Source organism: Cinclus cinclus, chromosome 8, assembly GCF_963662255.1.
Source record: "Cinclus cinclus chromosome 8, bCinCin1.1, whole genome shotgun sequence".
Lineage (NCBI taxonomy): Eukaryota > Metazoa > Chordata > Aves > Passeriformes > Cinclidae > Cinclus > Cinclus cinclus.
Genome location: NC_085053.1, coordinates 18,725,212 through 18,862,408, shown reverse-complemented (window position 1 = coordinate 18,862,408; position 137,197 = coordinate 18,725,212). Strand labels below are relative to the sequence as shown.

General features: G+C 38.5%; 1 protein-coding gene across 1 annotated transcript; it reads right to left on the bottom strand.

The window, feature by feature from the left end:
* Positions 1-34,463: 34,463 nt before the first annotated feature.
* Positions 34,464-105,866, bottom strand: ADGRL4 (adhesion G protein-coupled receptor L4). Its single transcript, XM_062497343.1, is given in 17 exon segments — positions 34,464-34,526; positions 34,968-35,136; positions 36,700-36,791; positions 51,429-51,495; positions 51,590-51,810; positions 52,826-53,029; positions 54,546-54,713; positions 55,979-56,172; positions 57,280-57,396; positions 59,656-59,839; positions 59,918-60,091; positions 61,804-61,874; positions 62,394-62,549; positions 68,624-68,776; positions 104,102-104,251; positions 105,745-105,829; positions 105,831-105,866. Coding segments are annotated over 17 exon segments (2,304 nt in total).
* Positions 105,867-137,197: the final 31,331 nt, after the last annotated feature.

Genomic DNA, 137,197 nt, shown 5'->3' with positions numbered 1-137,197 from the left:
ACCTGGAAAGACAAAACTTGTCAGTATGACCATCACATTAGCCTGTGGCTAATAGTGAAAGTTTATACTATGAAAACAGGAGAGAAATTAATCTCTTTGTTTATAAGAAGAATCTAATAAGAAGTGAGTTACATTTCCAGCAGGACCTCAATGAGTTGGGAGCATTGGGAGCTTCTCAGCAGGTTCTCATGGGGCCTTCGCTGCTGCCACTCTTGGGGAAATATATAAAGAATTTCTCACTTGTAGCAATAACATTTAAATCAATCCTTAGCAAAATTATGTCAGGACAGGGTTTGCTCCCTAACTTCAGTTATATGTACATTTTTGCAAGTGTTTAACATTTACTTTGAATTTAAGCTCGTCTTTTGTTCAAATGATAAATTAAATATCATGTAAAAAACCACCTGCATACAAAGGTTACTGAGGGGCAGGAAGGAGAGGTCAGGAATGCATACCTGGTATTTCTGTGATGCTGTGGAAGGTGCAACACAGCAAATGCTGCACTAAGTCAGTCAGCCAGCCAGACCATATCCTTCAGGAGGGGAACAAGGATTTCTCTGCTGGTGCTGTCTACCAGGGAGGAGAAGGATGAAACCTAAACCCAGGTGCTGAGGTCTTCACCTTCAGGCCTGAAGGCAGGTTTGCTGCAGGCCCCCATCAAACAGTCCTTTACATTATTGCTTCATTTACTTGGGAGTGATGCCACCTGACTGAGGAATAATGAAGTTCATTATTGTGGTGCCAGGGCACCTGAGCTGGAGTAAGAGATGCAGTTGTATGGTCCCTCTACTCCACCCAGAGTCAAATGAGGGCTCCCTTGCTACCAAGACCTCCTGAAATCTCGAGGATTTTAATATCACAGCATTCCTTCATGAAGGGAGTGATACGGAATTTTATGGGTAGTCAGACCTTCCCTGAAATGGAATCTGTCTCATAAAATATCTAAATATACAGTAGACATATGAACCATTAAAAGAGATCAATAATTGTGTTTTTGGTTCAGTGTGAGCTCAGGTGGTGAAAAATTAAGTGCACACAGATTTTCCTTAATGTTTTCTTTTGGGTTGCTAAGTCATGTGAGCTATAACAAGATACACCATATTTGTGAGCCCCATGAAATTCAGCAGCACACCTTGGTGCTGTGAGATGTAGTCAGAAATTCCTTACAGTTACATTTTTGCAGCCAGAATGGAAGTAAATGCCCAGCAGCAAATTAATACTGTAAGTGATAACATGCAACACTCCTGCTTTGATTACCCTGCTGTTCTGACACATCTCATCAATGCCACAGCTTGACCTCTGCAGTAATACTGTGCTATCATACTGAGCTCAAATACCTCCATTCCATAGGGCAGAATGTATAAGATAAAGTTAGATATATACAGAGCTGTATGAGAAAGAATATTTATTTAAACATTTATTTATAGCTCACTGAAATACTGTGTGAGGGACACATACATATTAAAACAGAACCACAGCATTTTTTTCAAGTGTAATAAAAGGTTTTATAATTAAGGTGTAGCATGAATAAATCTGTTCTAAATGGGTAGTGAAAGTACTGCATTTCTTTTTTCTAATGAAGCACACTGAATCTAAGCTTACAATCAGCATGTGGATATCTGATTGCTAAAATAACAACTATAATAATTAAGATGGTGCAGGCTGCCATTTTCTCTTAATTTACAGCATGTACTCTCTCTCTTTTTAATAACACCTCTCTGCTCAGGCTTGTTTTCTTGGAGGAGAAAAGAAAGTTATCTCAGAATTGTTGTGCCCATTATTACTTTAAAGGAACTACTGAATAAATGCAGTAAGTAGAGAGGAGATACAGCTAGACTTTGAGGGTCACAGCACTGAGCTCTAAATCCTTTCTTCAAAGTAGACACATCATTCCAGCTAGTTCTGCGGGAATAAACAGATCTATCACTTTAAGGAAATGAATAAAAGGAGGAAAGGTAAGAGCCACATGTTTTAAAGGCAATATAATTTTTCTTAAACATTCAACAGGTCATGTTAGTGAGTGAGAAAACACATGAAAAATAAATAATCCACAATCAAACAGGCCCTCCACAAACAATTTCCAAGTGCCTAATTTGGCTGCAGAGGAACAAAATTTAATGTGGGCAGAGGCTTTATACAAAACCTTTATATTTTCCTTTTTTTCTTCTTTTAGACATAAACAATGAAGATAAGGAATTGCTAAAAGGCAATGGGAAATATCGTGGGATGTTCTTCTTTTAAAGAAGAAAATATATGGTGTTGAGTGTTACAGAGAATGTGATGGCTGTATAAGGAGTGCAGTAAGAGGAGGTAGACTGCTTTGATTTTACAGGGCACTTGCACCATAAATGAAACATGAATACAGACTAATTAACCTGATTAGAGCTATTGCTTCTACACAGCAATTGTCTTTACATAACACATTCTGCTTGAGTAACAGAGTCTTATTATCTGCTGTTGAACTGCCACCGATAGCTCTGCACTCTCCTTGTTCTGTATTCACATTGCTGAATTATGGTGTGGTGATGCCATTTCCATCCTGCTAATGTATAGCCTAATGACAAAGCACAGATTAGCCAAACAGCTCCCAGGAAACCATAGCAGGTTAAAATAGATATAATCAGTTGGTGAAGAGATTTTTAGCCTTCAGTTTTCCTCATTTCAAAAGATTTTTGAATGGAAGTTTCACACCTAATTCATATTTAACGTTCACTCCTTGAATTTTTTTGCTCAAAACATTCAGCATTTGTAAGTGTGGCATAACCTCCAAGATAAGGTTTGATATTATCTCCAGAGACATTGCCTGATGAATAAGAATGTGTTCTAGGTCGGGCTAAATTGTCATATGCTGATTCTAGTACATTCACAAAGGGATTTTTTTTCTCATTAGATTGCTTCAAAAGGGGTTTTTTAGTTTTCCAAGTGTTATCCCAGTTTGATGCTGGCACACCACCAATGGAGTGATAATTGTGAGAATTGAATACAAAGTATGAAAAGTAAAAAGAGTAAAAATACTATTTATGTATTGTCTAGCTTTTGATGTATGTATGGTTTGAAAGGTACTGTTGGCCTAGATTTATAGAATAGCTGTAGAATTTTATTTTGATAAATTTTCTTTTTGCTAATATAAGCTGCTAAAATAAAGCCACATTTTGGTGCATTTTGTGAACTAGCTGGTGGGACTGTTCCTAAGGCCAAGCATGCATTGCCTGTCATTTCCAGATAAAAAAATGAAATTAAAAAGAGGAATGTGGAATCTAACTCTGACATTCTCAATCTGAAAACAGATTGTTTTGATACAACTTAGTTTTACTAAGAAGCTCAAAGGTTTTTATTTGTATTCAAATATGGAAAACACATTCTGAAGCTTGACAGTCTACCTCTGTGGCTATCATCATTGACTCATCAGCCAGCATACTGATTCAGTGGCTTCAGCATTTCCCCTCCTGTCTCAGATTATATTATTTCCCAAGTCATTCAGTAGGGTTAAATGTTAGACAACTTGCATCTGAAGTTTGAGTCATGTCATATTTGAGGACTGGTGTTTGCTATGTAATTCCATTGCACTAGAAGATAACTAATAAGTTTATCTTAACCCTTAGACTTCACGGTCACAGAGTGATTAGCTCCTGTGGGATTGGTGCTGACAGGAATAGGGTAGCCCCAAAATCCAGCCGTGTCAGGAGTCTAGCTCAGTCACTTTGGGATGAAATGGTGATGCCACAGACAGGGCACAGAGAGCTCTGTGCCCTCAGGTGCTGCTTGTACCTGCATGCTTGGCTACCAGTGTCGAGGCTGGTAACTCACCTGAGGGAAGAATATTTGGGTAATGTTTATTGTGATGCACTATGACTGTATGAAGTGTGGGCACTGCTGCAGGGAGGTGAGGAGAACCCAGGCCACGCCGTGTGCCTCAGATGGAAAGCAGGAAGAGGGAGAGCACCTGGTTTAGCCTACTCAGCACTACAAGCCTTTTTTCAGGAGGCACTGTGAACACACAAAGCAGTTGCCACTTCAGAAAATGACCAGTGACCCTCTGCCATACTGCATGAGGATGCCTTTCTATCCCTGGTGAAACCATGCCCAAGGCAGTGGTGGAACAATTTTGAAAAGAAGAAAATTCTCAAGGCTTTCTTTTTTCTTTACAGCAGTCCAAAACTTCAGATTCACCTAAGAAGGGAATTTGGTCTATTGTTTTTTTTTATTTTCAAAATATGGAGTTGAAAAAATATATAATGATTTCTCAAAATTGTTACTTATATTGTAGTGCCACCAAAAATGTGCAAAAATTTTTAAGAAGGAAGGAGAAGGCAATGATTTTTTTCTTAAAAGTCAATATTCTTAGGTGTAATGATGAGTTTTTTTTTTTTTTTTGTTTCATGGATCTTCATCTTAGTAACATATTCCTTTATATCACAGAACCACTGCAAAACCAGGATGGGTCTGGATCATCCCCTTCTTGTTACAGAGTAACAGACAGGTTTATGGTGTCAGGAGGAAGCTCACTGTGAATTTACTCCCAGTATGGAATATATGAGGTGAATGATACCTTAGTTTCACAGCACTGGGTCACTGCGACATTAGGTCATGGGTCAGATAAGATAAGCTGTGTATGATTCCTAAGGAAGGAGCAGATAATACCCAGCCAGTTCAAACAACAGGCATTGACTTTACCCTCACAAAATAGGTAAAAAAAGCAAAATCACCTACCAGGATTTAATGAATGACTATGACTTCCAAAGTATAAAAGGCTTAATCATATACAAATAAGAACATATTTTAAGTTAGTGTGAAAGTTAGTTCACTAATAAATTGAGCACCGTGTTTTGTCAATTTAAAAGAAAGTTGCTAGATGGTTATCCGCACAACAATATGTATTAATCATGACAATATTTTCTGTATAAGACAGTTACAGATAAAATATTAAATGGAACACTGATATTCATACTTGCTTGTCAAGGAGTGCAGCATTATGGTTCAACATTGCCTATAAAAATCAGAGGGCAAACTAACTCTTGAACACACCTTTGGCTAAGACCATGGAGATTTAATTTAATCGCCCTAGTATAAAGAATTGAGTCTGAACAAATTTGTATATCCAGGAGAAGCTGGATCTGGATGCAGACCCACTGCAGTCCAGTGCACTGCCTTGCACACTTACACAACTGCATTTCCTCCCGTTTGCAGAAAATCTCTTAACCATTTGACTGGGAACAATTCTAACACTTATGATAAAGACTGTCTTTTCCTGCAAGAAGAACATATATATCACTAAAATTCTACTCTCCAGTGTGGTATGTGCAGCCTTGATGTCTAACTACTCAAATTCTGTTCTCAAGACTTTAAAATAGAAATATAGGAAAAAGTTAAAGGCAGGCCCATGCTCTCTACTCTCTGTACCCTGCACTGAAGTTAATGTTATCTGTTCATGAAGTTTAACTGGAGCTATATCTAGTGTATGCTGACACTAATTTGCTGTTTGAGAATTCACTGTAACTTCAGTGCAAACACTCAAGGAGTAAAACAGCCCTCAGTATGAACAGGATTTGAAATTCTGCTCTAGCATGGGTACCTCTCAGAACATTAAAAAACGTTATATGAGAACTTTATTTCAGAAACCATACAGTTTTTTAACTATTCAATTCATAAATTAATTTCCTTTTTTTCACCTTTGGAGTGAACACTAGGAAGATTGTTATTTTCTTGGTTTCCAAAGGCAAATAACTGGGAAAGAAACTTCTAAATTTAATTTTCAAGGAATGCTTACACTGATAACAAATATTGTCAATCTCAAAAACTAAATTGGACATAATTATAAATTTTTTAAATTCTTCAGAGAAGGCAATGGAATGAAGCCAGAGAGAGACCATGGATATTTTCTGCAGTTTTGTTTTCTTGGCTTTCCTTTCCCCCCTGAAAATTTATTTATAATTCATTCACTGGCTGAATTCTTTCAGGAATAAACTGATGTAGATCAAATTAAATAGAATTGGTTCAGTTTGTTCTGGCAGTATATTTAGTATTTTACAGTTTTTAACATAGGAAGACGTTATTTGACATTAACTTCTTGTTTTTCTGGAGATTTTCTAACAGGCTACTAAGTTCCCTTGAATTAATTATTAGTGCATAAACCCTCTAACTGAGGACTTATACTGCAAAACACAAAGAACCATAAGTACAATCTTGTAAATGATTCAAGCATTCCAATTCATCTTCCCAGAATTTCTGGGCACTGTGACACAAGTGAATGAAAATCTGTCTTCCTCTTGACTTAAAGATCAATTTAAGATCTTTCCTACAGCAAATAAAACATTTGGATTCATATATCTGTGAGTTTTCTGAAGTGAATGTTTACCACTCCGTTCTGTCCTTGTGCAATTCTAACAACATATACCAGAATCAGTTGTAATAAATATGTGCATTTAAGCATATGCATTTTAAAACTCCTAATTAATTATACAAATATTTTACATCACTTGTATTCTTGGTCCAGCTATCACGGGCAGGTGCCAGTGGCTGTCACCTCACACAGAGTCACAGCAGAAGAGTGTATTAACGCAGCCGAGACCCTAAACACAAGATTCTTGTGTCTGTAAAGCTCAGCTATCTTTCTTAGTGTAACTATTATTTATAAGCATTAAAGATTTTTTCAAATCTGCCCATGTTCAGCCTCTCCAGACAGCTTCTGGGTTTTCTGTAACAGCAGTGTGCTTGAGCAGATGATGGCAGTGCCACTGTTGAACCTGGAGTTAAATGATGCTATCATTTTAGGTAGAAATGGTGATACTAAATAATTCAGTGCTTTTCTTGATGGTAGCAGCCCTATAACCTTTCAACTCCCCTCACCAACCAATCTACAAAGAAATGTTGCTAGGAGAAACTATGGAGGAGTGTGGGAAAAGCTCATCTTCCAGACATAAAAGTAACTGCTGGTATCAGCAAAGGAAAATTAAAATATGAGACATACAGTTGTAGAAGAAAATATGCTCTACTTGAAAGCACATCAGCAGCTCCATCTGTAAATTTTTACTCACTCAACATGTTGGGAAATGTATAGAAAAAGATAAAAGTGCTTGTACAAAGACTTAGGCAATGTCTGAAGAGAGGGTAACAAATGTTCTGTCTTAATGAAGCATGGAAAAGAAACCAATCTCACAGTACAGTTTGAAAAGTCAGGCCAGTCACCTGGGAAACAAGAAAAAAGGGCAGAAAAAAAGGCAAACCAAGAAAATAGGCTATCAGCCTAAGCCTCACAAAGCATTCACGAAATAGAAGTGCCATAGACTTGTAAGTTTAGTGGTTAATAGGCTCTAAAATTATAAAACTGTCTATAGCACACATGGAACCAGAGGTATGTGAGCCAGCTTTATCACTGAAGATTACTGGAGCAGCAGGTTCAAAGCACATTGAAATGAAGACCATTATAGGAGTTCCTAGATACCTTTCTCTGACTCCAAGGAGCAATTTAGCAATGGGTTTGAAAGAGTCTGCATTTCCATCCTGAAGTTACAGCAAATAAGATTTCATTGCTATTTAATGGGTAAAATTCCTCATGTAGGAACAGTTAGTCTTGTGGACAGTTCTTTGAAATGGACCTGGACTGAGATGATGAACTTCCAGCTATAAGAAATCAGGTGCAAGGACCACAGCTGAAGGCAAAAGGAGGCAGTGTGATTCTTCAGAAACAGTGGGAAGAATATCCCTGAAACAGGCTTGAGCTGCCTGCCATGAAAGGTGGCACAAGGTGCCAGGAGATTTGTGACAACAGTATGGAGGTGCAGGTTCAGAAAAGCAGCCAGGTTTTTCATGAGGGTATACCCTGACCCCAAGAGATAAAGGTCAGGGATATTTTGCTAAAAGGCATGAGACACATAAGTTGCTGACAACAGCTTCAGATTGATCTGGAGAGCGGGAAGGGACGATGGACTTCTCAGGGAAGGAGTTGTTCGATTTCTCATCAGAGCACTTTGCCCTCACTGTCACTCATTTTGCTATAGAGCCTTATGAGATCTTTAACCCAAAACAGGTGGTTTTGTCCTACTAATGAGACTTAATTGGAAACTTATTGTTTTTACAGAGAGACTCTTAGGTCTCCTCAATAGGTAGATCGAAATAACATGAGGGAAAAAGGGATTTAAACTGAAAGACACGAGTGACATTTTGTCCATGTTATTACCTCAGTATTAAGTAGTTTATTTTTGTCTGTCTGTCTTGGGGAAAAGGGGTTTGGATTTGCCCTTGAATATGAAAGATGATAGAGACGTTTTAAAAAGTTTAGATAGATACATAGTAAAATTACTCTGGAAACAAATTAGATTAATTTTAAGCTACACAATAAAAAAGATAGAGATATATAGAAAATTGTGCTTTTTCATTTTGAAGTCTACTTAATATACTTCAGATTAGAAGGCTGGAAAAAGGTGTCTACTTCAGTTTCTTATCTGAAGCCAGGAGCAAGTGTACAATGCAGAAAAAAGGAACCAAGAAAAATTTTTTATTTTTCTCTTTGATGCTTTCACAGATCCTTCAGAACAATATAAGAGAGCTTCAGATATTTTCTTTTTCTTAGTCTTGCACTTCTGGAAGACCCCTGAATTTTATATATTCTGTCTTTTCCAGTTAGCTTTTCTTTTTTATCTAGAAAATTTATTTTAACATCTCCCACCATTTTTAGCTTGTCTCTTGCTTTGTCACATTATAGACACAGTGACTGTCTCAAAGTCAAACGAAGGCAACAATATTCCTCAGATGACTTTTTGCTCTCTGAAATAGCCCATCCTGCAGTTCTCTAAACCTCCCACTTATATATATTATTTCATGGGGGCTTCAGGAAAGACTGAGTAATACTAGAGAGGATGAGTACTCCTGTTAGATGTCCAGAGAATGGGAGCTCCATTTAAATCATCCTTTGGGTGCTGCTGCCTCCTCCTGTGCTGCTGTGACAGAGATTTGGACACTGACCTTGCTGCTTCCCCTCCCTCCTTTGGGAGCTCACACTCCCAATGGGATGTGGCTCTGTCTTCACAGACTGATCACAAAATAAATCTTGTGCTCATCACAGGAATTGCTAACAAATTAATAAAAAACACAAAACAAACAAACAAACAAAAAACCCCAAAAAACAAACAAACAAAAAAACCAAACAAAAAACCCCAAAACAAACAAAAACCAAACAACCCCCCCCAAAAAAAAACCCCAAAATGAAACCCCCAAAAAACCCCAAATGCAAAAACCCAACTGTAGAACCCCAGAAAGACCAAAGTGGAGTTGCCTTCCATGTGAGTGTGCTATGATGAATACCAGAGATGTTAATAGCTGCCACAGAGGTGCCAAAAGGCAAAAAAAACCCAACCTCACCTCAGCATTGTAGCACAAGGGATAAACGGAAAGTGATGAATAAAAAATACATAAGAAGAGAGCCCAAAGATTCACTTGCTGGTGGTAATTTGCTGTGGTGGGAAAGTGCTCTAAGTAGGGATGTAAGGACAGAGAGTAGAATGCTGACTTATGAGCTCCACTCCTACAAATACATTACTGTTTGCTTGTAAAGTACCAGAGACAACACTACTGGGCATATATCTGCTTGAAGGAGGTCAACAGGAATGCCATCACTCCCCACATTTCTGTTCCTCATTCTATTTCGTTATGTAAGGTCTCTAGCAACAATTTATCATAACCTCATTAGCAATCTCTGACAACTGCTTTCTCTCCAGTTTTGTTTTCTATCAATTCTTATGATCCAGAAAGACACAGTTCACCCTTTACTCTTCCCTGATTTTCTTCCATTTGTTTTGGTTTTTGTGTTTTTTGTTTTTTCTTTAATGAAAGCCTGCAGTATGTAATGAAGGATTGCTGCCAGGAGCACATTGCAAAGTGTCTATGTGATGACTATGTGAGTGGTTCACAGTCTTTCACGTTCCACAGTATAGAAGTGAGCCTTTGGGGCAACTCAAAAAGTTTTAAAACACTTGATTTCATTCAGGGAAGAATCAAAGAGTTTCACTAGAAGAAATTGTCTTTACACATATAAAAAATGAAGGTTTCTAAAGGGATCTTTTGGTTAGATGACAGAAAACCTGCATTTTGTAATACCGCAGGGGTTCTTTTAATAAGTCACTGAAAAGTTCCATTTGACAAGTCAAACCTTGAATTTTTTTTTCATACTTATTATAGCCAAGGAGGTGCTAACCTAATACAATGGGCAAAGGAGTGTCATCACAATACAATAGACCAGACAGAGTTAGTACAATACTGGGCAATAAGGGATCTCACTATAATGAGTGAGAGAAGCAGTGTCTGCAGCATAAGAAGCATGCTTCAGAAAAGAGAAAAGAAATGTGTTTGGTTTGTTACTGGTCATTTTATAGCTGCAATTGTAACCCAATGCAGTGACCTCTAGATGCTTAAGAGTCTTTAAAAAGCAGAATAATTTCAAAGGTTCACAGGCCAAAAGAAACCATTATGGTACCTAACTGGGGGCCTCAGTAACACAGGCTTAGAGGTTTCTGCACAATGTTGCCTCTATCTAACTTGGTAATTCAGAGTTACATCAGCGGTGTTAGGCTGAGGCTCAGTTTTACCCTCTATATTGTTCACATTGATGCACTGTGAGAGCGACAGGAGTATTAGAGGATGAGATGAGAGAGTTTTCTCTTGACTTCTGTTTAATTATATTTGACAAAAATTTGCATAAATTAAGCCAGAAACCTTTCCTTTTCCTGTACTTTTTTTGGTATCAGTTTCCAAAATCTTTATGAAATTTTTGGCCCTCAAATCACTTTATTCCCCTTAGAGTTGCATCCCAGCTCATGTTCAAATTTTAAGGTGCACTAGCTCTGGTATTAGGACAATCCTATAGAAAGTATGAAGGGTGTTTGGCTAGAAGAACATTCCCCCTCACCACATCATTCTAAAGCACAACACAGGTAAAGGATGCTCAGAATAAATCCATACAATATGCTACATGTAAATCTCCACATGTTTTCAGCAAACTACACTCTGCAAATTTATGTGACCTACTTTTTCAGATTGCTTAATGCATAATAGCATCCTCACCGTCAATCACATGGCAATTGCAAGTATAATGCATGCCCTTGATGTGGAAAGAAGAGAACAAAGCATAACTTGAATAAAACTTGGGCAAGATGTAGAAAAATATGACGTAGGTGTGAGTACAAATTTACAGCACAAAAATGCAAATGCTTGGTTGGGGAAAAAGTGCTGCTCATTTTCTGGAGACTAGAATGAAATATATGGGGTAGAATGGAATAATTGTAATATACAGAGATACAGTTTGGATGACTTAGATATGCATATGACAGGCATCTGAAAGTCCAACCAGCACCTTTCCTGATTACCCAGAAGATCTAATGCAAAGCTTCATACAAGAGTGACATTACAGAATCACAGAATAAGCTGAGTTGGAAGACATCCTCAAGGATCATTGAGTCCAGCTCCTGGCCCTGCACAGCACCGTCCCCAAGAGTAACTCCATGTGCCTGAGAGCAATGTCCCAAAGCTTCTTGAGTTCTGTCAGGCTGGTGCTGGGACCACTGGGGAGATTGTTCCAGTGCCCAACCACTCTCTGGGTGAAGAACCTTTTTCTTTATACCCAGCCTAAAGTTTTCTGATGCAGATTTGAAGAGGAAGGCAAACACAATATTTTGGAGTTGGTGCAGTACAGTTTAATGAGGAGTACATTTCTGGACCTAATTTTTGAAACGTTTTTAATAGTTCAGTACTAATGAGAAGTGGCATTCTTATTTAGCACAGAAAAACTGTAGTGGCATATACACTTTAATTCAAACATGGCAAAACACAGCCAAGCTACAAACATCAGTAGAATGAAACAACAATTTTGACTTTAGTAAGACCCAATTTACAGCTACTAAGAAAAAGAAACGATGAAATATTTTTGAGTTCCAATTGCTAAACGGCCTTCAGGAGACAGAAACTTGGTTTTGTGGTTCAGGCAGTGGAAAAAGCCTGAGAACGACTGGTTTCAATTTATGGATCTGTATTGGTCTTGGAGCAAATCACACTTAACACAAAATGTGGACAGTATATCATGCCTGTTGGACTATAAACGTTTTAAGTCAGGGAAAATCTCTCACGAGGTGAAGACTCGGTATCTACCTCAAAGAAATATCTATCTTGACTGAGAGGCTGGGGTATTCCTATATTAGAAATACTGATCAATAACTAAAACAAATATTGCTGCCTTATCCCAACCTCCCCTGGTTGCTGGAGCTTATCTCAGATGTGAGATTGGGTACACAAATTTTCTTCTGCACTTAGCTTTGCTGGGGACAAGCAGTTCCTGCTTGCTGATAAAGATCAAGAAGGCTGGCAAAGAAGAAAATGAACCAGGGTTGTGAGGGAAAACAGAAAGGAGGAGCTGATGGGGGAAAATATACTTGTGGAGATATTCTGGTCTGCAGGTGGTGAAAGGGCTTATCCCAAGTGATTCCACTTCACCATCTGGCACTAGCTAGAACAGAAAGTTCTCAGGGAATTAGAAAAAGATACTTTCACCTAAAAAATAACCCAAATATAGAGCTAATGATCAGGGGAAAAAAAGGTTTATGTAGCCAAGTATCCAGAGTTCACAAAGCAGGGAGAAAGCATAGACAAGTGAGGATGAGAGCTGTAAACTATTTTTTTTTTTGCCCTAGCCAACATTCAGGGTAAAAACTAACCCTTGCTCTGAATTCTCGTCACCTTGTTCCTGTGTTTGATGCCTCATGCAGTCCTCACCATCCTACTTCTCTCATCCTTTCCTTTTAAAAATCCCTGCATCTGCAGTATCACTGTGACTTGCTTCTAGGACATAAACTGGGACATGGGATGAGGGCTAATGGTTTCAGTATATTTATATGCTTTTTGTTCTCAAGGGAGATGGCATAGGTTAGAAAATGAACTGCCCCCTCTCTATCAGTGTTATATTCTTGCTTCTCTGAGGGATATTTGGGGTGTAATGTGGTGGGAAGATATGTTACAGATGGATAAAACATGGTGAGAAGTTGGTTTTATCTGCCTCAAATTAGACATGGAGACAGATAGGACAGCAGTTCCTGGACATTAGGAGGAAAGTTTGTTTGGCAGGGTTTTTGAAACTCAGTCACATATTTTTTGTTTAACAGCTTACAAGATAGTGTATTATAAGACTGAGTGAGTGTTTATGATCTGTGTTGGAAAAGGACTATGGGATGCAAGTTGCTGGTGAATGGTTTCAGCTTATGTCTGAAAGGCTGGCAAGGATGAAGGAGGCATGGTGTAGGGCCCTGAACCTTGGAGAAATGGATGCTGACCACCCTACATCTGCTCCATGGCTCCTCCTGGGCAGGAACAGTAGTTGCTACCATCCCATGGGGGGGATTTCAGGACACAGTAATTACTTCATTCTGGTGTTTTTCGAGGGGGACAGCAACTTCCTTCAGTTTATACCTGCACTTGTATTTATTGCTAAGAGAATCTAGTTTCTTATTAAGTGCCTCTGAACTAAAATAACTCCAATTGTTCTGCCTTCATTCTTGTGAAAGCATGTAAGGAAAGACCTATACTACCAAAGACAACTCTGCTTCTTATTCTTTAAAGGCATTGCAAAATATTCTTATTTAATAACAGTTATCTTTATGTAGTAGCTGCATCTTTTCATAAGCTAATAGTTGTAAGGCACTGTCTACTTTGCTTAATGATACTGCTCTACCAATATAAAACAGGTCTAATGGGTGCCAAATGTGAAAGCAATATTCCTGCAATTTATCACTTAAGACTTTCACTTTTTTGGGGTGAATTGTTGTATTTTTAAAAGGAAATTGATTGCCTTGAGTGAATTCTTTTGTTCTTCTATATTAACAATTCATGAATGAAGCCAATAGCTGCAGCACAATCTTCAGTTCCTTGTCCCACCAATAACCTCAGCTGTATCCTGGAGGGTAAACTCACACTGCATCAATCAGCTGTCTCCGTGGTCTGTAGCACAGCCATGTGAACTGTGGCTTACACTATGTTCTCGTTTGCTCCCTTGACTTTTGGCAGTAGGGAACTCCACAAAAATGAATTAGCTGCTACGAAGTTTTCTGGTGTGCTGTACTTTACATGATTGGAAAGTTACGTTACTAGAAAGAATATAGACATTTACTCTGAAGTTCAGAACCAAATGCCAATGGTCAAATGATCCTTTCTTCTCTGCCCTACTCTCTTCTCTAACTTTGTTAAGAATTGGGTGAGTCCAGTTAAAAAGATCCCAGGAGATTAAAGAGGTTTCTGTTAGTGAACATTTTGGACTATTTATTTTTTTTTAAATAACTCAATGGAAGAAAAATAACCTGAAACCAGCCCTATAAAATGAACTGGGAAAGGTGAAGAGGGTAGCAGTTTAAGAATATATTAAGAATGCACCTGCAGATGAGTTCATTCACTTCTTTCCATGAACAAACTCTGTGCATCTATTCCCAAATGAGAAATAAACACCCAGGGCTGGTCAGGCAGACATCCAAATGCCCAGACTCAGTATAGCTGTGTGCCCACAAAACTCATATGGAGAAACTGGAAGCTGTGAATGTGGCCTTCAGCCTAACTTGCAAAGCCAGAGCTGTTGTGCCGGAAAACTCATCAAAGTCTGCTGTCCCATCTGGCCCTCAGTCACTAATAAAACTTCTCTTGGGTGTGTCCTCCTCACTGCTACTGACTCCTCTCTTGAAAGCCACCTTTTCTTAAGCACATTTTCCTCCTTTACCAGCTTTTATTTTGGCTGCATGGGTATGCATGTACCTTTTGCTGTTTTAGCTCTTCTCCAGCCAAATTTGTTGTTTGCCTATGCAGCAGCCTGTACCCACACCCAGCTCTGCACACCCAGCAGTAACACCTTGGCCTCCCTGGGTACAATTATTTCCATCTCAGTTTCATCATGGTACTTGGTGTAGCTGATTATAACAATTTGTACAATAACAACAAAAAAAGAAGCCACCGCTGGTTTACAAAAAATCCAACCAACTAACCAAATTAAATACACTTCATTGAAAAAAAAAGCCTTTTTATTTGTAACCAAACCCCAGTAAAACTTATCAAACAGTTACTTTATTTCCTTGGGAAAACAATAAATTAAAATGCAAGTAAGTAGATCCCCCTTTGTCATTGAAACTATATTTAAGAGAGGCTCTTCTGGCCTAGTTGCTTTAGCATTTGGCTTCAGTGAGATAGAGGAGATACAAAAGATTATTTGTTTGCAGATTGCAAGATAACAAGCAGTGGGTCTGAAAACTCTGAAAATACAAACCTGAGATGACACTTCCTACAAAAGATTCTGGGAGAAGTTGAGCAAATGCAAGAAAGAAAAAAAAAATAAGAAAGGCAGAGAAATGAATGACAGACCAGTAGGCTGTATGAATAAAAATCTAAGGAAAAAACAGTGAAAATAATTCATTTTTTGATTTTGGTGTTATCTGAGAATCCAAAAAATAAAATAAGTACTTGAAAATAAAGGGATTGACTCATAGAGATCACTGCTAAAATTGAAGAAAGAGAAGAAAAAGTAATGATGGCACCTTTCACAAAATGGAGCGGAAACAAAATCTGGGTTGTGGAAAAACCAGGCTTAGATTTCACCTCTACCAAAGCTGCAGTGCAGACATGAATATGCCTTTCCTTTCCTATGCTCATGCCATTTATTCAGACAGACATTCAGTGAGAGTTTATTTATATGCTCATTATTCAATATGATATAAAATTATATCTATAGGCCCAAGCTGCAATCGAGAAGAGTTCCTGCACACCAAGAAGAGTTAATGAGATGACCTTACATGGTGGAGAGAGATCTGCATTCTGTTCTTAAGCTGTGGCAAGACACAGAAAGGCTAAAATTTTCTTGTTTGTCCAAAGCAATCCCTGGAAAATGGGATCAGAAATTCCAAGTTCTGGTACAGTGGCTTTTCTGAAAAATATTCTGCAAGACACACTACAAAGAGTCTCTCTAATGTCCCTCCACTCCTTGCTCCCTGAACTGGTTGTGCTGAGACTCCAGGAAAGCTCTGACCAGATAACCTTGATCGACAAAACATTTTACAAAGACAAGGGCAAGGTAAACTTCCCTGGACTAGTCTGCAGTGTCATAAATGTTTGCAGAATTGACTGTTTCCTCCAGAGGCAGCCCCATGCTTCACTGTCCCTGCTGCATACAAATGAAGTCACTGCACAGCAAAACCGAGTGCATATGCTGTGGTGTGACCTCCTGTTTGGTGACATCCATCAGCGAATTGCTCAGTGGTAGTGGCTGTCTGAAAATCACCTGGTACATGAATTTCTACTCTGATTTCACTAAAAACCAATCAATAAGGGCACACAGCTTTTGTGTTCTCATATACCTGCTCTGTGAATAAAGTAAATGAAATATTTGCACAGACTTTTGTGAATCTTTTTAAAGGGCCTGACAAGATATTAGAACATGTAAGGAGCTCTGAGGAGGGGACTACAGAAAAGCAGCATTGTATGCACAGGAGCTGCAAAGTCCTCTCTGCTAGGTAGAGGAAAAGGCAAATCAACCCAAATATCAATGAGCACCTATAAAAGATCATGAAAGATTAATTTAGCATAAGTTAGTATGTTAACTCTCTGATGCTGGACCCTTGGGCACAGGCAATTCTGATGCAACTAAAGAAACATTATAGACAACTGCTCAAATATTAGCACATATTCCAGCTATATCTATACTAGCATAGAAATTTGTGAAAAAAAGTTCTCTTGGCATGATAATTATAGGGATATTATGGGGGATTTTTTTCTGGTATAAAGTGAAACCATTAACGAATCCAATTATTTTCTAATTATGGAAAGATTAGGTGGGAAGTGAAAACAATGACTCACTTTGTATTCTAATAAAAAACTGGGGCAAACCAAACCAAAGTGCAAATAGCAGTTTCAGAACAAAAGGAGATTCCTATGTACTGAGTGTGTCACTAAGCACAACATGCCCCAGCTATTGAAAAACATCCATGACTAATTGGAAATCTTCTGAAACAAATTGCTACTAAAGCTCATACAGAGCTATCCCACTTGGACCAAAAAAGACCCAATGCCCGTGGTGGCAACACTGAGAAAATAGAAATACTTGCTATTTTCTGAAGTTCATTCTTAGGCATTGTCTTTTTGTTACAGACAGTACGTGTGGCTTTGTGAGTAAGATCAGCAGTGCCAGCATGAGACAGGGGGGTTATTATTCCTAATTGTTATATTATTGTTCTTAAAACATTATTCTGCTATGAAGCAGTGCAGCAAGATAAAAACAATGGTATTATACTCAGGAGAAAAAAACAATGGCTTAAAAAAAAAAACCAACCCTCTGGGAAATGGAGAGGAGGCTTTGCAAAAGAGCTCCTGTTTTGCTCTGCAAAGGTTTACATGGGACTGAACACACATAGTGGCTAAGAGCAGAGACCAGAGCGTTCAAATGAACTTTTAAGAAGTTTACTTAACAGATACAGATTTTACATCAGGGATAGATGATAGTAACTTTCCTTGCTCTGGGTTTTTGATACTGATAAAGGTGTGGGTAAAAGAGAAGGCGTATCTACTCTTGTTTATTACTATTCTAGTGAAAGATATTAGATTAAAACTGCCATTTACTTTTGAGCTACAGAAGTTATATGCTAGTCTTTGGTGTGCAACAAGAGTTTTGTTACATCATCTCAAGCATTGAAACTGTTGGTGCCCTGTCATAAGATACTTCACCTTCTTGCCCATTCCTCTTAATTTTTGTTCCTGTCTTATTCCCTAACTCCTTTTGCAGCTGTCCACAATTATAAAAGTAAATGATTTCAATATGATGCAAAAGAGTAAACAAACCCTTACCCTGCAATTGTTCTAGGCACTGTGAAAGAACAAATAATTATTTTGACAGGTAGACAGGACACAGGTCAAAGTGATCTGCTGAAAGTCTGCCTTCAAGAAAGGGTGGCAGTGCAAAGCTTCTTTCCCTTCTATCTTTGTTTTCTTCCCCTCAGTCTCCTAAATTTCAGGGTGACCCAACAGCATTCATATATACTGAGCTAAAATAGTGACTTTGTTCACAGCAAAACATTTCTAAGGCAGATACTGCATAAATATATGATCTTTTGTACATTTTAAAAGTATGAGATCCCTTTCCTTTTCCATTATGATATAGACCCATTACCATTTTCTCAATTTATTACAATATAATGCTCTCTGAACATTAACTAATAAGAGAGATGGTAATAAGGAACTTTCTTTCAAGAGGAAAAGTTTGGACATGGGAATGGGAAGGGTACAGCTCAACAACCTTTCCTTTGTTCTTGTCACACTGGAAAAAGAGATCCCATCCTGTTAAAACAAGGCAGGTTTGAAATAACAATTTGGAACCCTAAATAACGGACCTTAAAAAAAATGCAAATTTTGCAAAATATCTATAGAGACATTTATATATATTACACACATATATTTATACAAATAATACATTTTAAAATTCTTTTTCAGGACCTCCTGTGTTTTTTTCTAAAAATTAATTCACGTTCTCAGGCTTTGGCCATCCCCCAGGCTATGGAGATTAAATTTTTCTCCCCGTAATTACAGCTAGCCCCAATTATCACTCTACAGAAGCTGCTCTGGTAGTATGTGTATAGCCTTATCCTGCTCTGGGGACAAAGGGCAGCTGGGACAGCTGTTGTGGCACTTCTGGCCTTGCGTGATTCACAGGGAGCTGCAGTGGCAGCTGGGGCAGGCAGGAGGCAGGTCCTGGCCACAGTGTCCTGGAAGCAGGGTGGTGGCTGGAGGTCCTGCTGCCCCTGTGGCCACGGCTGCCACACGGGTATGGAGGTGTCAGGGTGCAGTGGTGGCCCAGTGCTGGTCACAGAGCTGGGCTGTGTCTGCCTGTGCAGGGAGATGGGCTCCAGGAGGCACCACCAACCCACATTAGATCCTTTGGATTCTGGTAGCTCTCAACTACACATTTGCTTGTATTATTACTTCTCGTGCTGGCAGGCTTAAACTACCAAGGGTAATCCTGGGACAAGCTACAATTACAACTTTTTTCTGTTGTGGAGACATGACCTTTGACTGTTTGATTGCAGCTGGCTTTGGATCAGGGCCTGTAGCCAAAGCTGTGTCGCTAGCATAACATGCAACACTCTGCAGAGCCTCTAAGTATAAGCCATCACTTCTCTGATTTAAAATACACATAATTGCAATGAGCTGTGAGATCCTCCAGCATTTCACAGCATATAGAAGAGATTTATTAACAAAGATTTTCTGTTTCCTGATAGAGAATTATACAGATATCCAAATTTTTAGCTTTTATTGAGAAATGAAGGCCATTGTGTGAAGAAGGGTGAATTCTGGGGGGTATGTGTGTGTTTGCACATGAAGACACACCTTTCCCATGTACCACTTGGTAGTTCTATGAGAACAGATCTTCAAAGGAGCCAGAAAAACCTGACAAAATTGTTGTAGATTTATAGTCCGGTTTAGGTTAAAACACAACTACTAGAAGGTGACATGGGCATTCCACATAATCTTGTTAGGTAAATTTGGGTCACGCATTTTACATATGGAGTGATGGTAAATATTTATTAGTAATCCATACACAGAACAGAATTATACTTCTGAGTTCATGAAAGAACTGTGGTTAAGACTAGTTTGGCAGTCAAACTGCTACAAAGGTTATGTTACCACCTCAGCTTTAGGCACAACACAGGGCAGATGGATCAGTGAGACTGCCTTCAGCTCTTCTATGCTGTGCAAGCTGGGACCAGCCTACTCTGACTCTGACAGCAAAGCAGGCCTGTGAGAGGAGCACTGCAGCTACCAGTGCATTGAGTATCACTGAAGCTTCCAGCATCAAAAAAAAAACCCACCCCAAAAAACTCTCTCAAAAGCAGTTGCCCTGTCAACCTCTACATAATCCAGTTTATCTGTCACACATGCTTTGTAAAAATATCATTGTTAAATTCAACAGAGTCAACTTCAAACTTGGTAAAAAGGGAACAGGACACAATGGATATATTTTAGTCAGGCACGGTACTCATTTCTCCCCCACTACAATTATGCTACAGATGCATTTTATGTGAGTAGATCTTGTTAGACAAGCAGGCGTTTTCAAAACATTACAAATGCAACAAAGTATAAATGAGTACACTTCCAGAGAGGAAATTCTGCTATGCTTCAGGCCTTGATTGGGCAGCTTGTTGAAACATCAGGTTAAATCCTTTTAAAGTGAAGTCCCTTACAGAGGTTTTGCAGCAGTGCTCTTAATGACTGAAAAAAATAAATTGTCAGGAAACAGAATAAGGTCAGCTCTCATTTTCTTTCAGCTAACTACTCCAACAAACCTATCCCCATTTTTTTCCACACACATGAATTCTGCGTGGAATTAGAGGGACTATGTGTTTTCTTCTTCCTCTCCAGCCAAACATCCTTCGGATGCTACCCCATCTCCTTTGCTCCGGCCCTAAATCTTATGCCCCTCGGTCTGGGGCTGTTTCTCGCCGATCCCCAGCAGTGCCAGCTGTTTCCAGCTGCGGCCGCCCCCGGCAGGTGGCACTCGGGATGCGCGCCTGGGGGCGCGGGGTCGGGGCTGGGGCTGCGGGAACGGGGCTGCGGGAACGGGGCTGCGGGGACGGGGATGGGACTGCTGGGACGGGACTGCTGGAACGGGACTGGGACTGCGGGGATGGGACTGGGACTGTGGGGATGGGACTGGGACTGCGGGGATGGGACTGGGACTGCGGGGATGGGACTGGGACTGCGGGGGAGGGGAGCTCTGCGGGCTCAGGTGGCAATAGCAGCATCTGCCCTGAGCGCCGCGGGTGAGCGCGGCCGGATCTCCCTTCCCGGAGCGAGTACGGGCTCAGGGCCGAGCTCTGCAAACCCTCATGCGAGGAGAATTTAAAGCAGTGTTATTATCCCCAGGGGGAAATGCCTGCACCGAGAGGGGAATATATGCATGCGTACTGTAACTCCTACTAGTGTTAATGGGAATTATGTGTGTAAATCCCCGAATTCCAGCTTACAGAGAGGAGAGTGTCCCTGTAAGGGTCTGAATTATGCATTTGAATTAAACCTGACTGTTGGAAAACTCATAATGTTGTGGCTCTTATTATAAATTTATACTTAGTGGGACTAAGTCTCACCTGAAACAACAGAGCCTGAAGTGTTATTTGTTCCAGCACATTATTTTGTTAGATGTGATAATCAGCTCGCAGCAGGACTGTGAGAGGCTACTCAGCTTGTTGACAATTCTGAGTCCCATCCAACTTCAAGCAGCTTCTGAAGCAGCTCCAAAGGCTGCAGAGGGGGATCCCAAACCTGGCTCTTCAGTAAGACAAGGCCTGGGCATTGCTGGCTGTTCACAGTCCCTGCCCAGGACATCCATTCCCTGGGCACAGAGTTACCTGTTTTGTTCCGTGTGCACTCCCACCCCAAAGCAAATACTACAGGCGAAACTCAGCACAGCTGCTGCTGTTCCCAGCCCCCTGTATTTTGCCAGGTGGATAAGATTTTTTTTCTTATGATCTAAGTGTCTAAAAAAGCAGATTAAGGTGCAGGAGGAGCTTCAAATCAGTTGTCCTTGACTTACTGGGCTACTTTGTAAATTATTTCAGGAATTATGTGACCTAAAGGTGTGACTTCCATTAGTGTTACCTTTGAATTAGGAAGGTGCCTTTCACAGGAGCTTTTGTCCTGCATTTATCATCTCAGCCTCAGATCTGTTTTAATCCAAAGGTAACCCTTCTCTCAAGGCTGCACGTTTTCTGTCTGGTCTGAAAGGAAGGAAATCCTGTCCTGACTCTCATGTCAGCAGCTGGATTTGGTGAGTAGCCATGGTGCTGCAGGAAGGATGTCATGGAGTTGGGGGAGTTCCTAATAATAGGGAAACACATCTAAAGTAGCCATGTCCATGGCTTCAGCCTGCCCTATATCTTACCTTCATCGCCTTATTATACAGCCCAGCACCTACAGAGAGGAAAATAGAGAAACACACAGGACGGCTGTGGAGGGCCTGAGGCAGCAGTGAACGTGTGTGCAGCTTATGTGCCTCAGGGGTGCAATGGTGCTGGGTGCCAGCATGAGCTCCGGGGCCACTGCCTACAGGGATAGCTACAGCCATGGTGCCAAATAGCTGCCAAATATCCCCTCATCCCTCCCTCAAGGTCACATTTTCCCCTCCTTCCTGTCTCTTTTTGTTCAGTGCTCAGACACTTCATTCCTCTCAGCTACCCCATGCGAGAGCAGCCATGCGTGCCCTCTAATCCTGTGCAGTCCCAAGGTTAGGCTGAAGCAGACCAGCACTTAATGCCACCCTAGATTTAAATACCAATCACAGAGGCAAGGAATTGCTTTACTGCAAATGAATCCTTAATCTATTGAGTTATTTGGAACAGCAGAGTTAATTATTTTTAAACCTCGCTCTCCTACCTTAAGCCTGGGTGTGTCTCCAACAAATTCACTTTCAAATCTTGGAACAGAATAGAAGTATTGCCAGTCCTCATTAAAACACACCACAGAAGCCACAGCAGCAGTGCTGTGTTCCTTGTAATGATTTGTTTTACTGATAGATCAAACGGCCTGTTGACAATGGTTGACTGCAACCGACAGACTCTTCTAAGGTAAAGAAGTTGTACATTTTATTGATTATAAAACAAATTAGGTTTTTGTCCCTTTAAATTTTTTACTAGCTAAAATTGGAGAACTTAGGCCTTTGAAAATGTGGCTTGCCATGACATTACGATGAATTATAATCCTAACCTATTCATGCTTCCTCAAAGGTCCGACCCATTTGCCTGCCTTGCAAGTATGTTGTAAAATGCCCTGCATTTACATACATATTTTCAGGAGCTTTTTATTCAAGAACTGCAGCAGACTGGAGAAAAAGAAAGGGGCTGAATGGGCAGGAGTTCTTAAGATCCTGGAATTTTAGGAGTCTTGCAATATTTTGTTGCAAGCTGAGAGCTTGAAGCAGACATTTTCTGATAAGGTTCTTAGTTTTTCATTACACAGAAGCTGAAATTTTTAATCCTTTCTGGCTCTGAGGATCTATGTTCCTGAACATCCTGGGGATGGAGCCCATATTGCTGAAATAAATCTAACACTTTTTAAATCAATTTTTAGTGTCAGATCTTACAGAAGCTTAAAGCAAATCAAGATTTTTAAAGACCAACTGCTGATATTGGGACCCCCAAATCTGCTCTCAGCATCTTTCTTGCAGTCCTAGATACCTCCCTGCCTGAATCCAAGCTGTGAAGGCATGTTCAGCTCTGCCTGTGCATTTGCACAGGATGGAGCAGGTAGGTGGGGGTGTGTGACTGAGTGACACTAAAAACCCCTGCCTGGCCAGTGAACACCTATGACCATCTGTGCAGAGTGCCTCAAAAACCTCATAGTATCAACTTCACTCTTCTAGCAGAGAGAGAAAGGGAAGGAGGAGAGTTGCTTATCCCTCCCCTGACACATCTTTGTGGGTAAGAAAACTGGAGCACCTGACTGTCAGTAAAGCTGCACAAGCAGCAAGAAAGAGCCTTGACTCCTGGTCTCCAGTCTCAGGGCTGTTTTTGTTCTGTCGCTCTTCCTGCTTTTATTCTGCTCACCGATAGCAGTGATAAATGAGGAGGTGGGGTGGTGGAAGTTTTGGAAGGAGCTGTCAGAGCAAAGGCTTCCACTTACTGTCTCAGGCACTTCCAAAGGGAGAGACATTCGGGCTCCTCTTGGGCCCATGATTTCTTGCTTCAGCAGCTGACATTTGTCAGGAATACATACCTCTACTGTGCTCAACAGCAGCTCATGGGCAGCTCATGTTTGTTCTAGCAAACACTCCCAAAAAGTCAGAGATTTAGATTTGACCCCTTACAGGAGCTGGAGCACATGCTACCTGGACCCACTGCTCCCAGTTATGAGGCACTTTGGGATTACTGGGTCAGTGTCACCATTGCTATGAATCAGAGTGTAAAAATTAACCCTTGCTCTGTTATTATGCAATGGGATGCAGGTTGCTTCTGCTAAAAATGCTGAATCTAGCCCACAGTGATATCAATTGCCTTCCTAATCACATCTCTGTTGTATGGACAGACTGTTCCTGTGTTCCTCTTTCTCTAAATTAGTTTATGTATATGAGAAAAAAAAATACAACATATTAGATACCACACCTCTTGAAAAACATCACTCTGGAATGAGCATTTTGTCCATATAACTCTTTCCATATTCTCAGCTCAGCCTCTTTCAGTAAGGAGGAAACACAGAGACACACAGAGTCCACAGCAAGCGACAAAGGAAAAGTGAAACTCAGTTTCCAGTTGCTTTAGGGTGGACAATTTGTGAGTTTCTGCCCACAAAGTGATGAGGCACCTCAAACCACTGCTACTGGTCTGCAACCACCGTGGTACTTTGCCCTCTGATGAAGCTCTGTCCCTGTGTAAGGAGCAGCTCCTAGATCTGCACATCTGGTCTGTCAGCCTGGAAAATGGATCTGAAACCCAGCTCTCCAAACTGGCAGTATTTCCACAAATGGTGACCTACTGATTACACCCACAGTTTGGTGCTTATGTATCTTATTTTGTAAAAAAATATTATTTGAAATGGTTTAGTAAATCTATCATATATTTCAGTGGGGTGCTTGAGCTCAGGAGACTGGTTTGAAAATTTTGATCCAAGTACATGGGTTATTACCAGGTAATGTCCATTCACTCACAAAGAGGATCAGTTGAAAGCAGCTTGTAGTGCAACAGTCCATGCTACCTCTCTCCTACACGGATGAAAAGTACTTGAGTTTCCTGTTTGTTGATTGGGTGTTTTCTCCAGTGCTCAAATCAGCCAAAGGAAGAAAAAAAAAATTAACAGAGCTTTATAGAAATATTACATTCTTTCTCAGAGTGGAGGCAAAACAAACAGAAGTTTAAAGTAAACAATCTCTACCAGCAGATCTTTTTCCCTTTTATTGCATGACTTACAATGCCCTTCAGCCAGCAGAAGGCAGAGAAAGTTCTGCCAGGAAAGAGTTATTTGAAAAAGTTTACTTTAAACTTTTGTTTGCTTTGCTGCACACACACACACACACACATAAAAAAAAACAAGATGGGAAAAAGAAGAGAGAGCCTTTCTTCTTCCACTCTAGTGCTAGGTAGAAAGAAAATGGATTTCTCTTTATTGACTGGTATGTGATTGGCAGAAGTAAAGGCAAGTTTCCTCATGGTCATGCCTCTGTGCTCAACCATGACCTGGAAGAACAATGTCAGAGATAAAGCAGGACTGTCTTGCTCACCAAGGACATGCAGAGCAGTGGAAAAAACAAAATATGACTGTCTCTGATCATTCCACTGATATAAACAAGCACAAAGCAACCAAAGCCAAACAACACAATTTTATTCTAATATAACTGCTCAATGAATCTTTTTCTTCTAAATCTCTGTCCCTTTTGTAATGAGGACAAAAATTGCAGTCTGTTTTCATTCTCACTCTTGTAAATCTGGAGTAACTGGGAAAGAGATAAAAAAGGTCTTTGTTGGCTAGGACAAAAATTCTGACTAAAAAGTAAAGTGTTCTCAAAACAAAACCCATCACCTTTTGTAAAAAATGTTCCCATTACTGATCGGTTCTAATGTTTTCATTTGAAACAGACTACTTGATCAGAAGTTAATAAAAGTGTGTTGTGAAATACTCAGAGCATTTTATAAAACGTATAACAAAAATAGGTGGTTTCGTGAAGACTTTATAATAGACAGAATAACAAAAAGAGACAAAGGAAGATAAAAGGAGAGTTCTAGCAATGTATAAGCAGAGGGGGATAAAGCTGAATAGCAGTTGGATTAGTGCAGCATGAGTTTGTTTTTAAAGCACATCCCTTTTCTGCACTTCCACCCTCTCCTGTTTGCCCCACAACCCTGACCTTGTTCCTCCCCATTTCAAAAGAGTCGTCCCTTCTTATTTCCCTTCTGACCTGCATTCCTCACTGCTGGCTGTAATGTGGCGATAAAGGCACCAGTAAACCCAGCCAGCTTGCCTAAGATCAGAAGATATGGAGGGTGATGTTAGCAAATTAACTGATTGGTATAAAACAAAGGGGAAAAAAGTTGTCAGGAAGCTGAGAACTTTTGAACCCATTTAAACAAATACGTGGCGGAGAAGCAGGCTTGTCTGTTTCAGGAATAGCGTCTGCAAGAGCCAAGCCAGAGCTTGGAAACCATGATCAGATGGAGCCCCAGAGAGCAGCCCCGGGTAGGGGAGCAGAGCTGTTTAAGAAAGGGGAGTTCCTGTCTTGCGAAAGGAGGGACACAATGGGATGCTCCTCGCTGCCGTTTCTGCCCTTACAGACCTGTGCTCCAGACCCTCCACCCTGCAGCACCTGCAATGAGACAGCAGAGCCTCTTTGTGCACTCCCCTTGTGACTGTGTTCAAGGGCCCTGGGCTGGTAAAGAAAGCACACTGTACTGAAAATAATTGCAGTTAAGGTTTTGAGACACACACAGTCTCGTTTGTTTAGTACTATTAACTGGCTTTCCTGCTTCTCCACCAGCACTAAGAGGGTTAACACCTTCCTCCTGGGCTGGCCTCCAGAGACACTGCTCTTTGTGGCTCCAGCAAGCTTTCAGAAATCTCCAAAGTTTTGCTGCCTTCATTAGGGACAGATGTGGGACTTACAGTTTGAAATGTGAGGTCCCTAAAGTAAAGAATAGTAAAATCCCAGGAACCAATGGAAGCACTCATGACTGTGCCAGTGGTACAGATCACAGAAAACATGCCCTCACATAATGCTGAACACGAGGCTTTATTACCAAGAACATCACTTTCCTTCTCCCCCCCCACTTGGTCAGAGAATTCCAGTGCAGCTTTCCCTGGGAGCCTCCCACTTGGCTTTCGCTGCTCCCCCAGAGCCCCACAGCACAGTGCCTTTGCTATGCTGGGCACGCTGGGAATGGGCCTGGCAGCACCGTGTGCTGAGCTGCATCCCACCTGCCTCCCTGTGTCCTGACAGCACAGGCACAGCTGCCTGCCCCAGCCAGAGATGGGTGCTGATTCTCTCCTGGAATCCACCCTGCTATTCTGGTACATTTATTAGGACCAGCACCTAAAATAACCGGAACGCATCTCGGCCACTGCTGTTGTCATGACAGTGGACAGAATTTTTCGTTGCCTCCAGCCAACATCCTAGAGAACCTCTGGAGCATGTCTTTGTTACAAATTCCCTTCTTCTCTTCCTGATATAGAAAGGGGAGACCTGAAACGTGGCTGTGTCCTGGAGAGGACGTTTGCTTTGTCAACCAGCCTGTGTCACTTACATGCAGAACCTGACAGGTAAAGCCTCTGAAGTCAGCCTGCACTGGCACTGGCCAGGCCTTGCAGAAGAGGTTATTGCTTCACTGTCACCACACACAGCTCTTCAGCAGCAGCTCTTGGGCAGAGAAGAGCCTTGGTACAACTGTTATTTGTACTGTCCTCCATTAGTATTGCTTTGATTTTGGTCTGGGGAGGAGGCCTAAAATAGCCACAAAACCTGGGATCATTTCTGAATGGGCTTGAAGCAGAGGGTACATAGTAAAGAGAATCTAACATTTTGGTCATTCAAGTAGTTAAGTTAATAACACTGAACACTTGAAAGGGCAGCTTACTTTAAAACATGGTTTTATATAACTATTGTACACTATGCATGACCAGAGAGTACATTTCTGCTCATCCTTCTTTGCACAGACATACATGTGTAGATAAAATATCTCTGAAATGGATGCAGCCTAAGGTTGCCAGATTCAGAAGGATGCTACTGATTTGTAACTCACAGCACATGTATTCCATGCACCCAGTGTCTTTCTGAAGAAAACAATAGTTTTAAAGGAGAAAAAATAACTGAACAATACCATTCAAGCCATGCAACTGTATAAGAAGGTCTCATAGGCTCATGGTTTCATGAAAGCTATGCAGAACCACAGGGTTTGTGGTTCTTTTTCTGCTCTCCTTTTTCTCTTTTACGGTAAACTTTTTCCTGATCTTCCTGCAAGATTATGCTGTCTGATTCACTAATGCATAATATTTTTAGTCTAGAAATTTTGCACACAAATATTTCTTTAAAAAGATAACATATAAGATGTAACTGGGAGTTGTTTCAAGGATCAGTTGATTTTTTTCACTTTTGTTTAGCTTCAGGGAAGACATCCTTACAAAATTAACATTTGATGCTACTCTCATTTTCCCAATAATCCATAATCTGTTTGTGTTGGCCCCAGACCCTGAGCCTCCTTTGAGTGCTACTCAGCTTCCTCAGCACTATTCCCTTTTTCTTTTAGCAAATACAGTTATTCAGGTAGGGAACCATGAGGTTCTCTAGATGATAGCTCTCAACTATTTATTTTGTACCAGATTTTATTCTTTTATCTTTTTCCCCACCCTTTGAAAACTTTACATATTAGGGCTAGGATGCATTCATGCCTTTAGTTTTGCTACTCACCAAATATCACTGTCTTTACCTTTGTTTCCCTATTGCAGCACTGGCATCCCTTACTCACTCCAAACCCAAATGTGGCACTCCATCCTTCTCAGCTCTGCTGGGGGCTGGAAGACAACTGCAGGTCATCTGTGGGAGCTGGGTGCACCACAGATCAGGGGGTCTCCGGGTAGGTGTGTCCTCATCAGTAGTTTCCAGTGAAGGGTGGACACCTGGTCCTGCCCTATCCACTTAGAGAGGGAGTAAATGCAGGACTGCTCCTGAGAACGAGGAATCAAACCCCAAAGTCTTTAGGAGTTGTATTATAGGTATTAAGTGTCAATCATAATGAAGAAAAAGCAGAGCTGAGCATCAGAAGGGAGATTATCCTTCAGTAGGACATGCACTGTAATTTCAGTGAGGATATACTTTACTTTTTTCTGCTTCAATGCGACCCACCTGCCAGAGAGGAGTACAAGCTGCCTCTCCCTTAGCTGGCATCAACACTAAATGGGTTGCAGCTGCTACTCACTTCATTTAGGACCTAACCCCTTGACGACAGAAGCCATGACTTGTGCACTGGCTTTTGATGAGTCCTAGCTGGGTATTTGCAATTGGCATTTCTGCAGCTCTCTTACACAGCAAGAAGCATACTTTCAGCTTAAGAAGTGTGGCCTGATGCTTCATGTTGAGCATAAACGAGCTCATACTAAGATGACTAAGATGGGCATTTGTAAGTGGAGGGAAAAGCCCCACATATGTTAAGTAATAGGGACAAAATAAAAAATGGTTAAGGAGTGCTAATCATAAGAACTTGAAGTTCACTAAAAACAAAAAAAAGAGAAAAGGCTCATAAACATCATGGAATGAAAAACCACTAAATTAATTCCACTGTTGATAATGAGCAGGAAGCCCAGTGCTTGGGATCATGAGTTTATGCAAATCTGTTATTACTGCAAATTGGCATCCTAAGACCCTGATCATACAACACTTGCACATATGCTTAACTTTATGCACATGAGCAGCCTCATTAACGCCAAAGACTTAGTCGTGCATAAAACTGAGCAAATACATGACTGTTTGTAAGATTGGGATTTAAACACAAGGGAGAGAAAACAAATTTACTGTATCATCAACAATTATTTCTGAAACCCAGCAGAAGCCAAGGTGATGCCAGAAGTCTGCACAGTGCAAAAACATTCAAAGAGAGAGAGAGGAATGGGATTTTGAAGATTGTTGCCTTTAACTCGATCAATTAGTCCAAATAATGGGGGGCCAGGCACAGAAGGAAAACATCCCTACCCAGATTAAAATAAAACTGATTTTAACAAAGTAAACTGGATTGTCTCTCAAAAACATAGTTTTTCAACTTAGTTATTGTAAAGAAGAACAGTTTATAGTCAACTAAATTATTCAGCAGTGTTTCACAAAAGTCTTACAAAATTAATTTAAATGGTGTTAGGTTTATGTGGATACAGAGCTGACTGCAGCATTTATATAAATAGTTACAATACCATTTGATATGCCATTAAATAACATTTAATACCTAAATACCAAGGCTTACATTGGAGGGAGGTGCCTATTGCACTTCAGTGAAGACTGATGGTCAGTCTTTGAGCTAGTTTTAATTAGAATATTCAGCAATGCTTTGGGAAACAGAGGAGCTTCCCCTGTGTTTGATGAAAGTACACTTTTTTCTTAGAAATCCAGAAGAGTAAATACAATAAAATTTGAGTACTTACCAGCAAGGCAAGAAAAAAATGAAGGAGCTGTAAAACAACATCTGTAGAAGTAAAGCTTCTGCCAAATTTAAAGAGACAGTTCTGGGAAAGGAATTCTGGGAAAAATGCAACCCTGCTTTGGGAAAATGTAAATTAAGGCCTCTACAAAACATAATTGTTATTATAAATAGAATCAGTAATAATTTAAGTTTCATGATAATTTCTGTATGCTTTTAAAGCATTTTTTGTTCCACTTGGAAAAAAAAAGATTATATTTTGAAATGTCAGTTCTACTGTTACTTTTTGGTGTGTATAGATTTTTTTTCATACCTTCTGTTCTTCTGACCCAGTAGGACTGCTGCTGTCAATATTGCTGTGTAGCAGCAAAGTTGATGGAATTATTGTGTTTCATATTAGTCACATCTTGCAGCTTATTTTGAAGCAGCAGTTCCAGGGCCTCCAGGTTCCATAACTGGCCACGGACCTGACTCCTGGCAAAGCCTGGATGTGTCAAGGGCTCCTGGTTCTCCATAAGGTTTGTTCAGCAGGGTTGTCATGGAGATGCAGAGTCTGAAAACAGCAGTCCTGTCCTTCTGTGACTGCATCTCCATGGACAGGCTGCCCCAGCGATGGCCGTGAGGGCTGAGCTGGCAGGGAGCCAGGCAACTTGTGAAAGTGCTTCAGCACATTTGCACTTGGCAATTTGGTTGTGTTTAAATGGACTACCAGTGCATTGATGATCAGCTGTTTTCAAGTCTGCATCCATCTTAAAAGTCTTAATTTTATATAAAAATTGCATGGGGGGGTGACTCTGGTGAGGCGGCTTCTGTAATCTCGCAGCACTGAATGTGTGAGAACCAAGGGAAAAGAGTAACACAGGCTGGAGGAAGCTGTTGGTCAGTGGCCCTCCTCCTTCCACCTCTTTTCCCAGAGGAAAGAAAGCTTTAACCTCCTTCATGGGTTTTGACTTTTTAATCTCCTCTATACAGATTTCGGGAGGTAGGGCTTCTCCTGGGATTAACCGGCACATGGCAAGAGTGTGATTATGGACTGGCCTTTAGGGAAACTATTATGATAAAGATATAAAAAGTGATATTATTGATGAGACAAGTGATGCTGGAGGTGTAGCAGCTGGAGAAATCAGCCCTGAAAATATTTGTTCTGCTTCATGCAGTCATGTGCAGCATTGTTTTATATGTGTGGTCAACAAGGGGCACAAGACTCCAAAGTCCTGGAGCTGGAGCATCACCATGTTCTGTCTGAACTGAAGGTCTGTGACAACTGGAGACTGGAGAAAAGTCTGAAATAAATTTTAACTGTATTTATCTTGTTTTAAATTACTACCTGCTTCGTTCCAATAGCTAAAGAGCACAGAAGATCTATTCATGAGCAGAGCTCCAGCAGACTGAACCTCCCAACGGCTATGGTGAGAATACTGCAGTTTCTTTGAAATACAATTCTAATTCTTTGAGGGAATATTAATTTCAGAATAGATGAGTCTTTACCTTATTTATTGTATTCTGAAACACACCTTGAAATGCAATACTGAGCACAAATTTCTATTTGGTTTAATGAAAAAAATTTCTTCACCAAGCATTTGTTTTCAGAATGAAACCATAATATTTTCGTTTTTGTCTCTCTGGTCAATCACTGAATTTTTTTACTTTTTTATTTTTCCTGTTGGCCTCGCTGGACATGTCACATGCCTCTAAAAAGTGTGTAATCTTAAAAAGTGTTGAACAAAATTCTTAGTTTTCAAACATGTCAGTTAGTTGATCTGATAAATAGCTTACATGAATTTACTTTTGGAAAAACAGTTTGCATAACAAAATTGTAACTAATGCCTGATTATTATTTTTTCTGATTTGATACCACAGACTAATACAGCAATCCAGGCTGGAAGGGGTCTCAGAGGGTCATCTCATCCACCTTCCTGCTCAGAGCAGGGCCAGGTTGAGCTCAGGTTGCTGCAAACTTTATGCAGTCTTAAAATCCTCCAAAGATTTTAACACAAGTACATAAACTCTCTGGTCAATCCTTTCCGACACTCGACTGTCCTCATGGTGAAAAGGTTTTTCCTCATGTCTTGTTGAAACCTCTCTTTTTTCAGTTGATGTCCAGTGTCAGTCCTTCTCTCTCGGCTGGGTTGGGGTTCATATAACTAAGGGCTGTGACAAATAAACCCTTTAATTACTTGTCAGTACATCTGCAAGCTCTAGGAAGGACAATTGCAATATCCTTCAGGGTCTGAGGCAGGGAATCTAAAAAATATTTCTGCTCTTTATGTGCTGTATTAAAAGATAAAAACTCATCCTTGTATGGAAGGAAAACAGAGTTTCAATGAAGATCTGAACCAGAGACAGGAGAGCAGTTTTCTTATAAAAGATGTTCTTTCATTACAAAGACTATTGTAAGCTAAACATTTATGATATATTTTCTTTCCAAGGAACTTTTTTCAATCTCCCTGAGCATGCTGAAGTCATTATATAGTTACTAGAGATGCTTTGTCCAGATCAGCTTACTGTAGGTTACAGTTCTGCAGGAGATTAAAAATGATGGGCTGGTAGATATCCTTCTAAAAATACTCTTTTAAGTAATATGTATCTGCATTTCCCAGGTTTAGAAGAACACATACAACAGCAAAGGAAATACAGCAAATAATTGGGGGCAAATGATATGTAACAATGAGAACTTTTACCACTGCATTTATTTAAATGAATGAAAATGTCAAAATGTGAAAGCAAAGCACTACAGTTCACATATTTTACATTCAATGGACCTGGAGATTTCTTTAGTACTTTTTTGAAAAGTAGACTACTCTTTTTTCAAAAAACTTGACTCAGGCATGGAACATACTTAATGAAGCCTACCTTTGCAGTGCATACAATGAAAACCTTGTGTATAAGGAAAAAAAAAGATAAAAACCAAAGCTGACCATTACTAAAAAAAAGATTTCCTTTAATATAAATAAAATTCCGACTAGTGCTTTATTTTAACAAACAACACAACAGTGGGATTTATTAACAACTACGTATTTACAGTGCCTTACTGGCAAAAAATACTGGGCCTCATCTGAGATCCTGGACACTTCCTGAGAAGGCAATGTGGACAGGAAATTGCTCAGCACTTCACATAATTTGGGCGCTAAAAGGGTGAAATTAAAGCATACTTTTCAAATAAGTCAGATGCCATAGGCGGAATGGTTAATACATTGTGTTTATGCTCTGATCTGCCAAACTTACACCTCAGTACTCCCTTTGATTTTAGGAGTTCTAGACATACTCCTAAGGTTAAGTGTAGAATTGTTTTAAACCCAGGATCCTCAGAGGAAGACAACTGCTTGACTCAAAGATGCTATGAGAAAACTGCTGTAATTGGAATTTTACATGGTACAGAGTCACATTACCTTGAATTTAAATCTGTGTTCTTCTGCATGGGTGATTTCTACCACTTTAATTTTATCCTACAAAGTCTGGATTCCAAGTATGTCTATGAAGTGAAAAACCTGTGAAAGCATCTTCCTCCCACAGCCTCCAAAATCATAGTGCCAGTTAAGCAGATCTCAGTCTTTTTGGCAATTAAATAAAACAAGAACCAGATATTTTTCAAAGTATTCACAAAATAATCTTTCAGTTATAAAATTACTGTCCCACCATTCTTGTATCAGATCTGACCTCAGCTCTTTAGATATAAACAGTTCTTTAGAAGTTATAAAAATAAAGGATTGATTAATATACAAATATATATTTCAGAGTGATAAGAGAATAATATTAAACAAATTCCTTTTTTAATCTACTTTAAATTAAAAGAAATGTTTTCAGAAGTCTAGGCTGAAGCAGATCTTTATCTATTGACTCTTTAATGGAACCCATTCCCTGCAGATGGTCACATACAACTTAATCTATGAAGTTCATTACTACAAAAGGATGGCGAACATGTTTTCACTAGCAAAATACTTCATAAAATCTGCTGTGCCAGTTGGTTTTGGTATCCTGCTTTCAAGAACTGCAGATATTTTTAATATTAGAAACAGAACCTCAGTCATGAAGTCTTGAGGATCTTTAGAAATTTGCTTCTTTATCTTATCTTTATTAATATGTGTTTTGCAATGATCCAGTTTGTTTTGTATACTGTTAGTATACAGAATAATAAAGACGTTCTGCACAAATGCACATGTATGAACAAAACCATTAATTCACTTAAGAGATATTGCCTGCTCACTGGGTCATTTCATACTTGCACAATACCATATTTTGCAGTAGGATCCATAACAACACCATGTAGGTTGCTTCTTTCTTCTGCTGAGATGCTTTTGGGTGTTTTCCTTCCCTTTATCTCAAGCAACCAAAACAGCAAGGAACATTTTTGAACAATCTATAGTACTCCTCCTGAATCTGAAATAAAAACATTGAATTCAATTATGAAATAGATTTATTAATAGGTCCATATATCTTTGAACTAATTTTGTACTGCTCCTGTCACTAGATATTTTAAGGTGGGGCTGACTTTTACTTTAGGACAGAACACTGATGAAACTATCCCTGGGTAGTGTGAGTGAATCTTCCTGCTAATTGAAAAGACTGGAAGGAAGTTTTATTGCACACATTGTATTATTTAATCAGGTTAATGGCACTATTACCAGTTGTACAGTTAAAAAGCCCCATTTTCTCATGTTTCATACTTCATTTTTAAAACTGGAGAAAATATGTGAGAATGTAAAAACTGGACAGAGGTTCTGCCTCCACTGAAAGAAGAAGCTCAACTTCAGGGCTGGGCACCTGGACAGTGTAGGGACATGAGACTGAGTCACTTCCCACAAGGAGTAGGGTACTTACCTTCCTAGACAATACACAAAGAAATATGAAGATGAACATCCCCTGGAATGCATTGAAGATTGTGAAAAGATAGGCAGTAACCACAGATCCCTGGACCACATGGAGGACCCCGAAAATCCAGGTAGCCCCAAGGAGGAACAGGAGAGCAAGGGCACCTCGAGCACAGGATCTAGACAGGAGGAAAACATTGTGAGCAACATGCAGGCACATGCTACTCTCTTTTTTCTCCGCTTTCGGTGGTGAATGCTGCCTTGGAAATTTTTTCACAGCTTCAAAGGCCTGCAAAGTGCAGGTACAAGGGTTGCTCTTCAGGGTGTGCTGTAGCACTGTAGCATGAACCAAGTCACATAATCACTTTGGAAGAGCAAGGGAGTAAAACTGGAGGGCCTTAAAACACTGGCTTCTTTAATCTTCAGATATGTTTTCTCTGGTGTACTGCAGCACCATATGATTTGATTTAAATCTACTGTTAGTGTAATTCCCCAAGGAAAAACATATGTCTGTTATGAAGCATTCCCCCACTTTTCCTCCTCCCCCTTATCTTTCTCAAAAAAAAATAACCCAGAAAAATGTTCAGTATGCTCTTAGGTCAGTGCATGTGCGTGACATCAAAGGATTCCCAGGCTGCCTCTCAGGTTCATTGCAAAGGACAGTGCCAGTTGTAAATCCAAACTCTTTTTAAAATTGTCTCTTAAAAAAAAAAATGGAAAAAAGAAAATATTGTTTTTAGAACACAAGTACTCTCAAATAGTTCCTGGGTCAGCATACTGATGCCTTAAAATTGTAGGAACTGATTGGCTACAATTTTTTTCCAAGATGCTGTAGAGCACTGTTCACAGACTTGAGTAAATTACAGCATGTAGCCTTGGAAATGAAGCCACTGATTACTTTCTTATTCATTCTCAGCTCAGTCATTGCAGGACTTCCTTAGAACAGCAGACATTTTTAGCACTGTTTCCCTGAAAATGAATAATTTTCGACTTCATTAGAAACAGGTCACCACATGAAGCTGTGAAAGGTGAGGAATAAGAGAAAGTAATCAATCAAACAATTGCTAAATCCTAACTATAAATCTAGTGCAATGCATTGAAACTGCAGGAGTGTTCCTAAGCAACACAAACAGTACGTTGTTTTCAATGTTCCCTGTAGAACACTTCAGCTTTTCCTGCACAAATGGTTTTCAAGGTCCCTATAAATCAGTTTTAAAGAGAGTGAGTTGATGGAAAAATCATAGCAGCATGCAAAGTAAAGAATCTGCCCCATCCCCCCAGTATCACAGAAGCACAGTGTCCTACTGAAGACTTTTCCCAAGTAACAGGAATGACTCTGATCTCTTATCACTTGTTAACTTCAAGGCAAATATTTTGGTCCCATTTCAGGCGAAGTTTTGAATTCTGTTTTGCCCTGCATAGAGGCTGTGGAAAATACTTAAGATAAAAGGACAATTACTTCTTTAACTTTGCCATCAGCCTTTACCCTCTGGTTGAGATAGGCCACTTGTTTTCTTTGTGCATCTTTCACACACACCCTGTCACACAAGGTATTGCTCAGTGGGAATAATGACTGCAAAATCTGCATCCAAATTTATATAAGAGTAATAACAGCAAAAAAATATTTTTTTTTATTCCTACAAATTTCAGGATATTAAACTGTTACCTTTGAATACTCATTATCATCTCTATCTGTATATAAACCTGCAGAAGGCAGAATTTGTACCTAATGGTAAACTTACCTTATATTTTCATAACAACTGACTTCTGGCTTTAACATTGCAGTGTGTCGAAATACTTTATAAATAATCACTCCAAAAGCCAACAAATTTACCTGGGGGGAATGAAGAAAAAAATTTTAGTTCAAACCCGGAAACTTCTGAATGTCAATAAGTGTTAAAAATTTAAATGGAACAAGTCAGATAAAATTTCTCTGTATCTGAAATCTGCGGAATCCCATACCAGGAAGAGAAAATACTCACCCTGTTCTGATTCACTTCTATTGAAAAAAATATGAGCCCTGAAATAAACATTGATCAAGCAGGGATGTAACCCTACCTTATCTCAACAGTATCACTACCAACAGTCTGCAAATGTTTATTGATTTTATTGGTAAATCTCTATGATTTCCTGCTGAGATTATTTTTCCTAAATCGAGGGAAAGGAAAAGAAAGGAAAGGAAAGGAAAGGAAAGGAAAGGAAAGGAAAGGAAAGGAAAGGAAAGGAAAGGAAAGGAAAGGAAAGGAAAGGAAAGGAAAGGAAAGGAAAGGAAAGGAAAGGAAAGGAAAGGAAAGGAAAGGAAAGGAAAGGAAAGGAAAGGAAAGGAAAGGAAAGGAAAGGAAAAGAAAGGAAAGGAATTTAAAAAAAGGAAAAAGGAATTGAGAAACTCCCAAAAACCCATCTGCCCTATGGGTTTTTTTTTTTAATATGTGCATTTGTTGGTGAATAACATTAATAGCATCATATGTCTTGAGGTCTTTGGGGTATGAAAACTTCTAAGTGACACAAAAATCTAAGAGGCTTACACAAATAATTAAAAAAATTTCTAGATTTTGTTGAAAGGCTTCTTGCTGCATATCTGTTATGGTTTTTTCATAGATTCATAGTTTTGTATTTTTTACTTGACTTTTGTTCAGTGGCATTGCTTAATTTGAGTTTGAAACAAAGAAAAACAACTAAAGTAAGCAATTTTCCAAATGATGCTCAGTTGTGGTTCTGATCCTCTCTTGGCTTGGCTAGGCTTCACTGGTCTTCAGTTAAATTTATATTGCATTCCTTTAAAAATGTGGATGGTTGCCTTCTTACTTTGCAACATTTAACATCAGAATGTATTAAAAATGTTAGTAAATGAACCAATTTTCGCTGTGTGTCATTCAGGTACTATTTGTAAATCCTTGGTTGCAATCCCTTGGTCAATTCCTGTGGGCTTCCAGCTGTAGAATGAATAGAATTAATGCCTTCCACAAGTTGTTTTTCCAGAAAGACTGTATGGTTTTGCCCCTGCTTCTTTTGCTTTAAAATAAACCCAACCAACCAAACAAACCAAACCCAAAACCCAACCCAACCCAAACAAATAAAAAAACCCCCTAGTTTCTGAAATAAAAACAAAAAGCTGTTGGAGCACAGCAGGACTTGATAAAGAATCACTGAATTTGTTAACACGTGTAAGGTATGTCCTTAGAAAATTTTTGTTGTGTCAAAGGGGGAGTATGTGATATTAAAGCAGGCTCTGCTTTAATTAGCTGTACGCTCATAGTTTAATGCAGCATGATATATTTACAATTTGATAAGACAGGAGATAGAGCTGATGAGCAGTTTAGGGAATGAATCCTTCACTGAATACCTGGTACTAGTGCTGATCATGAAAGCTATTCTGAAGCTCCTTATATTTAAAATTGTAATCTACGATATCTCCTAAACCAGCAATTTTTCAAAGTTAATTATGAGTCAGTCAGCAGTTGTGGATAATTATATTCAGACTTACTTTTTATCTTATATTTGTTGGTGAATAATATATCAAATAACTTCATGCATACACTATAATCTGCATAACCCCCTAATGTACTTACTAATTTGAGAAAGGTAGAGGGAAATGTGATCAAAATACCATAAGCATGGAGAACACACTGCTACTTCTTTAGAAACTGCCAGAAATAAGTTCTGTGAGAAGCTCTATGAGCCAACCCCCCTTCCCTCACAGAAACAGCTGCAGAACTGGCAAGGTTCTGCTGAGCAAGGCTGGGGCAGGCAGCAGGCTCCATTTCTCCTTGTCCCGGTGGGGCTCCTTTACACAAATACTATTTGCACTGTCCGTTTCACAGGATAATAGGATTTGGCCTTCTGCATTAAAGCAATATCCATTAGCTATGATCTTTTCATTCACCAACCCATTCTAATGGGAATAATCTGTATGTATCAGGGGAACGGGAGAGGTTAACACCAGCTTCTTGGAGTCAGCTGCCAGAACACAATTATTGTACAATATGTCTCAGGTAGCCTCACAGGAGGTAGTGTTACAGGGTAATGATGGTGAACTTAACTTCTGAAACACCCGGGCATTTCCAAGATTTATTAAAGTCTTAAGTCGGTCTTTGCCCCATTTTTAAGCACTCCATTAATAAAAAATTTCCATAGCAAAGTGAAAGCGCAGAGATTGGCTTTACACAATGCTTCAACCTAAGTTAGAAGCCTCTGAAACTGCATTTTGTCCTTTGAGGGGGGATGAAAGGAATAACAACAAAGTTGTAGTAACTATCCTGTGACACAGAAATAAAGCAAAACTTGAGGGAAAACAATAGCAGGAACTCATGGGTAAATCCAGGAGAAAAAAAAACCTAGCTAATGTAAACAATGTGTCAAGTGTGGCCTTTAGAGAAAACTGGTAATCCAAAAGATATCCCAAAAGGTATCCTGAACTTAATGCATCCTGCTTCAACCTGATACCCTGCATGTTCTTTGCTATGAACATTCCAATGGCCTCAACTATTTCTGGGAAATGTAAAGTAAAAAGTTCATATTGGATGGCAGGACTGAGTATGAACACTAATAAGTTTGACTTATTAGGACTAAAGGGGAAATAGAACTGATATCCCCAAAGAGCTGTATGTGCTCCAACAAATGGAATAAGAAGTCAAATCATTTAAAATGCCTAGCCAAAGATACAAGCACTTAAGATATTTGAATTTGTATCCAAAACTGAGTTTCAAACAAGCAGAAATTGAGGTAGTAGGCTGTAAAAGTAAGCTAATATATAGGACTACATAAGAAATCCTGGATCCCCAAATTTTCAGTCTGGGACAGAGTGGCTTCTGGATGAGAGACACCAAAACACCTAAAAAGTTTCAATTGCTCCTTACAGCCAAAAACGGTATTGTACTTATCTTGGTTGTAATCATGTGTTTTCATTTTTGTAATTAAACCACAGTCTTAAGATCTTGTTGAATAAACCTTCAATGATAATATAATTAAGACTGCCTAAAGGTGATAGGCAAGGTGAATGAGAATGACAAACATAAGGTGTGCTGTCAGCTGTGACACCGAGCTCAGGACAGGCTCTGCCCAGGGCTGGGAAGGGCCAGCCTGGGGACAACTTACCTGAATAATGGGCACAGTTAGTCTGCAGCTTGGGGCAAACCCAGAGCGTGAGATGTTGTGGCACGGACACAGTTTTATCAAGTGAATAATGATGTTACAGCGTGACACGGCAAGTTCTGGTGCCTTTGTTTTCAGGGCTATTACATGGCTGAGCAGTCAGAGAAACTGCTCTGTGTCCTGAGAGGGGCTTCTCAGCAAGGCTAATAGACTAGAGGGGAATTGCATTGATTCCAAGCCCTGAAATGATTATTTTTTTTGCATTTTATTTGTTTAACAAACCCCAGACTGCTATGGGCAAACAGTATACTCAGTCCCTATAATTTTACAAAGGAAATCTCTTTCTCCCCTAGCAGGGCAATTCTCTGAAGTGTTGAGCATCCTCAGCCCTGCCTCCTCTGCAATTCAGTGGGAATCATGTTTCACTCATCATTGCTCAGGTGCACTACAGGACTAATTTTAATAATTAATCTATTCCTTTTTTTTTTTTTTAAGTGGTTAATCAAAGTCAAGGACTGATACAGAAAAAGCCTCCATTCACAGCATCTTCAGGGAATCAAGTCTCCCTAAAGATATTTGTAAAAGTATTTTTAGCCTTCTTAAATTCTAGAAATGTTGTGGTATATTTATGAACAAATGAAAAACTTAAAATATATTTGTGTGAAATAGACATTGAACAAGAGTAACTATTAGGATGCCATGAAATCAGGATTCTGTAGATATGGGGAACTACATTTATGTGGCTGTATAACCCTGGATAATCTCTAAGGAGACACAAACCTGCATGAGCTGGGTTGTATTGTACACCCCAGATGGAGTTTAAAGGAAGGATGGCAAGTGTTTGATATATCTCTCTCTGGAACATCACATATGAAAAGAGTCAGAAGGATTTTGAGTTTTGGAGTGACTTCTGGCCCCATTAAGCCTATATGTAAAACCAGTTAAATAGGAACACTCCCATTGCCATTAGCATTATCAAGACTATATCACTACACACCACAGATAATGGCAGTCCCAAGAGGTTCACAGGCAACAGTGGACACTGCTGCAGGTTTTGATCTGCAGATTAGCACTTAGATTTGTCATGGTTGCATACTGTGGTAAAGAACAGGACCATGAAATTTTCCTGCAGCTGTTTTGGGGATCTCCATGATACAGTTCCCACATTCAGAACTGTGATGTTGGTGGCTTAGGTGCAGCAGGCACACAAGGAGGAGTTCAGAGCAATCTGGAGTGGTACAAGTCCTAGGATCAGATGTGACCCACAGCACAGATCTGGATAATCTCCTCTTGTAGGAGAGAAAAAGCAATTTAGAATTCAAAGAAATTTCTTCTAATCATCTTGTCAACAATAAGGAGGCTTTGCCAAAGGAATTAGCCCGGGGAGCTCTGTTCAATCATCATATGTATTTTAGAACAGGATGGGAAAAGCAGTGTGTGGAGTTAACCTACCTCCACCTACATCTAGGATAGCTTTGAAAATCTGCTTGCAGATTAGCATCCCTTCCTCTGTCTCCCTACTACCATAGCTACATGAGGTGCTGCTGCAAGGAAGGAAAGCTGGCCATGGACAGAGCAAGGTGCTGCTGCTCTGGCTGCTACTCCTATCAGGTGTGGGACTTCCCCAGCAGAGAACACTGAGGAACAATCTCATCTCTTGTCTAAGCAAATTACCAACTTCTCAGTTGATTGCTAGTATTTTGGAAACTAAGTAATAATATAAAAATGAGTATGTAGGTCGTAAAATCCTAAATGTTCCAGGCTGCCGGAGTTCTGCTAATGACACATTGCCTAGCAACAGCTATATTTAAAATAGGTCCTTAATTCCACTCTTAAATGCACGTATTTTACATACTGGAAGAGTAACATATTGTTCTGTCCTCAAGTAAATATGATGTTACTGCTTCACACTGCATTAAATGCTCTCTGTGTAGTTACAGAATGATGGTTATTGTTAGTTGAACACTGAATAGGATGAACTACGTAAAATTTAATAAAACTTGCAAATAAAAATATTTGCACTCACGTTGAAGAGCTGTAATTTCTTTCATAATTAATTACAATTAAATTGTAAGACACTGAGTGAAGTGATCTATCATCATTTTGCCCCATCAAGGTAGCTGAAAGCTGTCAAGTTTGACAACTAAGACATCTTTTTTCCTTCTTTCCTCCCCTCCCTTTTTTTAAAGCAACACAAAGAACACTTGAAAGCTCAGAAGGGAATGGTCTTTCTTTCATGGCAGTAGCTCAGTAAGCACCTGGACTTCTGGTCCAAAAAAAATTAAAAAAAATTTTGTCCAATACTTCTTTTCTTGAAAAATGTAATTTCATTAGCACTAAACGACATTTACTGTTTTAGACTGTGTTTTCACCAGGAAATGCTTCCTGACTAGGATAGCTTTTCTGAATAAAATCAGAAAGGACACTCCTAAACAATGAAAATCCCTGTGGACAGCACATTTATACAGGATGTTGGAGACATGGGGCACAATTTTCTGTCTTACTTAATATTCAGACGAGGCTATGACCCTTGGTTTCTCCAGGCTCTGTACAGTTATTCACTGCTACTGCTGGATCTATTCTGTGCCATATAAATAATTAAATATTCACAGGAGCAGAAAGACCTGGATTTCCCTCACCCCCCCAATTCCTCATCCAGGATTATTTAAAGAAAATTTTGTTTTTTAAACACTGCTGTAATTGTTTAATATGAGACTGAGTTTTTGAGACTATTTCCAATACACATTATTTATAGAATGAAAAAGGAATCCGCAATTTCATGTAGGATATCTTTGTGTAAAAGATACACCCCAGCCTTTCAAAAGTTATTAAAACATTTCAAATACCAGCCTTTAAAGGCTCTCTAGTGTTACAAAGAAGAGAAGGTATAAGAAAGAAGCAGCTAATTCTAAAGACTCAGACATACTAGTTCTGATTCAGTCTGAGCACTTTACATTCAAACTTCAAAAATGAAACCCCCAAATCATTCCCTTTCCCTTTCTTAGTCTCTGTCTCAATAATTGATGAAACCATCTATATGCTGATGTCAGATCTCACAAAAAAGAATGAGAAAATTTCTCCTGCTGCTCTCTTAGGCATATACTTGAATTTTTTACATATATCATATTGAATTTGGCTCTTTTAAAAAATGTCTGAAGTTCAGAGCAGCTGTATCTGTATCAGTTTGTACAATGACCCTCATTATGAGCTTTTGAATTAATGAGCTTGTGATGGTCTGAGTTCTGCCACAGAGAGCAGTACATTTCTGTCTTTCTGGCTGGATGGCTAATGGCTGGGTAAAATGACAACATTCAGTGGGTCACCGTTATTTCAGACAGGGGAGGATGGAATTAAGCTATTAACAATACAACAGTTTAAGCTTCAAAATGAAAAAGTATGCTATATTAATTGCATAAAATTGGACACAAGCTGGCAGTCAAACAGTCAGGGTTTGTCTCCTGACTGATTTATCTCATTACCATGTCCCCAGTGAATGTATCTTCTCGAATGCTTTAAGTATACAACAGCAGTCTTATCTGGGAGTAGGAAATGGAACAAAAACATTAATGAACCCCCTTCAGGCTGTATTTTTGGGAAATATTTTTAATTATTCAGGGGTAGAATTTTATGCTTCTGAGATTTTACTGATTTCACTTGTTTTAAAAGTTAAAACAAAGCCAAATGAGTTTATTACTAATCCTGACTCAGGAAAAAAAATGTTCACATAGAATTGCTTTTTATTTATGAATGCTTCAAAGTTTTCTTTTACATACTTCAAGCTATAGATATAGCCTCAATTAAGTGTTTCCTTTATATTTTTAAAGCACTTTAAAGAAGATGAAAATAAATAAATAAATAAATGGGGTTTCAATGCTTTTTATCAGGGTAAACAGCTTTACAGACTTGTGGATTCCATGTTATTTCTTACTGGACTGCAAAACTAAACACATTGTTTACCATCAGTTCTGAAGCCAAGGGCAGGAGGGATGAACCAACAGAGCTGTACCTGACCTCAGCCATAAATGTTACCCTAGTTAGATCCAGTCGTAGGATTGGCTTACAGTGTAAATAACTCCTAGGTCTACTCTTATTTTCCAAGAAACTTTTGAGAAGGTGTATTGTCTTGTGAGTTGGGACTGACATAAATCAGACTGTTTAATGAACTGATTCATCAAAAAGTTCAGACTACACATTGCTCCTATCCTATGGTTTCCTTGCATACATGGAAACCTTCTTTAGGCTGCATCTGGAGCCTTATGCAGGAGCCCTGCAGGAGGAGTTTTACATGGCAAAGAGGAGTGAAATAGTTGTATGTCATCTTTAAGTAGCATCTTTAAGAAGCTAGTTACAACTAGCTTCAGTGACTGGATGAGCTACCAGGAAGGAAAAAGCATCAGGAGCATGACTGAGATGTGGAGTCTGAGAACAAGCTGTATTTTCCATTTTGGAGGTGTGAATATTTGGCAGAAAACTATCCATACCATTAACAATTTGCCAAATCCTCTTTTGCTTTTTCAGAAATATCTATGATTCTGCTGTGGATATGGTTGCAAAATCCCATGGCATGATTATTTCTAAACCACAGAAATTTCTTTCAGTGTCCAAATGAGATTTCCAAGCTGAGTTTTCCTGTGCAATTGCTATAGGGAATTTAAATTTGCCTCTCTAAATGCTTGTCAGGGATGAATCAAAGGAGCAGTAGAATAGAGGAAGAAAATCTGATTCAAGTGAGAAACTGTGTCATGTGGATGAAGTCATTATGTAATTGCTAAGAAAGTCCAGAAGACATCATCAGTCTATGCTCACTATTTAAAGCAAACCTACAGTGTCCATTCAATGAACAATTTAAGGTAAACATATATGTTTATAGTAATTGTGCTTATAACAGAACCACCAAGAAGACACTAAACACTGAAAAACACCCTAAAAATAAAAAACAACAAAACCAACCTATTTCAGTCAGTTGTGTGGCTTTCTTGAAAAAAAAAAAAATATCCACAAAAGCCGATTCTAAATGGATCCATTAAAAGAGTGGGCACAGTATATCATTCTAGAACTAAAGGAGAAGGTGTGAGACATTAATCTGCACTGAACTGTGGAACATTTCAGGAAATCTGCAGCCAGCTGGCACATGCAGGTGCTCTTCTCCTTTCACTTGACGTCCACCTGTACTCTCCCCCTCCTGTGTATACTTGGTTCACTCTGGGTGACACAGGACATGCCTGAGTTTCAAGCCTAGTGTCCTTTCAGGGACTGCAAGGGAGAACTTAACATACTTTTTCTTACAGAACTATTAAGATGATTTTTTACAAAACAAAATCTTTTGTTTGGAACACCCTTCAAGGACCCTTTAGCCTTATGTGATGAATTTGTTACTATGCAATAACATAGAATCAAGTAATTATTCTAATTAAATTACTTGAATATGACTAATGGACACTCCCTCTTTTTTCTAGGTATTTTCATGGACCATAGATTTGGGGCTTTAATGGCAGAGAGAATGAAGGTAAAACCTTGATTCATGTGAAAGCTCTGGTCTTGCTGAGAAATTGCATTGGGTTTGGCAATATGGAAGCTGTGTTTTGGAGATTGAAGCTGATCCTGTCCACTGAACAGGGCAAGTATTTTCTGACTCAGTTATTATTTAGCACAGCAGGTATTGTTGCTGAACAGCACTGTGGTTTGAACTAATCTGTTTCAAGCAAAGTTGCAGACTCAGTCTTTAATGCCACTATATAATTATTTCTCTCCACTTTATCCACAATGGCATAAGAAATGCCATGGAGACACCTTTAACTGAAGCCACAGAGGGGCTAATGAAAAGGGGACTATTACTCTTTAAAAAAGAATAATAAAGGCATTGCTAGTCCCAGCAGGAATTTATTTCCATTGAAAAGGCAGACTGAGAAATAACAGTAGACATAAAAAAAAAATGTTTAAAATGGCTATTTTCTGAACAACACACAGTAAATGGTAGAGCACATCTATCTAAGAAGCTTAACTAAGCATTTGTCACAAAAAAACCCATAGAATTTTTCAGAACATAAATATTCACTGGAAAATGAGAGATGGTTCTGTTTTGTTGTGGTGTAAGTCAAAGGTCAAGCAACATTTTTGATAATAATTCTTAGAACATCAAGAAACGTCAGGAATACTTAATGTGCAATATTTCACTGAAGAGCAGGGATAATAAAGTGAGGAAGCCCAAAGAGGCAGTGGACTTGATGACATCAGTGCGATGTGACTCACCTCAGAGGGGCTGCTTTTTCTTTTTTCCTTTTCAGATTTATTTCTAAATGGCAACAATAACCTGTCAGACCATGTTCTTTATTGAAGTTTGGGAAAATGCAACATCTTAGATTTTAAAAATATTTTTTTTTTAGAAGAAAGATGTTCAGTTTGAATAGCCTAGATTAAGTATATGAAATTTGTTAGTATACGAGAAAACAGCGCAGTAATGGATTTACCAGGAAATTTTTCTGCATTGATTGCAGCAGTATTACTAATCCTGAATCAACCTGAATGTACAGACCTGAATAAGTATTAGAGCTGTCCATTAAGATTTGACAAATGCACTGGTCCATTAATTTTACCTTTTTTGTTGAATAAATTATTTGACAAATAATGGTAAAATTCATCAAATAAATTATCTGATAAATGTATTTTTTAAGTAATCGCCTAGCCCTAATGAATATGCAGGCAGCTCCTTAATGAAAAGCATTACTCTACTGTTAGCCTGCTTTCATCACTCATATGTCACTTTTTTGTATTTTGCAACTGCAATCTGTATATTTTATTCATTTACCCATTCATTTATACTAGAAAGGTTCAAAACAGTATGGGTAATCAATCACTGAAGTTCTTAGGATATTTTTGCTTTACAGTTGATTATTCATTACATTTATTAAAAAGGGCTTGGATTTTCTGGGGACAATGCTCCCAAGAATTATTCTTGGCTTCTACGTTCCAAGTCTAGGGCACAAGAATGCTCTGAAAATTGCAGGGTTCATGTATAAGCCATATTTATAGTTGCAAACACTACAATTACCAATTGTTTCAAGAAACTGGAACTTGAAGCCAAGCCAGACACCTTCAAAGTCCCTAAAAACACTCATTACAGGAGTAAAACAAGGAATAGCATATAGGAGTTACCTCCTCACTGCACAGCACTGGGATATTTGGATAAAAGCCACAGAGAGGATTATCTGGATGGTGTTCAATTTTGGAAATGTTCCAACCTCAAAGAGCAAGTCTGTATTTTTTTATTACAGAGGTGATCTCAACAAATGATAGTGATAGATTTATACTGTCAAATGGCAAATTGCACCTATTAATGTTACAACATGTCACGCTTCTGAGTCCTGGTTCCTCACAGAGGTGTGCCAATTTATTGTGGCAGTGGCAGTAGGTACAACAGTCAAGTCTGCATGACTCTGTCAATACTGCAAAGGTAGAAATCCTGTTTTCATGGGTGACTTTGAACTTGCTGCACAATGCTCAGCTGAACAGTTTTGATGGGAGAACATTGTGGGAGAGAGGTATATTAGAAGGGTTGGCTAAAGCTGCACTTGGAATAGCAGTGATTCTTTTCCAAATTTTCCTTTTAATGTCTCATAGACTTTCATAACTACAGTGTTAATACCCCTTGGCCAACCCTTCCAGACATCATTTCTACTCCTGAGTGGATAACTAATATATATCTGAACCTTAAAATAGGTACAAGTGGAAGGACTTATTCTGTGTCCACAGAGTTTAAAAGATGAAGTTTCCAAAAACACCAGGGGTGCAGAATAAAGCCCTTACATAGGTCTACTCCCACTAAAAAGGCTATGATGCCAGAGGTGGGGAAAGCCATGTTGAAATCCTCCACAATGGGAAGGAGTTTGTTGTTGAGAGACATTACATGCTAATCAAAACTGCAGCCACATCACCCTGGTGGCAAATAGTCATTTCTATTCTACACACTTATTACTGGGAGATTATTATTGTAAGAGTGTGTTACAATAGAAAATAAAGTCTTCTAGGGCTTCATTTTATTCTCTTTTTTTCCCCCTCCCATTTCCATACCCTTTAAATCTGGGGTTTATATTTGTCTTTGCCTCAGTCAGTCTTGGGTTGCCATGTTTGTCCATTAAAGCTTGAGATAAACTCACGTTTCTATTAAAAAGTTTAAATACTTGTCATAAATAATTTCTCCATACTTGATTGCTTTGATCTAATCTACTGCATAGTTTTAGTTAAAATGCTTGTGGTTCTAAAGATTACAAATATTAGGAGGAAGAAATAAGTTGTAGAAATTATCTTCAGTTTGCAGCTTGTTTTATAAAGGTTTAAAATGCTCTTTTTTTGCTAAGTCCATCTAAAGAGTTTCTGACCTACTTTTTTAATGCACAGTCACCAATCTAATAATAATAATAATAATAATAATAATTTTAGATGGGATCAATAAGGCCATTGCTTTGCACTTAAGACTTTAATAGAACCTTAGTATTAATAAGCAAATACCTTCAGAAGTAGTGTTTCTTCTTAGGCACTCAGAAGAGAACTTAATTTGTACTCTTGATAAACACTTGAGCTCCCTACGCTTCATTATTACTACAGATTTACAGCCCAAGAATGTGTTTGAAACAACTTTTCCTGAGACAGCTAACCCACTGGTACAAGAGTGGTTCTGTTATTCTTCATTTACATGCTGTCTCAGAGGCATATTACAGTATAATCCAAATCACAGATCTCCTGGGCCCCCACTCACAGAGATGAAAACCACTATTTGGATACATGGGCATTTGTCCTGACAATGATTTTAATGTTTCTGTGCAAGAATTTTGTGGTGAGTAGCCCTCCACTGAATTGGTATCCGTGGTCTTCCAACTATCTTGGAAAACCAGTAAATTCAATTATATTAGTAGGTGAACTCCGGATTAAAGGTAAACTTGAAGCTGCCAGATTTTTCAGCTTTCAATATGATGGCTGCAGTGCCCTATCTGGTTATCCCAGAACAAAACTGATATTTTCTTTTCAGAGTCCTTAACTAATATTATTTCTCTTCTTTCTCTTTATTTAGCTGTGGGCAGAATGGAAATATTGGGAAAAGACGGTTTCCTGTAATTAAAAGGACTGCATGAGTGGCACTACTTTGGAAAGAGCTTAATCTTTGTCATGTTGGAGTCCATACAGTATTTTCAACAGGAAGGCTGGACAATGGAAACAGAATTACTACCAACAATGTGCTTTCCATGGAGAAGACATCTGGCACCAACTTCATCTTCTAGTGTCAATGCCTATTTTCATAGGGTTTTCCATATTTTCCTTTATTCCCTGGAAAGAGCATGAGCGAAATACCTGCACCCTTAGAAAATATCCTTCTTGTGCTTCAGGCTACATTTTGCTATCAATCCAACAAAACAAGCTGTCCAAACCCTCAAAAAACCCCGGAGCAGCTGAAGCACCTTGCTGAAGGCAGATTGCCTTTTCCCCCCATGGTCTAGTGGCACACTGTTATAAAGAGACTAAAAATAAAATTATGCGAATACTCGGAAAACAAGGTAGCACAAAATACTACTAGAACATACAAATAGTAGCTGAGAGTTTCTTTCTGTTCAGCTACAGGTCTTTTGCATGGCCTCACATGGGCATAGGGGTGAGAGAAAGGGAAAATGTCTGGCTGCTCTCCTCATCCATAAGAGAGCTGCACTGGCACACAGGCCGGGATCAACTTACAGCACCTCCCTTTTTCCTTTTAATTTACAGGGATTGCTGGAAGATCTGGAGTGCTCAAAGAATGTCTACAGGTCTCAGAGCCCAGCCTGCAGGATTTCCTTCTGCAGCCAGGCAGAATTACAGCAAAGCCACTGCAGACCTGCTCTGCCTCTGCGCTGTGTACCTGAGATCCCCACTGGGCACAGCTCAGCTGGAGCTGAAAACAACATTACAGATGCCTGCACTTGGGGCATTTTATATGTTTTGATAATGTGATTTTCATGTGCTCACCGTACAGAGATACATCACTGTGCATAAATCTTTACTTGAAGGCATATGAGGAACAGGAACGAGATAAATAACAACAAAACCCCCAGCCCTCCTGCCTCCATGGAAGCAAAGATAAGGTCCAAAGAGGAAATAGGAAATTGTAAACTTAAACCCAAGAATTGTAAGAATTTCCTAGCAAAGGATGATGTCTCGCTGTGATTTTATTCCATCTTAGTAACCTGTTGGACACCAGGGCTATCTGACCCAGAAGCACTGAGCCAAGGGAGGTTATGGTGCTTTGCCTCTCAAAATCTGCTGTGCTCACCAGAAAGGTGAGGTGGGGAGGCATAACCTTGCAGCTGTATCTGGCAGGTTGTTTCTAGTTGTATCCAAGTGGGAATTTGGCATGAAATTTGACTAGAATTATGCCTGATACTTTATTAAACTTCGAAATGGATAATGCCTTGAAATAAAACTGTTTCACCACCAAGTTGTATGTGTTAGGTTCTTCCACTTCTTTTTTACAAATCCTCACATTATACCAAATGGCTTAAAAAGCAACATAGTTGTAACTGACTTGACCGTAGATGTGAAGCCTCACTATTGCACCTTCTCCTCATGTTAGCTCCAGATATCATTTTCAGCACAGTCATACAGAATAAAGCCCCATTACAGCTAGAATGGTTCCTTAAACTTTATAGCACTTAGAAATGCTCCTGAGACACCAAAAACCTTTCAATTCAGAATTGAACACATGTAATACCTGCCAAATTTGCAGGTTTTGAAACCACTTCCAATAGGAATTAAAAAGGCCCTCTTCACAGCTGAAATAGGGCTATCAATACTTGACTTGTCTGCCCATGTGAAATAGCGGGTTCTTTTCTCGGACGTCGCAATTTAGTTTAAAATGGCTTTGATGATGACAGGGTACATGCGAATGATAAAACCACAAAGATGACAGTCTAATCTTACCAAGATGACCGATAACTGATAAGAGATTAAGTCACACAACATTTGAAAAACCAGATTATCTGTCTGCTAGGATGGTGTCTGTGAACACCTCCTGCTGAGCCATGCTGAGACGCCAGTGACATACAAAGGCACTTCTCTCTAAAAACCAGAAATGCTTCACAGAATTTCTCAAATTGTTGTGAAAAAAGAAAGGGAGAAAGAAAAAAAAACCTCCTCTGATATTATATTGAACTTTTTTGTCAAACCTTCATTTTTCAGACTGGTAAAGTATTTAGATGTACAGCATATAAATAATTTAGAGGTACTATAAAAAGGTCTAAATTACTCAGTTCTGTCCTATAATTAGCACTCACAGCTATGCTGGCAGTGGGTGGGTGATTATTAAACACCTTTTATTATTGGCTTTATGTACTACAATAAAAATTAAAATTATACTTACAAGAATTATTAGACATGCTGGTCCTATAAAACTCCATATAAAGTTATTCTTAGTGCTGAGCCAACATCTGAAAATTAAACAGCAGAAAATGCCTTGAAATGAGCTTTTGTGTTTATTGCCTCCTCCTGTACAATGATTTGGACACAGAAACAGTGACTTACACTTCTGTGGTGCCATAGTACTTGTATCCCAGTGCAGCAGAGATTCCAACGACCACGGCTGGACTGACATAGCCAAAGACATAGAAATTCTTGTGCAAGAAACCCTTGTTGTAGATGACCCCCACAACTATAAGGTAGAGGTGAATACCTTCTATGCACATCCATGCAAAAGCAGCTAGAAGGAAATAATGGAGTAGTCCAGCAGTAATTGAACAGAAGAGCTAGAAATTCAATCAGAGAAAGCAGGAGTCATAATTCTATTAATAGGCTTTTGTCAATATATATTATAATATAATAGTGCATGCACAGCAACCGAGTGGCTCTAAAGTGGTATTTCAGCCCAGCTGTAATGATGGTTAACAAGAACTTGGCCTACACCCATTTGCTCATTTTGTTCATTAGTGTTTTCTCTAGCAAATGGTAAAAGAAAGAGACTGCATTCAACTTTTAAAATTAGTGTATGCCTTCCCAGAAAAACTGTATAAATAGTTTGACTAGGTTGATCCTATTGCTGAGTTGTAGCTGAGAAGTCTATATGCTTGATCTACACAAAGTTAATTTTTATTATTTGGATAACATTGTAATTAGGCACAACAAGGAATTATTTCTGAAATAACTTTTGTTGTATAAAATGTTTGTAAAATGATATTATTCAATCCATCAATATTGGAGTGCTACCTCAGGGATAGCAGCTCATATTTTTTCAAGTGATTTTAAATCTTATTCAGCTACTTATAGTAGGCTATTTTGATAATTTATGTACAGTTTTATTTCCTAAAACTAATCTGAGATGCAAAAATCAACACCCCAGCTTTCTGAAAAGCAAAAGGGACAGGTCAAGGCCTCACATGAGATCCTCCAGCTAACAGTTCAATATCTCAGATGTCAGCTTGGGATTGCAGCTCTGGCCTGATTTTAGAGAAAACTGTCACCCTGGGAGTGACCAACATGGCTTTATACAGCATCCTAAGTGAAGTGAAAATGCTAAACACATTGAGATCACAGTCTCAGTAAAGGTGACAAATTTTAAATGAAACCCATGGAGAAAAGTCAATACACGCCAGCTCAGACAAAGCCCTGCTTCTTTAAATGACCATTTTGTATTTCCTGTTACTGTACTGGTAATGCAGGGTCACTATTTTAGGTAGGAAATGTGGGGAGTAGAAGGAAGATCATATCTTATACTGTATATTTATTTTGCAATCCAAAATCAAGGCACAAGTGAAAACTACTCACCTTGTTATTGTTCATATTAATTCCAATCAGAAAAATAAGTTCCGCCAGGAAAAGGCTGCAGCAGAGGTTTTTGTGAATTGTCGTTCTAGTGCTTTGAATTTCACTGAAGAACCAGAATGTGAAAATGCACATGGAGAGGCAAATCAACGAAATAATTATTCCTAGCTGAGTGATTCTTGTAAGAATGCTATAATTTGTAACACCCTGGGGGAAAATTATAATATAGTATTTAAAAGAACAGCTTTGTAACTTCTCAAGAAAGACCTCATTCTATAATACAGCTCTTTTCTTCTTTTCTACAAAATATTAATCAAAACTGTTTGTAGAGTTTCACTGGAAATGTACACTTTGGATAATCTAAAAAGTACTGGGTTTTCATGAGACAGATATAATTCCAGGGGAAATGAGTAATAAACTGCATATATTCCTGCTCTTGCATTTTCTGATATTTCTTAACAAAAATTTTTTTATTAACATCAGTCTCTCCTAATAAGATTTTCAAAATCAGATCATTTTAGTGAATGACAAATACACTGGCATGAGGACATCTATTAATATGACACGAACATTTTCTAATATAAAAGGACTTATTACAGCAGTGACTTAGATAAGCAAGACGGAATAACTGTCTTACTGAATTTTCAACATGATCAAAACAAGACTCTGAAATAACTATCACTTTAAGCAAATGTTATTCCAGATATGTAACATGAACTTTCTCCAGAGAAACACAAGACACTTCAATACCAAATGTGAATATTTTCTATAAAAGAATACAATTTCTTTTGCTGTTTGCTATTTGAACAAAGAAACTCTGAAATACATGACTGTACATCAGCAAAAGGATAGCATTCAGCTGACCAGAAAATGTATCAAGTATTTTTTTACAAAATAAAGGATGAGAGATTCTTCACCTCCCTGCCTTTCTTTTCAAAATAACTATATAAGTACCTGCAAAGGTTTTAAATTTGAACTGGAGGCTTAGGATGCTATTTAGCAACCAGGAAACAGCCTCTATCAGCATGAAATTCACAGTGTGAGAGAACTGTCTCAATACAGTATATTCATGCTAATATTCTGCTTGCTGTCAGTTCTGATACCTTATAAAGCTGCCTCCTGAGGCAGGACCTGAGCTCTTGCAGATCCCCACTGAGACTCTGGAAATCTATGGGACTTCTTAATATAAGAAGGACATAAATTGAATGGCCATTCTCCCAGTTTTGTGCTGGTCGTGAGTATCCATGTTTAATAGTCATAAACTTCAGACTGATTTCACTGCTGCAAACTCTCCAGAGAGAATTTAAAGCAGATTTTTAGATGCCAAGGTTATACAAATGGGCGGCAAAGTTTTGAGAGACAGAAATTCAGGGCCATATGGTTGCTGACCACCAATGAATAGCAGATAAATCCCACAGCAGTCTTAAAGTGAGATTTAAAATGAAATGCAATGCTCCAAAAATAAGCACAACAGACTGTGTTTTTGGAACAAGATACTTTGCTGCATCACTGCTCTGTAATATTGCAGAAAGGACATAAGGAAATTCAAACACATATGGGAGGAATTTTGTTTGCTTTGTGCACAATAAATTGTGCATTTGCTGAACAAAACCAAGAGACAACCTAAAGGGGGGTAAGTATGCAGGTTGGACTAAAATAAAAACATAAGGAATGAAAAAAGAAGAAAGTATCAGGTAAAACACTAAATTAAAATAGCACTTACAACGGAGCCACCTGAGGACATCAAAACAGCAAAATGAGTCAGATGATTACATTTGCATGAGATATGAGTGGAGTTGGAATGTGTCAGCTCACAGCCTTCTGTAGCCCAGTTGCCATCCATTGTGTCTGAGTAGTTCCAAAATGCACATTTAATGTCTTTATCTGCAGTCTGGAACAGAAACAAGATGTTCTGCTGATGGCAAAAAGCAGGATATTTCCCATCAAGAGACCTTTCTTATGCTAGACCGCACAATTCATTAAAAAATGCTTGTTATCATTGGAAGGTTGGGAAACAAAAAACACGTTCTGCAAGGCCTATTCCAAGCAATTAGAACGTGGCTGGGGATGGAAGCAGTTTATTCACACAGCTAAAACCCCACCAAACATGTAGTCTAACCAGATTACTGAACCCTTCTGGCAGCTGCAAAGATGCTGCGATTTTTACCTATCGAAAAAAGTGTTATGTATACACTTGCACCTGCTGAACATGGACTGGACTCCAAGGTTACAGCCACATTGCTTATCCATTCCAAATGAGCAGCTCAAAACCTGAGACTTATTCTGCCCATTTTACAAAGCAACCTGGGATAAAGCCAGAGTCATATCACACCTGCTATATCACCTGCTACAAAGCAGTGATGAGTAAGACCATTAGTATTATTTAGTACAGTTAGTGCTTACTAAATCTAGTCAAAGACTAAGTCTCCCCTGTAATATAGGCTTTATAAACATATGCAAATTTATATAAAGGTGATTTCTAACTCAGAATAGTAATAACAAATTCAAAAGCTGTGTAACCAAGGTTGGCATCTTGTCCCATTGCTCAACTCTCTACAGAGTTGTTTTCTTGTTATGTTTCTGATGATTCTTTGTGCCGTGTAAGGTGATTTTTCACATGTGAATGAAGCCAGCAAAAATCTGTATTTGCTGGAAGTAAACCTCTCTTTTTTAAGTAAATGTGTTTAGATGTCAGAAATAACAAAACTTCAAAACTATTGGTTCTGCTATTATCCCCTTATTCCAGGTTACCCTTTTTTCATTAACCTTGAAGTATTACTTCCTTTTTTTTTTTAGTATACATGCTTCATTGTCTGATAAAATTTCAGAAAGAAAACCCTCCTAAATACAGAACAAGATCCTGTAGTGTGCTCTGGTTCAGACATCTACATTTTATCTTTACCACAGCCCAGCAAAGAAGGCATTATTGCCCTAGCTTCAGTTCCATAGCAATTTTCCTCTCTACCATATTTAGTATAGTGCACTTAGGATGTCACATTTGAGATTAATCTTATTAGAGTAATAAATGGTAACCTCATGTCAGCAAACAACAGAATATGTCTTAGTTTATCATATGCTGCAGGTATGCTTACATCACATAAAACGATTAGCTAATGCTTTGTTTTACTTGAAGCTGATAATAAAACCCCCCCTTACCTTGGCATACTTTAAGGTAAATGTTATTTTCTCAAGCTCATAGAGTGTGGGTGGATTTGAGCTAATTGCAACAGCTATAACTGCTGAGCTTACTGTCTGTGTCTGCTCTGAAGGATCTTTGGAGGAGCGGTTTTGAGGCGATGAAAGCAGAGAACTGATATTGCTGTACCGCAGAAAGACAACTGTAACAGTGCCTATCAATCAAACAGACCGTGGTTAGTACTTTGTGGGCTTTTATAGAAGAACAAAATTGAAGACATTAAGGAAACAATAAACAATAGACATTATTGCTGCTATTGCATAAAATATGCAAAACAGATGGAGCCTTTGTGGAATACTTATAAAAATGTTTTAGAGACAATGAAATATAGGTTTATTTAAAACAATGTAACTGGCATTAGATATAAAAATGTGTGTTCGCACTGGCAATACTAATTAGATACATGCATATGTATTTTTCCTAGAGTAATGTATGCTTGCTACTGTTCTGCAACTAGTCACACATGTGGTGTCAACTCTTATAAAGTAAAATGTCTCACACCTGAAGTAAATACTGGACATTGCTGAAGTACCTGGCTTGCTTTTGTAATGACTTCCATTACAGTGTACCCAGGATGGAATACAAATAGGGAAAAGGAAAAAGATATTTTCAGATTCAGTAATGATCTTAAACAATGTAGTGTCTTTCTCCCTGGCACCACAATAAACCACATTTTTAGATATTGATATGTGGCGGGATACAGATTACATGGAAGATGAGGACTTAAAAAAATATTTTCCATCTTTATTAAATTATGTGTTTTAATTCCAGAGCTGTTTCAACACATGCATTTATATTTAGTGATGACAGTTGTTGCAAGCCCTTTCTGTAGCACTCTGAGGTACAAGTCAGATTTGGGTCCTGCTGGTTTTGGTGTTAGATGATATGCACTTGCCCTAGTGAGCTACTCTCTGAATGGAAAAATGCACCAAGTTTTGAAGGAGAAGTAGCACAGAGAGTTGAAGGGGCTGGTTCAAAGTCATACAGCAGATCTACGCCTGAGAAATGGATAAAGCTCAGATCTGTGATACCAATACCTAGTGTGAAAACTCACTGGATACTCACTGTGCCACTGGATATGTTAGAAATATCAGTCTTGAGACAATAAAGGAGAAAGGGTGATAAAAATACCTTGTCTTCTTTGTAGTTAGCAGTGTGGAGGTTCAGACTTGGTTAGCTGCACATTTGGCTGTTTTCTAGTGGGTACAATTCTATCCAAGGTGTTTATTAACCCACCTACTCTCCAACCTTTATTTCTTACCATTTGGGTGAGGCTCCTTTCTCTTCTTCGGAGAGATCTTTATGTAATCTCCCCCCGTGTATACATGAGGGTGGATGTGTTTCATGTGGTGTGAATCAAAAGCAAAAACCTTGAGTGCTGCAAAAGAAGAAGAAGAATACTGTACAAATCACAGCTCCATTATGGCCTACCATAATTTAGAATTGGGTTAATAAATGTGCTACTGAATTGCATAATTACTGTGAATTTTAAGACTCTATCCTTGTGCAAAATATTTCAAGAAAAAATTCATTAATATAACATGTTTGTTTAAACATCTACTTTTTTTTGTTTATTTTCATGCATACATTTTGCTTTCTTACTTTTTACTCTGTCCGTGAAAAATATAGCCTCTTATTTACCTTGCCTTAAATTAGGTACTAGAAAAAATAATGTGGGTTACTTTAGGAAGAGCTATTGCTTTATTAAAAATGTATTTCTGAAAGGGGCCACAAATCACAATTATAAAAAGGAAAGCATAAAATTCTCCACTGAATAATAACATTTGATAAAAGACAATTTTTGAAAAGTATATATTTTATGGTTATCTATCCATGCTACCAAATACACATTGCACCATGAACTAATGATGTGTCTTGTCAAAAAGCAAACAAGCATCACCCCTTAGGACAAAAACTACATTAGAGTCTATTGAGCTCTTTACTTGCTTCATTAGGGTGCTGAGTTTCAATCACTCAAGATGGGAACAAAAAGAAGTCAATGAGGTTTTTTTTGGAAAACAAAACAAAACAAAATAAAACAAACAACAGCAAACAAATCTAAAACTTGAGTGACGGAGGAATATCACTAAGCTAGACCATCTGCATTGCTTATAGCACAGCACACAAAAATAATATGAGCTATTCAATAGACCAGCTGTCAGAAAATGTTTGTAAGGGCATAAGAAATTGTTTTCTTTGGCTGGATTTTTGAAAAGCTCGTAGTTCAAGAGCTTGCACCAAAAAAAAACCAGTGGAGAGAGAGGTGTGATTTTACAGGTCTCATCCTAAAATAGTTGTGTGTGGCACATATGAAACCTGCGTAAAATTTATTCATGCTGAAAAACAGTACCAAAACATTTTAGGGTTTGATTCCAATATGGAAATGAGATCATTCATATAATTTTAGAAAGAAATCTAAGGAATATAACCATTAACCTTTCAACACATGTATTCCTCTCCATTCTCCTTATGCTTTTTCTGTCACCGTGGTGACTGATATTCAGTTCCACTGGAGACTGCACCCGAATCCTCTCTTCCCGACTTTCATGGTCTCAGTTCTGTGGTCATGAGAGCCTCTGCTTTCAAGTGAGGGAGGTGTGGGGAGGGGGCACAGGGGCTTTACAGCCATCACCTGGCACTGCTTGGGACCTGCTGCAGACCCAGAGGTGCTCTGCAATAACATAATTCTGATTCTACAGGGTCTATGTCAAGGAACAAATCCCTCCCTACTTTTTCATCACTCTAATTTATTTTCAGAACGGTGAGGGAAGAATGGGTGTCTTGACCTGCCTCAAGACCACAGTAGGAATTGTTCTCAGGAAGTCATCATATAAAACAGCAAGTTGGTGAGAGACATTGAAGGACTGTAGTAAATCTAAGGTAAGAAATCAGATCACATACTGTTTGGGGACATTCAGAAAAATAAAGATGAAAGAGTGGCCATTCACCAAGGAATCAACCGTGCTTTATCGGGAATTTCAAAAGTGGCTGGTGTCAGCCTTACTCCACTCTCAGTGAGGGAATGGTAAAACTATTGCTACCACAGCAAAATCAGCAGGTATTGGTGGGAAGACACCAGCACACAGGGAGAAGGTAGGTGAGCAAAATGGTGCTATTGAAGACTAACCAATTCTCCTCCTGGGGAATTCCTCTTAAAATGAGAAATTCCTGCTGAGATAAAGCTTTTTAAGATAAAACTCACTAGGTACAATCCTTATTTCAAGTTCATTTATAACAACTATACTGAGCCAAAAAAGAGAAAAAAAAAAATCTACAGAGAGCAAGTACAAAATTTTGTTCCACTGGTTTTTTTACACACATAAGATGCATAGGATTATTTTGTGTTTATAAAATGAATCTAGAGTGTGTGAGTATGGCCATAATGAGATATTTAAAGAGAATATGAAAACAAGTTCCCATAGACTCTCAATTTATTTTTTTTGCTCTGGACTCAAATGTTTAGTTAGTCTTTGAAAATTATGATACCTACACTGAAAGTCAGGTGTTACAAAAATCATACAAATTATCACCTGTGTCTTTCACATAACACGATTTCTAATCTTCATAATTGTACTGAAAAACTCCTCAGTTGAATCCACATCTAAAGTATATTTTAGATTAGCTTTCTTTATCTTACCTATGTCACTTGCATTAGCATCCAGCTGGGCTGTCTTTTTGAAGCCCTGTGACATGAGAAGTGTTGCCTGCTCTGCAGTGTGCAGCAGCTTAGTCAGGCTCCGTCTTTGGTTATCTACAGGTAGAGCTTCCCAGACTGTAATTTTGTCTTTTTGTAAAAAATTGTTCAGAGTGTTGACCAAAACCTGCAAGTAAAACATGTGTTTGAGAAGAATCTTTGGAATAAGGACAAACCCCACAACTCCAAGGCTTGATCCACTCACGTTAATGGTGGTGTTGTGAAGGGCTTCACTGTCAGGGACAGAGTCACTCGTGGTGTTCCACGATGAGAAAGACAGTGCTTCAACATATGAAACCACTTCTACAGGTGAAAGCGGTCCCAAAGTACTTCTATTAATTTCTTGCAGCTTCTCCAGAGGTGTTTTCAAACGACTAATCTGAAAAATACCAGAGTTCATAATTTAATGAAACAAGTTATGCTTTATTTCTGCCCGTGAAAATGAACCCAATAGACTGATTTCTGTTAATCAACCTATTGGTTTATAAGACATGTGCATAAACACCCCTACTCAAACAAGAGATTGATTTATTGATAAATTGATTTATAGATTAATTGACAAATTATTGATATTACATGTCTAGTATAACCTTCATGAGCAGCCACGATTAAAAAAATTGTGTGCTATCATTACAATTTTTTCCCTACAGCAGCTAAGTTTTATTTATCCGATGATCTAAAGTGAACCAGTAAATGTTCTGCAAAAATAATTAAAATCAGTGATATGATTATTCTGGTTCTGTATTAATCTATTGACTTTTCTTTTAAATTTTAACTGAAAAGGTGGGAGCAGATGGGAAGTATTTGTATTTTTTTAGTTGTTTTTTCTCAAATGCAAATTATAAAGCATGTAGTTGAGTAAATGCTACTGCCTATTTCTCCTTCAGTGCTTCAGCTTATAAACTGCTAAATGCACTTACATAAAACAGCTAGTTTAAAAATATAGGCAGGAAAGTGTGAGATGAAGATTAACCTTCCGCATTTCAGTCTCATGGCTGAATAAGAGAAGAATTCTTACTTCACAATACTGGAATCTAATTAATAAAACATTCAACATCTGATTTTGTATGATCTCTCTGTTATTGAACAGCTTTTATGGGGCTTGCTTTGTCTTTGCAACTGAACAGAACTAGAAAACAGGCTAAAAATCTAACAGTTATTTACAGGAAAGTATTTTGAATTATTAATTTAAGTTTGTTTGAGTATATCTTTAAAAAATCTCATTCTAAGATTCTGCTCTAGCATTTACCATGTCTTTGCACCTGAGATAAGCACGTATTACATTTGATATAATGTATTACATTGCACGTAAACATAGAAAGTATGCAAACACAGCATACATATAATACTAGTTTAATCAAAATCTTTAAAATAAAATCTTTTTGGATCCAGAAACTTAATCAAATTTCTTAATAACAAATGTAAACATATACAATTACTTTTAATTTATTTATTCTTGTGCTTCATTTATCCTTTAAAATTAGACAATACAGTGGCTGCAGAATAGTGGATAGTACGTTCATTAATCTATTTTTAATTGGCTCCAGGAATCTCTGTTTCTGGTGAAAAAAAGAATTTTCTGGTGAAAAATCTCTGGCCACTGAGTATTTGCTTATATAAATCCTGTATAATTTACACACTCGCCTTTGAGGAGTAAATAAACCAGCATACCAAGATGTTATGGCTCCCTTTTCTATTTAGTCACTTGTTGACATTACTTTTGTAAGCTATCTTGCCTTCCTTCTGAACAAGCAAATAATTGCACATCAGTAAATGCAGCAGTGTGTAACTCCAGAAATTACAGAAACAGCTGAGTGATTACCACACTTGTGAATTTTTCATGCATCATGACTTGCTTTGCTGGAAAGAGAACATGCAGATTCCCAGCAAGTTATTATGATGAGTAGAACATACAACCCGGTTCAAATAACTTGAAATTATGAAAAAGCCTTTGGTAAATATGCTTAAGTTCAATTGTATGCTTCAAACCTTTGTTAAAAACTCTTTAAGAACTATTATAATTGAAATTGTGATTTCAAACAGAAACAATTAAAGGATTTGAAAATTAATCTACAAACCAATGCTACTTACTCTGGCTAAAGTTCTATTAATATGTTCAGCTACACAGTCTTTGAATAACTCACACTTGGCCTTTGGATTTTCTGTAAAAATAAAAAGGGAAACTAATTATACATTGCAGTTCAATCAATATTCAATACATACTAATTGCAAAAGCTCTTGTCTAAGTCGTTGCCCAAACCACCAGCATTCTGAACTTATGTGCATAAAACACTGCATTCCATTCTCAAACTACAATTACAAAGATTTTATCTTGGCCAAAGTTGTAGCACTGGATTGGAATGAGCTGTTTTTATTCAGGTAGAGAGTTTGGTCTCTTTTATGGGACTTCCACAGGTGGAGCAGAGACAGCTTGAATTTACAGAGAGGAGTGCAGATCTGACAACTGTGGAGAGGTAACCATTATTTCAAATGGATCTCATCACAATGTTTAGCAAAAACACATTTACAAAATTATTCTATTCTCAGGAATCGTAGATGCCACAGTCTTGCCTCTTTCTCATGTCTTGCTGATTAATCTAACTGAAGATAAATAGGCACTGGTGGGTTTCTCAGAAGATGTATCTCTATAATAACACATAAACCTTTATAATATCATGTACCTTGGCAGGAAGTGCCATCATTTGGCTTAAACTGCAATTTTCCTGTGGATGGTTGATAACCTTCCTTACAGGAGCAGTTAAACCCTCCATCCACGTTTTCACATTTTGCATGATCTCCACAGGCAACAGTTCCTTCATTGCTGCACTCATCTACATCTGCAAATATCATGAGAAATTGAATTTTTATTAAGTATTTACAGACTAACACCTTGCTGCTTTGTTGATAATAGCCTCACACACCACAAGCTGTTTCATAATAAAATTTCATGTAATAAAAAAAACCCAAAAACTAAACCCACAATCTCAATGGCAAAACCCCTGCCAATTATAATACTTAAGGATTAGAAAGATAAATCATAATTGATCATATTTTTATACCACCACTTTTATTGCTGTATTATACTACACTGCTTGTGTTTTAAAACTATATTAATTCTATCCTAACAAATGGTTGGCATGATGCAAATAATCTGAAATCCATATTTCAGAGATTAGACTAAATAGATTTTCTCAGCTCAGTTAGAAAAAGAAAAAACGATCTGCAGACTTGTCTTTTAAGTTTCAGCTTTAAATAGACACTATAAAAGTTCACTCTGTACTTGGCATATTCCTTTTTTTTTTTTTTATTCACATTTAAATTGCTTTTGCCTAAAATGTCTTTTGTGCTTCTGAATAAATCGCCATTAGGTAGACAAGTTCTGTAACTGGGTGGGGCATAGACCAAGAGTAAAACCAATGAATTCCAGTAAGGAAATCCATGAATTGATCCATTTAGGAGAGCTGGGTACTAAATCCCTGGCTGGAGTACTGATTATTTTGCATTGTTTGGCTGGCTAAGGATAAAGATCAAATAACTCAATGGAGAAAGCAAACTGGGAACTACACCAAATAATTCTGGAGAATGAAGTAATGGACTGTGAAATGCTGTGCTGGAAAGGAGAAAAAAAATGAAGAACTCTGGGACAGGTATATCTGAAAAATGAAGTGGTACATGAGTGGGTTTAAAGTTACAGCCTGAGAACTGAACTGAAGGAAAGACAGTGCAGGGAATGGAGGAGAGAGGATGACAACTCCAGTCAAGAACTGGTATGATGCTTAATATTGGAAAGAAATTGGTGAAAAGAGAAATGGTTAATTAATCAGTGGAGGAGAAGAGCTATCTGAATTGATAGGCAGCCTCTGCTCAGCCAGAGGGGTGTCAAGAGCAGACAAGCAGACAGCAGATAGGGGGTGGCTGGAAATACACTATTAGCTTATAGGAACTAGTTACACACCCTGGTTTTGATACAAGAATCTCAGTGGTTTTCAAAAAGGAGCACAAAAATGAGCAATAATGCACGTGAAATAAGGTTATTATTGAAAAATGGAAAGATATACTGCGTGTACATGGATATATCGAGAGAATGCAAAAAAATACCTGAGGGATACTTGGGGGCCATCTGTCAATATGGACAGAGGTCTCCCTGGGATTCAAGGCTGAAGTCCCACCTCACTCTCATATATTTCTTTTACTCAATGAGCCATTGGCTCTGCTTTGTACCTGATATGCTGTGCTTTAAGCCTGAAGTTCAGAAGCTGCCTTGGAAAAGCAATTCAGGCTCCTGCACAGACAGGAAGGAGATGTGGGGCTGGAGGTGCATTTGCCCTTCCCAGCACAGCCAACCCTGCTCTGCAGGTAGAGCCACCAAGAAAACAATATGTTTAAATGGCTTGGTGCCAGCATGGAAGTTTAAAGCAGGATTTTGATTTTCTGCATTAGGGGAATAGTTTATTTCCATATTTAATGCCCCAAACTGCTAATATTTCTCTTTCAGGAAGTGAGCTTTGCATTATTCGCATTGGTATGGTTTCTGTGAACTCAGTATTCATAGTTATGGAGCTAACCACATTGTACATGAACCAATCTGGCAAAAGGGAAGGAAAATAGCATGATATAGTGCTACACACAGGATACTTCCTAATTAAATGCTGTCATTTAAAGACATAAGGCTAGAGTTCTTACTCTTGGCATTTAAATAACGTCTCACATCAGTAAATTATAAAGCTCTGTTTGAAACAAGTGGGTGTGTGTCAGTGCCTTGTTGTGTGACTGTAAGACAGAGAGACTTTGAATGAGTTGAACTGGCAAGGGTGAAAATCAAGACAAAGCCAGTTTGTCTAACGTGAAAACGCATCACCCTTAAACCAAAGATTTCTTTGGCCTTGTCATCTACATGGAGGACATGTACATCTGAACAAGCCATTCATCATTTAATGCAGTGCTAAAACAGCAGCAATTGACAACAATCTTTGCCAAAACTTGCAAAAAACTATAAATTTAAAAAGTTACATTTGAATGCTTTTGAGAATACTGTTACTATGGATCAGGTTTCCATATAATCTACTGATACAAATGTTTCAAAATTATCATGACACTTTTCCTTTCATAACCTTTTAGATCAGTAAATAATTTATTCGGCAGTCATGCAACTTCTTTTTGTAATTATGTCAGATACTAAATGTAACTGAGATTTTAAGACATGATTATCCAAAACAACAGCAGAAATCCAAGTATTTTGGCACATCTCTGGAAACAGGACTGCTATTTAAAGTCTGACAGAGACACCATGTTGAGTATATGCAAATAGAATTTCTGCAGTTGAGTTGTCCATATGGAATGGGTCCATATCACGCCTATTTAATTTACTGTTTCCAGAAGGAAAAAACAACTCCTGGATGACAAAATTAAAAGACAACGTGCCTGATCTTGCAAGGTACTAATCAGCTTCATATCCCTTTTAAATCAATGAGATTGTCAGGGGCAGCCAACAGTTTGTGACAGTTGCAAGCATGCAGCTTTTAAGTTCCTGCTTTGAAATGCTGTGTGCAGTAGCTGTAGGCTTTTGTTTCTTCATATTTTGTAGTTATGCCTTTTTAACCAAATATGCAATTGTTGGACCGCACTGGACAACAGCTTGTCAGTGCTTTCAGCAATCCAGTTTTAGTGGAGCTTTGGTGTGAGGATCCCAAACTCTCCCCTTGATGTGCTGTGGGAGAAGGAGTGGGCTGCCAAGGCTTGCGTGAGCAGTCTTCAGAGACAGCATTCCCTAGCAAAGGTTGGGGAACAGCAGCTTTTTAAACAGAAGAACATTTGCCATAGGTCTGTAAAAAAAGCCATGGCCTTTCAGTAAATATTCAAAACAAATCCTGGAGCAGAACTTTGAAGCTTTTATAATAGCTGCGATCAGAAAAATAGTATCACCAACACCACTTAGGCTAGTGTGAAAATAGATTTATAACCTTTTATTTTATTTCTGTGCTTTGTCACTCCTCATTTACTGCAGCAGGCAAGGAAATACCAATTAAATTAAAAGTACGGAGAACAGTTATTATGTTCAGTCTTGCCAATTACAGGATTGTACCTACATCGCTTTGATTCCTCACCAGCCAGTCAAGACAGCTTGATGTCTACATTATACCTTCTGCTTATTAGTAGCTTGCAAGTGATTGAAAAGTCCAATTGCAAAGGACTAGATGTTCCCTCCCCGTGTCTCCACACTGTGGAAGGCAGTAGTACACACAAAGTAGAAATGAAAAAGATTATGAATGGCAAAGGAAAAAGAAAAGTGAGCATTGTAGCCCAACGCCAGATTCCATCCACTGTACAGCTCCCTTGTCATAGCAAAGGATGAGATGGAGAATGGGTGCCTTCCCAGTGCTCTCAGAAATACCTGAAGAGAACTAATAGCATGTTCCCAGAAAAGGCAGAGTGGTGAGGATGTCGTATTAATTTCACTGATGGCCATTTTCGTGTTTTTACTCTGTTGACTGGGGTGAAAAAATTAGGCTTATATTTCACTTTTTTATCTGAAGTTGAACATTTGATAAATTGTGAAATATAAAGAAAAGTATGGCTTTTACACAAATCAAAAAAAATAGATTTTAATAGCTCACTTTCAGGACAGCAGAAAAATGTCTTCAGAAATGCCACATCTCTGCATTCTTGCATTTTTTCTTCTCCATTTCCTTTATCCTGTTCTTCTCCTCTTTTTCCCTTCCTACTGTCCAGCTCCTCCTCTATCTTCATCTTTCTTTGTCATCTCTTCACCAATTCTACCTGATAACATGGGTGAAATACTTTTGAACCTCAACTCAAAACTCAGCATTCTGACTGGATTAAGGGTGACCCAGCATTTCGCAAAGCTGTTGTCCCAAGATTTATTTTAATCTACCATCTTGGGAAACCTTATCTCTTTTTACTTGGGAGCCTGTAGTTTCCAAAGAGGAAACACACGTGTATGTGCATGGACTTTGAACGTGAACTGCACACCCTTGGGTACGTACCACACTTGCACTGCTGGAAACTCAGGGAGGTTTGAGGGCATAAAGAAACAGGGATCATAATGGCATACACTCCAAAATTCAACCACTGTAGTTTTAAAGTTACTGCTGTGTATATATATGCACATATACTTTAATATATATTTATATATATTATATGTAATATATATTAGACTATACATATATGCATACATACATATAATAGAAGTATAATATATATAATATATATATAACATATATTAAATATATACATATATTAACAAGAAAATTTAAGACTTAGCAGAATCTAAAAATATGCTGTAGTGCTCTATAAACTTGTGTAGGATGGGTATCTGGTAGTTGTGTTCTGTAATTTGTACTAAATAACTTGCACTCTATTTACAATGAAATTTTGATATTTACTTCAGCTGTCAGCCCAAATACATGAATATCAGTGTGCAAGTCATATCTGCTACCTGTAGCAGCAGAACCACAGGGTAAAATATATCCTATCATGGTTGCCCTGACGGATAAAGAAAAAAAATTTATTGTGGATCAAAGATTGTCTTTAGGACTGACATGTTGGTAAAGTAATTGGTACAATTGTTTAATGAGAAAAGGTTCCCATGAGCAATTTTTTAATTTCAGTGTGAGTTTTGAAAGCTCTTGGCTCCTCCATGTGGATTTTAAAGACGAAAAAGTACTAAACTAAACTCTAGAAGAGGATAAAAAAAGATCAATCTGGCCAGTAAAGAGTGAAAAAAGAGAAGAAATTATCAGGCATGGTAAGAAGTAATGGTAAGAAGTTAAAGTGACACAAAAAAGTCAGACAAATAACTTTGAAGACAAACTTCTGAGGCTGAGGAAATATAATAATGTAAAAATCAAAACCTGGAGCAGAAATTGTGAGAATATTTACAGCTCAATGTGCTAACTGTCTCCATCCCAGCTAATTTAAGAATGATTCATAGCAGCTGGATAAAGCAGAGCACTTTTAGATGGATGTGAGCAATGGGCAAGAAATGTCGATTAGATCACTTTCTGGCTTAATATGCAACCACTCTGCTGATATTAAGAGCAGTGAGAAGAGAGGTTGTCAGCACTCAGGAGCTCACAGGAGACATACCTAGACTGAGACACAGTCAGCATAAAGGTGTAAAGAGCAATAGATTTATTTCTCATTTTCCCATTCCCTGAGGACTTTTGCAACATGCAGAGAAAATTACCAGGAGTTTGAAAAAAGAGAAATAGTTACAGCTCTTCCATTCAGAGGAAATCCTAAAGGATGGCATGGCTGTTCAGAAATAACATTTTTCCTCAGAACTTTTCCTCCCCTGTAATCTTGAACATGTTCCATTCAACTGCTACAGACACAGAAGTTAATGAATGGCACAAGAGGTAGGATAACCACCGATCTTGCTCGTTGCTTTTGACCAGACTTGAAAAATTACCAGTAGTATCCCAACCAAGTTTCCAAACAAAATATATTTGAAGTATACTCGTTCAAACTTTTAGAGAATTTTATTGATCCAGATCTGAATGCAGAATATTTTGTCACTTTTTTCCCACGGAATGTGACCGCCATGCTCACAGATCAGTGATATTGTGGCACAAATGGGTCAATTGGTGATTTCTATGCTGCCTTAACTATATATATTTATTGGGTAAATCTGTGGCATCTGGATTTAAATATATGGCAAGCAGAGGCAAGATTCAAGTGTCATTGAATGGGAGCTGCTCTGTTGCCAGGGAGAAGTGTAGGCCTGAACTGGAATATTAAGCAAGCTTGTTCCAGTCCAAAATGTGGGAATTTTATATACAGACTCCAAATTTCACAAATATGAAAGCATTTTGCTAGATTTCTATAATTAAGAGAAGAAATAAGAGAGAAGTGACAATGTAAAGCTATCTGGCAGACAGTAATAACTTACCCACGCAGGAGGTTCCATCATTAGGAACAAAAATTTGTTGACCATTGCTGGGTTTGAAACCAGACATACACGTGCAGTAATAACTTCCCTCTGTGTTTGTGCAATTGGCATGCTCTCCACAAGGCTGAGTAGCATTTTCACACTCATTATCATCTGCAAGACACAAATTATGGAGAAATATATTTACATTTGATGATTGAAGAAAGCAGTACAGTATAAGCTTAATTTGGCTCTGGTATTTCACTTGTATAAGTCTTGAATGCTGAGCTGGCATTCTTGATGTTTGTCTATATGGTTTTCCCATTGCCAAGGATGTAATCAGGTGTTCATCAGCACTCATCTGCCCTCATCCTGTGTGAATCAAGAAGTGAGACAATCAGTGGGACACTGAAATGAATGGTTTAATTGGATATACACTTGGAATAAAGGATTGAGACAAGTGCATGTTCTGCCATGGTTGTAACCAATAACATTTTTTCTATCAAAAAATCCACAGGTAGAAGCTCACTCTGAGGATGTGTCAGGGAATTCTGAATTATAAAAAACAGAAGTCAAAAGTACGTAAAGAAATCACCCTTTCATTCTCTGACATCAAAGCAGAATCACTAAAGATAAATGCACAATTTTAATGGCCTGTTTTAAAAGACCTTCTGTGGTATTTCTCAGCATTACTGGAAAACAGACTTATACATTTATCCTACTACTGGCCTGAATCTTTAAGTATATTGTTCTTTTTTAGTTATCCTAAAGGTCTTAACAAAGCGATGAGCAAGATTCATGTATTAAACCTTACCTCTTAGCAATTGCTCTGGAAGTCATAATTTTTGTACCTGCAAACTCACATGAACAATTTTAAAGGACTAATCCCAGGCCTCCAATGATTCAGTGAAAAGGAGTGATATACAGTTTTGAGACTGTCATCTCTGCAGAGCCTCACCATGTGCTGTCATTACGAGCATGGGGTCCAGCAATCTTAATCAAAGGTCAAACAAAATCATAAACTCATGCTTTGAACTGCATAGTTGATCTCCTGGAATGACTCAATAAAACCATTTCCTCTCCAAAATCTTCCAAGGTTTCCTGTTGTCTACTGAGTAATTTTCAGACCGAATTTGAAAAAAAATTCAAAAGCTTCCTTATCCAGTCACACTACTTATCAAACTGAGAGAAACACTCACAATACTGATAAATTCATCTTTCCAATAGCCCATTTTCTGTAGTACCCTGAAACTTTGGAAGAAAAAAACCCAATGAAAGTCTCCCAAAGAATGTGGCACTCTTGAGTGTAATTCTCTATTTCTACATCATGAGAAAGGAAAAGAGTTAAAGGCTTCCTGAAATGTACTGGGATTTTTTTCCTGTTCTCAAGCAAAAGGTACTCATAACATGATGAATGACAGGAAAGAATTCTAACAGGGAGAGAAATAACAATTTATTGCAGAAGAGAAATGATTTAGGAGCATGACAGGGAGAAGAAATATGAATTCAGAAAAGACACCCAAGGATGAGCTTTAGAAAGGTGCTCCTGCTTCCTGATGGTCAGAGTTCTCATAAGCTGTTTACAGAGATAGGATGCAGATAAGCAAAGTGTCACTGAAGCTGGGGCAGTGACACGATTAAAGTACAGCAAAAGCCACAAAGCCTTGCAGAAATACATTTCTGGAATATAACTTAGTCACAACCCCCAGCATATCTCAAACAGGATATTTTTTGAGATTTGAAGTCTGACATGATTTTGAATGTGACTTGGTTGACTCAGACATGCAAATATCAATTCAGAACTGCAGTTTTCCTCATGGGAATGTGGGTCAACAGTATCAAATGGATTATGCTCATTAAAACTAAAATGTAATGTAATTTAATGAGGAATCCAAGTACAAAAGCACTTTGCCAACACACGTCAACAATTTTTATTTTACAGCCTTGATATTCATGAGAATACAGCAGAGGCTGTATATGATTTGGATCTTGAAGAATGCCATCGTAAAACCTAATTAGCCTAAGCAGAATTATGATAGGGAAGAAAAAGTGTGATGTTGAACCCAGTTAAAAATAACAAACAAACATGAGAATATGAATAATTTGGTTTGTCATGTAGCATTACAGAGACCAGGTCCCAGAAAACTTTGTAAATCTTGATTACGAAGTCCACTTCTTATGTAATTTTTGTGTCTGACTCCTTTGCAACCTAAATTTGCTCCAAGACCGTAGCATTTAATGACAACAAAAAAAAGTGAGTGGACTACTTTATTATAGTTGTAAAATAAATTTGATCTTGGGAAAATATTACCGATTCTAGAAGAGTATGTGTTCACTTTGGAAAGCTCATAGGATAGTAGTCTTGGAAGATGAGAAGCAGAAGGTCACTGATAGTGGCAGAACTTGATATAAAGTAGAGGAATAACAGAAGTAAGGAATCTAAAGGCTACATGCAAGAAAATTTCTTTTCGGCTTTTTATTCTAGGAGTTCAACCATGGTCCTCAATATCCAGCAATATTGCCTTTTTCAGGTGGTACAAAGGATTTATAATAATATTAAAATGACTCACTCAGTAGTTATCAATAAATTCAGTACAATTATGCCTACATAACTTCACTGGATTATTGGTGTTTTTCCTCAATGTTTGTGATGTCTGCAAGGGGTTTAATGGTGACTGTATGGCCTTAGTAAGTTTGCACATTGAGAGATCTTTCAGATCATTACAGAAACATTTTGAACATTGAACAATGGCATAACTTACATTACAAACAGAAGAATGAATATTTTAAAGAGCTAAATTAATATGGAACTTTCTTTTATTTTTCTTTTTTTGGTCTAAAGTAATACTGAACAGTCAGTGCTGAGGATAATTTACTGGACCACATCCTGCTTACATTGAAATTAATGACATAAAAGTCACTGATGTAAGTAGGCTATGGAAAACTATTAGGTTAATGAGACAGGCAAGAGAGGAAGTCTGAAAAAAACAGAAAGGATTTTCATATACAGTCTATCTAAACATTCTTTTTCACACAAAGTACTCTACAAGATAAAAAAATGATGGCAAAAATATTATCAAGTTCCCTGTGTAAATAACCTGAATTTTTTATTCAGACAGCACTCCAATGAGCAACCCAGGGGCTTAAAGTAATATTCCAAATTTTACATGATTTATAATGTTGTTGGATTTGTGATTTAAAGGGTGTCAGAAAAAAACAATGGGATTTATAGAATAAAAAACCTTTTTTTTGACAAAATTTTCTGCCTATGCAGAAAGGATACTTTAAGTGACAGCACTCATATAACCCACCTGCTTTGTTGCTACCTAATTTAATTACAGCATGTGTATTTAATCCTGCACAGATACTCATTGAACACTGCAGGCTGCGTTTTGGGAATACACATTTCTTTAAAGATTTTTTGTCTCCAGTAAATTATGAAGAATTTGGAGACTTTACAGATATGACTAGCCAAATGACAAGGTTAATTATCATGGCTAAATGGTAATCTTGCATTCAAGTCTGATGCATAAGGCATTACCTGGATGGCTGCACTGTCTTGAGAAATGACAGTGGGGGCATGGAGCAGGTTGTTGGAATTCTAGTCTTGGTTGGTTTTTTTTGGGTTGCTTTCCATTTTCAGTTATTTATTTTTTTTTATATGGCAGTGTTATGATTTGGATTGCTCTAAAATCTCATCATTACCAATCAAAATGGAAGGAAGGTTATAAATAATTTCCAAGGAAATTTGTGTTGAGTAACTCAAAGATATATGGGAGATATAGGAATGTGTAACTGCATACTGGTAGGATGTTTGCATGGTAGAATTGCATAATAAAATCCATTTTCCATTTTTACCTTAAAAGTACAGCTGGCATGTACTTTACTGTACATAAATGTCATTATGGTTAGATAGAATCAACTACTGTTATAGTAATCAATGTATTGTAACCATACCTTTACTAGTCACTTGAAAATGTATTATAGATCTTCAAAAGCAAAAAAAAAAAAAAAAAAGAAAAAGAGAAACTGTTATACCTCTAGAGCTTCATTTTGATTTGAGCTAATAATTCTGTTTGAAAACACTTGTGCTCATACATATGAGTACATTTTTGTACAGAGCATTAAATTCTTTTAGAAACTTTAAAATATTCTAATATAAAAAGGAAGAATGATTTGTGGATTTTAGGGTCATGATGCAGTTGGAAGCTAGAGGAATCTGATAAGATTTTAGGGGCAAAAAAACTAGCCTGGAACATTTTTTGTTGTATTCCATGTCTCTTTTAAAGGGCAAGATTTAATGTGTCATATATGGTAAATATATGGTATTTTAATAATGTGTCCTTATGAAACTACAACCTACAATTGGAAAACAACTACAGAATTACATAATTTGTCTTTTTGTGACAAACACTGGAAAATTCTTGGAGTTATAATTTTTATATTATTATATATATATCTTATTTTGGATAGAAGATGGTTATAAATTTATTTCCCTATTTACATGAAAACTGTTATGAGGAAAAGTCATGATAGTGGGTTTATCAAACAGCTGTGAAAGATTTTCATTGCACTGGGCACATCTCTGAGACAGACTTTTTATGATATGACGACATATAATATGAAGGGTTAATTTTGGGGTGAAACCTGTCATATTGATTTACAACTACAGAGAAGTTTTTCTTGTTTTCCATTTTATAAATTTTGAAATAAATTGTTCCTCCCTTCACTTCAACTAACAAAAATACTAGGTGGAAATCCAAAGCTAAACAGAATCATTTGTGCATTTTCAGTCTTTCCCAATCTATAAAAAAATGGCATTTTTGTAGAAATAAGAGAATAGAAGAATTTTAATGAATTAAGGACTCTTGACTCTGAGTTTTCCCAAAGCCACACTGGAACAAACATAAGTCCAATACTGTGATTTTCATAAGTTTAATGTAGCCTGATGTTACTGAGGACTCCAAGCAGCTCTTACACTACAGTATATGCACATTCTAGTTAGTGCAGTTCCCCCATGACACAAAGTTAATGCAATTAAAACATCAACAATTACTTTTTCCCTAATCCATGCAAACCTATCTGTGGAAACCAAGGCTGGAGGCCTCTGGGGCATACCCATCTATCAAGATGGACACAGTATCTATTGGGCACAGCAGTCTGAGAGGTGGACAGCAGTGGGTAGGAAGGAAATGCAGCCGGGGTGCCTGGGGAATACATTGATTCATTGCATCCGGCTGTTTTCTGACAGTAGCTTCTGCTGCCAGAGCTGCTATGGAGCCCCGGGGGAAACAAGAACTACCCTTCCCTAGTGTAACCCTCATGGGAGAACAGGGCTTGAAGTGCCTCACTTAACCCCTCAAAAGCAAGGAAATGAAAGGCTTCCTGTAAAACAAATTTCAGTGCTACTCCCCCCGCTGTGCTTAGCTTGTCTGGAGGTCTCAGAACAGTGGGTGATTTTACATACATTACTTCTGTGCTGCAGGACTGCATCTACTGCCATCAAAGCCCGAGTTAAGAGCAGCAATACCATTAACAACCTTGCCTTTCCTTTCTTGTGATTTGTTTCCATTAATGGCAATTTAACACAATTTGTTTATGATTCTCCAAAGATTCAGCATTCGAGCTTGGTCTAAATCAGCATGAAAGAGCAGATGCTTAGAATAACCACTTGAGACTGTAGAAACTGGGCTGGAAATCTCATTTAAATATGAATTGTTTTCATAATGGGCGTGATACATCTTTGTCCTACACCTGGGCAGGGAATCATGCAGTTGCTGCACAGAAAATCTTTCCACTGCAAGCTCTGTCTTGTTAAGATTTCACATTTCCCTACCGCCTTCAAGAGCTTTTCACAATGCCTTCTTGGGGTGTTTTGTAGCTTGGCAGGAGTTTTTAACTGGTTTTAACTCAGTAGCTCTGCAACTAGCTGGTCTCCTATAAGGTTAAAGTACACCAAAAAAAATTTTCTTTCACATTTTCACAGGCTATGTGTATATGAAGGTATGATTTCAGATTAGCAGTTCTTTCATGTCTGGATGTAGTAAAGGGTCTCACAACAGAAAACTCCCTTAGTCCCAGTTTAAGGAACAGGACAGAACCATCTAAAAGAAGGAGGAAAGTTTCCTACATATTAAAGTCACACTCAGGTTGAGTTCCAGAGAATGGACAAGGTTTGGAGAGGTTAGTATATTATCTAAACTGTTTGCCTCATCTCTTGCTGATATGTCCAGACATTATAAATTAAACAAGAACAACATTTATTGTCGGGTAAGTGCCAGGGAAGAAATTGTCATTTGTTTAGCCACACAGAATATCCAGCCTTTTCAACACTTGTGAAATATCAGAAAAAGGAACTCTATAATTTGTGATCACTCATATGTGAAGAATGGGGTTGTGGTGGGGTATATATCATTAAAGGTACTAGTCCTTGTCTGGAAAGAAACCATTTACCCAGAGAGGCACTTGCAAGAATTTGAGAACAAAAAGAAACAAAGTGCTTAAATTAGAGAAGCAGAAGTAAAAAGGGGATCAAATAATTAAAGGAGGGAATAAATATTGAGTGGTCCTGTCCCCCTTTTCCCCCATCTCCCCTTGCATCTCTGGAGAGTAAAGGTCTACATGCAGGGCATCAACACCCTCCCATCACTCTTCCAGAAGAGACTCACTGACCAGCAGAAATTCAGCAAGAAAAAGTCAGAGCTGCAAGTGCAGAGCATCAGTTTTGTCAAACACCCCTTCCCTGGCCAGGTCATGAGAGGAAGACCTGGGAGTGCGATGAAGATTCACCCTTTCTACTGCAGGCAAAACTTAGAGCTGGTGAGGCATCCCCTGTTTGGGGAGAGCAGGGTCTCAGGTGCCTGACAGGGGCGTGGGTGATGAGCACAGCCCAAGTGGCAGCTCAGGCACAAGGGACAGGGAGCTGCCACTCACTCTTCAGGGTAGCAGACCTCCTTGAATCTGGAATACTCCAGGATCCCCTTCTGCCTTCCTCCCAAGAACATGGCATTAATTTGCCAGCTGAGAAGCTGGTCTGATGAGCTGTTAAAATGCAATACTTATAAAGGAGAGAGATAGTAGCAGAGTGATATCGGAGACAGTGCAGTGGGGAAAAAAAGCCCCCAAATAGCTTGAAGATGATCTGCTGGAATTCCAAGACTGGCTTTTGAAGTGAGACATGTGACTAGGTGAATTATTTGGAAAACTGGCAAATAGATACCAGGAACGGATAAAAAATAATCCCAATTTCAGTTCCAGTCACATGCAGCTCCTGACTGGCCATATTGTGAACTCAAGCAACACAATGCTCCCATCTGACAGGATGCCAATGAGTGAGATGTCACCACTCAAATCTAAACATTTTGGTCCCACGCAAGAGATTAGACAGAAGGAAAGCAGCTTAGAAAAGAGTCTGATTAAGGGTGAATAAAAGCTTCCAGACAACACTGCCCTAAATTTCAAGGCAAAAAATATATTTATTCAGAAAACATAGCCAGGAAATGCATCAGCACTTCACAGCTTATATATGAAATCCAGAGTTGGGCCATCATGGTGTGGGTGAGCAAGATGTGAAGAAGGTGTAACTGAGAGATAACCCAGCTTGACTGAGGCAGGGGAACATCGAGCATTATCTGATGAGCTTTATCAAACTTGCTACAAACATGCAGCAAAGGCTATGATAAGAAGTGGTGCTGTTCTATGTCAGGATATGGGCTTATCATTCTTCAGTCACTCAGAACTACATCCTGGGGTCTGGAATGTCACATGGCAACAGCAGCACTGTGTTCCCACTGTGCCAGGCAGCTGGGGCTGGAAGAACCCAAATGCAGCTGCGCTGCTCTGGGAGCCTCTGCAAAGCACAAAGGGCAGTATCAAACATTTAAGGTCAGTGACACAGTGAGGTGTGAGCTCGTGGCACAGGTGGCACACAATGAAGGACACAAATAAGTAAGTATGTAGGGCTCTGCAATGATTCAGAAAATAATTGCTCAGGCACAGAGCTGGTTGGTAAAAGTAGTTTTAATAGGAGTTGATTTGTTTAGGGTAGTTCACATTATACATTTGGGAGCCAGAAATTGAGGCTGGGTTGCTGAATTCCTCCCTGGAGCAGGCAGATAGGTGTGTTTGAACTAAAGGACAAACTCAGGTTCACATCTAATTCTGAAGGAGGCTTTCCCCTAGCTGACTTGCTCCATTGGTCCTTGTGGCAGGCTCAGAAATACCAGGACTGCTTCTGCATTTCTTTCCAAGTGAATGTGATCATGTTTGGTTCAAGTGTTTGAAAAGTCTGTTTCCATAAAGTGCCTGACCTCAAACTCACAAATGCCCAAGGAGCAATTCCCATTAACCTACACCATTGTTATTACAGGAGCTAAGGGGCATAACCTGCCAAGCGCAGAAGTCAAGAATGAAGATCACACTGCTCTTACTTTCCTCACCCCACATAGATTTAATTACAAAACCCAGCCTCAACATCCTGGCAGACACCCTGTGTCAAGCTTGCTGGTTCAGGATTAGACAGAATGTAATGGAGACACATCATTAGTTTCTTGGTTCACCTCCTTAAAAAACAAGGAATTAACACGAATGAATGGGGCTATGCTGGATTTGAACTGCTGGCAGTGTACAGGTGTGCTTTTTCTGAATGCTACCAACAGAAGTGTTTTAGAAACTTCAGTGTTATTAAATTACATAATTTCCTATCTAGCTTTCATTTTTATTGCTAACTTGCTTGTTTTCACTGAATACCAACCTTTAATTGAAGAGTAAAACAGGAAATGCACAATCAGAATATTTTTGCTTAAAGGAAAGTGAGCAGTACAGCAGTCTCCTACTGGAAGGGATTTGCCATGGGAGGGACATGCCTCCCTCCTGCAGAACTGAATGGGAGCCCAAGCAGAAGTTCTGTTTCAGCACCACAAATAAAACTGCATTAAATAAAACCAACAAAGAAAACCAGAAATCCAACCAAACCCAAAACAAACTACAGCCAGACAATATCTGCATTCTAATTTCTTGCAGATTTCCTATTGCATTTCCCTCTTCCATAATGCTGGCGTAGAATCATCACCTTCCAGGGAAGTAGACATATCAGAATGTGAGATTGATGTCTTGTTTACACTAACTCTTTCTTCAGAGTATTTACTTATTTTGTGTACACATATCTATCCAATACTCCAGTAGCCACTGTATATTAGTATTAAGGAAAATAAGACTCGAAGTTGTTCAATTACCAATGCACCTGGTTCTTGCTATTTTCAGCACTAATTTCTCAAAACTCTGCTTGCAGAACATTCTGAAACACAAACTCAGTATGACAGAATTTTTTGCATGTTGCACCAGAACCATAAACACTCTTGTAAAGGACATATTTCTCCAGTTGCTGCAAAGAGGTTGCACATTACCATGCACTGAATCTTATGATCTATCTGATCTGCATGCAACAGATGTTAAGCATATCTCAAGAAAGACAGTCTAACCACACCAGGATTAGTCTGTTCACATCTAAATCCCAAAGGATTTACAGGTAGTTACAGAGGGTATGACTCAGAGGCAGTGATCTCTCTGGCTTCTTCAGCAATGACCCATCAAACAGCACGTGAAACAAAAAGCTAGAGGTGAGGGTGAACATGAATTCCTACATCTCACATTTCCAGTCTACCTTCCTGGTCTATGGGAGATAAACTATCTTTACATTTCCCATTTTACCAGCATTTTTAGAAGAGAAAAGAGGAACTGAACTTTAACTAGAAGGTTTTTGCTAAATCCCAAATTTAGAAGGGTAGCATTAAGACTTTGGGCAACAGGGACAGCTAGACTTGTAGTAAGGACAACCGGGCTCCTCAGTGTTCAGCTTTTGAATCTGCTGCTTAAAAACAGTGCATTATGAAGCCCAGATATCACTGTGCTACATTTTTTTCCAAAAGACAAATTTATTGCAGATAATTTCCTGTAACATATCAGAAACAGTATTAAGAATTGCTTTTGAGATGCTCACTATGTTCCATTTTGGATTTAAAAAGCAATGCAATAAAAGATGTGGTAAAATTTCTTTGAGAAAAGTAGTAACTCAACATGGAAGGCCACAAAACAGTGACTACAGAAGCTATTTTTTTTTCCATTGTGGCAGAGTATTCATTGATTTTTGAAACCACAGGCTAATTATTCTCTGAGTGGATGAAGTACCTTAAGGAGTCTGATCTGGGCATCAGAGACACAGAGATCAGTATTTACTTTTGTCAGCCCAACTTACATTATGAAAGACAGGAGTATCTTGACAAAATTTGATTGCCACTCTTCAGGAGATTAGATGGGATGACCTAATCCTGCTCTATGAGACACTTGGACCTATATTGCTCTAAGCTAATATTAGGGTAAGGTTATTAGAAGAAGATACTACAATAGTGAATAACAGTTTTATTTATTATTTTTAAAGTAAAAAATAACATGTGAAATATTCATCCTCTACAGTGGCCCACATAACTTTCATGTGCCTTGATGACTGCAGTTTTTCGTATTAGTCCTATTAGTGAGTTATCCCATTTAAACATTCTGGAATTCAATAGCTTCTCTTCTGGATAATAGACTAAATCACAAAAGGAAATAATTTCAATCTATAACTGAGAAAAGCCATTAATTGCTGGAGTACATCCAGTCTCCAAACCTGAAGATATCAAATATGGTCTGGCAAGGAGGCGACAATTAGGCTGAGGAATTCTACCCAGAGGGAAAACATGCCAACATTATTTCAGCTGGACTAATGACTACAACAATAACCACAGAACTATTTCCAGCTACTGTCAGTGGTGCAAATATTTAACTCCATGGTCAAAACCTCTTAACTACTGACAGTGATATTCTCAGAGTCTTACCCCAGTGGAAGATTTTGGAAAAAAAAAAAAAATCGCTATAAAATCATACAGGTTGTTGTATACTCCCCACAGCTTCTTTTTTTTTTCCTTCTGATGTGAATAAAAGCTAAATGTAATGATAGAACTGAAACAGGAGGTTATAAAACATAGGAGAAGTTAGGTCTGTGGTACTGCTTGGCTCTGTTAAAAGGTTGCAGGTATTTGGATGATTATAATAGCCAAATATCATCTTAGTGGAATTTGCTAATTTGAAAAGCATCTAGCTCTCCTCCTTTCTGTAGTAACCTCTTCCAAAAACCAGACTGGTCTTAAGGCCAAATCTCCTGTTTCATCTCTCCCTCCTGAAACATACAGCTTTGAAGTGATGGAACTCATGGTCTCCTTATGCCAAATAGTCTGGGTAGCTCTTTCTGGACCTTTTTTTCTAAGGCATAAAATCTGGAAAATTGTAACTTCATGTCAAACAGCACAATGAGTTAACCTACTCAGATTTCTTAATGAATTTTGCTTGTGAGGGGCATACATGGCATCCTAAATCAATCTAAAGCAACTTTTCCCTTGCTGACTACACTTACAACTCTACCTTTCATTAATTAATACATCCTAGGTTGAAATATTCTGTTTGTTCATAATCACCATTATCTACATAAATTTGTCATTTTCTAGTGAAGGCTTTTATTCTCAGAAAAAGGGACTAAGGACTATTATCCCAAAGATGCAAAACACTTAGTAGGCAAAAATATAAAATTCCATTAAAAACATATCTAGAGTATGGACAGAAATAATACTTATACCATGGAATAAAGCTGAAATGTGGCACAAGTCAGAGATGAAAACACTTAGAAGTTTGTCTAGCATAATACAACCTGCCACATAAAGTGCTATTATGTGCATTTTATGCCTGGGAGTACTGACAGGCAGGAGGGTGTGGATAGGTTGCATAAATGCTGTGCATCTTTTGGCAAGAGGAGACACTCTGTGTGCCACACTGGGGTCAGCTCAGAGGTCTGTCCTACCATGGGCAGTGATGCTACAGCAGTGCCACTCTCTAGCCACGTGAATTGCCCCTTAAATCTCTATTAATCTCAGTTTCTATTAGCCTGGCCATCACAGCACAGCCACAGCACTGCTTGACCTGCTTTATCCAGCCCTGCACTGGTTTATCTCAGCTCAGCAGACACTCAGAGAAAAAGCCCCAGTTACAAAGCACAGAGAAAACACTGCTGCCACTGCTTAAAGTGAGGGGTATAATTTGCACACTAAGATGACAGAAAAGGAGGATTGTCATAAATGCACGTAAAACACAACAGATTTCCACAGACTGCCATGTGAAGTTCCATCTGAGAGGAAGGCACTGCAGAAACTTTCACTTGTATTGTTCTCTGAGTATTACTCAGCTTCAAAGTTCTCAGTTGAAAAGGCTAAAATCTTGCCTCCCAAGAAAATCACTCAAAAATACAGAAAGAACCTTTCCTTCACATATTGAAATAAACCCCTCAAAGTAAGTGCCTAAACTAAGTTCAAGCAAAAATAATCAAGATAAATATTACGATTACTGAATCAATGTAATTTGCAGAAGCATTGTGTGGATTTCTGCAGCATGTTAATTATCCCTTGAAAATTGGGTTATCTATTGGAAATGTGGTGATGTGTTGCAAGCTGTAGTAAAGATGGTTACTTTGTTTTCAATCTAGGAAAACTGTTAAATCATGTATCAAAGGCTTTATTCATCAAAAAAGAAGTCATTGCCTTTTGTCCTCTGCACCCACCTGTGGTTGCATCAGTACAAACAGTTCTACAGGATAGCCTCAATTTTTCTCCAAAAGTCACAACACAATCAAAGTACTGAAAATCCCAGTTTTAGTTTGTTGGGAAATGTTCTCTGTGCTTGGAGTTGTTGCAAATTCTACATTATTCTAAGCACTAAACATTTCACTTAGAGTAGGTTTACATCTCAAATCTAAATTCAGACTATGGACACAAAAAAGTAGTGTTTAAGAAGACATTTATTTTCAAATGGTCAAGATGTTATATAAGAAAACAATATATTAGAGCTCAAATTCCTATACCAGCTGCCTTAGCTCCAGATCAGGCACTGTAAAAATGCTCCAGGACCTCCTCCAGAGACTCACTGAAAGATCTGGGATACAGAACAGCTGGAGCCAGGGAAAAGGGCATGTTTGGGATGGGACAGCATGCCATGCTTTGGGAAGGCTGATATTTTGCAGAGGGTTGACAATTCAGAGGAGTGTTTTACCAGTCCTAGAATCTACATAGGGATTTGAGTAAAGAAAGGGCATGCCTTTCCTCTGAACTGCTGACATCCATGTCACAGCTGCTAGAGACTACTGGCAGAGCCACCCCGTGAGTTAAGGTTGACGCAAGAAGGAAAAATTGTTTTCTAAGCAGGCCCCACTTTTAGTCCATTAAACTGCAAGATAATGATTGGGTTTTTGAGGAGCAATGAATTTCTTTAGAACTTCATTTGGTGCCTGCTTTAGCCAAAGGCTGCTGTGTTGTGATATTTTATGTTTAAATGTACCCTACTCTGACAAGCCACCAAAGTCTTTAAAGTCTTCTCATCTTTATTGCAGACAGTACTTTGATCTCAATGCCAGAAAAGGTCAACCCAAGAACTTCAGAATTAGACTTGTTTACATCCAACATAAAATACAAATAAATGAATGTGGCAAGGACATCTCAGGCAGATTAAATAAAGCCACGTTTCCCTAGTTCCACTCAGAATGTTTTTATTTTTGCGAACCATTGTGCAAGCAATATCTTCATCAAATCCAATGAAATTCACTTATTGAGGCACTTTCCACCTCAAAATGTTTCATCAATCATAGCCCAGAAGGGCTCTGTCATAGGATAATTACAACTTGGCTTACCAACAAAGAGCATCCCAACATCCTCAGCTTCCTTATCTATACAATAGGCAGGGATGACAGCCATTTTATTAGCTGAGATATTGTTACCCCCATCAGATAAAATAGCATGTTTAGTTGCTTTGATGTTCTCTGTCACCAGAGCAGAGCTGTCGTTTCCAGCTTCATGTTTAGAGAATGGCTGTGGCAGCAGCTTGTGCTCCCTCACAACACCCCTGCCCACAAATATCTCACAGAGTCAAGGGATGTACTCATTGCACTTTATCAGAAAGGAATGGGAAGACCAAACAGTTTCTGCACAGTAATTTCTAGCCAAGACATAATTGTGGAGTCGTTTCTTGTCTAAATACTTTTCCTCAAGGAAGAAAAAAATCACCAGAGAATGAATTCCCTCTGAAAGCAGCCAGCTGAGAAGCCACACAAAAATTATTCCAGCCATTCCTATTCCACTATCTCCATATACAGTACTATTAATCTACAGAATATTTAGTGAATTACAATAATATTTTGGGTAACTACTTAGCTTTAGCAATTTTCTACAATAACAAAAATTATAGCACTCAGAAATATGTATCTTGCTTCCACATGCTTGGTTAGATCATGCAGACTTTGAAGGTTAACAAAAAATCTGTCATGCAGAGCAATATGCAAACCCATTTAATTTTCTATTTAAAGTCTTCCTGAGAGTGGACTTCCCTTGAATTTCAAAATAGCAAGCCTGTTAACCAAACTCTGAAGGTGGAAAAGTCTGCTTGTCGACATTGGGCTTTTCTCACTGTGCCATCACTTGGGCAAGAATTCTATGATGTGCTGTAGACATAATTTAATAATTCAACATTTACCTATGCTACTGAAGACTTCCCATCTTTACTAAGCACAGGGAAGTGCTCTGGACTGTCCAGTGGACTGCATGACAAATACTGTCCACATCTTTTATGCCAGCAGGTCCATAGCACATCGCTTTGTGATGAGGGGTGTTGCTGGAATGATAACAGGAACAGCACAATTAAAAATCATTAATCCAACAGGAAATCTCATCTGTGGTGGCTACTCAGCAAGGGGTTGCCCCTGATAACAAAGCAAATAAGTGTAAACTGTTCTGGCAAATACCAGCATCTCTGTTGACCTTCACAGTTCTACACATGCCATGTGCCTCTAGAGAGTCAGGCATTTCCATTGATGCTCAGCCCAACAGCCCTGACATAATGACACCTCTCCCTGCTACACCTCCACCTGCCCAACCCCCAGCCCCTAAGTAATTCCCAAATGTAAGAGGTGTGTTACTTCCTTTACACAGCAGTCTCCTTTCCTGATTTTCCACCTCCATACATGCTCCTGAAGCCACCTCCACAACTGAAGGTTGTGAGCTGGATACACCCTTGATTATATGACCTTGAGAGACTCACAGATTTCATTTTCTTTTATTGACTGTCCTATAGGCTGTGGGCAGAAGCCCATGGAAGCCTGTGGAATCACTTAGCCTGCCTTTATCTCAGCTCCCCATCTACAAAAGCCTTTCATTTACCTTGTCTGTTTTGATTTAAACAAAACGAGCTCAAACCCTTAAAGGTCACATTTGCTTTGATAGCAATATGAACTCATTTGGTACCTTGATCTTGTTTGGGTAAGCTTAAACCACATAATGAGTCTTAAAAAATGAAACAAACTGAAACTTCCTTTCAAACAGTGATCTCCAGAATGTTTTTACTTCCAGTGAAGGATGGTGCAATATTAAGTTGCATAGTTAGAAAGGTACCTTATTACCCTATTAAAAACCAGAGCTAAAAAGGAAATTCTTTCATGGATCTGAGTGGTTGGGAGGTTTAACCTTGAACACCCTTTTGATACTGCAGGGAAGTTACATGTTGCTCATGCTTGTCTCTAAGCCCTGTACTGGTGTTTCCCTTGTTGAGCTCTGGAGATGATCTGGAGACACAGAGGTGAGCTCCTCTAGCCCAATCAGCAGATGCCCTCCTCACAGCAACCTTCTCAAGAAGATTAAACCCTGCTCTAAAGAAAAGTTTCTTCTCCTATGGAAAAGATGTTCTAATGTAGAATCTAAGGTCAAAATTGCACACAAAAAGAGGGCTGTGGTAGTCTATTCTGAGCAGAATTACTTGCTATTTTTATTCATCAATGGGCACATAAAGGCTAAAGTGCTCAGTCTTTAGAAATGCCTCCAGTATATGACATGAATACTTTTACAACAATCAGTATTTTTTTTTTACTTAAAGCTTTAGCTCCTGAAATAACATTAACAACTCTAATACTTAAACAAACCCCCCCCCAAAACCCAAGTATCAACAGCTCCTAGCAATAGAAATTTTATTTTAAATAAAAGAAAGTCAAATAATTTCATGGTTCCACTTTCCTGGTTTGCAGGATAATGCATACATGAGGTCTGATTCACAGATACATAACTTGGCAAAAAAACTATACAAATCTAGTGGTCCTACCATTTATCTCATGAAATTATTTGGTTTTTCAGTTTTGCAGACACACCCTGGGAATACCACCCATCAAATCTCTTAGAAAACTAATAAAAGATTGAATTAAATAATTGTGCCTCATTTTGTTGATGCATTTCTGAAAAGCTCTTCTCAAGAATGTGAAAGATGATTAACAAGAAAGAAGAGAGAGACCAGCAAATAATCAAAGGAAAGTCAATGGCAGGGAATCACTCATTTCATTACCTGTACACTTTTATTCAAACAGAAGCTTCTGACACACTTCAGCCTTGCAACTCTAATACCTACTGACAGATGTAGCTCATGTGTGTCTACCTGCTTCACAGAGAAAATAACTGTAAAGGTCCCACCTTGCTTTCTACATTTACAGACAGGGAAGCACTTACCCTTCCTGCTTCTTTTCTTCCTTCTGCTGCTGCTTACTGCCATGTTTGCCTATACCCTGAAACAGACTGTCAGTGGAAATCTCAGTGCTGTTTCCACTTCCTTCCCTTTTAATGGCTAGTTCAGGAAGGAGGTAGTTGATTGACATCTGGAGTATTGGGGCCCAGGAAACTTCTCAGCTGCAATTGAAATCTTGTTTGTGTGTCAGGTGCAATGAGTTCTGAGAAAAAAAGTCAGAAACTTCCCCAAATAAACTGCTACTGACTGAATCACAGCATGGTGATAAAAGGGGCTCTTTAATGAACAGAGTGCTAGTTGGCCATTTATCAAGGATTATTCAATTATCTAATAATGAAACCTTTAGATAATGAAATATGTTTTGAAAAGCGGAGGGAGAAAAAACAACATGGACTTTGCTGAAGCAGATGTAAAACTGACACATCTGCCTCCCTCGACACCACCAAATTGGCTCTTTCAATATGTTTCATTTGTTCTCCTGCCAATTGCTGATCTCTCTTCAATTTACTTTCAGACTTGGAAGAAAATTAAATGGTTTGATGACATATTGGTGTTTTATCTTTGAAATGCAAAATATATATTTCAATGATCTTAGCAATGTTTCACTTCTTTGAAATGTTTGCAATTGTACGATGTTGGACCTGATCTCCATCTGGAACAGAAAAGCATAACTCCATCTAACTAAATGAAGCTAGGCAGTTTATCACAGCTGGTGATCTTATCCACAGTTTTTTCATTGATTAACGAAGAATATATCATATACTTATTCAGAAATATACAGTGTGAAAGGTGGTGACACCCTATATGCTCTATGCATGTTTGAAAATACATGTGCTAGATTACCTAAAAATGGTTCCTAATAGCCTTAAATAGTCAAAACGAAATGACAGAACTGTCATCACAGCAAATTACATAGGGAAAGAAAAATGATGCCAGCATTAACTGCATCAGCCACCTGCTCTGTATAGGTTATTAAAATGATGGAAACAGTATGTTGACTATTCTATATACGCAGGCTAAAACCCCCAGCAGGTCCAATGTTTCATAATACTAGTTGAAATTTACATGCCTATAATTTATGCTATACAATAATTTATACAACATTTCCCAAAATGCTGTCTGGAAAAGATTGGCTACTGACTCAGGTAGCCATTACTGACTCTAATTCCTTTCTATGTGAGTATTTCCTTCTTTAATCATAACTTGAAAAAAAAGGATTTTGGCAACAAAAGCACTTTTTCAAATGCCTATGTTGAGCTTCTTGATATGTTCAGGACTGTCTGGACCCTCTCAACTGTAAGTGGAGCACTCTTTATTTTGGAATAATGCCTCAATTCCACTGGGAACTCTTTGCCAAAGGGTTGGGTTCCTATAAACACCTATGGGAGGTTGTACTATGATCAGCACAGCTGTGGTCACTTTTATTCAAACACAGGAGGAAGAAAAGAAGAAAGACATGGAGGTAATGGCAATGTCCTCTTCATTAGCAATGTTTTAGCATGAAGGAGTTTAGAGGCAGTCCTAAACAAACCTGCCCTGCCCCCCCTTGTCCTGAAAACCACGGTAATCACCCAGCTGCAGGCAGTGCCTGTGCTCCACCCCATCCCTCCTACCGAGGCTTCTTCAGCAGGCAGGAGCAGCTCAATCACCCCGAGCCCAGGAGTGCATCCCTAGAGCTGGGCAGGTAATGTCTCATGTGCCAGTCTTGATTTCAGGTTCCTGCCCTAGGGATGCCTAATATATTTTATCCAACAATTGTTTAAAGGAAAATAATCTGTCATATAAATGAATGGAAAGAGGCTCATTTTAGAAGCCGCTGCCACTGTGACTGACCAATATAGATGAAAGTGCTTACATTTAGGCTTTCTTAACTCAAAGCAGTGGCTTCCCTCTCTTTATGCTAACTTTACCCATCTGTAAAGTAGACACATTGCAGTTTACCTAACTCAGAGAAATGAGATAATACAACTTTGGCAAAAGAAAGGCTCCATCACATTGCTTTACTAGACATAAAAAGGTAATATGAATATATGATTTTAAATCAACATTAAGATAGTGAAGACTCTGGGACATTTCTGATATTGCTTTGGCTGGATAATGTAATTCATTTTCAAACAGGTTTCTTGAAGTGCTTCATATTCCACAAAGTCAGCCTGTGGTACAAGATGTACATAGCTAATCTGCTGAGAAAAGAAATCATAAACAACATTTTATCCCACATTATTTTATTCATGAGAGCAATTTTCCAATTGGTGCAATCTTGAAGTATAGATTGGATCTTGGGATCACATAGCCATGCCAACACACCCCTAAATTAGTCTGCTTTAAACATTCTTAATTTCCAGAGGAGGAAGGTGGTGCAAAATATTTAAAGCTGACATATCTGGTTTAAAACATTCTTATATTTTCTTTTCTTTCTTCTTTTGTTTTTGCATATTTTCATACGGGGAAAAAAAAATCTCATGACACCATTACCCATACTTTCCTATGTGAGTATTCTGAGCAGGGTATTAGCTATATTAGCACTTAGTTTCCACGGTGGAAATGACAGCATCTGCCTCTGATTGTCCCAGCACAGGAAGAATGACTTTTGGGAGCTCTCACAACAGCCACCCACCACTGCCAGAAACAGGAATCTCTTAAGCAAGGTTATTTTTTTTCCCCCAGGAACTGGACTGAAATTTTTGTAATTATGCATAAAGTGTCCACACATAACTTACAAATCAGCCATCACATATTTTCAGTAGTATTGCTTTCACAGGGTAATCCTTGGTGACGTACAAAATGAAACCTGCTATCTCTTTGATGAATGCATTTTAAAGTCCAAGGAAGAACGTGGGTAAGTGAGACAAAGAAGAGAGTGAAGATTTGCAAGCAGTGACAAGAGCTGACAAGAAGGAAAGCTAGTATCTTTGCAAGTGGCTTCTTAGAGGTCATCTCCCCCAAAACTTTAACTCTTCTTATCCAGACTTGTGCAGTACATATAAATTAATACAAAAGCCTCATTAGATATTAGCCATATACATTTTTTAAGAGAAGTAGATCCCAAGGTCTTGAAGACATTGGCCAGAAGATCCTGCTAGATTGGATGCTGAGAGCTGTCTCCCATGACAGTCCTGGATACTAAGCTACTGTTAAATGTCTGTCTTGACTGAGATTTATTTTGTATGTGCTTGAAACTGAACCATGTCACATATTTGGCAGGAAATGTAATCCCTTCAGAAAGAGGATTTGATCCTCAGTGTGATCTTGCCATTCTCAGGCAGGAATAGCTCTTGATAAACCCAGTGCAAGGTCTGTCCATGTATTTCAGTTTTGAGTAAGGGACAAGTCCCAAACATGGGGCTGTAAGAGCAAAAGCTCCTGACTCCACCAATCCACATGGCCCCACTGGCATGAGAAGAGATGTCCTACAAATACATGCTGCACAGTGCACACACATGGATCTGAATCCATGCAGAGAATTGCTGGCTATTTTTGAAATTGCTTCCCAAATCTCCAAGTAGCATAGCAGCAGCAGAATTACTATGAAGGAGAGTAAGGCGTGGCTCCTGGTTTGAACAGAATCAAACAAAATCACTGAATGAAGGACAGCTGTGAGATCCTCCCTTAGGGCTGACAGCTCCAGAATTCCCCCATCAAGTTGATTCCCAGTTTTGAGACTCTCTTTGGCTTGCCCTTCTCCACTTTTTCCTGTTCAGACCATCAAGGCAGCCCTCGCCCTGCTATCAGCTATACCATGCCTTTCTGTCCTTTCATTCTGACTGTATCCTAAATGTAACTAGTCCCACCTCTCTGCCATGCCTCGTTTTCTGGTGGCACTTCTCATATGATTTTCCTACTGCTGAAGTGTATGACTTGGGATTTAGTACTCCTTTTGCCTGAAAACCTTAGGTGTGAATCTCAGCAATGGCTGAAAAGTACAACACATCTGGGATGTAGCATAGCATTTGATACAGTGGCTCACAAAATCTTATTAGAAAAATATCTTACAATGTCTTGGATAAGAGTGCTGCCATGGGGACTGCAAACAAGCTGCAGGAATGTAAACAAAGGACAATGGGTGATGACAAACAGCACTGCACTGAGCTGTGAAGGGGTATCCAGCTGGGTTTCCCCAGGAGGTAGTGTTAAGCCCAGTTTCATTTTATATATTTCTTAATGGCCTGGAAAAAGAGATGAACATTCTGAGAATTAAATTCATGGTGATAGTAGATGCTTTTAAAATCAATCAGGACAGAGTTATTTTATAGAGGGAAAGCAGAGAGGATGGGAATGGGAAGAGTCTGTGAAGAGACTCAGCTATACAAAATGTGAGGAAGGGTTTTATGTCCCAGCTGATAATAATGGGAGGCCACTGAAAGTCCAGCCAAAAGCAGCTTACATGTGGTCCATGAAAGGCTGGAGAAATAACAACAAAATCAGCTAGGAGGTCATTATTAATTATAACATTTCTCCCAAAGATGACAAATATTAATTATCATTTTCTAGTCTCAATAAATTTCAATGTTTGTGGTTTTCTAAGATTTCATGTGGTTCCATGCTACAGAGAAGCATATAGCAATGTAATACAGAGCCATGTGTTTTCATATAAAATCTCTTCTGAAGAGAAACCAGTAGTAAAAATCTTACTATTTTCTTTGTATGACTTTTTTTGCATATGCTATCAACATGATGAGAACAGAGGTAGTAAAAATTGACACAGAGGCAATAAGCCCCTTTAGGAATTTCACTCTCCACAAGTAAAACAATCCACCCAAATGGAATCTGCCTAGAGGTGTAAAAGCAAAAATTAATTCTGCATGTGCCCAATAGGTCCTATGTTACAGAATCATAGAATCATCAGAGAATGGTTTGTGTTTGAAGGGACCATAGAGATCTAGTTCTAACCTCAGCTACAAGCAGGCTTTCACTAGACCAGGCTCCTCATGAAAAATAAGATTTTTTCCAAGCACCATGCCCTGTGTGTTATGGAAACACCCATGAAAATATGCCACTGTTAATGTAATACATGCAGAGTGCTTAACTTTATCATGCTATTCCATAACAGATTGTGTTATGCTCAGCACGTATAGCTGGAGGAAGAAGGTGGAAGGGGGGGACATTCAGAGTGATGGCTTTTGTTTTTCTAAGTCACAGATGATGGAGCCCTGCTGTCCTGGAATGACTGAACACCTGCTGGCTCATGGGAGTGGTGAATGAAAGCACTGTTTTGTTTTTCTTGTGTGCGTGACTCTTGCTCTGCTTGTAAAACTGTCTTTTTTTTTCAGCCCACAAGCTTTCTCACTTTTACTTTTCTGCTTCTCTCCCCTACCCCACTGGGGAAGGCAAAGCAGCAGCTGTGTGGAGCTGAGTCGCTGGCTGGAGTAAAACCATGACACAGAAAACCTTACCATGTCAGCTAAAACAAAGGCATCCATTAAAGATTATACTGTTCCCTACTTTCCTTCCTGACTGGTAGATACTGATACAGAAACCTAGAGCAAAATCAACCTAAGAAAGTGTATGTATAACACATGAAAGTCTCTTCAGGTTGCTTTAAATCTTGACAGAGATTACTTCAGCAGAGGAATGAAAACCATGCCTGGTTCCAAGTACAAATTCCAAATGTTTGAGGAGCTGATAACAGATGATTTTAATCCACCTTTTGAAATGCCTCTCACTGCTAGTGGCTTCTATTTTTTTCATAGAGACTACTTAGGGAGCAAGGTTAAAAATTTCCAGGAGGAGATTAGTTGTAGTACTGTCCAAGTAAATGTAAGTTTTGGGTTTATGCAATGCAATTACTTGCATAACTTAAAACACTGATGTGTGGAGGCTTTATTTTATAAGCAAATGTTACACCTAAATCTTCTTAGGACTGGCAAGGGGAAAAAAAAACCGGGCCTGAATATCATCTGATGAAACCTTGTACAGTTACTTTAAATTTAGAGAATGCCTTTCATATATGATAGGAAGTGTTTTTTTAATAGGTTCTCTTATATTATAATTTTCTCTCTTTTCTCAAGAATTTAACACATCTTTTCAGTGGAATATTTGCAGAGACTCTTCCCTCCTCCAACATTTCTACAGAAGTTATACACAAATTTGTCCAAGAAAAGTTATGTTGAGCTAGTTTCTGGCAGCAGGCTGGCAACATCTTTATATCTGCACAGCATTGTGATTATCTCACAAATTCACAATGCTTTAATTCTGAACCCTACTATTTTCCATAGAAGCAATATCTTCAGTGCTAGACTGAATGCTCTGAATGTTAAGTGTCTGTCTCTGGCTGGATTCCCTACATTTTTTGTCCATGAACACGTAGCACATGGCTCTTGATTACTACTTTTAAATTGATCTGTGTCTGCTATGAAAATATATTGCTTCATAAAAGTCTTTCAGGGTATCAGCTTCCAAATTAATGATTTTTCTCTCAAGCTCTGACTTTGAGAGCTTACAGTACAGTCTCATGCAGTCCAGCTACTTGAATCAAATTGAAATCCATCCATCTGCAATTCAGATCCAAATTCTTTCAGTGCTCTTGGCTCATCTCTAGGTAAAGAGCAGCTGTTGTCCTGTTAAAGTGACTGTAAATAATTCTAACTTCAAGCTTCAACAATGAAATTCACCCTGCTTCACTGGAGACCACTTAATCCCCAGGATGTTCCTGGGTTTGGTCTTCAGCTGGTGGAAGCTGCATACTGGTGGTGCAGTGGTGCTGCTTTACAGGGTCTGGCCCTGGCAGAGGCAGTGCCCAGCAGTGCCAGGAGCTGTGGCAGCCCTGCAGGGCACTGTGCCCTCCTGGGGACACAGGGCTTAGCCAGAAATCCTGACTTGGGCTAATTTCACAGGTTGCTTGCACCCGTACAACACAGGTGAGGAGGGATAAAAAAGTAGTTTCTTTCTCTCACTGTTTACTCCTTTTTCATGCTAAATAAGCCGGTCAGTGTGCCTTTTAGGGGTCACATGTGTCCTGCAACACAACTAGTACAGCACCAGAGAAAGGCTTGTTTACAGCAGAGATTCAGTAAAGTGTTTAAAGGAAGAATTTTCCAGTAAAAAGAGATGGGCCCTAACCAAGAAAGAAGGTACTTGTTAAAGCAACTCTATCAGAATAGCAGATGAATCACAATGTGATACAGCACTATTTGAAAGGATGTTTTGAATGGAGCTGTCAGCAAGTATTTTAATAGCAAGTCTTCAATTTCTGCTTTATGGGGTTTTTAACCACCAAGAAGAAAACATAAGTAACAAGGAGGGATTTAGGAATTGTTTAGTGTTTGGCTGTTCAAAGAAAGAAAAGAGCCCTCCACATGCATTGCAGCTGATGAAAATTGCCATTATGGGGTTTTTTACTTCATTTGTGAATGCTAAACACTGTAATAATGCAAAGTCCTTATGATTTTCTTAATCTCCTCAATAAGGAGGATATTATCTATTTATTTAATGACCCAATCTCTAATGGCAAGGAGCTGCTACCACCAGCAGCTCCAGCTCATTCACATAGTTCCTCTCCCTAATTAAAAGGTCTTTACAGTTAAAAATAAAGAAATAAATCAATCAAAAACCAAAACTACCACCAGATGATAGGAAAATAAAAGGCACTTCAGGGACAGATTGCTTGGCATCCACAACTGGGAGTATTCTTTTGAAACAACTCAGTCCTCCTTTAGGCACCTCAGATAGAGGCAGACAGTTCAAAAGTGCTCAACATATATTTCTTTGGAAAATCTATCCCTAACTGTGGCTTTGTGTCCTACAGCCATTGTGGCTAGTGAGACTCAATCATATGTCACCTACCTCCCTGTTGGAGGAATGTCATCAGCATCACCCCTTCTGCAGGAAACTATAATGAAATACCTGACTGTACTCATCCGTGCTCTTGCCACTGCTTGCTGCTACTAGAACAGAGGCAGCAGGTCTATTTTTACCACACTGCCAGTGAAGGCAGCAATAGCCCTGCTCTTGGATTTCCCTTGCAACACTCAAAGCCAGATGCACATATTGCAGCACACACTCTTTACTGGTGTGAATATCAAGCTCACAATGGGATGTTGTTGTCTGCGTGGCATTCCTTGAGGGCAATGTGCCATTGCCAGCTTAAAAGCTTCCCGTATGGTCGTCAATCTAAGACCAAAACTTGAGTAATAATTCAAGGGCAGTTTACAGCAAATGAAAGCTGCAGTAGATTTCTCTAAGAACAGGGAATAAAGCCCAGGGGTTTTATAGCACATCCCACTGCTCAAACAAGAAGCATTTGGTGGTATTAACATACTACCTGTTTATTCAATAGGAAATACAAAAAGTTCAGTTAAAAGTTCTTTTTTCTTCAGTCTACAGCTGCGTAAATATTATCCCAGTCTCTCCTTTGACATCCACCTAAATCCCAGCCCTCACGTGAAAAATGATATAAATGGAGCTCAACACTTGTGTAACCCACTTCTGTGTCCCAGCATGTCTAGGACTGAATATTTGATTTCTGTGAGACCAGTGATGCTGTATGGTACACCCCTGAAGTGACCTCATGTTTTAAAACCAGCTTTACTGAGAGTTTCCTAGGTTTTAACCATAGAGCTGAGTATGATGAAAGAGTTGTGGAATCACCATACCAAGATTTGCATGACAACACTGAAAAAGAAGCCAAATTGTAATTCTGCATAGTTTACAACTGCTGACCTGCACAGTTTCTATTTTGATCCACTCAGATGAAAAGATCTGTTAAGTTTTAGAAACTTCTCCTCATCTCTGCTTTTGAGTCACTTTTGAAGGCTATTTGCCTTTCCCATTTTCCCTGTGGTAGCTAAGGAGATCAGAGTCTTTCCGTATGCACCAGATATCCCTTACACAATGGGAGAGAAATATTGATATTTTCATATTGCACAGTGGGTCATATTTATGAATTGATGCATACTTTATCACAGCTCTAAATAATGGAACATTTTGGATAGGAACAAAGGCCCTGAAACTGAGTACCTCCAGCTTCCTCTCCCTTCTGAACTTACAGGCTGATTTTGGAAAGGTAGAGCTTCCTCAGGATCAATGTTACCCACGAAAATGATTTATTCAAGAGAAAAAGTAAGGCAAAGCCTTCATTGTAATGCAATTTTCCACCTACTCCTTTCCCATCACCACAAGGAAAAAAATGCAGGACTCAGAGCTCCTATTTAGGCCTGCAGAGCTTAGCTGAATTTCTCTTTCAGTTCATGCCAACATCCTGAAGTTTCTCTGGTGTTTCTTTAGGGTCTCTGTGTTACAGGTATCAGTGATGAAGACTGTCATGTCTGCAGAGATTACTGCTGCATTATCTCCCTGCCTGCCACGGCACTCCTGATACAAATTGTGAGCTAAGGCTGTGTTACCCTCAGCCCTTCTGAGCTTTGGGGGTACCCAAAACCCGCTGTAACATTAGGAGGGCAGTGAAGAGGACTGTGCTCTGTCCCAGCTGGGGACTGAACAGGAGAAGACAGGACAGTGGTTGTGGGAACAGACCCACAGCTCATCTGCACAGATGGGGCAGGAAAGCAGCAGTGGTCTCCTAGCACAGGATGAATTCACCTTTTCTCTTCATCTTCCACTGGTAAAATTCTGGGGAGGAAAACTGCAATACCTCAGGCTAATTTCACATTTTTTTAAAATTGAGATTTAGACACTTTGCAACAAATAAAAAGTAAATATATAAACATGCAAGTCACCATCCAAGCTTATGTTCTCCCTCACTGTAACTTATGTAGATTGCTGCCTATGTACCTAGCTTTCATTACAAATAAAACATAAAAGCCAGCGCATATCCTGAAGAACTGCTTTTCTTTATTGCAACACCATTACATGAAGCCTGGTAACATAAACAAAGATTAGACCTGGCTGTTTTGAACAAATAACCATTTATTGTCAAGGCTTTTCAGGAGTTTTCATTTTCCTTTTTGAAAAATAAGATCCTGTGCCAACCTAGCAAATGTGTAACATTAAATAATAAGCAAAATAATGGGACACCCTACCACACTAGTTTATAGACAGCCTCAGAGTGTCACAGTTGTACATGTCCAAGCTAAGGCAGAAACCCTTAAACAGTTAAATTAAGCAGACATAATTAAGAAATCAACTACCCCACCCCCCCAGCAGAGTCTCTTGGGACACAGGTGCTGTTCCTTCATGCTGCAACCAGCCTTTAGAGCAGGAGGAGACACAGGAGGAGCAGCCCAGGGGCAGAGTGCTCCATGCACTGGGACAGCACGTGGCAGAACACGGCCAGAGAACCTCTTCCCTGTTTCCTGTCCCGGCACAGTGCCAGGGAGCACAGCACAGAGCTGCCTCAGCCCTGAAGGAGCAGCCAGGTTTGTGGTGGCCAGGTGGAAGGAGAACACCCTGCACCCCGGCGTGTCTGCTCCGGCTGTGGCGCTGCGGCTGCTGAGGCTTTGGCCTCTGGCGCTCCCTGAAAGTCAGTCCCACCAGAATTCTCCATTTTAAAGTAATCGTGAATATCCTAAAGCCAGCCAGCAGTAATCACACAACAAGCTATCCCTTAGACAATGAGCAGAGATTATTCAGCTTCCTTGTACCCCAGTAAACAGCAGCTTCCTTCCTGCCCCTGATTGGGGCTGTGATTAACCACGCAGTTCAAGGTGAAAGAAGAATGCGGTTCCAGACATGTATGGCTTCCTTTAACCTCAGCAGAACACAGTGCCAGATATTTCAATTAGTGTGTACCAAGGTCACAAAATCAATTTCTTATCGCCGAAAAACACACATACTGTAAATTTCATTTTCAAGCCATAATCTCTAAATTAAATCTGTGTACCTAAAAAATATACAGTAGAAAATTGCAGCCCTTCAGCCCCCTCCTTCTCTTGCAGCCCAGCAGCATTTTCACAAACATCACCTGGCTTTGTGCTCTATATTTAGAGCACAATGTTTGGTTAGATTCTAATCTTCTTGGAGAACGTCATTATCTCTTTCTTTGGCAAATAGAGGTCCAAAGTGTCAATTACCTTCTTAAACTCTTTCATACACACAGGGCTGAGCTGGGTTTGATATTCTGTCTGCCAACAGCTCAGATGGCAATTTTTCACAGTCATACACAGAAAAATTGTGCACCAGCATATCATCCTAGATAAATTACACATTTCAAATGTAGTTACATACAACTTCACCACACCTGTATATTCTGGCAGAAGAAAATAAAAAACAACAATTAAAAAAAAGGCAAAAAAAAATCGCAAAGAGAATACTTTCGTGCAATTGAACTCTAGGAGTTCAATATAAAGTTACAGAGAAAAAAGTAATATGAGTATAGGAGGTTATTTGGCTACCATACATAAATCAACATAGCTATGCAGAAATGACATCATCTCATGTGTGTAATTCCTGATGATACAGCTGGTGTTCTGTGGGTGACACTGGCTTCATAGCCCCAAAGGCAGCTGCACATGCACAGTCTGATGGCTGCAGCAGCCTCTAACACGGGTCAGTCTAGGCTGAGAAGTCTCAAGGAAGTGGAATGTATGGAAACAATTTCTTTACAATAAATCCTGGTCCTTCCTTAACAAAAGCTAATTTTGACTGTACAATCACAGAATGAGTTAAACTAACAGTTTTGAGACTGCCTTACTTGGAAAAGTCTGCTTTTATTCACATGTCTACTTATACACAGGTCCCCGTGTACATGGTTGTGTGCATTTAATATACATGTATGAATATACATGTCCAGGAAATACTTTTCAACCTTTTACTTCGAACCAGCAAGTGAGAAGAACATATTGTTACTGTTGGACCTCCTGGGATTACTTTAGATGTTGGAGACACAGGAAGGGAATCATATCTCTAGTAAACACAAAGTAAGCAAACTCTGAAATAACAAGTTTATAGCTCCTTAAATGAATTTTCCCACATCCTCTGAACATGTAACATATTGATTCTTAGTACCATAAAACAGGATGAAAGGAGTATTTTCTCAAGAAAGGAAATTAGCGTTATTTGGCAAGGGTTAAAACACATTTTGAATTAAACAAGTAAGAAACCATCCAAGTGCAGATGATCAGCCTAAAAGTTTGGGTAAATTTTTGAGAGAGACAAATAACTCTTTTCTACCACATCATCTACACACATTCTAAAAACTCTTTTTAGATGCAAACAGGACTAATTTAAAAAAGAGTCTGGATATGATTAAAGATACAACTAGAGGAAGTTCTGTTTCTTTCTGGTTCTTTTACAAAATGAATTACTGTATTTTAGTCATGCTCAAAGTACCATTTCAAGAAAATGTAAACAAAACAGACGAAAAAAATAGAGGGGCCTTTTTTTTTTTTTTGGCTCAAATCTGTGAATGTAATGAGTCTATCTAAACTGTCCCTAAAATGGAGCTTGTCCAAGGCTTCTTAAAGTTAGGGTCAGTGTTACAAATGGGTACTGTGGGCTATTTGGCCTATTGGTGAACTGTGTTTTCTGGCAGTAGGAAGAAGAGTTAACCCTCTGAAGATCCTCTGTCTCTCTCATTTGAGTGGGAAACTGGTAGGGATTTCTTTGTTTCTGGATTTGACACTTTGGATGTATAAAATGCTTTGAGTCAGAATTTTATGGACTCAGCCGTTTACAGCAGTAAGACAATTTGAGTGAGGCAGCCTCCACCTTGCCTTATTCAGCAGGGTTGTACTGTTACTCCAGACATCCTGCACTGCTTTCTTCGTGACTCAGGTTCTCATGCTCCCCTTTCAAATTCCTGACCTACTCTCAAAAATTCAACTACAACATAATTTGAATAGTAGCTATAAAAAATAAATTCAAGGCTACAGAAGCTGTTTTGACTAATATTCTTAGCCAAGGGTGGCTATTTTCAGGAACATAAGCATAACTCCATTCTTTGTGGCTGGAAGGCAACCATACAACAGCTGGTTAGTCCCTAGCAGCCTACAAACATCACAGCCATCAAGCCCTTCCCAAATTCACAGAAAAGTGTGACATCTTGCACATGAAAGGCAGAAGACATACATAAACCCGTAGGTCCCCAAACAGCCAGGAACCTGCTATGTTAACATTAACACCAGCACTTTTCTAGGCGAGTGGACTGTTATGCACCAGAAAATCAAATCCTCCCAATTAATTTGTCCAGACTTTTCAATTTCATGATCTGCCTACAGGTTTAATCTGGAATGTGAAATCAAGATACCTGAGCTGGGTAACATCTCACCGCTCAGCAGTCAATCTCTGCACTTCAAGAAAAGCAAATAAAGAGCTATATTATTACCAAAGGAGACACAAGGGAAGAAAACTTTCTGTACCCTGTAGAGGAATCATGAAGCCATGGGTGCAGTTGAATATAATACTTAAATATGCAACAAACACAATGGTGCCTCCCAACAAGTCTTGGGATCACCAAAATACCCAACTCCTAAACCTGCAGTAGGAATTCTGAATTTGAAGGTGACTCCTGCTCTTTCCCTGAAACCATGTGAAAGCTCCACCAGAACATAGAGGCAAAGCAGTAGAGGTTAGGAGATGCAGGAAAGGAAAAAGGGTAAGGAGCATGTCAAAAGGACTAGGAATTAGTGATCTTCTTTGGCCCCCTGTATAGCACATCCCAAGTTTTTTGAGCTGTCACACGCTGAGTTGAGCCCTGTTAGTGTTTGGCTAAGGCATATCTTTCTCCTGCTGTGCTATGTTAGAGCAGCTGCAATTTGCCTTTTTATAGCTTGTGGTAACTGATAGCAGTGAAATGAATTTAGGAAGTGTGTGGATTGGATCTTCCATATCAGTGATTTCAGACTATTTGGTAAATACAGAAGTGACATCCAGTGATGTATGCCTGCTGTTAAAATAAAAATAAAATTCTCCCTTGGTGAATCAACATTTGAATGAAATAATTTTCTACTGAAGAAAAGTTTTGGATAGCATACAATTATTATACACAGTGGTTTTACAGGGTCATTTTAATTTGAAAGTAAAAATTCGCTCTATAAAAACTATACAAATTGGGTGCTGCAGAATGGCAACAATGACACCAGTGAATCCAAACAAATTCAGTGGCTGCAATAAAAGTCAATGGTTGGATTCAGCAACATCACATTAGAACAAGGAACTGAGGTCTTACAGGAAAACTCCTTTTTATAGCTGGCAAAAGCCAGAGAGTTGGTCTTTTGACCCTCCATAAAACAAGAAAATATGTTTATATTCAGATATTGAGCATGATTTAAATTTGATTCAGTTGGATTTATACAAATTGTCCTGTGTTCTAACAGGGATTCTGTATTTTGATACAAAATACCACTTTGCACTGATGTATTTTTTACCTCTGTAAAATGATAAATCCCCCTACACTGCACTTCAGAACAGAGTTACTGCCTTGCTCCAATAGAAAGTTTCTCTGACAGCATAAGTCCTTGCTCAATAGTTCTGGAAGAGCTATAACTATTTTACAAGTAACACTGATTAATCTTGCAGTATAATTTGCAAGTGACATTTACAAGGGAATATTGTGTAGGGATATCTGGGAGGGATATTGTGTTCAGGCTTTTCCTGCTTGCCTGCCTACCCTCCTGGAACAAACAGCGCTGCTTCATTTTCCTTCCGTATTTTACAAAGTTAAAGTAAACACTGTGATCACACTGTTTACTTTAATTTCCTGCAGTGTGCCAGCAAAGCAGCAAATTGGCAGACAGCAATCAAGAAGCAGCCAGCATTTGAAACAGCAGAGCTGCTTAGGAAAGCATCACTGATGCCAACTCATTTTCCCCTTTGTTTTAAAAATAAAATATTGGCTTCTATGAAGTTTTACTTCTACCCTTATCTTTTCTAAAGGATCTAAAATTTTGTTTGTTTCCTTTAATTTTCTTTTGGAAGAAAGCTGGAATTATGTACAACACCTAATTTATATGTCCAACTCTTCTTATATAAAGAAATACAACTGTGGCAGATATATTCTATTTATCTGTAAAAAAATCCGTGGCATTTTTGCATGAGAGGAAGTTAATTTGTCTATAAATCAGTTGTTTCTGGGTATATCTTTATTTTTTATGCCAAGAGCTTTAGCCCATGTTACTTCAATTAGGTGTATGGTGTTGTGAAGCCTAAGCCTCGTGCATTACAAAGAGAATACACATCTGCCCAAGAACAGTCCTAAAAAGCAAATAGATGTACTATCAGAGGTCATTCTCTCTTATTTAATACTACATAAAGCAAGGAATATAAATACAAAAGAAAAAGTAAGGAGACTGGGATAGTATTTTGTACCTCAGAGGTGTTAAGCTTGACAAGGTGACTCATTTATGGCCTTCTGGAAGATACTGTACAGAGGGAATTTATTGCTATGTAGGTTATAATTCCAATATATAAAAGAGGCCAGATACCACAATCAGTTATTCTCCTGACTATGTGCATTCCTGCATATATTCTTGTTGAAGACAATGAGATTATGAAGAGGATTAGCTTTTTGTTAGAGTGGCCAAAGTATGCCTTCAGAAAGTCCAAAACATGACCTAATTTAAAGTGGTTGAAATCTTGTGGGAAAGATTGTAAAAGGATAATTATTTTAAAAGCCATGACTTTGACACCAGGAAATTAAATTCATATCTATGTGTCTTTATCTATACACAGCAAATCCAATAATCTTGAGCTCTCTGCAGTCACTTAGCCAGCTGGCAAAGGAAGCAAAGTCAAAGTTAACAAACCCAATTCCTAAGGTATGTTGACATCAGTGATTCATGATTCATCAATAATGGTGCTAGGAAATAAATGTAAGTGGACATTATTGCTTTTTGCAGCACAGGAAACTCAAGGGAAAATGTCTAAGTGTGTCACAGTGAAAAGACAGGCTAGCAAAGAAATAACTTTTACAAGTATTTAAGAGGTGTTACAAACAACTGAAAGTAGAGAAACAAATGTAAACCTTTCAGTGTAAGAATGTACCTGTTAATAAAAAGAAAGAGTTTCTCACTACAAAAGCTTAAGAGGACTCACCTAAAAACTAACATTTTCTGTTCAACATGTTTATAAGGAGGAAGAATTTGAATTATTTGTTTCAGAATAAAGTCTCAAAACAGTGACCGTTTTGGTTTAATTGTCTACCAGGATAAGCACAATGAAGAACTTGTTTCGATGTTATGCAAAATTACCAATGCGGTTGCTTAATTATGACTCTCACAATGTGTCTAAATAACTAAAAGGGCAAATATGTAAACACAATGTACTATATAGGCTTTTCCAAAAATGCCTGTATTAGCACGTAACTGATGGTCTCCTTTGAAGGTGACTGCACTATCATTGTAAAAGCTGAAGATCATTAACTGAATAAAAATGGGTAGCTATCTCTAGAACAGCAGATACACCTGCTGCTTTTGCCACACAGAGCAGCAAGCTCTCATACATCATTGAACAACTGAGGCTTTGCTTTACGTTTTCACATCTTTAAACTATTTATGATAGAGTGTAGCCTACATTTCTAATTCTTTATAGGACCTATCCAATTAAAATTCTGGTTACTCCTTTATGCTATTAGAGGACTACTGCACAGTATTAGTAATGCACCGAGTTAAATGCTACCCTAGAGAAATATTGTCTCTCCTTCAGGGCCAGCAGCCACACAGCTCTGATATAAGCTTTGCTGCTTTGCTGGAGGGTAAGTGACTTTGGTGGCTGTTGAGGTATTTTACCAGAGAAAATGTTGGTCTCCAGACATGAGATTTGCTTCAAATCATTGCCACTTAACTGCAAAGCACCACAAATACATCTAGTATCTTGTTTGCCTGGACTGACATTGTAAATTTTATTTTAAAGACTGAGTTTTCAAACACTGAGTATAATTCTTAATTGACAATTAACAGATTAACAAGATTTCTGAATGCATATTTCACTGCACTGAATTTGCTTTAAGGGCTCAATAAATGTTTTTATGAAATTTGAATGTAGATTTCTCTAAGAAAGTACAGGAAGAAGATAAAGTAAGTAAAGGGTATAGTATGAGAAAAGAAAGAGCATGGAAGGCAAGATAGATCTGTCCTCACAAATTTGGATTTAATAACATTATAATAGGTATATATATAATGGATGGGTTTAAGAACATCAGTCATGGCAGTGAGAACAACAGGTGTCTTTACTGCAGATTTAATTGAAGATTCATAATCACAGACTTTCCAGACCAACACAGACAATGTAGTGGGTACCAGATGATGCTAGGTAAGTAAATGCTAGTTTGATTTATTCCAGGCAGTATTGCTAAAATTGATTTGGTTTTCTTCTTTCTCTGCATTATTCACAAATGTAGGCCCTTGACTCTGCAAACATGATGTGCACTTATTGTTGAAACCAGCTGGCTTTCATGGTCCTAAAACTGAAACAGTACAAGAGTAAAACCAGTGTTGTGAAGGCCATTTCTTACTTTCTTTTGACCAACTTGATAGACAAATTAATTAAGCGATCATGCAAGGTTAGCAATAAATTTAAGCAATGCATTTAGAAACTGCATGACACGATACAAAGAAGAGACTGACAGAACAGAGTTTGTTCAGGCTTTAGAAGGGAAGGCAAAGGGTAAATAATAATGCTGCCTACACTACCTAATGGGAGGTCATGAGGCTTTATGGAGGAGGAGATGAAGCTAAACTATTATTAGAATTGTAGTGGTAAGTGTACATAGGAAGGAAAAGTTACAAGCTGCAACCGGAGAAACCTCAACCAGATATCAGGAAAAATGTTGTCACAATTATGGCAGTCAGATATTGAAACAAGGGCCCAGAGAGGTGCCGGTTTCATGATTGGGGATAATAAAAATTCAGCAGGCCAAAGCCCTAAGCTACCTGCTTTAAGTTGAATCTGCTCTGAGTGGGGAGCTGGACAAGATGACCTATAGAAGTCTCTTTCAAACTAAATTATTCTATGGTTTTGTGATTCCTCAATTTTTTGTTATTTTAGCCATCTAGATTTCTCTTTAAACAAGTCCACCTTAAAAAAGGGTAGACACCTGTCTGAGAAAAAAGGCTCTTGCATTCTTAATTTTCCTAAACAAACAAACAAACATACTTCCAAGCACAGCATGAGAAATGAGCTATAAAATCCAAAATACCTGTGGGCTGTTTTCCTACACTCATACCAAACCAAAGGGTTGCCGTTAAGTAGTAACTGCTAAATTTCCCAGGATCCTTGAAACACAAAAACTGGCCCTGTAGGTGGTTACTACTCATAACTACTTCTCAGGATACTCACAAGGATACTCAGTATACTGATAAGATTTGTGTGAATTTCAGCCTGTCTGCAGCTGGACATAGCCATACCTAACAGTGAAAATAAATATTAGAGCTACTCATAGTGGAGGACAACTCAAATATGAAGGCAGAAAAAGTATTTTAGCTTACTTTTCCTTAGATGAAAGGCAAAGTTATCCTAAAGAAGATCCCTAAGTAGGATTTCTGGTATATTTCTCTTGCAAGAGGCTGTAGTATTAAAATCAACACTGGCATGTCTCTGTGGCATAGATGCCTCCTTGGTTTTCCAGAGCAGCCCAGGAGCTGTTTGATGGTGATCAGCTACTGGGAAGAGTGGCCAAGTGCTGTGTGTGAGGCAGGGAGCTGAGGGCTGTACAGAAGCCACCACACCAGCCCTAACTTGAGAAATCCTGAACCACAAGGGAAATTGCTGAAGGTAAATCAGCAAAGATTAGTTAGCAGCTGTCGTGGAAAAGCTGGAAAACAGGTCATACTTAACTGAGATACATAGCAAGCTATATCAAAACACCAGGCTGAGTGCAGTTTGTACAATTTCTCAGAAAATATTGAAGTTTTTGGCTTTGAAAACATTTTAGGGTATAACATTGTTGTGACATAAAGTTTAAACCTTGAGCCAGTGGGCTCTTGGGTAAGTTTTTCAAGTGAGCACATAACAAAAAACGTGTAGGTAAAATCTGTTTACCTTTACAGACGGTTATGCCATTTCCTGTGTATCCTTGGGAGCAATAGCAGCCTGTTGTCCCACCCTGAACTTCACACCTGGCATCCTTGTGACATGTCATGTTGCAGCTTGGAGAAGTGCAGCCATAGTCCAGCAGACTGGAAATCAGAACTGGAACAAAGGAAAATCAGACTTGTTTCATTATCTAAAAACTTTATTCTGAGCTCTAAAACAAGACCTGGGCCAAAGGTTTCCACAAAATGGGTGTATTCCAGTAAACATCATCACAGACTCAGTTGTGCTGCAGGATAGGGCAAGGGCCACCAGCTACAGGGGCCCTTTCTTTGGTAAAACAGCAGACACCACACATAAACAACTCAAATGTGTCCTCAAACAGTGGAAAATTGGTAAACAGCATAAGAGTTACTCAGTGATCTGGGGGAAATATTTGAATGGCTTTCAAAGCTCTCTAGTAGTTCCCAGTAAAGTCCAGGCATTTATTTGTGCTCTGAATTATGTATGGAGTGTAATCCAAACGGCCCTACATGTCCGATGGAAAAATACCAAAGAGGGCTCCCCTGATCAGACTTTTTACTCTTATAATAAATATTCATTTTATTCCCATACTTCTGTAGCTAGCACACAGGCATGTTCTGGTCATTTTAAGGTGAAATGTCACATATTTACATCATTATGACAGTGCGATTTAAAAGTTATTTATGGTGTGGCAAATTATTTACATTTAATCTCTTAAAATGCCATAACTATTTTCCCATTGTATGAATGCATATGGTTTTCAAGAGAAAGTAAAAAAAGGAATCTCTTCTTTTGAGAAAACTTACAGATCGCTGTACTATCACACACCCTATAATTGGTTAGATACAAGGCATTTAGCTCAGAAGGGAAAGTGAGTTTTTACGTTGTAGTCAACAAATTGTTAGCAGGGTATAATGAAAGTTGCAGAACATTAAGATCCTTCTGGGTGATGTCTTCCCCTGCAGTTCTACTTTTCCCTGCCGAAATGTCATTCTGGATATTGGCTAGCCTAGTGTTACAGCTTAATTGCCTCATGAAATCTCACCAAGATGTTGTTCTCTTGGACAAATTAAGACTTCACGAAAAATTCAAAGGACTAAAAATTACACACATTTTTAAAATAATTATATATAATCCAAGTCAATTTAGATATCAACAAATTTCACATTTTCTCTGTGTTTCTGAGAGGAGAGACTGTTTTCCATAGGGATAAAATCAGAAACCTGTGGGATTCTGTTGTCATTTTACTGTTTTCAGCATGCGAAATCTAAAAATTTCCCAAGCAGATAGAGAGAAGGAAAAGAAACCCAAAAATCAAAACAAAACAAATGCACAGAAACTCACAATGTTTCTGGTGGTTTTTTTTTAATTTATTTTTTATTTTAATTTTTTTTTTTCCTGGTACAAAAGCCTCAGTGAGATAAAGACAAGCATTTTGGGATTTGGTTGTGGCATGATACTAACCATGCAGTTACCAAATCCAGCATCAGCACTGATCAAAGCTACAAGGACTTCCAGTCCTGTGTATCCAGCAGCTTCCAACCATCCCCAGTACAATAATTTCTCCTTGTCAGATCCCACTCCCTTCTCACCTGCCACACACTCCCAAAGACAGAGATTTCACCTACCTAGGAATGGAAGCAGTTTCATTGGTGATGCTGTTGCTGTGCAGTGCCTGGTGCAGAGCTCCTGTGTCAGAGAAAAGAACTCCCTGCTTTGATATATACAACCATGTGCAAAACACACACATAGGACTGCCAGGAAAGCGATGTCCCGGTACAGGCACAGCCCTGACACTGCTCTTTGTCCCAGGCTTCACACTTCCAAAAGTGTCTGAGGCTCTCAGGCAGGACAGGAAGAGTCAGGAGGGGCTGAGGACCTGATCCTCTGGCAAGTAGGAAAGGAAGGAGAAAGCAAAAGGGAAACAAGAGGCTGTGTCTTGCAGAGGATATCAGGGAGGATTCCAGGGTGAGGAGGTTAGAGGAGCAGGGAGCTGTCTGGGAGAGGGGCTGGGGCAGGGTGAAGCTGGAAGGGGTGACTGCAGCCTGCTGGCACTGCAGGAGAAGCAGGTGGAGCAGATGAGGGAGGGTGAGGAAGAGGTGGAGGAGAATAGTAACTTGCTCAGTGTTTACGAGCTCAGAGGTAATGGTCTACATGCTTCCTTCCACCTTTTCCTGCTGACATGAGTATATGTGAGCCCCAGACTCTTTTTATTTGGAATCAGTCTTGGCTAACTGCAGTTGTTCTTACTGCTTTCTTCAGTTTTGAGATGGATCTTTACTGCAGCCAAGCAAGGTTGCTTTAAGGGTAATGGGATGTAAGGGAGGTACAGGAAATCACTGAACTCTGCTTTGTGAGGAAAACAAAGACATAGGCAGGGAGGAAAGAGGCAGGAAACTCAGCAACTGAAGGAGACCAAATTTCTATGAGTTCATGGGTTGTGTAATAAGACATTTTCGTTACAGCATTTGGCATGTCCGTGTTTAATGCAAGAGCAGTTCTATTCTCACTGTAGCATGATGAGACTTCAACATGTACTTATATCATGCACTGATGTGGCAGTATTTCTCTAATTTTGTCAGCGACAGTGTGCCTACAGCCCTTTCCCAGCTTTCTGGAGATGACAACTCTCATGTGGAAGCACTGTAAAACTGAAGCAATGATGTGTGCCTGTCCTTATAGATGCAAGCTGAGGGATGTGCACCAACAGCCATGCTGCTGGAAGAATGGAGAATCTCTCAGAGGTAAATAAAAAGCATAAGGCTGTGGAATGTCACTGCGAAAAAATACATAATATCTGACTAGAAAGTTTTGAGACTGGGACTTTGGTAGGTACCAGATGGGAAAGATGTGGCAACATTTTTTTCGAAGTTTTTTCGGAACTGTATGGTCACCACCATGTCCCAGCCTCATGCTCACTGCTGGTTGGAGTTCAGTGGGTAAAACTCTACTCAGACCAGAGAGGTGTGAGGCATGTAGAAATGGCACGTAGGTGTCTGGTTGGCACAAAGTACTTCTGGAATACCTTGGCAAACGGAGACAAAGCTCCAGGAACCGGATGTTAATTTCTGATGAACTGCAGAATAATGAACAAAGGGTCCAGGTGTAGGAAGACTTTTTTCTTCCTGTTTCACTTTGTGATGGGGGGAGGACTTAAAGGGTAAGATAGGAAGGGACTAGGAATTTGTTTGTTTTGTTAAGTTTTCCTGTAATCTAATGCATGGGGACATGAAGGAACAGAAATTCAGATGACCTGAGGACAGCTTTGATCTGCACATCCTGTCCCTTGGCATGTACTGTAAGCTCATCTGGTCTGTACTAACAGATCCTGCTGCTAAACTTCAGTGGAATAATAGGGGCTGAAAATCTACAGTACAGAAAATATATGTTATTGTCCTGTGTCTTATTGCTCCCCAAAATCAAGCTAGAAGATTTTAACAGTAAGCAAGAGAGCAGGAAGTTGCAACCTAAGTCTTAAGAACTGGAAACACACTTGTACAGGTCAGAGATGTACATTTCAGTTTTGTCTAGACATCAGCATTTGGCAAGGGATGTCCAGACAGACTGGTTGGAGAGCAATTTCATAACCCCACTGATAGTAAATATATAGCAAAAAAACTTTTTCTGATTCAGAGGAGAAATTGTGGATGACTCAGAAAAGAAACCATAATCTTACTATTGGGAGACAAATGCCTCCTTTGTTTTTTGTGGAAATAGCATGTGATAACACCTTTTCACTAGTCGATGATTCAAACTTACAAGAGGGACTATGCCAATCACATCAGGAATTTTCCACCTGGAATGGTGCTGTTGGCCTGCTCAGAGCACTCACAGGTATCGTGGATGACATCAAAGCAGTGCACAGGTCTAATTGGGAAGTGGTTTGCACTGTGACTGGCAATGGGTGAGGAGGGAGCACATAAAGAAGAAAGATGAGGAAGAACAGAGCAAGGACGGGAGAAGGTAGGCTAGGTCAAGAGCAACTTGGTGATAAAAGGAGCTTCGATCAGATTTAGAAGGCAATAGGGAGACAGTGAAGAAGAGGGATTTAGGAATATCTTAATGAGATCTCAATACTGGGAGCAGTGGATTACTTTTGCATTACACTGCTTTAAAAACTGGCTAATGTGAGTGTCATTTAGAGGCTGAAGACAGCAAGGTCGCAATAGGAATGGATGTGGAGAAGGATGGACTTGACAAAGATTTTATGGGGAGAATGAAGAGGAAAGAAGAGATTTCTGAGGCATTTTGGAGATTAAACCAGGAGGATTTACTGATAATATCTATTGGCATACAGGGACAGGAGTTAAACTAAGTGGAGATGAGCAAGTGCGCACATGAAAAGGAGACACTTTCAAATTTGTGCTGTCAAAAATTTCAAAAAATACTGAGAAAAAATATTGAGGTGTCACAAAACTGAAGTATTGATGGGTTCCTGTCTTTATAGGCAGGGAGGAGGGACGTGCACAAATGTACATATTTCCTGAAAGAGTGGAGAATATGTCTTAGCTAAATAAAATGGGTACAAGAGTATGGAATGTCAGAACTGCAGAATCCATCATTAAGAAACATTAAAAATGAATGGTTTGTGGAAATATTTCAAAAGTCACTCTTTCCATTCTTATCCATGAAGAGCAAAGCCTCAGTTCTATACTTAACTATGTAGCTCATTTTATACATGGGCTCATTTATCTTTGCAAGACTGAGTTAGGAAGGCATAAGTAAATGAATATACACAGGTTAACATGACTGACTTCAAAACACATATTTCTGATTACTGATCACAGTGCTTACATCTTACACAGGACTGTAGAATTCTCAAGCTGGTTTTTTATATTTTTTTTTTTTTTGCTGGTGATCTGATAGGAAGACATCAGCCTGCTTTTATAAATTATTGGGTATTTTCCAAGCTTTGTATAATGAAAAAACCTATTTATTCATAGTGGTTTTAAAGGCAATTGGGATGCTGATTGTGCAGACAATGCTGTGAAAATAACATGCACAGCTGATGACTTTCTAGAGCTCAATCTTACATAGCTTTCAAAAGATAAATACAGATAAATACAGAGCCCTGCTTTCATTCCAGAAATTGCCTATAGTGCCAACAAAGGAACAAAAGCTGAATGGAGCTAGTATTAGGTGTGTTTTTTTAAATGAGCAGAAGCATGATCTGCTGTGTTAAAGATATTGTTTGGTATGATCAAATTTGGACTACCAGCTGAGGATATAAGAAAGAATCTCACCAAATTTGCAGTGTGCCATAGGTTGCAGACCCCACTTTCAGACTGCAACAGGTCATTCTTAAAGGAGATGGTGAGAGGGTGTATCAGATTGAGAGATCCTGAATACCCAGGGTAGGGTTGATAAATCTTCAGATTTTTTGGTGTTGAGTTCTGTGTATTTTCAGCACCCTCAAATGCCAGTATCTAACCCATCACAGCATGCTCCAGTGTAATCCACCCTGTATGTGCAGAACAGCCAAAGGCATGTGCATGGAACACACACACTTATCTCTATCACACAAGTACATACATGTATCAGTTACGGAATTGGGATAATAAATATTTAATGGCAATAATAAGATTATGATAATTATGATAATGATCTTTCAGTCTTTGATTTTTTTTTTAAATGAATGAATGCTGAGTCACCAAGTTTCCTTCCAAAAAGGAAATATGATGTAAAACAGACAGAGGATACACAAATGCATTGGATAAAGCTTTTTCTCTGATGCTTGATTTTTTTTATATTCAATTTATTTATTGGTTTCAAATCAAGTCCTATCACATCAAAAATTTAGATGGTCTTTTTAATACTTCAGAAATATTTCATTTATCCTTGTCACTAGGAAAATTATAGGGTATTTTTTTTCTAGTGTCTGAAATCTGGATACAATTGGAAATGTACTTAAATGTCAGATCAAAATAATGAATTTCCATTATTGGTTAAAATTATTTTCAAATAAAATAAATCCATGCAAAGCATTTTTCAAACACAGGCTACTCAATCATTGGGCAGCCTATCTCAGAGGGCTCTAGCTCAAAAGAAGTGCCAGCATCTGTTTTATAACTGTCTCACCTCACCTTACTGTCTGAGTGCTTTACAAATCCTTATCATTTTATGTGCAAACATCATATTCCATCTGAGCATACAGGGCTGAATAGATCTCTTGGGATGATGTAACTCTAGGCAATTCTGAAGCAATAAACACACAAACTCACATAAACATATGCATGCACACATCCTCCTAAATCTGCGTAGCTATGTCCATCTGAAGGAAATGGCACATTTCAGTGCTCAGAGACAGTTCCTTTCTTCTCTTTGTTTTACCTTGGATGAAGTCATGAAATAAGGGAATTTAAAGTGAATGCAATGTTTCTGAAAGCCAGATTAACTGCCCTGAAATTGGGCTCTGTTTCTGCATCTGCTATAATACAGCAGAGATGTACAGATTGAGTATGAAGTTCCCCACAGCTAAAAGGGATAAAGTAATTCAGTTTCCATGTCTGTTTGTATTCTCCTGGTCATGCTACAGTGAAATTGTAACAATAGTCACATCTCTGCAGGAGGAATAGAGTGAACTCCATGAATAATTACACCAATGAAATGCCAGACTACCAGTTTCTTTTAATACACTCATTTTATACCAGAGCATCAGAAGCAAAGGGCTCTTACAGTGCAGGCTCACATCTGAACCACCAGACAACCAGACTGGGTCCTACAGGCCCACAATGACAAGTTTGTGTTTTACACATGGGAGAAGAGTTCTGATACTTCTTGTTTGCCTATCACAAAATCCAGACTGACCTTGCCTGCCCTGACCTGTCCAGGTGTTTACCTCTCCAGGTGTCCAGCAATATCCCACAAAAGTCACCTTGAATTTTTTATCCTCAGGTAACACTCTGAAAACTGGCTGAATTATGACATAGATTTGGGGTTTTATCAATTAACTTCAATGTCTATTGAAGAATGACTTGATCCTAAGCAAGGCTATAAGGATTTGGTCCTGCATTCCCAGGAACCTTGATGTGCCATGGGGTTGTATCTTGCAGAAATGCAGGTCAAAGGGAGAAGAGGAGGTATGACCACAGGAATGGACAGAACTGAGGTCAGAATGAGGTATACACAATACTGGAAAAGAAGATGCTCTTTTCCATCCTCTCAGTCCCTCACAATTACAGATGTCCTAGATAACAGTTCATAAAAGTTCTGGTGCTCTGCTGCGGCCGTGTTCTGCCTCACTTCTCACAGTCCTGCCAAGGCCAGAGCCCTCTTCTCCTTGCCCTCTCTCCTTCCTTACCACTTTACCCCTTCATCCTTTCTTCCAGTAACTCCTCAAGAATTTGTTCATTTCCTATCTGAGAACTCTCACAGAAGGAAAAATACTTGAGGACCATGACAGGAAACAAAATAATACTCAGAAGAGGGAAATAACAAATGATCATTTAGGACTGAAAGTGGAAAGTTCATCATATGAACTGCCAGGAGTGCTTTAAGTCAAACCCAAACATCTGCATTATGAACAACAATCATATAATCACTGACTTCTTGCATTATCCCTTCCCAGGCAGAAAGTACTCCGTGATGCATGGGCCAATAAAACAATTATTCTGTAATATTCCTTCTCTGTGATATCATCTCCTTCCTTAAAGGTTTCAGGAACATGAGAATTTGCTGGGAAGTTGTAATGTTTGGAGAAAAGTTGCCTGTAGCACGCAGAGTGTAAATGAGGCCTCTCCATTTAATGACAGCACAGATAATGCTTTGAGAGAGGGCATGGACAGGAGGGACGGGTCCTCAGGCAACCCTGCTATTATCCAATTGCTTTTCTATCGCATCAGTCACTTGGTAAAACATGTTCCACATGGACTGACTCCAAAAAGGGCTTTCTCTGGACCTCAGTACTACAAAGCAGAGAGTTTGTGGCAGCTATGGAAAAGTTCTGAGTTTTTTGTTTGGGCCAATGACTCAGAGCCATGTGCCCCCTCACCCATGCTACAGGGTCATGTTTCTCTGGTGTTGGGGCACTAATGGGTGAGTGCTGACAAATTCTGTTGGAGCAGTTCAAAATGAAAACCTGAAATGCTGAATGGTTAGCATCCGTATATAAGCCTATAAACTCATTGCTAAAACTTTTTGTCTGTTCTATCATGCTAGACATTGGATTGTGGCATGTCTTGAAGAAACTCAAACAATGCACTGCACTGAGTTGCATATTTTGTATGATGCTCTTGATGCTCTCTTGACTTTGAAAGTAAACTTGCAAGTTCAGCTTGCATCCTTCAGACCCCTTCTCACATGTACCTGCCATTTCACCTGGAGCTGTTTGACTCTGTTTTTTCAGAGTTACCTTTTAGCTTAAATTGATGTATTTTTTTCCCCGAAAAGAGGAATTAATTATAAAAAAATAAATCTAGTGATTGTTGTTTCTCAGCTTGGATTCCTTCTTACAGGTCTAGTGGTCACTACTTCTATCTTACGTTTGCCCTGCTCATGGCTGGAGCAGGACTGAAGAGATATTTCTGGTCCGGACTTACCCTCCCCCCTGGCTTACAGCACTTTTCCTTCCTCTCTGCAGTGGGATAGTGCATCCATCCTAACCCAGAGGTTAGAGCTAATTCACACCCCATCAATACGCACAAGTAGTTTAAATTATTTCTTACAGTGTTCATTATCTTGTACCTGTCTGCAGTGAACTTCATCTGGTATCTTGTTAGCCAGTCACTCAGGTTTTATTAGCTCCTCCTGAAATTCCTTACTTTGCTCCTTGGTTTATATTAATTTAAATAATTGTGTATTGTCAGCAAATTTCAGCACCTTGTTATTCATTCCATTTCCCATATCATTAAATATGAGTGGTGAGCAAATAGCGGAGGAAATTATTCATGAATATTCATTTGAAGTTAAAAGCAAATTCCATTTTCACAGCATTCGTGACTAGCCCTTGTTCACTTTCTGCAAACAACTGAGTGCTAAAAATTTACTAGTGTAAATGCATGCAGAAGATTCACATTTTATTCCCGTATACAAATAATCCCTCCAAAAATTTCCACCTGCATATTTCTAGATAAAATTCACATTTCAGGAGTAGAGGAAATATCTCTAGAAAGGCGACAGAATCCTAGAAGCTAAGAGTATATTTGAAAGGCCTATTCCTTTCTCGAGCAGAGACAATCTGACACAAGTGAGGAGAGAACAGCATTTCTGACACATCCCATTTCAACATCTGCACTGGCGTTCACCCAACGCCAAGCAAAGACCTGCAGCCTTCTGCCCAGTTGCCATCTGCATGGGCTCCTGACCATATTTCCAGCTAGTTTGGTTTATGGATTGGCTATTCCATGCATCCTGGCATTCTGGTCCAGTGCTGACTGGTAGGGCATGGTGGACTCCCTGCCAGCCTTGGTACTGCCTGGCCGTGGTCAGCTGGGCCATTCTCAGGCTGCTGGCCATGGGCCCTGCTCTGCTCTGCAGCTGCACACCCAGACAAAGCTTTGGGCACATCACTGCACCTCGTGGGTCCCTGGCCACATTCACCATTTAAAGAATTTAGAGCCTCCCTCACCTGTACAGCAGAGGTTGCACTGCTTATACCAAGCACAACCCCTTTTAAAACATTACCCTGTGCATTTCTGAAACAACAAAATGAGATGTATCATAAACAAACACCATAAAACAATGAGCTATTTTTATGATAGCAGTTAAGAACACATCCAGTCTTTTAGAAATTCTATATGAGTTGCACAGCAGCTCTAACCTAGACCAAGGTTATCTTTGGAATCCATGTAGATCCTGAAAAGAGAGAAGAGAAGCAAGGCTTGTGAATGAGACAGGCAATCTGCAATACTGTGACACAGGGCATGAGAAATACCATTGTAGCCAAGTGATTAAATTGATTTGTCTTCCAAATGTCACAAAGAAGTTGAATGGAGGTAGCTGGTGAGCAGTTTAATTTGATTGATCCCATATTTTATTCATTATTTTTTTAAATGTTATCAATACTCTTTTAAGTGTGCATATAAGGAAAAGAGCCTCTTCCTAAATGGCATCACAGCTTCAGTAAATTCAAATCTATGCTCCATGTTTAGCTCCATGTGAACACAATGTCACACACATAGTCATAGTAGACAATTTGGCTTTTTGGGTGATTAGCTTAAATTGTTTTAAGGTCTGCTCCACGCATTAGTGTAATGACAAAAACAGGACAGAATGGTTTGCAGTACTTAAAAAGCAGCAAGAAATACGTTCTTGCCTCAGTTGTGTGTAGTTCTGTGTGTGTACACCCAGTTGTGGCAGGCATTTCCTGAATAAACTCCTGCCTGCAAGCTAAATTTAGTGGAAATTTTGCTCATGCATAGCTATAGGGCTTGTTCTTTAAAAGAACGGGAATACAGTAAGTCTGTTCATGAAGTGCTTTCACTAGTACACTGAAGTCTTCACTAAATCAAATGTTTTCAGATTAAATATTTAAAATATTTTCAAAACACACTGCCGCTGTAGGTATGTGGTCCAGACAGTGCTGATTATACCATATGATCCAGCTTTTTTCATAATATTGCAGGAAAGGAGACGTGCAGATAGTCATATGCAACTTCCTTCAGAGAAATGCCTGTATTTAAAGTGGAAAAAGAAAGGAAATTAAAATGAGATTCCATTGTTTAGATGAGAAAGTGCAAAGGTTCATGACTAAATTAATGTAATTCTGACTCTGACCTTTAGACAAAGCATTTAAGAGCTTTCCAATAATGACATCATATTTACTTGGTGCCTATGACGTAGTTTGCAGTTTAATTGCTTAAAGAATGAACCAACTATAGATTGGTCTTTTGGTATATGCATATTGGTATATGCATTATATAGTAGATATGTTATAACTCATCCCAGTTGCTTTAATTAACTCAAGTGATGATATGCTGGACTTCAGCACACAAAGCCCTTCCCTATATCCTCACAGCCATGATCCTAGAAACATCTGGGTGCACAAATGGATGCTCATGAGAAATTCCAGTGTGTCTCAGGGAACTACAGGGATGCAGAAGATGAACGTATACACTTGCTATTCTATATTTTGCATTGTTTGTCAATCTTAATTTATAGAAATTTTCCCCTAGGTATCTTGAATTATCTTTTATTTCAATACTTTTGAAGCCTCTCTATGAAGAAGAGGGTTTCCTTGGAGATTTTGAGTTCACTGAAGTCAAGGGAACTATGCTGCTTTATGCAAGCTGGGGATTTAGTTTGATAGTCTCATCTTTGTGAATACAGAGCAGATTGAATTCATCCAAACTTATGAAAGCCACATGAATAAGTTTGTTTGAACAATTCTGTTGTATCCCCTCTGTATTTACAGTGCAATTTAGCAGACTGAAATTAATTTTTCCTCCCTGATTATGTTTTCTACAGACGCTGGAAAGGTTGATGAGTACAATATAGTTTTAAATGATGTGCCTTATTCATGCTTTTTTCTTTATGTTCCATTACTGTAGGATTTGAGTGGAACCATATGATTATAGTCTTAGGCTGTCATGCAAATGGACTAATTTTGTTCCATTTCCCATTCCCCTCACCGTCCTTGTCAATGCAATGGATAAATCTTGCTCTGTGTTCTGTTCCTCATAGACTTGCAGGGCTGTCATCAGAGTGGATTAATCTACTGCCTGTGTTATCACAAAATTCTCTTTCCTAACAATGACTTATCACTGAATTTAAAGCTTGATATACTTTACACTCAATCTGTAGACTTAGTCTTGCAACAAAAATTGTAATGAGAGCTAAAAATGGTACAAAAATAATCCATTCTTATCACAGTCTTTGAATTGTAATTTCATGTATTTCCTTGAATACAGTATTTTACTGAACAATACCAAGAGAGAACACGATAGAAAAACATACTTGAAATTTCAATTTTAAATGTCACCTAAATTAAGCTTCCAAATTGTTTAATTAAGTGACCATAGCTGTATTAGAGGTTATTGTCAGCAAAACCTCTGTGCAAGCAGTTCCTTCAATAAAAGCCAGGGTGTGGACAAACTATTGCTCAACAGCATATAAAAACACCACTAAAAACAATTGTAATGGTAGGACTTAAACCTAAAATAATACAAATTTTAGAGTTACTTCTACCACATATAATCATTTAACTCCCCCTTCATGCTTGACTATTGCATGGTTTTTAAACTGACATGTGGTTGTTATACATGCTTGTAATTTACTCTTTTCTCAGGGTTCTCACACTGGTCTAAATTACAAGAAAAAATGTTTTAAGCATTTCTTTAAAATATGTATTTATCTCTGTGCTCAAGATACTAGATGAAATAGCAATTTTTTATTTTTCCCTCTGATGTAAGGTATAAAAGGCCAAAAGAAGCTGAATTAAGCTACTCTGCATAAAAATAATACTTTCTAAATTTTAAGCTATCTTGTTATTTTTTAGCATATTAGATTTGTATACATGGGAATTTTAGAATGAGGCAAAGAAGTCTGTGCTAGATGATGTTAAATGGAAGAAGGGGCTCCCACACCACTACCTAGAGCTGACTTACAGAAATTCTTGTGTTAACCATTTCATTTACAGATTCTGGGTATTTTTTTTTTTTTGACTTCATAGTTGGCAATTTTGGCAGGGAACCCAGTGCAAACTTTTGTGTGTCAGCTTTCTGATTTTTCTCACCATGCTTTACGAGATGCCTCCAACAACTGGCAGTAGGCCTGAGACTGGCTGAATTAAACTGCCATGATGCTTTTCCCATAACTCAGCTGTGTTTTGCCAGCTCCATTTCTGAACTGCCACGAGAGCAGCCTGGAACACACACTGCTCACTTACAGCAGTCCTCAATGTAAACAGGATAATGTCTTGTATTGGCACTCATGCAGTCAGATGGATTTGCCCATTTAGCTTTGGAGGAATAGCCCTAAGATTTCAGAAGAAAGAAATCTGGAAGATGAAGTAAAAAGTAGTGTGTGGTTTGTGGTGTTATTGGTAGTTTTGGTTTTGGGTATTTTGTTTTGCTTTTGTTTTTCTTTGGAGGCCTCTCTCTGCAAATGCATTCAGAAAATGCAACATTGCTGCTTTCCTTGGCAAGCTGTCAGTGTCTGGTAGGGTGAAATCCTGGGAGGAAAAGCACTGATGAAGAATTTTATGCCAGAGAAGGTGATGATCCCACTAAGCTGTTTGGTGCTCATTTGAAGGTACAGAGTATCCACATGAAAACCTTTTACTCCCTATAATTTAATATCCTTCTTGCCTAAAATACTGAAGAAATAAAAGCTTGAAAGTCAGCAGCAACAAGTGGGAATTAATACCCAGTACTGGGTATTATGGATACAGTCATTAAGGACACTTGGCTAGGTCTGTAACATACTGTGCTGCCTCTGGGTGAGAAATGACTGCCTCAGAAATGGAAGAAGACCTGGACAATTCACAAGATAAAACCTGTCCTGAAATGAGCACATTAAAACAGACTGTCTGTTTTGCCATGAGACATCCTTTATGACACCCACTCCCACATGTCTCACTTTGCACTCACACATAAATAATGCTTTAGAGTGACAAAAAATTCTTAAGAAGTGCTCCTACTTTGAACATTAGCCCATCAGTGCAGCATTTCAGATCCAGCACTCTCTGTCTTCACTACAGCACTGATGCACAGCTCAGTCTTGGGAGTGAAATTCCAGCCCTGACTTTTACAAATTTCACAACACATATATAGAAATTATGTCCATGAAGAGTTCTCACTGTCTGCAAAGTCATATAATTTATGAGCACTGTTAAAATTCACCCAGTGGTCAGATCTCAGCATTTAAGTAGAAAAGTTGTTTTTCTCTCATTATGATATCCTGGGAATTTGTCACCTTTTCTTGGGTTCCTATTTGGCTTCAACAATTTTTGAGGAGCTTTACAGTGCATTGGTAAGCACACTGGAAGTGTGCAGTGATACATCTTTCCAAAGTGATTTCTATTTTCCAGGAAAACAGGAAAGCATTGGGAGCACTGACTGAGGCTTGGTCCTCTCTTGCCTTCAGTCACTACCACAGAATATTTTTCCTTTGACTTGGCACAGGGAGTAGGAGCAGGAATTACCATCTCAGTTTTATTTATTCTAACAACATCTTGTAGGCATTTGCTTTTGTGACACCCTTCCAGATGGGACTGAGCATGCAGCTATTTGAGTCCCAGAGCTCTACAGATGTCCAGATGGAAGACTAGAGTGCACAGCAATCAGTGAGTAATTGGGTAAGTGATAGACCTGCTGCAAAGCAGCATTACCTCAGCCTTAAGGAGGATTAATTACAGAAGACCTATGATGCCAATTAATTCTCTTTAAAAAGTTATGTGTGGATTCAACGCACTTTAAGTCAAAGAAGTTGTAGTTAATTCAACATAATATACCTGCATAAATAAACAAGGGTTGAAAGATATTAAGCACTTTATATAACACACTAGCACAAGTATCTGAGGTTTTTGGTGGTTTTTTTTGTAAACGTGCTCTGGAAACAGTAATAAATTTATGCCCCTGTCACCAGAGGTGGTCTTCCTAAAGCATAGTGCAACCTCTAGTTTTTGTCTCACACACAGCACCTGATGCTGAATACTGAATGTGAAGTTTGAACCCAAAGTGCTGATAAAATACAGCTGATTTCTCAGCTTAGGCTGACAAGATTTGTTCATGCTTAAAAAAATAATGCCTCAAGTGACAAGCCCTCAAGATTTCAAAGGAACCCTAAGAGAGTTTTGTTCAATCAGAAGGTAACAGAGATGCTCTTCCTGACACATCACTGCAGTCTCAATGGAATAAGATAGACACCAATGAGGGGGAAATATTACTGATCAGGTTAACACGAAAACTTTTTTGCAAGCACTAATTGGAATGCAAATCTTTGTACCATAAAAAACCCGAGCTATGAATAGAACATTGGAGTTTAATTGATTAAATCTGTCAGTTTCTAAAAAAGTCAGAGATACATGCTCTGATATACTTGACTCCCAACAGTTTTATTAATAGCTATATGGTGCTTCAGCTCCTTAGAGATGCAGGTATAAAGCACGGTATATTTTTACACTTAAGCAGATTTCCTACGAAAGGCACACAACAGAGTGTGGCTCACAAGGTGAGCAGGAACGTGCCTGTCCATGGGGCACTGGCTCAGCTGGCACAGCTGAACTGCCGAGGCGGCAGAGCTGTACAGCAGCAGACTGAGGCTCACAGTCACTGCAGACCAGGGACATGTAGAGGTTTGCCATTGTTCCATGAAAGAAATTACAAGAAATTGTAACAAACATAAGCTGTAAAATACCAGGAAATCAAAGAGAAAGAATAACAGAAAAAAATGAAGTCCAGCTAATTGCTCTTGTAATTTTATCATAATTTTTCCAAATTTCTGCTTTAAGAAGGGAGCAAATTTATGAATTCTGCACTGAGAGGTGTGATCCCCTTTAGATAAGTATGACAAAGTGCATGGGTGTATGTGTGTGAGGAGGGTGTCAGCCCCTCTGCTTATCAGTATGCTCAAGCTTAATGCTTAATGGGACAACTTCCCCCACAGCTGCTTTCTCATTATAACTTAAGTAGGTTAGTTTCAAAATTATGTATCCAGTAAGTCACTACAGATGCTCATTGACACCCTATGAGTCCTCTGCCTTATTGCCTCGATGTGAATTATATTTTTCTCAAATCCTGAACCAGCATTTATCAGAACACATATCAGAACTTTTCAAAATTACTGTAATTGATTGAGAGTCTGTAAATTCCTTACCTATCCAAAGGAAAGAATAAAACCCTACAATGAAATGCCATTAAAAATTACAGTATAAGCTAAAGCTGAACTAGAATGCTTTTGTTACTGTCCCATCCTGCCCCCAAATTTTAAAAAATAAAAAATGATCCTGTAATCCAAAATAACAATACCCATGTATACAGGATGACACATGGTATCGTGCTGTTTCATTAGTAAGACTGCTATATGGCATGTGTTTGATTACTGCAATAGTATTTAATAGATAGTTCTTGCACTTTGCATTGAACACTTGGTCTCACATTGTGGCTCAAGTATTTAGTCTTTAAAGAAGGCAATATGAAAAGAGGAAATAAAGAATTAATTTAATAGGCTTATATTTATTTTCTGTGTAGAACCATATGAAACTTTTCTGATTTTCCAGCAATTCCAAAAAGTCTGAAACAGTTCCAAACCACCTGAGTCAGAATGAGAAAGCATGAGCTACCTGAAAACATAAGATAGCAGTTTAAAAATCAAAATGGTAAAGAAAAAAGACCTTCAAGTAGAAAAATCCGTTCAATTTGGAATACTGGAATATCAAGATATTGAATCAGAGCAAAGCAATTTAACTTCTATTTCAGTTTTTATTTAAATTTCCATCAATCTCTTCTTGACCCAAACAATTCTGAAAAATTGAAATGGAGCCAAGGAAAAATTCATTGCTACCCAATCAGTGTTTTCCAACAAAATTTGACCTACCCCTACTTTCTCCTGGTGCTTAGCAAGGAGATTAATTTATTTATGAATTTTTCAACTTTACTTTTTATGTTTTTCTATAGAAAAAATTAAAGACAACTGGGGAAGAAGTTCCAGCATAAATATATTTGAGAGCTCATGGAGAGATAACTTGCTGCTATTAATCCTGCTGGCTAATAACAGCATAAATTCATCCTGTGCAGACTCCTCCTTCTAAAGTATGAACACCCAAGTTTGGACATATTAAATAAAAAGTGAGTGAGTTGTTACAGCACAGGTGCATTGAGGCTGAATGGGTATGGGTGGGTGTGGGCAACATCACAGGGAGCAAAGCTCACAGCCCTGGCGGGGCTGTGGCACCTGCAGGGTGGGTGGTGTGGGGAAGGCTCCAGCCAAAGTTTCATGGTCAGAGAAACTACAGCAAGGGAAATTTGGAATGGCCACAGACCCAAGAGCCCACTACTGACCTCACCCAAGCAAAGACTGAGGGGTCAGGGAAAAGGAGTCTCCTGGGGAGGTGGAGGGCAGCAAACATGGCTGTTACCTGTCTTTGCAGGGCAATACCTGCCCGCTGCAGGACACAGGACAGATAAACCACTCCTCCCAGGCAGAGGAACAGGACACAGGACAGATAAACCACTCCTCCCAGGCAGAGGAACAGGACACAGGACAGATAAACCACTCTTCCCAGGCAGAGGAACAGGGCACAGGACAGATAAACCACTCCTCCCAGGCAGAGGAACAGGACACAGGACAGATAAACCACTCCTCCCAGGCAGAGGAGATGGGTCTGAAACCCATCTTGTGGCCTTGTTCATAATGTTATAGCAGCCAGTTTCAGGGTTCAGGGCATTTCAGTGGAGGGACAGAGGTCACAAATAGTGCTCTTTAATTAACACTGTACGTTTCCCATACAGGCTGACATAACTGTCTGTATTTCAAGTGGTAAGTTTATACAGCAATGGTTGGAAATGAGCAGATTTACTGCAAATACCAACATAAATAAACTCTCCTGAACCAACATTGGTAACACAAACAAATGATTATGTCTGTTGTCTGAAATGCAGCAAAAAGCAAAATTGTGGCAGGTGTGACACCTGATAGCTAAATTGAAATTTATAGAATGCATATGGCAGAACTTCATTTTTCTTTTTCATTTAGTGATCAAAAACTAGATGACAGACAGTGTAAAATGAAAACAGATGAAATGAATTTCCGAATAGATCCTGCCAAGTTTCATTTTCTCCACAAGTTCTTGGAAAGCCCAGAACCTATTCCCATGTGCACAGCCAGAATTTGCAGATTCTGCTCTTTACCTCTTCATCCTGCCATCTGACAGTTTGCCAAGTCCTGTGTGCTGCAGAACGATTGTGAAGAGAGGTCTGTTTATTATGGTACCAAGATCATTCTGTCAGACTTGATAGCCTAATTTTTATATGGAGTATAAATAAAATATAATAATATATAAATATATCTGTACACATGCACACATTAATTATAAAAGTTTTCAAAGTCACAGTCATTATAATGCTTCCTCTGATGAAAGTAGAAAGACTGGATAATAAACAAAGTGTAATGGAAATTTGATATGAGTTTTTAAATGTGGGCTGAGGTAAAAGGTGAACATAAGCAGCAGATCCTTTTACTCGTCTGATATGAAACAAGAATCTCTATGGAATAAGTTTCAGACAGGCATGGAGAATTTATTTTTAATCAGCTTTAAAATACAGTCTATAATAAGCATGCCCTTAGGCAGTTATACTGAGCATGCCATCATAAAAAGAAGAAAAAAACTTACAATGAGGCTTAAGAAAAACGGTCAACTAGATGCTAGATTTTTTAATCTATGGCTGTCTTTGCCCCTGCTGAGGATTCCTATATCATCTTTTCATCAGGAGAGTTTGGCAAAGCCACTCAGCGGGTGCTGTATGTTGGGAGCCACAAAAATCAATATAGGGAATATGAAGGCAATTTTTAAAAGCTAATGTGTGAAACATTAAAAATCCATGCAGTATAAACCATGTATAATCTTAGCAACTCCCCAGCTCAAATGGATCAAACAGCAGAAATTGTAGTATATTGCACACTAAAGTGAAGTAACCTTTAAGGCTGAAGATTGATTCTTTTGGGAAAGTATTTACAATATGGTATATTAAGCACTTTGGATAGAAATAACATGCCTTCTCATAACAGGGATATACACTTGTGAAAGAAAACAACTGGACAGTGATCTCATGAGCTAAAGGAAAGGATTCAAGCTTACAGGAGAAAAGCTCAAAATTTATGCCTTTTCATAAGAAAATTATTGGATAGTTTTAATTTCAGAGCTTAACATCATTCAATTAAAGATTTTAATTAGGGCATATTAGTTGCAAATTTATGTAGTGTTTTCTCAGAGACAACATATGTCATATAGCACTGAAATTGTTTTGGATAAAGCTTTATAAACCTCTAAAGCATCTAATGAGGTCCAGTGCTAAAAAAAAAAACTGCCTTTGGCAGAGTTTCCATGCATCAAAGATATCCCACTAAAATTGAAGTGATTGTTCTGGGGAAAAAATTGTGCAAAACACCAAAGCATTCTACAGTCTACCCCAAAGAGATGAGAGATGGGGAATATTTCTGTCTTGGCTGGGTCGCTGGAAACACGAAGAACAGAGAGATGAGGGGACATGCCAAGGTTATGTACAAAGTCTTTGTCAAGGCAGGATCTAAATATACATCTTGAGAGTCCTAGAGGGCACAATATTGTCTCATTTTGAATCGAAGTACTCTTTTTAATTCAGTGCAATTTTCCAAAACAATTATAGCCTACAGCATATGCACAATATCCTTGAAAAAAATTAACATGTGTTTTGTATAAAATTCCCAGCACAATTATCATCCTAGCATACTAGCATGAAATAAAGAATAAAGAGGTAGGTAAAAGGAAACAGCAATACACAGAAAACATTGAAAAATGGAAAAAAAATGGACAATCTCCACCAAACCCCAAGCAGAGAACTGAGGCAGATGTTCTTACCCTCAATCCTAGCAAATTGTCCCTGTACTGGATGACCAGATTAAAAGGGCAAAGGAATCAAAACGGGAACCTAATTGGAACTTGTCTCAGTTTCTGTGCAAATACATACACAATGTCTCCAAAGAGATGTACTTTACAACTGTGCCATAGGAATAATATATTCCATGTCTCCTTTCTTAATAATTTCATTGAGACCTATGGAAGTCCCTTGTTAAAATTTTCACTGTGATGTAAAGTCATACTTTTTATTATTTAACATTTTTGTACTGTGAATTTTCTATTTGAAGAATTTTAACTGGAACATTAAAAACCTTCTCCTTCAGAACAGAAGTGTATTAAGTACAGAACAGATTTGCATAAGACTTCTTAAGAGAGAGAGCGTGATTAAAATGCCCCTACAACACCTAAAATACCTGCTAGCAGTCAAGAACTGAAGGAGGGAAATGGAATTCTTCAAAATATAATGAACTCCTGTGCTGTAATATTAAAAAGAAAAGAACAGAATTTCCAAAAATGTCCAGGGGAAAGAAAAACAAAAGACTGAGTAAGATTTTTGAATAACAGAGAAGGAGAAACAATCACCAAGGACTTAGGCATGGCAAAACTACTGTGTAAACACTTCTCTTCATATTTATAATAGGAATTAATCAGAAGGAAAGATGCATTGGATGCAAAATCGAAGAAAACAAAGGGAGAATGTAAAACTGATCTTCAGTGAAGGGAATGTAAACATATACTTAAGTGAACCAAAGAGTACTTTGAGATCTGAAGGGTTTTGCTACTTGGGGACAAGGAACTAGCAGAGATGATAGCAGGGGGCATCCACTGATAGGACTGATTTTGCAGATCAGGCTCCACCACCCAACTGTTAAACAAAATGTAGTGCTGGAGTTTGAGCAGGGAGGAAAGAATGAGTGACCAGGACATGTAAACTTTTAACCTGGCTTTTGTTCCAGGTGAAGAACTTGAAAGGATCACAGAGGAATTAATTTATGAGAACTGATGGAGTGGAAAGCATCTCAGCAGAGTCAGCTTGCGTTTGCTGAACTCAGGCTAACATCACCGATTGACTTTTTCCACATATTGAATGGGGCAAAAAAGGATGAGGTAAAATTAATCTGGACTGCAGCAAGATGTTTTGATCTAGTTGCAATCAGAAGAGCCACTGAGATAATGGAGATGAATTGCTAGCTCAAGATGATGATATGGTGGATGGTGATTAGTTTTCAAATGGAGTATTATCAGGCTGAGTCATGGTTCATCTCAGCCAGCACTGTCCTTCATAATCTCTAGTGACTTTAAGGCAATGATTAATTTGGTCTTGGCCAAATCTATTGTTGGAATTGGGAGCAGCAATAAATATTTTCTTAGAGTTACTGTTATATACATTAAAAACATCTGTGGGAGACTCTGGGTATTGATGGAGCAGCAGTTATGAACGCTTATGTCAAGGAATGGAAGAGATGGTGACTCACAATTTATAAAACAATTTTTAAGTGTTACTTAGAAAATTATTGCAAATATAGTGATAGGGGAAAAGCAGTGAATAAAGAAGGCAAAGAATACACATAAAATGGCAATTGGAAAGCCAGTTTTCTCCTGGGATGAATGCAGGGGGACATAAGCTATGCTTATTGCATAGTAATGTGTATTCAGCTCGAGCTGAGTACAAAAGATCACCAAGCAGGAGCACTTGCAGTTTCTCACCACTTCCAGGAGTGTGACAGACTGTGTGTGGTACTGAGTGGAGAATTCAAGTCAGCAGCATTCTCAATTCAGAAAGAAGCTTCAAAACAATTCTAAATGGCCTCAATTACATTTAGAATACCACGAAATATGCATTTTATGTCCAGTAGATTTTTTGTAAATGACATCACAAAGGGAAAAGTGGTTCCTGAAATGGAAATCTAACGTGAAATGCAGATTTCCCTAGTCAAGATGCCATTGAGCCTCCTTCTCCACAACTGTCTTACAAAGGCTCTACTTTGCCTGCCAGCAGCACCATTCCACATAGCCCTATTCTTTGTCCTCCACTTTAATACCCAGGATAGGATTTAGAGAAAAGCACATTACTTTGGAGATTGAAATAACTAATTTGCACTTGGGTAGGGGGAACATTCAACAGCTCTGATGTTTTTATTTCTGCACTGAGTTTCAGCTGCTTCTCCCCAGGTAGGGAACAGCCTCTGGACTCTCTGTCTTACTGTTTCCCATGCTAGTCACCATTCTGATGTTCAGGATAGTTGTAGAAGAACTGATAACCAGCTCATAAGAGAACTGATCACCTTATGAATGCTCTGTACCAGACTTACTTTCTTACAACTGGATTATTTTGATGGGGGAAGAAAGATTTCAAACCCAGAAATGCTGGCAGTAGCCAAGGTGTGCTGATTTGCCTCAGTATGCTCATTCAGAAATCAGTCATTCCAGTCCCAGTCCAGATCTGTTGGGACTGGAATAACAATCTTTGTTGTTCAATGTTTTCTTGATTTTTTCCTTTATACATACAAAATTTTGTATTCCCATAACTCTAACAGGATGTGTTTTTACTTTTTCCTGACTCCTCTTCCTGGCAGGAAACTGGTTCAGCCTCTCTGTATTTAATGTAGAAAGAGATAAAAGAGTCAAGATGGTGACTTTGGACAATATTTTGCCATTATTTATTTCTCAGAGTTTTCTTCTCTAGAGTAGGTACAATTTCCAGAGTATTTCCCCCTGCTTTTTTGGTGTCTATTCTCTGGGAAAATGAAGAAAAATAATAACATTTTTGGCAGTGTCAGCCATCCTGACAAAAAAACGACAAAGAAACCAAGTTGGCTATATTTTAGCAAATTAACCATATGCCTTATATCAGTGGGAGACATGCCCCATTGAGAGGAAATAGTCATCCTTGATTTTATGGAGATCTTTGCCAGGCTGTGGGCTTGGCTTCTGATTTGCACTCAGAACATTAATCAATGCTCACAGGTTTGTTGGAATTATTCCTCTATGGTTATGCTGACAGAGACCAAAGTAAGTAGATGGGAAAAAGAAGAAATATTGTTTTAGCCTTACTTCCACAGAAGGGACCTATATCATAGCATACCATAATAGAAATGCAATAATATAAACACAGTATTACAAGGTTGTGATCCAAACACAGTGGTGTTCACATTTCTTGATACAGTTTCAAGAGGAACATCTCCCTTTTCCTGCCCATTGGAATAGACAGTGCAGGTATTCTGACCCATAAATATTTGTGCACGGGTTCAAATTCTACTGCTAATGGTAACCAAACCTTTGCACTGGCCTCATCACATATTTAAAGTTGAGTATAAGACCTAAGAACTCACTGGACCAGAAATATCAGTCAGGGTTTACATGGAGAGAATTGAGGTCCAGAGGGATGCAGTTGCCAGAAGTGGCTATATATCAGAAGAAAAATTGAATTCAGACCTCTGAGATCCAACTAAATCACAAGAGTACATTTCCTCTATTTAATCATTAGATAAAAAAATGAGATTGAAGAAAAACTTCAATTTGTTTGGAAACCTTTTTTCCTCCATTTTGGGACCAGATTTCAAAAACAGTATCAAATTCAGAAGGGTGAGTGTCCACAGAAAGTGCCAGTGAGAGACTGATTTCCCATTTGCTTGTTGCTGTTTCTTTTCTCTCCCCTAACAGGAATTCCTAAAATAATCTAAATTATCTGTTGTTTATATCTGAAGAATACAAGAGTTTAAAATATGCATACCTGTTTCTAGTGACTTGAAAGCACAATGTAACTACGATTTTATTACCATATCTTTTGTTCTCTGGCTTTCTCTTTCAAGGGTTTGATCAAAATTAATGTGGTCTCTCTACCCAATGGCATTTATTTTGGTTATAAGATTAGAAATGTAAATTTGCAATAAAAGAAGAAAATAGGAAGCTGTTTTTAATGAATATTTTACACATGGCTAATTAACAGAATCCCCTACAGGAATTTGGGAGTAATAAGGAATTGGCTGAAAATAAATTAAAAATTAATAAAGGGGTCTCCAAACAACTTTGTTTATGAGCATTACCAGTTGCATTCTCAGTTATGAATATTTCAAGCTGCTTTACTATTCAGGATCTTTTATTCTTGGAGTGCTCATAATTTTAGAGGTGATTAGACAAAAAAGGAAGAACAACACAAAACAAAATGTCTCGAAATGATGAAGCCTACCTGGGGAAAACTTGCTAATGCACAAATAATGGCTTAATATCCATTGTTTTTTGTCTAATAATACCTGTGGTTGATGTTCCTCTTAATGTTAGTTTTCTAAAGGGAGGGAACAGAAATGCTAGCTAATTCATTGAGAAAAATGAAAAACTTTTCTCAGCTATTGTCCTAAGAGAAGAGCTGCAGTGACTCAGCTGTGCAGTCACTGGTGGCTGTAAGCTGAGCCTGCAGAGGGAGGGCTCTGCCCTGGGGTTGGGCTGCAGCAGCAGCAGGTGGGGACACCCCAGCTGGGGTGCCAGGCAGTGGTGTGCGACCTGCACAGAAGTATTCTGCTGATGGCAGAAAGCGTGAGCACCACCCAGCTATTCTGCTCCCATATCCTCAGTTAAACCTGTATGTTAAAGCCTATTGCAAGATAATGGTGCAAAAAATAAACCTTTATATGCTTACAGTGTATCTTCATTTCTATCAGTATGGCAGAAATATTACCTGGAGAGGGAGAGGGAGAAACACACAAATGCCATGTGTTCTCAGATACCTAATGTAATGTTTTAGCTTGGTTATAAGTCTTTGAAATACAAGTGATTTCAATTCTCTGACATTGCCTTTGATACAAAAACTGATATAAAAAATTCCTCAGAGAAATTAGGCTAAGCCATCCAACACCTTTAGCTGAGAAAGGTCAGAACATAAGCCTGAAGAATAGAAAAGAAAAGGAAATAAATGACCATTTAAAATAAATAAATAGATCTGCTTCACTGCTAAAGGATCTGAGATGATCCATTCAATCTAGGTATCCTAATATCAAAGATAAATTACAGTAAAACTAGAATAAAAACAATAAACACTGACTGAGGGTTTCTGTGGTTTATTTTTTTAAATTTTTTTTTGTTTGTTTGTTAATTTAAAACAAACGAAACCAGATCAGATTTTGCTCAGTTGGTCATTTTCTTCTTTCTGAACTTAAGGACTGAAGCCTCTTCTTGGGTCATATGTACCAAGAACGGAGTTCGAAAAACATGAAACAGTAGATTTTTTTTTTTTTAAGCAGTGATGCTTCCTGCTGGCACCAAATATTCACAAATATTCACCTGGTATCCATCTTCAGAAGTAAGGAACCAATACGTTCAGTGTAATCAGCAAAGACTGTGTGAAGGTTCCCTTGACGAGAGCTTGATGATCACTGCCCAAAATAAAAAGAGCAGCACAGTGTTTTTGTAAACTTGTCCCCCACAAGTAAGAATACAATACTGCTGCTACTACTAGTAATAAAAAATAATACATTTGGTCACACATGGAAAGAGAAGTCACATACATTAATGCAGGAAATTCTAACTCTTCACTTCAGTGGCACAATTTCTTTGTTCAACAGAGCAAAAGTCTCTTTCTTAGCTGAGTATTTGGGCAAGTGTCAGTCCCATTTTGCTTCAGTTTCCAGGCAAGTATGTCTCACAGAGGGTGCATTTCACCAGTGTTTGATGGCTCTTTTCAAAAGCTGCATCAGACAAGATGTATGTGTCTTATTCTTCTCTCCTCTGCCCAAGGAGACAGATGAAAAGCAATAGAATTCTGCTGTCTCCCATGATAAAATTACCCATAGAAAAACAAGATTAAAAAAAAAAGAAAACCCAATCCCATCTTTTAATTCACTAATTGCTTTTACACTGTCACTGCCACCTGAGAAGTTTAAAGTATGTTAAATCATGAACTAACATTTAGGGTGTGACCTCCTCCCTTGGAAAAAATCTGCTGATCTCTTGGGAATGAAGATAATGATGACTCCATCATCATCAAATGCAAAATCCCTTAAAGTCAGTAATAACCCATTACACTGTGGGCCTGGCAGTTCCCATCATAAAATTACAAGTTTCTGTTCCAATGCATAGAGAGACTAGAATTTCTCCATCACAGAGAGGAAGGCCATGTATTTCTCTGATCAACACCACAGACTAATTAATTTTGTTTAAGTTTTCTGAACCAGAAGTACTTCCCTGTGTCTTACAGGATGAAACCTAAAAAATTCATGGTCAGATTTGATCTTAGGCAGACTCCAATGAAACCTTGGAAAGCTCCTAAGTCTCTGTATTCCTATATGAACTTGACAGTCTTCAGATATCCTGTGTTAGTAATTTAAAACAATAATAGGTAGTCTTGAAAAATCAAGGAATTCTCTCCAAGTGTTGTTAGTCTCTGATCTTTTTCTTCATTGCCCTTGTCTATCAATGAACCAACTAAATAAAGCTTCAAACAGTTTCCACCAATCTGTAAATGTGATCATGTAAATGTGTTTCTTAAAAATAAGTAACTGAATATGATGATTTAGTTATCAGTAAAAGCTTTTAAATAAAACCTAAAATATATCCACATTATAAAAAGAAATTGTAATTTCTGAGTTTTATTGATAAGGCCATTTATTAAGGACTTTGGAGCTGAGTTGCTCATTTGAAGATAAGCTTCGAACAACATTTGTTGTATATTCATTCAATTCTCCACAGCTTTTATTCATTCCCCTCTTCCTAATGGAAACACTATTTTCCCCCCTTCTTTTTTTTTTTAAGGTAGAAAATCACCTTGTATGCTTCTGAGTGGCCTGCGAAGACTGGACTGAAGCAACGGCTGACACTGAAACATCAATAGCTGCCAGCAAGCATGGGCAAGGAGTCAAACCATTGGCAAGGAGTTTTCATTGGGAGCAATGAGCCCGTCCTTCCCGCTGGGAATTGGCGGAGCCGTGCGCAGGAGCGCGGTGGAACCGCCCGCGTTAACCGGAGCGGCCGTGGGTGCACAACCAACAGCTGGGGAACAGCTGGAATCACAGATGCTTCTGTGTTGCTAGAAAGGCTTGTGGTGAAACTCGTGGGTGTTTTACACATAACAAACCCATAGCTATTCCAGATGGGAATAGTCAAGTTGCAAATAATAGTTGGAGGTTCCAGGCCAATTCTCCCCAGAGCTACAACACGGTGTGGTGCACTGCTGTGTGACTGCAATGCTTTTTTGCCCACAGGAGTGGTGGAAGGAAGGAGGGGCAGCCTCTCCTCCCCTCCCTGTAGCACTAACGACTACGCACAAAATTCAGCACCAAATTCAGCTGCTTCTCTACACAACCAGCTGCCAGACTGTAAACATTTTGAATGTCAAACCTTTCAAACCACTCTACCAAGGAAGAAAACCATGCTTTTAGAAAAACAGAAAGATCAAATACAGACCCTGACTGACACTTTGTAAGAGTTCTTCAAAACAAGCCCCAAAAACCAAAAGAGAGATTTGTATATATTTTCTAAGGATTTGTTGTACTAATTCTTCAGAAAACTCTGGCAAATCTTCCTCACAAAGCACATGTAACACAGAAGTAGACAATAAACCAGACTTCTCAGGTCATACTGTTTAGTTAGAGAAAACTGGAAACAAATACAACAAGAAGCGAAAAGTGAATGAAAATTTTGAAGTCTCTTATGTATAATTTCTTCAGGTTCTCATTTTACAGTGAGTCTTCAGAGCAGCTATTACAAGGTCTAACTCTATAATTCATATTATAATAAAGCAGCAAGCAGGTGAGCAGTAGAGGTAGCAGCAATTTGCACTAGCCATTGTCAAAATACTTACAAATGATGGCTCTAATGGACTCATGATTAAAAAAAAGAAATTATTCAATGATGGAAAATGACATGCAAAAGAGTCTTGTGAGCACATGCTAATTGTGCATACACTGAGTCATGTTCCATGGGAGAAACAAAATTTCTTTACTTAAAAATAAAAATAAAATAAAAAGGATTGTAATGATTTGAAAGCAGAAGTCTGTCCATGTATAAAGAGCTAAAAACTATAAAAAACAGATTGAAAAATGAGTTTAATTGACATTTCTAGCATCTGTTTTATTTTCATCTTCAATTAGGAGCCAAATCAAAAGAAGTGTTTTGTCTCTGAGTCAAGTTAAATTTTTCTGGATTTAGTTCATTTTTATCAAGTACAGTTTCAATACCTTTTATTTATTTATTTATCTATTTTTATAGCTCAGTGTTTTATAGCACATCTTGCATACGTGGGTGAGTTTTAGATCAGGAATAAAGCAATATACATTGACATTTCCAGTAAAAGCTATAGAAATGTTATGAAACTCTGACACGCCTTCTTATCCTCCCCACTTCTGCCTTCCCCAAACAACCGTAATTTCTGGCAGTTATTTGGACCTATTGTCTCTCCAATGCATGAAGAATTTTAAGTTCTGGAAAAAGCAATGATCAGATATAATTTAGTCTTTTATTTCAGGTTACCAGCAGAACTCTTCCTGCACCAAATTGAATACAATTTCCTTTCCTATCATGAACCTAAACCATAGTAAGTTTATGTCTCTGCAGACACCACCTCAGCTTCTGTCCTTTCCTGCTTGCATGCTGTCAAGACAATCAACTCTGGCTATTTTTGAGCTGGTGGATGCTTTAGCTTCCCCTGTCTCCTCTGATGTCTGTTCACTCTTGTGAACTCAAAATTTCTGGGGGTGCAGGTTGTGCACTGCCTCTGACCATTGCATGGTGGATCATGCATCCCATTAGAATTATTCCAAATGCTCATGGAACCTACATGTCAAAATTCACACCCAAAACAAATTAGGGGACCCATAAGAAACCACCATCTGTGATCTACTTGCTACCTGAAAGCCTTGCTAAAAAGTCTTTAAATAAGATTTAGTTAAGCTAAGCTGTGTAGGATCCTTACTTGAAAAGAAAAGATTGCAAGATGTGAGCAAGTCCCACGAATTTTTTGTCTTTATTGACAATACACTGGCAAGGACAGAGCTTTTTAAAGCAAAACCAACTATTCACTGTAGCTGTGAGTTTGAATAAGATGTATTTTATTGCTTATTTTCTTTGTTGCATTACCCAGGGATTGTAATGTAATTTGCTGGTGCCACCTGTCCTATTCAAATACATTAAAATAAGGATTCTTTGCTGTATTCTGAAGAACATACCCACTTTGTCCTTTGATCTCAAGCTTGTATTAAAAATCAAGTTTGGATGTTTGATTTGTTTTTGCAATGAATAATCAGGCAGTGTTTTGCAGTGGATTTTCGTAATCAGATATTCACTTCTATCAGGCACTTTAAAATAAAGTACAAAGAGTTGGCTTGGAGGAAAAGCAAAAAGTTATTCTAAAAGGAAGCACACTGATTAAAAATGAATAAATATGCTCAAATAATGAAAGACTAAAAAATAAGCCAAAATCTACATTCCAGTACAGGCACTGTATGGGGATCACAACATGTTTACCTTAAGTTTCTATTTAACTCTACTGGCAGCTATTCCCAGTAACACTGAAATAACCTTTCATTCTTTTCCCCTTACATATGTGCATATATACACATATATATGTGTGTGTACGTGTATTTATATATATGTATGTGTGTATTATGACACATAGATACTAGTACTAGCATTTCTTCTGTAAACTTAATTCTGATTAAAACCTCACCCCTGCAGCCTGGGAGATTGAATTACCTCATCCCAGAATTTTCAATGAATGGTATTTTTGTGCTCACAAGAGCTGAATCCCAGGTATTAAACTGAGAGAGAGGTTAAGTGCTTATACCTGTCTTGCCTGGGACCCTCCTGCTTTGATACCATTTTTAGCTCCTTGTAACAGATAATTAAGCCCCAAAAACACTTTCATGGAAGACCTTTGAGCATTCATATACATCCGATTGGGGCTGGAATCTGCAGATTGCTGATCAAGACCCTTTCTCTTGTAACATGAAAGTATTTCTTTTTTTATTTCATGAACAGTCCTTGAAACTGCTCCTTTATCCACTAAAAACCCATACTAGAGCCAATTAAGCTGTCATATGAAATTGATTGGGCATTAAACTGAAAAATCTATCTTTAAAGCCTTGCCTTCATGCAAGCTGGCTTTACAACTGGACTGACCTATAGCAAAGAGTCAAGACCATCAGAAATGGTATGATGGACCATTGTATTAATGGAAACTTGCAGTCAGTCAGAAGAGTTTGCACTTCATTGATCAGCTAAGATGAGAAAAAAGATCTGTGAGTGCAAGTCTGAAAGTAAGGGAGTTCTTTCACATCTCGTTTACCTGGACCAGAAACTGAGATGCCTGGATTCCTCAATATTGTGTATCTGAATTTAAAGATTCAGTTAACCTAAATACTGTCCTAAACAATCTGCAGCCACAACCTCAGACAAAAGAAAGAGTTCGACATCTGTCATGAGATTTTCTGAATTAACATGTTGTAGCAAAACTGTTGTGTATTTCTATACACACTCAAAAAAAGTGAATTACTTTTTGCATGAATATTGGCCAATTCAAAGGTGCACAGGAGGTATAAATGTTACATACTTTTCAACATAAATTACATTAAGAGTTATAGCAGTTAGAAATATATCTGGAAGAAACAGGATAATTTAATGTAAAACCTTTATAAAGAGGAGGATTGGATTTTGGTCAGTAACATCTTTTATCCAATGCCATATCAGGTAGAAGGCTCTCTTTCCTGGTGAATGGTACCCTGAGGGGGGGGTAGGATGGCATGAAAACTGAGCACTGTACATACACAGAATGATTTCTTTTATAATGGTGTATTACTAATGACTCCCTAGTTAAGATTGGGTTGAGATTTGCATTTAAATCAAGGCTGAAACAGCCTTATTTCACACTTTAATGGTTGAGTAGTCTCTAAATTTGGCACAGTAAACTTCATAGTAGAATTTTGCTAGTTACTTTCTTTAGTAAATATTTACTACACAGTTATTAAATATTTGCAAATGAAAGTTGCAAAGGAAACAGCTTTTTTTTGTGTCTCATTTTCTTGGATTTTACAGTCCTCAAGTCCATCAAACTTCACAAATATCTAAGTTCATATATGTGTATGTGCACACCTTATAGTCCTTCAGGTATTTTTTACCTGGTAAATTACTGCCAACACAGACACTCTGGAAATTCTGAATGAAGCACAAACTGCTGTTTTGCCAAACCAGCCAACCAACCTACTGGATCTTTATGTAGAGGAGACCTTTCACCCAGGCTCTTGTTGTGCTTAAAATAAGTCTCTTGTTCCTTGGGTTAATTTTTCTTTTTCTCCTGTCTGGAGCTGGGCAGCTCATCACATATATCAATCATATAATCATATCATATCATATCTCATATCATAGCATATAACATCATATCAATCATCACTATTGTATTAAAGCTTGTTGCAATAATGGATTTTTATGACTGTATACTTTGATCCATACAGTCATAACCCTAATGGGAAAATAACACTGTTTTTTTACAGAGATGCATAACAAAGTGATAGAATTAGAAAACTTACCCAAAGCTAATCATAAGGGCTGAAAAAGTGCGTTGTGAAATTGGGTAGGATCTGAGTGAATAATGTAGTTCTTCATTCCTGCTTTGAATCTTTTCATGGCAAACCTGTTAGCAATGCTAGCCCCATAACTCCTTCACTTCCTCTCCTTTTTCATCCCAATGGCCAAACTCCCTGCTGCAGGACAGCCTCAGCCCAAGGTGCTTCATCACTCACATGTGAGATGTTTCTTTTGTACTAAGCCAGAAGAAATTCACCAGACTGAAGACAGGCAAGAGGTGAGGATTTGAATTAGACTAAGTTTAAGGTGGGTAGGGTTAAGGAGGAGGCCCAAGGAGAGAAATAATAAATCAAATGCCAGGAGAATATCGGGTAACTTTGGAGCTTATTTGCCTTTCACAGCTGTTATTAATGGGATGTACAATCCAATAACCCAATTCATGGAAAAGAAAGCAAACAACAAACCTGTATGGATCTCATACAGTGCAGCAAATAATTGGTTCAATGTATAATATTACAATTGGATTATGAATAATGGGTCAAATTTCTCTTTGATTAAGTAGTGCTGGATTAGGAAATGGGTAACCTTAGATCAAACAACTTGTGGAAAGAATTAACACAGTTCATAAGAAGCCTAGCAACTAGCAAAAAAGAAAAAAGAGAGAAGAACATTAAAAGAGGGCAACAAATAGTTCTCAGCTTCAGAAGGGCAGAGACACTCTAAAGAGCAGTGAACCTTGGGTGCAAGTGAGAGGTTGCCACATCCCCGTGAGGAGCACTGAAATCTGTGCCACAGGGATTTTCTCCTCTGTCCATCGTGTTTCCTCCAGTTCCTCTACTGTTTGTCTGTGTGAAAGACCCCTTTTTTTCAATTACATAAAAGGATAAGAAGAGATAAAAGATGGGTCCAGGAAGTTACGCTGCCCAGATAATGACCCTTTCTTTGTTAAAATTCCTAAATGTGAAATCCCAAAGAGAACAAATTCAGCCTCTCATCTTCTATTTCCCTTCCTTCTTTTGTCCACATTGCTGTCAGTCTCTTTGACACATTATTCTTCAAACACTCCCTATCAACTCTAATATTTCCCAAGAAGGAGACTCTTTTATGTTCTTCATCATCATGAAGACACCATATATTTCTTTGGGTCAATGAACGACTTTCTCTCTGACCATTCAACCTGACAAGTAAATTACACTCAGACTTCAGAAGAAAATAATACATCTATGACCAAGATCAAACAAAACCCATACTAACAGTGTGTGATGCACCGTGGGCCCTTTACTCATTTCAGTGTTACTGGAAATATAGCTTATCAATGTTAACTAGCCTAAATATTTTCATACTTTTAAAATCAAATGGAAATGTTAAGATTTCAGTTATCCTTAATGTAGAAACCCTTGATTATTTGTTTCAGCTTCCACTGACAGAGCAGCATTTAAAGAGAAAAGCTGCCAGGCCAAGCATAGACCAAAGGAAAGTATAAATCATCTATTCAGAAGCCCTAACTGGCTGCCCAAGAGACACCAGTGGTGCACTTTAAGTGAGTGCAAATGACAATGAAGTGCTGCAGGTCATGGAAGGGAAAGCAAGTGACTGTCAGAAAAACGCCTGGTGATTGCACTATTGGCAAAGTAGGAGACAACAGAAGTGATGAATATTTAGATATAGGACTGAAAACAAATATTCCCAAATATTTTAACTTAATTTATATGGGGTTTTTTTTGGTGGAAAAGCATGAAAATTATTATGGCTGCAACAGAAATTGAACTACAGGTTTGTCTTGAAGTCTTTCTTTAAGCTAGGGCTCACAATTTAATTCCTGTCCATATACCAAAGAGACAGCTAAAATGAGTAAATATTGCATGGTTGTCCTAATATTTGAAGGATTAGGTGCATAAAGGGTGTGGCATACACAAGTAGGTAAGTAATATGAATTGAAGAGATCAAGGTGTTATATGTGGGATTTTAAGTTTGAAGTACATTTCACTGAGATGGGCATATTTTACCCAGCCACTGCATCGTATATACAGCAAAAAAGCAGAATGAGATAGGAAATTCCCTATGAAAAACAGTCAGCATCT